General features: G+C 38.6%; 2 protein-coding genes across 7 annotated transcripts; one reads left to right on the top strand and one right to left on the bottom strand.

Annotated features, from left to right (window-relative positions):
* Window positions 1-76,602: 76,602 nt before the first annotated feature.
* On the bottom strand, window positions 76,603-124,068 carry mylk4a (myosin light chain kinase family, member 4a). Of its 4 annotated transcripts, XM_048162316.1 has the most exons (15): window positions 123,944-124,068; window positions 111,256-111,481; window positions 86,184-86,271; window positions 85,653-86,094; window positions 84,542-84,798; window positions 83,419-83,524; window positions 82,077-82,170; window positions 81,873-81,982; window positions 81,312-81,453; window positions 81,098-81,168; window positions 80,866-80,994; window positions 80,520-80,672; window positions 77,678-77,756; window positions 77,503-77,557; window positions 76,603-77,376 (listed from the first exon to the last, which is right to left on the bottom strand). In XM_048162316.1, the coding sequence occupies exons 1-14, from the start codon at window positions 123,958-123,960 to the stop codon at window positions 77,504-77,506; spliced, it is 1,968 nt and encodes a 655-aa protein (XP_048018273.1). In that variant the 5' UTR covers window positions 123,961-124,068; the 3' UTR covers window positions 76,603-77,376; window position 77,503. The 4 variants fall into 4 exon arrangements, with proteins under 4 accessions (XP_048018273.1, XP_048018274.1, XP_048018272.1 ...); XM_048162317.1 differs by lacking the exons at window positions 111,256-111,481; window positions 123,944-124,068 and adding an exon at window positions 102,020-102,400; XM_048162315.1 differs by lacking the exons at window positions 111,256-111,481; window positions 123,944-124,068 and adding an exon at window positions 87,192-88,259 and having other exon boundaries at window positions 84,542-84,795.
* Window positions 114,895-137,215, top strand: wrnip1 (WRN helicase interacting protein 1). Of its 3 annotated transcripts, none has more exons than XM_048162319.1 (7): window positions 114,895-115,898; window positions 117,964-118,158; window positions 124,038-124,270; window positions 132,834-133,057; window positions 133,922-134,077; window positions 134,247-134,321; window positions 136,326-136,543. In XM_048162319.1, the coding sequence occupies exons 1-7, from the start codon at window positions 115,365-115,367 to the stop codon at window positions 136,394-136,396; spliced, it is 1,488 nt and encodes a 495-aa protein (XP_048018276.1). In that variant the 5' UTR covers window positions 114,895-115,364; the 3' UTR covers window positions 136,397-136,543. The 3 variants fall into 3 exon arrangements, with proteins under 3 accessions (XP_048018276.1, XP_048018277.1, XP_048018275.1); XM_048162318.1 differs by having other exon boundaries at window positions 114,906-115,898; window positions 134,247-134,326; window positions 136,326-137,215; XM_048162320.1 differs by lacking the exon at window positions 136,326-136,543 and having other exon boundaries at window positions 114,896-115,898; window positions 134,219-134,326.
* The last annotated feature ends 4,052 nt before the right edge of the window (window positions 137,216-141,267 follow it).

The raw sequence follows: 141,267 nt of genomic DNA, 5'->3' as shown, positions 1-141,267 counted from the left end.
ATCAGTAAGTTTGTTTGGTTCATTGTGTTCTGTTCTGTTTTGGTTTAGTTTTCATTCTGTTCCTTGTTTTGCTTTGCCTGATTTCATTCTGTTAGTTTGTTTCCATGGTTAATCATTAGTTGCACACCTGTTCTGTTTTCCCTTGATTACTCTGTGTGTTTATAAGCCCTTGGTTTTCTCAGTTCAGTATTGTCAGTTATTATGTTAATGTGTAGTTACTGTATTCCCACTCTCCTTTGTTTTATCCTTGTTTATTAAGAAGAACTTTTAAAACTACTGTGATTCATGGGTGTTGTGCTACATGTTACAGAATGGAGAACCTAGAGTGGATTATTATGATGATTATTAATGGACATACCTGCCGTCCAGTTGCTCTGTCTGGAGCAGAAAGAACAAAACCTCGAGGACCACACGAGGAAAATTTTAGATCTGCTGTACCTCACCCACTATCTGCCTGGTCGTAAGTAGTCCTCTGGGAAACTTTGCTGCTTATGTGGAGTGGGTGCATGTGAATTGTGGATCGCTCTTCACCGTCTGCCCAGCGGAAAAAGACCCTGTCAGCCCCACTCCAGGTCAAGAGCCCAGCTAGTCATCCACAATTCATAATACGGACATACTGCCTGAGCCTACCGCAGACCCCGAGCCCATCTCTGCCATGGAGCCTGAGCCCAAGCAAAAGCCAAAGGCCATCTTTGTCCCAGAGCCCGAGCCCCACAGAGATTCTGGCCAGGTGCGAGGACCAACAATATTGCCTGTGCCAGTGGGTGTCCTCATGGAGTACGAGAGGATGGAGTGGAGACCCGCCCATTCTCCTGCCGATGAAATTGAGCTGTGTCTGACCTCTGCATTGTTATGATTTGGAAGAGGATATTCCGCTAACTCTCCCGTCACCGCTGGTCCAACCCAGCTCCAAGTGTCTTGTGTCTCCACTGGTCCTGCCCAGCTCCAAGTTTCCTGCATCTCTAATGATCCCACCCAGCCTCTTTCTCCCACCTCTGCTGGCTCCATTCAGTCCCTCGGCCCCCCTCTGTTCTCTCCACTCTGTTGCGCGGATCTACCTCGGGTCTTCCGGTCTCCATCTCTGCCTTGGCAAGGGGATCCCCTGGCTCTGCCTCTAGCCACCAAGACCGTTAATCCACCACTATTATCCATTATTATCTGCGGTGTGAAGACGCATCTTCCGGGAGCAGGTAGGGCTCGCTGCAGCCTGCGGTGGACAACCAAGGGTGACGTCAGAAGCCACACCCGTGATGGGAAGTTCGGATCATTTTACTGAATCGGATCTTTGAATCTCGTTCATCAAAATGAGCTAATCTTTTTTCAAGTAATTTTGTTTATTTCAGCAGAATATTATTAAAATGTCACATGATAATAGCCAAATTCCCCAACACATCAACTTACTCAATGTTTATCACATATAGAATAAGAAAAGAAAAAAACTGCAATGAAGGCCAAATAATGAGAAACAGAAACAATTAAGTTAATTCATTGCTGGGTCTTCAGGCTATGCAGTCTGTTAGTTTACCTCACCTCCCGGTCTGAGTCGTTCCTTCATCCCGTGACATGATAGATATGTATATGTGTGGTGACTCCCCATTCCTGTGTCGCCCCGGAAACCCCTATTTGTTGTATGAAGGTTTCCGATTGAAAGGTTTTTTAAGTGTAATGGTAGGTTTTGAGTGTTTCAGGTAGGCTTTAGGTGTGTTTCAGGCGTAAAGGTAGGTTTTCACCCCCATGTCATCCAAGATGTCCATGTCCTTCTTTCTTCAGTCGAAAAGAAATTAAGGTTTTTGATGAAAACATTGCAGGATTTTTCTCCATATAGTAGACTTCAATGGACCCCAAACGGTTGAAGGTCAAAATTACAGTTTCAGTGAAGCTTCAAAGTGTTCTACGCGATCCCTGACGAGAAATAAGTGTCTTATCTAGAGAAACCATCACTCATTTTCTAAAAAATATTAAAATTTTATGTTTTAACCATAAATGCTCATCTTGAACTAGCTCTCCTCTTCTTCTCTATTTGAATTCCAACAGTGTAGATGCTGCTAAGTGTATTGCTGCCCTCAACAGGTCAAAGTTTGAACTAAATTGTCATATTCAATTTGCTAGTGCAAGTATATAACAATTAGTTCAAACTTTGACCTGTGGAGGACAGTAATACACTTAGCAGTGTCTACACTGCCGGAATTCTAATAGAGAAGAAGAAGAGAGCTAGTTCAAGATGAACGTTTATGGTTAAAACGTTAAAACATAAAATCGGCGGCATTGGCCTGGCTTCTGATGTCATACTTGGATGTGGGCCGGGTTGGATGTTCACTGCAGACTGCAGCGAGATTCTTCTCTCTGGGAGGGGGGGACTAATGTCGGGAGTATGTTTGGTTCATTGGTGTTCCGTTTTGGCTGGTTATTCCCAGGATACGGAGTAGTACTCTGGGTTGGGGCTAAATTTCAAGCTTGGAGCCCTCAATCCCCTTGGATAGCACGCCAAATACACTTATTTTACTCTTTTACCCTATTCAAACATTTGTAAGTGTGAACTTGTGAAAACAAATGCCACAGGTGATCGGATATTATTTTCTTATTTATTTATTTTCAAATGATTATTTTTTTGGCGTTTTTGCCCTTTTATTATGATAAACATATACAGTGAGTAGACAGAAAATGAAGTGGAAGGGAGAAAGGGGGGACGGGATCGGGAAAGGTCAGGAGCTCAAACTCTGATTACCCGAGCTGGCTATCAGCCCACAAGGCTATCAGCGCTGAGAATAGGACATTATTTTCAACTTGTTTTATTCTCCATCATTCAGTACATTTTGCCTGTACATAAGTGAACATTTATGTTATGTCATCGCAGATTGAAATCTATAAATCAAAATAGTTATTGCATTCATGAAGAAAAGGCTCAGCACTCAAGGCTCTATCATCTATTGCCTCAATGGTGTACAGTGTCTTTGGGCAGATTACTGAGGTGGACTGCCAGCAACAGCCATTTTAGCATTGTTTGTGATTTGGTCTTGACTTAGGAGTCCACTTGACTACTCCTAATTTTTCACAGATTCAGGAGCTAGTTTTAGCACTAAAATGATTTGTGAAATACTCTTAGAGCAAAAAAATAGGAGTCCTAAATTTAGGACTGACACGTCCATTATTTTTAAGAGTTTCGCCGAAATCTGCAAGTTAGGAGCTACTTTTAGCCTTAAGATATTTAGTGAATCCAGCCATTTTAAATTTGACCATTCACTAAATGCAAACTGACTCATTTAGCCAATAATTCATTTAAATTTTCAAATACTAACACAATAAACAAATCAGTTAGATAGCTATATACGTATTGTTTTATAAGACGCATAATAAGTGGTCAGCTATCTTTGTTTCTGAAGCCATATTCACATAGCAAGGCAAATATATCTAGTTTGTTGTATTATGAAAACATACTGCAACTTTCTGAACTCCAAAAGTCTTCCTCATTGAGAACACAGCAGTGCAAGCATCTAACTTCCTTTGAAGTACTTATTCAAGTAACTAAGAGGTCTTTGCGGTATTTAGGCTTGGTCATCACTGTAAAAGGTCCATCCATATCAGCACAAAATAACTTCTGTCTTTGCAAGTCTCCACTAACACTGTGCAACACGAATAAATAATAAAGATAAATGCATAACTGCTATCCTGCCTTGATATCTGCTACCAGATTCACTGAGAAACAGCGGAACTGAATGTGGGATCAATTACATTAGACTTTTATATGGTAATAACAGGCTTATTCTTGGCTGGAGATGTAGTGGCAGTGGCTTTGTAGTGGGGAGCAGGCCGTGAAATGGCTTCCACTGCAGGAATATGAGTCAAACCATCCCCATCGTCCCCAGGGAAACTGAGGACACACAAAGTCCTCAACAAAGGGGTCATGAACATGAATTGATAAATGAGTGGGGTTTATTGTGCCATGACCTTAAACACCAGCATACCGTAACTAAAAAAACAACTAGCTTTCTCTGGCTGTATTTCTCTCATTCTTCCTTGCTCTTTTGCAATCTGGATCATCTATAAAGTTTGATTTGAGATTGTCACATTCAAGTGATTTGTCATTAGAAAAGAATAGGAATCATGTAGGACACCAGGTTCATTTTTGCCTTATTAAAGCCAAAATGTATTGAAGATACAGCATTTAGTAAATATCCAACAGATTTTGAATAAAATGTAGTGTTCCATTAGTTGACAACCATATAAACATTACCTGCACTACATATTCATAAGCTCACTGACAATTCTGACATTTCAGTCAAATAAATGCTGTTTTTGTGTAAAAAAAAAAAAAAAAAAATACAATATTCATCAAATGGTTGTTTAATTCTATGACTGTAACAGCAAGAGAAAACTATGTAGATGCTGTTGGAAAAACAAATAAAACTTAAAACTTTGATATCTCTCCTCCACCATGTTCAAAGTTTATTGGCCACCCAACCCACCCAAAATACACACACAATTACCTCAGAGTTTCTGAGTCGTGAATACGACTTGAGATGCTGTTCATCTTTTAGACTAAACTCACCTTTGTGATAATTCTGATAGCACATGAAGGCATTTGTTCTGGTATGTGTTTCCCATAAAATGACATAACTCACTGCATAACCACCCTAGTATGATATATTGTTGGAAAAATTAACCATACAGTCATGACTGTTTCACAGAAATGTAGTAACTTTGTTGCACATTTGTTCGAACCATGTTAGTTCACCAATAGAACTGTCGTTAATGACGTCATGCCGGTGGTGGAGTAATAACGTCTGCTAATTATTTGCTTAGAGATCAAATTATTGTCCATTACTATAGCTTATTTGCATGGACGACAGAAAGCCATATGTTGTGAGAATGTTGAGAGACGTTCACATAAACATGCACTTTGCAAGTGACATACATTTTGCTCCCACAAATGTCAGGCTGACAATGAACGTCTGTCGGCTAAATGTTTGTGATTCCAGCCATTGGCACAAGTCAGACAACCGTCGGCAGCTTTTTGGCCAATTGAGCATGTTGAATCAATGACAGAGCCTTTTGGTGTGAGAGAACCCTCTGATTGGATGTTCAGCTTAGTGAACTACCAGTGCACAAGAAGAAAACGCAAGCTACGAAAGCCAGCAAACAGCAAAGTCAAAAGGTAAGTGAGCTCATCTTTGTTTCGGTTTCCCTTATTGAATGGCAAATACAGACTACTGCCACCTGTTGGTATGGAGATTTTTTTTTTTTTTTGCTAGATAGTCTTTGTGGTTGGTTTTTGGCCTAGACACAGACGACAAGAGATGACACCACAGTCAGCTTTTATCAGCACTATTTCTTTGATGTTGGTCCACATGTCATACTAACAAGAAACTATATTTCTAACAATAGGTTAACTACAGGCTCTAACTACAGCATAGACACCATAGCTGAGCACCCACACAAAAAAAACAAAAAACAAAAAAAACATGAGATATTCTCCATTGATTTTAACCAATCAAAAAATCAATTGAAATGTAACCTCTCTCATTGATGGATCGCACATTGGTTCCCGGCAGATTGTAATGCACAATTCTATGGTTAAATTTAGCACTACAACATAACCTGACACAAAAACTTGATCTTTCTGTTTTTTTTTGTTTGTTTGTTTGTTTTGTTTTTTGCATGATGATAAATAGCATTTTAAGTAATTAACTCCAAAGTCATCAGGTATAACAGTGAGAGAGTGACTCGCGACAACAACAAGAATATGTGTTTTTATTTGGTTGGTAATATATTTGTAGTCCATGCAGTATTGTGACACTGGCTGTGTCATGATGGCTTACACTTGTGGTGCACAAATTCATTATCAAACAGTACTTTATAGGACATAAAGTACCTGCACAAAAGTTGTTGCACTGTATGTCATCACTGTAGTCATAAACACAGCATATCCTAGAAAAGACCTGTATCACCCATTCACAAGGTGTCGTTGAGGTGCAGGAAGGACCACCAAGACAATGGCTGCCCAGCCCTTCGCCTCTGGACCAAATGGCCCTCTACACGACCCAAAGTTCACTTCCCCAGCTCAGTGAGGACACCACACCCCTTTCTATTTTCACCATGGACACTTTAAACCTAATTAAAATGACCTTGATGCAGATTAAATAACCATAGATGGAGAGATGACATAACAGGGACTATGGATGAAAAATAGCCGTTTGGCTAATTCTAGTACATTTACAGCAATGTTAATTAATGTACATTGTCCCTGTCAAATAAATAAATAAAAAACAGTGGAATAGCAGAGAGTAGATTTTAGTTTAGAAGATGAGCTAGAAAATATATCTAAAAATGATACAATTATTTAATGTTAACCCATGCATACCTCGGGTCTTTATCGACCCGGGACATCATTCACTGCCATCTTCCTCATTCATTTTTCAAAGTTAGACATCAACCTTTCTCAATCAATTGTTGATCAATTCATTATAAAGAATATAACAAGAAAAAAATAAAATAAAAATATATATTATATATATATATATATATATATATATATATATATATACTGGGAAATGAGCTCTGACGAGGACAGTGAGGATGTCATAAAAGATCTGCTCAAACTGAACCCTTCCAAGCTCCAAAAGTTAACAAAATATGCTTTAATTTATTCTTCTGTAACAGTTATTCTAATATTAGGGGATATTTATTATCGCAACAGGTGGAGATGCATCTGTGTTAGATATAGATCTGGGTCGCTAAAGACCCGAATATGTAAGAATGATTGGCGAAACATTCATGCATTTAAGAATTACAAGCTCAGAAGCGTTTTAAGCATTTCTGATGATTGTGAGTGACTGGTGGAGTTTGGAAGATCATTCCACCAGAGAAGCAGTGAATTTAAATGTTCTGAAAGTGAGGCGTACTATGGTGAATGTCAGTACAGTACAGGTAAAGTCGACAAATACTTGTTTTCTTTTTAATGAGTTTGTTTGCCCATATAATCTTTAGGGTATTAGGTTAGCTAATTTGGCTTGTTGTCCACTGATGAGGGGCTCGATGAAGCAGCTTCAACTCGAGCTCTGATATACCCCCCAGAGTGAATAAATATAGGATGTGATTACATAGCGCAAGGTACCTGAGATGAAGGTGGAGTTTGGGGAGGTGGAGGGATGCTGGAACAGCTGAGACTGAAGAGAGGTAAGCAGCTGCTTATATACTCTGTCTGTTGATTGGAAGATTAGATGGGCCCGCTCCTCCCTAAATTACGTTTAGGAACTTCACTAAAAAACGAAAAGAACAACATAGCTGAAATTACCCACATGTATATTAAAAGACACTTATAAATAGTACTTAAAGGGTAATTATTCCAGTTTCCAACTAGCTTTGTATTATTACAATGTCTGTATGTTAATTAACAATGTGTAGTCTTTATCCGTGTTACCCACACAAGATATTCCTGTTTATTTGTCAGCAAAAGTCTGCCGGATGACATAGAACTTTTGACAGCTCTAGGGCTTTTGTAAAAACTACATATTGTACTTGTGCATTTTTGTATCTACATTTACAGACGGTTGGATCAAGCCCAGTTCATTATGGGTGTTGAAGTTTTCCTATACTTTTTTCAGGAAAAGGGAAAACAACAGCCAAGTTTTATTAAAAGCCAATCTTGGTAGTGGAGAATCAGCACTAATTTGATTACAAATCATGTTGTTTGTGTTAATTTGATGGAAATCTGAAGGTCACAGATACATTTTTAGTGGTGCTTGCAAAGAGCAGAGGCATGAAAGAAACTTGCCTGGTGGATGATAAACTTTTTTTTTTCTAGCTAAAAAGTAATGTATTTGTACATGTATGCTAAACTATAGTCAATGACCATAATTCTAATGGGAGTTAACATGTAGCCTGTGTATCCTGTACCTCTGTGATCCACGATGATGATCTGAGACCTTGGCTGGGCGTGAATCCATAGGAAACCCTGCGAAAAGAAGATAACAGCACCAACAGTAGTGTGTGTGTGTGTTTGTGTGTGTAATAAAGACAGTCCAAAAGAGAAGATGAGAGATTGAGTATGAGTGTGTGTATGTGTTGTTTGAGCGATAGGACTCTGCCCTCACTTCCTGTATTCACTGCCATATCCTGTCTGTGCAGTGGCTTTTAATGAGACAGCAGCCGTCCTGATTTCCTGCTCTCACACGTCTCAGAGGACGCCACACCACCACAAACACAAATCTACTCAATCTTCACCTGTCACCTCTGTGGGAAAAAAGACCACAGCCACTTTCACTGTTATGTTGATCACAATTAATTAAACCTTTTCCAGGATCACTAGTTTCTTTAGTTTCAGTTTTGAGGAACATCTGAAAATTACATTTTGGCCAAGAATTGTCTTAGTACTTTTATTATTATTATTATTATTATTTTCTGTAACACTTTATTTTAATAGTCCACTTTAGACATTCTAGCTATTAATAAATTTGCATCTGCATGTCAACTAGCAGTCATTAGAGTATTAGCATTAGAGTAGACTGTCTGCTTAATATCTGCTAACACTATTATGATGCTTCCCGACATTTACTAAATGTAAACATATTCTACTAACCCTAAACCTAACCTAACAATCTACTACTCTAATGAGAGTTAGTTGACATGTAGGTAGGTGCAACGTTACTCATAGTTAGTAGAATATCTATGTTTTTTTTTTTATGCCAAATGCATAAAAAAAAAATTGGACTATCGAAATAAATTTCTTTCTCAACCAACAGAAAACAAGAAGCATGATGATCGTTGGTTGTCAACGACAAAGTTTATGGTGAACACACCTCTGAGCTCTGAGTCAACACCAAACATTCACTACAAATTATGAGTATACCGTAGAATCTACTGATACACTCTGATTTTGTTTCATTTGTTTACAGTATTTTGAAGTTTTTAAAATACAAATCCAAGAGTGTCCTTAGCCTCACCCGTATCCCACCTCAATAGCAGTAAAAGTGTTTTGCAATATAATATGAACACAATAAGTACATTGTATACTTATCATTTGGTGTAAGTACATAGTAGTTAAGGACACCTAATATAAATATAATATATATATCTTTTGTCGCATGTAACAGAGGCCAGCTAGTAAGAGCTGTGCGAGCAAACCTCATTCCCCTGGCCTCAAGAGGCGGACTAGCGACTGAGCTTGATAGCACGCCCGCCTCCTATGCCAGAAGCGCTGGTTCAAATCTAATGGGTTACATTGGTGCCGTGACCCGGATGGGAGTAATATTTGGAAATGAGTGTAACAGAGGCCAGCTAATAAGAATTGTGCAAGTACACCTTACTCCCCTGGCCTCAAAAGTCACAGTCTTTAGTGTCCTTGTTAGAACACCTGCCTACCATGCCGGAAACTCTGGTTCAAATCCTTCTTGCAGTGGTGCAAGTAGAACCGGAGGGGTTACATTGGTGCTGTGACTCAAATGGGAGTTAGATTTAGGGGGTGAGTGTAACAGAGGCCAGCTAGTAAGAGCTGTGCTAGTATACCTCACTCTACACCCCTGACCCCAAGAGTCAAAGTCTTTAGAGTCCTTGTTAGGGCACCCGTCTGCCATCACGCTTATTCGAATCCAAGAGAGTAGAATCCAAAGGGTTACACATTTTAAAGAAGAACGCTTATTTTATTGTGTTGACTAAGATACTAAAGCACACATAAAATAATTGAGTATAATAATTGTAGTGAGTTATTCAATATTACATTTAGAGTTAATATATTTTAAATGTACTAAATTGACTGTTATCATTGACCTTCATCAAGTTTCAATATAAATGACATTAAAATATATTTTAGTTTACCATAAATGATGTCAGTACATTCGGCAGTACACTATAACCATATTTCAGAGACAAAAGAACAATGAAATTACATGTAAAGATGGACTTAAGTCCTATATAAGTGGGTCAGAACGCGATCTTAAATCCAGCTAAATACATTTTTACCTACTTGTAATTAACTTCCAATTAAGTCTTAGAAAACCTTAAATTCAGTTCACACTTCAGTATATTCTTTTAAAGTACATTAGTTTGTTTAATGAGTACTCTTTTACAAGAGTATCCATCATGATCATACTACAACAACTCCTACAATGTTTCTGAATCTGAAATATGGTACCTATTTCTACTCACATGTTTCTCAGTAAATTAAGTAAATTAATAGAAAAGTAATGTTACTTATTTCTCTATTAAGTAACTCTGATTTTATGGTGGAAATTTAACAAGTAATGGATCACTAAAACACACACACACACACACACACACACACACACACACATGCACACACACAAAGTAATCTGATGACGCAACGTGCTGCTCCTAAAACTGTTCATGTTTGTTTGGATATTTATACACATTTATACACAAGTTAAATGGATGCATACGGCATGCATTAGGACATGTTCCCAATATAAAAATATTACCCATACACCCAAGTGGGGGTCTGATCCCGTGTTCTCCATTTAGTCTGTTGACAGCTGAGATTTTCTCTCTTGTTGGCTGACACTACTTGCTAATCTGGTAAGGAATGTCTGATAAAAGGCTCTGAAGGTCTGCCCCACTGACCGGATTATCCCAACATACCTGTCAGAACTCCAAATCCAGTTTCCTTTCCAGATTTCCTCAATGAGGAGTTGACTGAAGGAATAGAATGAGCGTATGGTAACATTTCACTCCAGTGATCAGGTGCAGGTGCCCACATTGACTTTCAGGGAGCGTAACTAACCCTAGCTGTGTATACAAGCTTAACCAGACACGTCCTGACACTCCCTAATGCATTCTTAATTTGTAATCACACGGCAGTTCTGGACTGACTGACACATTGCAAACTTGTGTTGGTATATATTAATAGCCGGATGAAAGAGGATAAAAATGTGCTGTTTTGATCTCATAGAAGAGGGTGGGGGGAGCTCAATCAGGTCCTAAAGTATAAGAAAAATGCAAAAAATTAAAATGAATTTACAGTGCAATTAACCTATGTTGTTAAATATATCATGGCTCACTAAAAAAAAAAATTACCTGTGGCAAAACCTTTTTAGCTTGCTTCTACAAGACTTTGAGCTCTTTTATCGTGACTCATGGTTCACGCACCTTGTACCCGAACGCTTCGCATTGAAAGTGCATTGCTGCACCAGGTAAGCAACCACACAAGTTTACTCTGTCAGAAAAGCTAAACATATGGTGCTGATTATGTGATGAAAATATCAAAATGTACTAATAAGTATATGCTAAAAACTTTCAGTACACCTTACTCCAGGGGTGTCCAATCCTGTTCTTGGAGGTCCACCTTTCAGCAAAGTTTAGCTCCAACCTTAATTAAACACACCTGGACCAGTTAATCAAGGTCCTCAGGATTTCTAGACACTTCCAGGAAAGTATGTTGGAGCTAAACTCTGCAGGAAAGTGGCCCAGTAGGAGCAGGATTGGACACCCCTGCAATGCAATGCAACCCCAACAACACCCTTTAACACTGTGATGACATGTTTTGCATGTGTTTTTCAAGTCATAAAAATGTAGAAAACTAGTTTATATAATTACTTTAGTTACTCATTAACTTTAATTACATAATTACATACATTCATCAAAGTATCAATCTGGAAATTCCTCAAGCACATTCCTTAAGTCGTAACCTACTGTGCTGCTCAACATATTGAAAAACAATAATGCCGTAACAACACCCCTATGAATAACCCTCCCTTTCCTTACACACATCACTCAGTCAAAGAAACTAGAATAGCGCACCACTGTCTGTGCTCTGCAGCTGCTGACTACGAGTGATTGCATTAATTACAGATAATTACAGCAACAGGTCCAGGTCGTTCTGGTCATTGTGACACTGCAGATGTAACTTCCAGCGGACACTCAGTGGAAAATGAAGGAGTCCCTGAGGAAAGCCATGAGCGAGTATATATTGACCACATGGAATCCTTGTCTTCTTCAGCACTTCCTCTAGTTGAACACACACACAAGAGTGTAGGAAGAGTGGGAAGGAAGTGGACCGTACACTGAGCAGCTGAGAATAGAACAAGATTTTAGCCTATATGCGTGGGTACAATGCACGAGTGTGTGTGTGTCATCTCAAAACTGTAAACTGCATGTGTTCATTTGGGTGTTGTTGACCAAAACTCATGATAAGCTAGAGGTTGAATGAGTCGAGACTCATCCGCCATGCCTGATGATAACGGAACAATGTGCCGAGGGCCGGCAGGAGCTGCTGTCTTCTCCAGGGGCCAGAGATTAGCCCTCATGTGCTTCCTTTGGAAAACACGCAGCGTCCCAGAGGAAGCTCTCATCAGACTGCACTCTTTCACCTCTTCCTCTCTCCCTTGTTTCTCTTTATCCCTGTCCCTCCAAATTCCCACATTAAATGAAACAGAGGTCTGGATGACTGACTCGCCACTGACACCGATCAACCCACATCAGGCTACTGGTGTTCCTCTTGTCTCTCTTTGTTCTTCTGCGCTCTTCCTCTGTTTGTTTGGGCTTGTGCAGTGAACTCTGGGCCTTCTGCGCTCGGTTTTAGTGCATGCAGTGGCCTTGAGGTGAAACAGAGACCGATCTCTTTCTTCTGGAAAGTATTTTCATCACTCTTTCCTTTTCTCATGTGAGAGCCATGGTGTAATCAAATCTGGAAAGGCCTGAATTCTTAAATGTCACATACATTGGAGTTCAAACGTCTGAGACGACATTGAAATCTTACCTTCATCCTGGAAATAGTTTTAGGATTTTGAAAAATGTAAAAATAAGATTCTGCCTTATTTCTAAATCAAAAACATTCATCATGCTAATTCTTTGTAAAGATGCTTAGATTTTATTGCTTCTTCTGAAGCACAAATTTCTCTGAATCATTCTCAAAGTGTTCAATTCAAAATATTTATGTTCTTAAGAATTATTCAGACATGAGCTTATCTTTTTGGCAATTTACTGTGGAATCACAGCCACAGGGACAGAAAGACTCTTGTAGAAACAATCATGTTACACAAAACCCTTAAAGGTACAGTCATTTAATTTATCTTCTATTAATATAGTAAGCATATTGCCTTAAGAACAATAAATTATGTATGTTTATACATATTGTATGTGTTTATGGGTGTTTGTGTATGCAACAGCATCAGCATCAAGATTTGACAATTATGGAAATTAGGGATGCTAAAGTTAAACAACAGTTTAATTCACACAAAGAAAATGACATAATGTCAGCGTAATGTCACTTTTTTTGACCGAGAACTATTCCTTTATTTTAGTTACAATGTACAGTTTTACTGGTAAATTGATTTTACTACTTAATAGGGATGTATTATCAATTAATGGTATTATCAATTTCGTGGTATCACGATAGCAAAATTGTCTCGATATTATCGTGGTCACATGACTGTATGAAACGATAGGTGGTTCAACCTTAATGTTAGGAAGCGACGAGAATACTTTTTGTGCAGTAAAAAAAACTAAATTATGACTTTCACGAGTTTGTGTGCCCATATAATCTTAGCGTAAGTGGTAAACAGATTTGGCTTGCTGTCTGCTATAGAGGGGCTCGGAAAGAATATCCTACTCGAGCTCCGACTGCCCCCCTATAACAGGCAAAATAAGTACAAAAGGAGGAGAAGGGGAGGAGGAGGGATGCCAAAAGAACTAACAACAGGAAGAGGTAAGATGCTGGTTTTATACCTTGGTATTAATTGGATGATTAGATGGGCGTACTCCTCCCGAAATTACGTTCATTAACTTCCCTTATGACAATATTTAGTGATGGGCGATTTCAAAACACTGTTTCATGAAGCTTCGAAAATTTACGAATCTTTTATTTTGATTCAGTGGTTTGGAGCGCGTATCAAACTGCTAAAGTCAGTGGTTAACATTGAAATTTTGAAACACTTATCAGGTAACGAAGTCTTGTTTACTGAAATCACATGACTTTGGCACTCTGAATCCCTGATTCGAAACAAAAGATTCATAAAACTTCATGAAGCAGTGTTTTGAAATCGCCCATCACTAGATATTGTCATAAAGTTATTTAGTTTTTTTGGCACACAAAAAGTATTGCTTCATAACATTAAGTTTGAACCACTGTAGTCGAATGAACTGTTTTAAATACATCTTTAGTAGCTTTCTGGACATTGAAAGTGTTAATAGTCTTGCTGGCAATGCAGGCCTCACTGAGCCATCGAATTATATGAAAAATATCTTAATTTGTGTTCTGAAGATGAACGAAGGTCTTACGGGTTTGAAACGACATGAGGGTGAGTAATTAATGACAGAATTTTCATTTTTGGGTGAACTGACCCTTTAAAAGATCGCATTCTCATTTTCATCACCCACATGATTTAATTCCTGAATGACAACAATTCACCCATTTAGGCTATATTAAACCTTTGACAAAAATAAAATTGGGACATTCAAATCTGCATTCACACTGCCGTTGAACTAGAGAGAGTTGTTGTTTAGATATAAACAGCTTCACAAACAGTATTTTCAATCACACAGTATCATTATTTCTGTGTTACAAATATCCCAATTATCATAGAAGTACAAAAAGTTTATTATTCTGATATAAACGCTGATGTCTACATTACCGATCACCTTTTGAAAGTAACTGGGTTCTTCAAATAACGACTGTATCGATTGTTGCCACTAGGTGGCAACAAATTACTGTTAAAAATGTATATATCACTGAATCATTCTTTCAGAAACAAGTGAAGTTTTTATGAATCCAACTTACAAAAATGGTCTGTTTCACCTGTTTGGATCTTGCATGTGTATTCAAGGATCTTATTTGTGTTGAATTTGTGGTAACACTTTTAATGTCTTAACTAGCATGAACTAACCATAAGCAATACATTTGAGAAAGATTTTGATATTGTTACATCCCTACTACTTAAAATCAAGTTTCTGTGATGACAACATCCATACTTGTGGCTTATCATCACACTGAGTTCAAAGCAGGTTTTAGAGAATGCATGTTTACACCATAAGCCAAACCCCTCTTTTAAAGTTATTATGGAACTTCCCACACCCAGAAAGCATCCTGACTCTCTGACTGACAAAATGCAATTCACTACTAGGAGCAAATGACCTTTGAATTATAATTAGTGTTGACCCATTCCTTACACCTTAACCCACCCTTAAACCTATACCCATATCACCAAATCTGCCCCTAACCATACCCGTATCCCACCTCAATAGCAGCAAAAGTGTTTTGCAATACAATATGAACACAATAAGTACATTGTACTTATTTTCTGATGTAAGTACATAGTAGTTAATGCCACCTAATATAGAGTAGGACCGGATTTGTAATTCAAATTGATCATGACATTTATAGCTCATGATTAAATAAATAAAATTGAGCAGAACTGGGAGAACAGAGTAAAGTTGGTGCTAATTAGGTTGCATACTTCAATGTCTGCTTCCACCAGCTGAGCAATTGCCACTGAGATGAATGGGGATGCTAATATATTGCTCTCTTTTAATTGAAAAGTAGGAGTTCTTTCCTAGAGCTGTCATATTGAGCAAAGCAATGTATTTTTCAAAAGGCATGTCCCCTGGTTTTTCGGTCTTTCTGGCTTATGATTTCACCAAGTGAAGTGACTGCACATACAGCAGAGTTGTTTTTCAAATATTTATGAGGTTAAAGTATCTATTTTCAGCTCTTCAGCCCTATTTAAGAGAACTGGATCTGACAGGAAGCTCCAGAACTATGGGCAGCTTTAACCAGGCTTTCCTGAAGCATTGCCCACCAATGAAGATTGGCATCCCTTAACCCACCAAAGAGAAGTCAATCCACAGGTAATATTTTCCTGATGTTGTGCCAAGATCTTCAATATTTCCATGGAAGCAGGTTGAGAAAAAAAAAAGAGAAAAGAGAGAGCGGGTCCAGCTGAGTCAAGAGCCTCAAACACAAGACCTCTTTTGATACTGCCAGGGCTCTGGACTTACTAGACTCACACCTCACTGACTGCTCTGAAACCGGTACTCTCATAGATGCTTTCTATGGGATTGAGGAGACGACAAGGCTGTAGGGTTTGCCCTCTGAGGAGCTTGTTTGCTACAATCAAGGATGCCAAAACCCAGACCTGAGCAAGAAATCTAGATGGGAACCTCCTGGATAGAGAGAGAGAGAGAGAGAGAGAGAGAGAGAGTGTGTGTGTGTGTGTGTGTGTGTGTGTGTGTGTGTGTGTGTGTGTGTGTGTGTGTGTGTGTGTGTGTGTGTGTGTGTGTGTGTGTGGACTAGTTTCTGGCTTTTTGCCACCACTGTCGACTGGCTGAGAAGACAAATCAGCTCAGCTCCAGCATATTTTTCCCCTGGTGCACTTTGACAAATGGCAGGCAAAGAGTCTCATTTGTTAGCTCAAGGCATTTCACTTATAAGATTAGGGGGCCTTTCTGTGACACTAGCACTTTTTTTTTTTTTAACTTGTTAGATTGAAAGACAGTTACATTTCTGAGTTAGGTTTCACTAGTCATAAGATTTATTAATTGCCTTGTTTATAGCATTAAAGTTGCCTCAAACAAAGATAAACTGCTATAGAATTGGTAAGACTCAAATGTTAAACCAAATAACAGTAGCTGGCAAACCCTCTTCACAAGGTTTGAAAAATCTGTTTCCATTAACAGCATAAAAGTCTCTTTGTAATGATTCAGATAATAAAGTGACTCATAATGTTGACAACATTTAAAATGATAATAAAAATGACTCAATATCAACGCAAACGTGATCAACCACTATGCTATCATATCCTGAATGGGGGTGCAGGGAGCTGGGGTTGAAAGTCGCCGGAGGTCTGAATAGGCCAGCGAGTGGAACAACGTGTGATAAACGAGTGTTATCTGGAAGCCGTAGCTTTGGGAAGCACCTCTGTTTCCCTCTGATTACATTAGCAGGCAGGAAGGGGGAGTGCAAGCGGGGATTCAGTGGAATTCCACCAAACTAATGCAGATACTTTCACATTTTCTTTCTGGCTGATAAGGTTACCTAACACACTGACCGGTTATGAACATACTAAAGAGATTAAATAAATAGCAAAATTACTAAATTGGGACACAAACAAGTTTTCATTTCAGAGCTTGAGATTCTCAGACTGTCTAGTCAACAACGACTAACTCGATGTAGTATAGGTTCCACGGCTGATTTGCGACTTTGCAACTAAAACACTGTAGAGGCACATGATCCACCACCCCCCGCCCCAATGTTTACAGTTTTGACTTACAATCTTTCATATCCACTGTACTTTCATTTCCCATTAATCTTTCATAATGACCCTACAACACGTCCTTTACCACTTCGTATCTAGCTAAGAGGTCAAAACCCATCTTCTTGTTGCCACTTCATATCTTATCTCCTCACCTCAGTCCCGGCAATAACAAACAGTTTCTCTGAAAGACCGCATCCTGGCAGGTCTATCAATGCTGTCTGTAGATGATTCATGTTGCTTGCTGTGGTGTCACTGAAGTGGACACTTCAATGAATTGAATTTCCTAGTGGCAGACCTCAACAGCCCCACGTGCCTGTTTAATTAAAGGTGCCCTAGAACCCTTTTTCACAAGATGTAATATAAGTCTAAAGGCCTGTTCACACCGGGACGAATATCGCGCGCGATTTTCGCCGACGTTTAACGCCTCGTGACTAAATAACGGGCGCCAATGTGAGTGTGCACTGACGCGAAAAACGTGAGGCGTAAAAGCGTCATTTTTTAAAAAAAACGCCTCGGGTTCGTTTTTTTGGTTTGACGCGCCGCGTTAAAAACTGACCGACCAATGAGATTGGCGCTTTTGTTCACGTGCCTGGAGCTGCTGAAGTTACAGTAAAACACGACTTGGTGGCGCTCAAGCACAAAACGGTCTTGCCGAGCACACAAGACGACGAAGAGAATGTAAGTAGACGAGGAAGACCCCTACAAACTATCCCTGCATCTCAAACAGCTCCCTAGCTTCCTAGGTCGTGTATCAGTATACAGGGGCGTCGGACTGGGGGGGTAAAGGGTACCGAGTACCCAGGGCCCGAGGCAGGGGGGGCCCCCTTAGAAGTCAGTTTTCTATACATGCATATACATACACTAACATTTGTATAGCATTTATGTACAAATAAAAAAGCTCCTGTGCAAAACTAAACTTGTAGTTAGACACTGGTTTGGTATAAAAAAAAATCATTTTCATGCTGTGCAGGGCCCCACCACCCCTCTCGAATCAATGTAAATGGTACGACCCGCAAGTCAGGTGCTTCTGCTGCGGACCTGCGGTGAATCAGTTAATGAGACAGGAGCTAGAGTTAGCCGTGATATGAACTAGGAAGACAGGGGAAGAGTCATGTCTTTCCTTAAGAAAGGAAAATCAGGGGCTCAAAAACGAAAAGAAAAGAAGATTAAAGAGAGAAAGGCAAATGAGGGCAAGCAGTTGCTCACTCAGTTTTTTGAAAAGAAAGGTGAGCTCCAAATGCATCAGAGCATTGACATTGTTTTAACATAAATATCTACTCCAGGTAGAATAGCATACATTTATGTTCGTACTCTATTTGAATAATATACCAATACTTTATAGTATCACACCCTACATGGCGAGCAAACAATATTTCTGAGTAAATAACGGAGTGAGAAGCAGACGGAGGCGGAGCTGGGAGCTCAACACACAGCCACTCCAGGCAGCTGAGCAGCTTGTCTCCTCTTCTGCTGCAGTTCTCCCCAGAGTCAGAAGTTTACATGAAAACACTGCATATTTCCCTCCATTGTCAAAATCTAACACCCGCGAAAACACAGATCGTTAGCGCCTATTTTACTGCATTGTTATGCAAATTAGCTCGCGCACGCTCTTACATTAAGTACAGGATTGTTCTCAGTTTAATGCACATCTTAATGATTGAAAATGACTTATTTTAAAACGTAATTCAAAGACTGAATGTTTAGTTTGGCGGTTAGTGTACCCTGTGATTCTATAGTCTGCATTTATTTTACACAGACAAATAATCAGCAATTAACTTGTACTTAGCCTACACTTTAAAAAAGGTATTGTGACAATAAAGGATATTTTAGCAACCATTTAAAGCCATATATTTCAGTTTCAGACAAAAAATATATTAATCAGAGTGTGGCTTATTTTGTTTACATTTTAAAGGTGCCCTAGAATCAAAAATTGAATTTACCTTGGCATAGTTGAATAACAAGAGTTCAGTAGCCTACATGGAAAAGACATACATTGAGTTTCAAACCCCATTGCTTCCTCTTTCTTATGTAAATCTCATTTGTTTAAAAGACTTCCGGAAAACACACGGATCTCAACATAACACCGACTGTTACGTAACAGTCGGGATCATTAATATGTACGCCCCCAATATTTCCATATATGCCAGCCCATGTTCGAGCGTTAGACAAGGAAAGGCAGTATTGACGTCTGGATCTGTGCACAGACAAGGTAAGCAAGCAAGAACAACAGCGAAAAATGGCAGATAGAGCAATAATAACTGACATGATCCATGATAGGATGATATTTTTAGTGATATTTGTAAATTGTCTTTCTAAATGTTTCGTTAGCATGTTGCTAATGTACTGTTAAATGTGGTTAGTTACCATCGTTTCTTACTGAATTCACGGAGACAAGAGCCGTCGCTATTTTCATTATTAAACACTTGCAGTCTGTATAATGCATAAACACAACTTCATTCTTTATAAATCTCTCCAACAGTGTAGCATTAGCCGTTAGCCACAAAGCATAGCCTCAAACTCAGAGAATCAAATGTAAACATCAAAATAAATACTTTACTCACATGATTCGATGTATGCACACAGCATGCATGATGAACATCTTGTAAAGATCCATTTGAGGGTTATATTAGCTGTGTGAACTTTGTAAATGTGCTGTAATATAGTGGAGAGCTCGTGTGGCAGGGAGCACGCGATTTAAAGGGGCGGCGCGCTGAAAAAATCAGTGTATAGTTAATGATGCCCCAAAATAGGCAGTTAAAAAAATTAATTTAAAAAAATCTATGGGGTATTTTGAGCTGAAACTTAACAGACACATTCAGGAGACACCTTAGACTTATATTACATCTTGTAAAAAAGCATTCTTGGGCACCTTTAAGTGTTATTATGATAAAAATGCAATACCCCTCCCATTGGTATCACTATGGTATTTGGTACGGGGGCCCAGCAAGATGGTTTGTACCCAGGGCCCAAAATTTGGTGCTACGCCCCTGTCAGTATACCATGTAAATGAATGTGGCCGACTCCCTGATCAGTGCCCTGACTAGTGAACTAGAGAGCTGATTGAGACGCACACTATGGGTGCTCTGCCACAGATGTGTATTATTTCTGTATTTTTACTTTTTTTTTTTTTTTACATTCAAGAAATATAGTTGAGAATGTCTGTTTCATAAATATGTTTATTTACACTACCGTTCACTTGCACTACTGTCATTGTGACTTATTTGCACTACCGTTTCTGACTATATATATATATATATATATATATATATATATATATATATATATATATATATATATATATATAAATGTAGGCATATGCCATTTTATATATGCATTTTTTAATATTCTTTAACTTTATTAATATCATATGTTTATTTGCACTACCATTAAGCACAAGCGCCACATACTGCCAGGGAGTGAATTTGCACTTTCACTCGGCGCATCGCCGGTGAAAATCGCTTGGGTGTGAACACAAAAAAGTCTCGAAAAACACTGACGATAAACGCATGCGATATTCGTCCCAGTGTGTACGGGCCTTAAGGTGTCCCCTGAATGTGTCTGTGAAGTTTCAGCTCAAAATACCCCACAGATTTTTTATTATTCAATTTTTTAACTGCCTATTTTGGGGCATAATTAGAAATGTGCCGTTTCTGTGCGTGTCCCCTTTAAATGCTCGCGCTCCCCACCCCCAAGCTCACAACTCTATAATACATTGCATAAACAAAGTTCACACAGCTAATATAACCCTCAAAATGGATCTTTACAAAGTGTTCGTCATGCAGCAGATAAGATCATGTAAGTATGGTATTTATGAGTTCTGAATGAGTTTGATAGTGTTCCGTGGCTAACGGGCTAATGCTACACTGTTGGAGAGATTTATAAAGAATGAAGTTGTGTTTATGAATTATACAGACTGCAAGTGTTTAAAAATGAAAATAACGACATTGTCATGTACAGTATGGCATAGAGACAAGAAGGTAAGATCCAAATGCAGCTTTAATGGGGTAATCCAAAGTCGTAATCCAGACAGGCAAGGGTCAAACTCCACAGAACAGTCCATACAAACACAAAGAAAACAGAAACAAAAGCCAGTGAACATAAACAAAACCCCGATAACAAAAGCAAAAACAAACCAGGTATAAATAGACAGACACTGATGAGCAAACACAAAACAGCTGATGACAATGACAGGATAATGAGTCCGGGAAGTGTGTTATGGGAAATGAAGTCCAAGAGTGTGGTGAGGAACAGTCTGGGTTGGAGTGCCCTCTAGTGGCTAATTTGGGCACTCCAATTGGTGCTCATGACAGACATGGCTTTGGTCTCCGTGAATACAGTAAGAAACAATGGTAACTTTAACCACATTTAACAGTACATTAGCAACATGCTAATGAAACATTTAGAAAGACGATTTACAAATATCACTAAAAATATCATGATATCATGTATCATGTCAGTTATTATTGCTCCATCTGCCATTTTTCACTATTGTCCTTGCTTACTTACCTGCATGAAGTCTGTTGATTCGGTTGTGCACAGCTCCAGATGTTAATACTGGCTTGTCTAATGTCTTGAACATAGGCTGGCATATGCAAATATTGGGGGCATTCATATTAATGATCCCGACTGTTGCATTACAGTCAGTGTTACATTGAGATTCGCCTGTTCTTCAGAGGTCTTTTAAACAAATGAGATTTACATAAGAAGGAGGAAACAATGGTGTTTGAGACTCACTGTATGTCATTTCCATGTACAGAACTCTAGTTATTTAACTATGCCGAGGTAAATTCAATTTTCAATTCTAGGGCACCTTTAAGATTCAAAGAGGGTTGACCATATAGCTCTGTGGAATGCCCGCACTATGATAAACTGAGCTTTAATAAACTATGATGCTATACTACTTGGACATTCAAACTAGGGACAGTGGGGGCCAAAAGTCTGAGTTTTTTTTTTTTATTATTATTATTTAATCTTTAGATTTTTATGATTTTGAAACTCAAGTCAGTTCAATAACAGTGTCGATGTTGCAAAACAAATTCAGCTATAAAGCAACTCAACCGAGCCAACTGAGCTTGAATTAATTTTCGATCAGATCAGAAGGGGTCGTGTAGACCTAAAATATTCTGATCAATAGAGGGGAAAAAAACTATGCATGTAAATCAGGGGTTCTCAACTCCCCATTTTCCTGCAGAGTTTAGCTCCAACCTTGATCAAACTCACCTGCCTATAAATTTCTAGTAATCTTAAAGTCTTTAATTAACTTGTTCAGGTGTGTTTGATTAGGGTTGGAGCAAAACTGCGCAGGAAAGTGGACCTCGAGAACCTCTGATGTAAATGCCTGAATCTTCTCAATGGATTCAAAAATACCTTGTGCACATGTGCAGTGCCCGTTATGTTACGAGAGCCCTTTCAGAATCATTTTGATTAATTCGGATTGACGGAAAATTAGTGCATGTAAACATACCTATTGTGAGATTTGCTTGTTTTCAATAAAGCACAAAAGATCCTCTTTGGAATACTTCAAATCATGCCATAGAACACAAAGTGTACTTTATGTGAAACCGACTTAAAGTTCCTTTTTTACGTATTTGTAAATGTTATATTTTTAAAGGTGTAAATATTCAAATGAAACTTTTAAAAGACCTCTAAAGTCTATGCTGCTAATTTCTAGCTACTTGTGAAAATTTCCCTTATCAAAAATGATGTTTAAGCTCAATTAACATTGTCAGTTTCACCATATATTATAATGTGGAAAATGTAAAATGATCACATGAGCAGTCAAAGTGTGTCTGTTCGCACTCAGGAATCTGTGCTCAAATACACAAAACAGTGTTTTTTCTTTACACCCTGCTGGAATTCTGCTCTGAAGTAAGAATACTCAACCTATTATTTTCGCCCTGTTAGTTTTTTTTTCTTCTGTCTACCTTTAGGTCTGTTTTTTTCTTTAGCAGATTTGGTTATCTGTTCCCTGCATGCCTGGTTGACACAGCAGGGGTCTTTCTCTCTCTCTTTCTCTTTCTCTCTGTTTCTCTCGCTCACATACACATACACACACACACACACACGCTGGTACTGATAAATGCAGTTTAGAGTCACGGATGCCCAGCACAATGCCACAGATGGCATCAAAAGCCACAAGTTAAAAACATGGTTCAAAAAAAAAAAAAAAAAAAAGAGTTGGAGGGAAGTGAGAGCATAGAAATAAAAACAATGAGCTTTAAGATTGCATGTGAGTCAAGTGCTTTTCTCATGCATTCTTTTGAAATTGTACTCAATGCTCTTTAAAGATTTTAGATTTAAAAAGAAATTTATGAGTTTCACATTGAGCTTGAGTTTGGTTCATCATGGACAATTTCAACTTCTGGTTTTTACTGGTTAGCATGGCATGTTAGCCCCTATTGGTAGGCATTGGAACTACGCCATCTGGTTCTATCTGTGTTCCCTATCCATGTACTCACACAAAAGAAATTACATTTGTGGAGACATGCAGCATGTAATATTATTAATATAAATAATATTGTGCTAACCATCTAACAAACATTTAAGACATTTAAAACAATTTTCAGCTCAAAACTCACTTTCAACACTAGTGAGTGCTTGAAATGACTTTCGATTGCAATCCGATGGGGATTCTGATCACTGTATGAGGCAGAGTGTTTATAAATATGTGATGCTAAAGGCTACTTATGCTAACCATTGCGATAATAAATAAACATATATGATTATGGAAAATACCAGAGCCTAGAGGTCTTCACGGGTCCAAAAATTTGTACCTGAACCCAAAGAGACCCATAAATATACTACCCGGAACCGATGCCGACCCGTTATTTGAAAGCTAGACCCAAACCTGGCTGGGAAGATCAGATCTGTGCTTTCCTTCCTGCAAGAAGGACTGGAGTGAAGGCTGCCTCCCTCCACCCTGAAAGTGTATGTTGCCGCTATCGCCGCACATCACGATGCAATAGATGGTAGGTCTGTCGGAAAGTATGACCTGATCATCTGGTTCCTGAGGTGTGCAAGGAGGTTTAATCCTCCCCACCCTCACCTTGAACCCTCTTGTGACCTCTCCTTGGTCTTAGCATCCTTAACCCTCTGGAGTCTGAGGCTGATTTGGGGCCTGGAGAAGTTTTGACATGCCCTGACATTTGTGCTTTTTTCAGTTGTTCATAAACATATTAATGACACAAGTGTCATTACACTGTATTCAGCACAAACTAGGCTACCATAATATGTGAGGAACATGTGTGTACATGTTTGTGTTTTTGAAGGAATAACGTTTATGCGTGGTTACTGAAAAAACAAAAAACTTAAGTCACTGATATAAGGCCAATAAAAGTATATTAAATCTGTGTTCACAAGACTTTTGGGTATTGAAGGTTGTAGACTAGAGTTTTTGCTTCAAAATTATGTAAAAATTATGCTGACTACTCTTTCATTTATAACAATATACTGATTTAGTTTTTGTAAGACACTTTTTGCCAAGAAACACGGTATGCGAGGAGGCGTGAATCTCCATGAATAATGGCTCATTCTCACCTGTGAAGACAAAAGAATTGAATAGTAATGACCTGAAAAGACTTGCATATTAATGAGGCATTTCAGTCAGGTAGGCTGTGAAAAAAAACTTCTGTGATGTCTCAAGCTCATCATGATATATGAAACATACAGAAAAATTTTATTACAATATAAAATAATGGTTTTATATTATACTTTAAAATATAATGTATTTCTGTGATGCAAAGAGTCTGAATATAGGCTTTTAGTTTAAAAGCATGCACATTTGGAGAAATATAGGATTCTCATATGTTTATGTCAATTTTCTATACAGAGGAGTTATTTTTTATTTAATATTCATTGTTATCTCTATGAGCGCTGGTGTTTGCAATTCATACTGCAGCCGGAGGGCGCTCTCTGTGCATTTTAGTCCACAAATTCACCTAAGAAGAAGACGATATTCCATGAATGGTGTTTACCAATTCATACTACAGCCGGAGGGCGCTAAAGAAACAAAACTCACCTAAAACTTATCAATAGAAGAAAACAAACAGGAATTTACTGCATGTCTTCCAGAGATCGCTAACCATGGCTTTTTCATCCAGATAAACAATTTTCAAGGCAATAAATACACGATTGAGATGATGAATGCATGTGTTGTCTCTGAATTTGCGTCTGAATAGCGCTGGCTCCGTGGGCGTGGCCGCATTAGTGGGTAATGAGCTGAATCACGGACTTCTGACATGGCTCTCTTTTCATACAGATTACATAAACACAGAATGTTTGTTTTCGATTTGACTTGCACGATTTAAAACCTGACATCTTAACGTTTTGTTAGACATAAGTATGAATTTTTTGTGATTAGTATTCACTAAGTTACAGTTCATTTTCTGAGAACTATCAGATTGGACTTCGTTCAGAGGGAGATGAGAGATCACGCATCATGTTAGTTTTCTTTGTTTTACAAAAAGCACAACATTGTGTTTTTACTCTGAGTGTATACAAATAAAAGGAGATATTCTATAGTTTCAATTGATGTATTACTTATGTCTCTATGACAACAAATGACAGAGTATTTTAAGTCTGTTTTGCTGCAATGTGAAAAAAACCCTGCAAAACGCGCCGGCGCGTTTTTAGACCTCAGAGTGTTAAAGAAAGCTCCCCTTGAACCACTGCAGTCAGTAGAGCTTAAAATTCTGTCTCTTAAGACAGTGCTCCTGACCACATTGGCTTCTGTTAAGAGAGTACAGAACCTGCAGGCATTTTTGGTCAATGAATCATGCCTGGAATTTGGGACGACCAACTCTCAAGTAATCCTGTGACCCCATTCTGAATATGTGCCCAAGGTTCCGACCATCCCTTTCAGGGATCAGGTGGTGAACCTGCAAGCGCTGCCCTTGGAGGAGGCAGACCCAGCCCTTGTGCTGCATTGTCCAGTTCATGGTCTGCGCTTGTATGTGGACCAAACACAGTGATTTAGGACCTCAAATCAGCTCTTTGTCTGTTATGGAGGCCAGTAGAAGGGAAAGGCTGTCTCCAAGCAGAGGTTGGGCCACTAGATAGTGGAGGCCATAACCTTAGCTTATCAAGCTCCTGGGTGCTGGCACCTCGCTGATGGACATTTGTAGAGCTGCGGGCTTGGCGTCACCTAACACGTTTGCGAGATTTTATAATCTCTGTGTAGAGCCCAGGTCCTCCCATGTACTTGCCTCAGGTAGCCAGTAAATATGAGGACCTGCTCTGTGTCGATCTGGCTTGCAGAGCCATTCCCCTTTACGGACCGAATCCGAATGTCTATTTTGCTCCTCGGTGGAGTTCCTCCAGCACCCTCGACAGTCAGATGTGGCAGAGGCATCAGACGCTAGGTCTAGCACTCGTGTGTGTGCCCAGAAGGTCAGCCCCTGTGCTAGGCTAGGTGCCCATATGTTGTGATTCTCCCATGGGTGATCCCACATGTATTCTTCCACGGTACTGTTTCCCTGACAACAAACCCATGTCTTTCCGTCTCTGCCGGTATTGACTTAACCCTAGCTAGGCTTGATTTACCACAGAGACCTTCCATACATAGCACTGCACTGTTGGCCAGTCAATATGCGTAACTCCACATGTAACCTCCCTGCAGGATGCATGTGGTCTCCGTAATGTCCCTTTCCATAGGTATGCTTTTCCAGTGTTATCCAATAGTCTCACTGTATGGGTCAGAAGGAACAGCAGTGATCAACCTCCTCTGCGTCAAGCCCTGCCCTGTCTTCCGCCTCAGTAGGTGTGGGGGAATCAGGTGGCTGTCGCAGGGCACTGGAAAGGGCAGCAATTATGGCACTTTGGTAGGGATCCCAATTCGTCAGTTCAGTTCTGATGTAATGTTGAACGTGACTGACTGAAAGGGAATGTTTCAGTTACTATTGTAACCTATTGAAGGATGCGAATGGAGACATTATGTCCCGTCGCCACATTTACTGTACAACCACTGAACGGCCGGGACACACTGTCTCGGCTCCTCAGAGTAAAACTTGCACGTGTTCTTCCTTATATGCCCACTTCGCAGGGCAGGGTGTGCGATGCAAATCTCGCACACCAATGTCCAGTGGCTCGTTTAGTTTATACTCAAAGGTGATTTGGCTCTCAGGCGAGATTCCAAATTGTCAGTTCAGTTTTGACGTTACAATAGTACAATAGTAACCGAGACGTTCCCTGAGAAGGGAATGAGACACTGAGTCACCCTGCTATACTTCCTACATGCCTGTGATCGCCTTGCTTCGGCCAATCAGAAGCTGTCATTGTTTGGTCAAGATGTGTTTTATAGCTTCCTGTTCATGACGTCACACACTGCGGGATGACGTCCTGCCATGCCATTGGACCGATTTCACACATGCTTCAAGATACAATCATGCAGAGGCATTACCATAGCGTTTTTTTTTTGTTGTTTTTTTTTAATGTGAAGATGGCGCCACGCATGGCAGCCACAGTGCTTAGCTCTTCAGTGTTTGTTCTGTTTTTGTTAGTTTTTCCTGTTTTCTGTTTTTCAAACACCATCAGTTTTTACCAGGGATGAACTGCTGAACATTCGGCAGTACACACCACAAAATCTTTTACCGGATTTCGATTATTCAGACGTTTTGTTGAATGTTGTAGTCGGCGGAGCGGCAGCGCTGTTTAGACGCTTCAGGACGCGCAGACGGGGAAAGCGCGCCGGCGCCCTCGTGAAGCTCAGACAGCGCGGATTAAGAACGCCGCTGCCTAGCGTCCATCTGGTGAATCTCCGCTCTCTGCCCAACAAAACGGACGAACTCCTTCTGCTCTCCCGGACAAATAAGGATTTCTTTAACTCGGCTGCTCTGTGCTTCACGGAAACCTGGCTGAATGATGCCATTCCGGACAGCGTGTTAAGTCTGCCGGGCTTTCAGCTGTTTAGATCAGATCACGACGCAGAATCAACGGGGAAATCGCGCGGCGGCAGGACGTGCTTTTACATCAACGAAAGGTGGTGTTCAGATGTAATGGTGTTAAAGAAGATGTGCTGTCCAGATCTTGAAACACTCTTCATTAACTGCAAACCGTTCTATTCGCCGCGGGAGTTTTGCTCGTTCATTCTGGTGAGCGTCTACATTCCTCCGCAAGCGCACGTGAGCTCGGCTTTACAGATACTCGCTGATATGATCACAGAGAGCAAGCAACAACACCCGGACTCTGTTCTTATCATTCTCAGGGACTTTAATAAAGCGATTCTCTCACGTGAACTGCCCAAATACAGACAGCATGTTACCTGTCCCACCAGAGACAGTAATATACTCGACCATTGTTACACAGCAATAAAGGATGCATATCACTCTGTCCCACAGGCAGCTTTGGGGCTCTCTGATCACTGTTTAGTTCATCTCATACCAACCTACAGGCAGAAACTGAAATCAGCTAAACCTGTAGCAAAGACTGTAAAGAGATGGACCACCGAAACAGAGCGGGCTTTACAAGCCTGTTTCGAATGGACTGATTGGAGTGTTTTTGAAGCTGCTGCCACCGATCTGGACGCGCTCACAGAGACTGTTACATCATATATCAGTTTCTGTGAGGATCTGTGCATTCCTACAAAGACTCATTTATCTTACAACAACGACAAACCCTGGTTCACTGCAAAACTCAGCCAGCTCCGTCAGGCCAAAGAAGATGCTTGCAGAAAAGGGGACAGAGTCTTGTACAAACAGGCCAAATACACAGTGGAAAAGGAGATCAGAGTGGCAAAGAGGAATTATTCTGATAAACTTCGGAATCAGTTCTCTTCTAATGACGCAGCTTTAGTGTGGAAAGGTCTGAAAGTTATCACCAACTACAAGACACCATCCCCCAGCTCTGTGGAGAATCAACAACTGGCAGACGATCTGAATGGGTTTTATTGCAGGTTTGAAAAATCACCATTCACACCTCCATCAACCCCCCTCTCCCCCATACCTGCAATTCATTTCAGTGAAGATGACGTGCGCCAAGTCTTCAGAAAGAACAAGAGAAGAAAGGCACCAGGCCCAGACAGCATTTCACCAGCCTGTCTGAAAACCTGCGCTGACCAGCTGGCCCCATCTTCACACAGATCTTCAACAGATCACTGGAGCTTCGCGAAGTCCCCTCATGCTTCAAACGCTCCACCATCATCCCCGTCCCAAAGAAACCCAAAATTACTGGACTAAATGACTACAGACCTGTGGCTCTAACGTCTGTGGCCATGAAGTCATTTGAAAGACTGGTTCTGGCTTTTCTGAAGGACATCACTGGACCCTTACTGGACCCCCTGCAGTTTGCTTACCGAGAAAACAGGTCTGTGGATGATGCAGTCAATATGGGACTGCATTATGTTCTCCAGCATCTGGACAGACCAGGGACTTATGTGAGGATCCTGTTTGTGGACTTCAACTCTGCTTTTAACACCATCGTCCCATCACTCCTCCAGCCTAAACTAACTCAGCTCTCCGTGCCCACCTCTGTCTGTCAGTGGATCACCAGCTTCCTGACAGACAGGCAGCAGCTAGTGAGGCTTGGAAAATTCTCATCCAGCACCCTCACCATCAGCACCGGCGCCCCTCAGGGCTGTGTCCTCTCCCCACTGCTCTTCTCCCTCTACACCAACGACTGCACCTCTAAAGACCCCTCTGTCAAGCTCCTGAAGTTTGCAGATGACACCACACTGATCGGCCTCATCCAGGACGGTGACGAGTCTGCTTACAGACTGGAGGTTGAACAGCTGGCTGTCTGGTGCAGTCTTAACAACCTGGAGCTCAACACGCTCAAGACAGTGGAGATGACCGTGGACTTCAGGAGAAACCCCCTGCTCTTCCCCCACTCACCATCATGAACAGCACTGTGGCAGCAGTGGAGTCATTCAGGTTCCTGGGCACCACCATCTCCCAGGACCTGAAGTGGGACAACCACATCGAGTCCATTGTGAAAAAGGCCCAGCTGAGGAAGTTCAACCTACCACAGGAGCTGCTGAAACAGTTCTACTCTGCCATCATCGAATCCATCTTCTGCACTTCAATTACCATCTGGTTCAGCTCAGCTACCAAATCTGACCTCAGAAGACTACAGAGGGTAATCCAGTCTGCTGAGCGAATCATTGGCACAACCCTCCCCACTCTCCAAGAACTGTACTTATCCAGAGTGAGAAAAAGGGCAAAGAAGATCACTCTGGACCCCTCACATCCAGCACACTCCCTCTTTGAACTGTTGCCATCCGGTCGACGCTACAGAGCCCTGAGCACCAAAACGACCAGACACAGGAACAGTTTCTTCCCTCAAGCAATCCATCTCATGAACACTTGACAAACACGGAACACATAACACTATTACACATTATTTACTTAAAGCACTTATTTATATGTCAATTTGCACACATAATTGTACATATAATTGTCTATAATATATATTGTCTTTTGCTTTTTTTGCACTTTGTAAATTTGTATATTATTATTTTATTCTTTTTATTATGTGTCTTGTCTTGTCGCTGTTACTCTGTTGCACTGTGGAGCTTCTGTCACTAAAACAAATTCCTAGTATGTGTAAACAACATACCTGGCAATAAAGCTCTTTCTGATTCTGATTCTGATTCAATATCTGACACAGAGTCTAACATTGATGCAGTGTTACAGTCGTAACTGAGATGTTTTGTGCATTCCTGTGATCACAAATAAATGGAAACAGGCGCGACTGAATATGTATGTGTGTTCTTTTTATGTTCTCTTTCTATTTAGTTTTCAGTCAGCTTAAGTCAGCTAGTTGTGTGTTGTTGTTCTATGGAGGCATGTTAAGGACGGGTTTTAGGGTAGCACTGGAGGGTTACTGGCCCGACAGTGGAAATACAGTTGGATTTTGGCCTCGCGGCTCAAGGTCCGAGCTATTGGCACTGCGCTGTTAGCCCTGGCTCACACTAGGTCAACAATGGAAAATTGGCTATAATGTCCTCTTGAGAAACACATTTAGCAACAGCATAAGCCAGACATCCTGCTCATACAATTAATGTAGGGCAAGTTACAAGCTATAAGTTCAAGTAACATGTAGCTTTTATAGGAACAACGTAACAGTAGTCATTCTGAGGTTAATGCTGCAGGTACAAAAATCAGATACAAAATATTAGTTAATAATATTATTCACAATGTCTGGGGTCCTTCACTGAAAAAAAAAAATGGTGTAGGATTTAATTTGAAAGAATTTTCTCTCAGAAATTGCTAGTAATTTTCTGAAATAATTACAATAAAATGGCAAGTGGCACTTGGCTTTCTGATACAGTTCCCACAGGTGCACCCACATAAAGTATAATGGTAATGCTGCTATCACGTCTTATGAATATCTACACTTACCATAGACAAACGTCGTACTCCAGTTGTGAATGCGAATCAGTTTCTGGTTGATCGACTACTTCAGACGTTTCATCGTCGGACTCGAATTGATATGGTAAAATCAATGCTATTTTTTTCTGTCCGTAAATTGTACACAATGTCTTGCGAATTGATAGCTGTCATTCAGTTATATCAATGGGTGCGTGGTGCACACAGCAGACCAACCACAAAGGATTGGGCCATCTGGCCAATCAGAGCAGTGTAGGCTCACGGAAAGGAGGGGTTTAGAAAGACTGATTCATTGAACTGCTTCAGGCGAATCGTTTACCAATCTTTGGTGAACTGAGGTGAAATTAAATGTATATTATGAGAAAATGAAAGTTTTTTGAACTTGCATGCATGTAAACCTGTTGTAGGAGACTCCCAAAACAATATCAGGAACCTTAAAAAAGGCATAATAGGGGCACTTGAAAAGAAAATATTTCCCTTTGCTTTGAACTTTGAGCGTAGTAACTTTGCAGATGTTGTTTTTGCTCTAACAGCAACATTACACACTAACTAAAGTTAAAAAAGTAAAAATCATGATCAACCACCTCTTTAATATAAAGTGGGACCATATTTTCTTGTAAAATATACACCAATAAATGTTGTTTTATTTGTTTTGTTTGTTTGTTTGTTCACTCACTTATTTTACAGTGTTGATTATGTTTATAAATTTGTACACATGCACTTTGCAGTGTTGTTTAAGTGTTGTTTTTGCAAGGTGGATTTATAGCTCAAATGTGTATGTGGACTAGGGGGTCAAATCATGTTCCACCTGAACACCTAATTAATGAATTTTAAATCACTGAATGACAGTCTTGAGTTTACTAGTAGCCCCGTCAGGCAATATTAATAATAATCCTACGTTTTTGAGGGATATATCAGAGTTGGACTGGTAAATTGGCAGTTGATGGTATTAAATACGCTGTGCCACTGCCTGTGTGTGACCCAAACTTCCATATTAGCCTATTATTTTTGTTTTCGTTCCGTTTTCTTCTCCCTGCCTCTTTGGACATATTGCTTTTATGGAGATGGCCATACAAACCATGACAAGAGATTTAAAAAGAGAGAATGTCCACTGCTTCCAAATCCCTCCCACACCCTCCCGAATATCATTACAGCGAGGAAATCCATCTTTGAGGGGGAGAGGCGACCATAGAACGGTCTTTTTGCTTTATTAGTGTTTTTTCTGGCAGCTGACGCCACGCTCACTTCTGCAAAGCGGTGACCAGAGGTCTATACCCAGATGGCCACACCGACTGTACAACAAACACATCTTTCAGGTCTCGCGGCCAGCTGGACCAGAGGCTGGAGAACTACTGCAGTGCACTTTTCTCTACTTGTGGAACCTGGTCGTTTCCAGCCCACACAGCGAACCCTGATCCCAGCAGGAGATTTATATGACTGCTCAGTGAACTTGGAGCGCATGGAGAATCGGCCTTCAGTGGGACCGGAGTGATGCATACTCCTCTATCCAGTCATAGAAACTGTGCAAAAGGCATATTTACAGATGAGGATATATGTGATGAGAGATAAACAAAAGAAAGATTTACAAAGTGACTAAATCAAAGATCTGATATGAATGAGTCGATTTAGGCCAGCAGAGAGCTAAGTAGGCCAGTTCATCATCAACGTATACGTTCTGTTCCAAACATCTTTCTCTTGTTCACTGGTGAATGAGAAATGCACCCGCAGCTTGCTGTTGTTATGGTAATGTATGCACCTTCCAGTTGAGAACAGATAAAAATAAGCTCTCTGATTTCAATTTTGCTGTTAAATTTTGAGGTTGTTTAATTAATTGTCATTATTATCACTTTTTCTTCTGTGTTAATCATTTAAAAAAATTAGATGTTTTAATAAAGATTACATTTTTATTAGAAAAACACTTTATCATACACTTTCTTATCATATTTGTTACCTTATTTTCCAGTACAAAACCCTAAACTTTATTAAGTTAAGAGATTTGCTTGAGATGTATAATGACGTGGTTCCCACGTATAAAAGTAAGTTAATGTTTAAAACAAAAAAATATATATATGTCATGTATTTATTTGTTTGTTTGTTTGTTTGTTTGTTTGTTGGTTTATTTATTTATTTTCATTTTTTATTAGATATGTATTATTTAATAAATATATAAATAACAGCATGTACAGCATGTATAATCATAACCTATAATTATAATTTCTGTCAACTCAGTCCGCAATGGGTGATTAATTAATTAATAAGTAATATATTTCATTCAGTGCACTGCAGTGCATTCTAAGATTGCTGTCTCACACTAAATCATGCTCACAATGGTGTTTATAAGCAGTGTGTTGACACTGCAAAAAAAATTGACAGTAGGATTGAAAAACAATACAGCAGATATGTTCCAGAATGCGAATAGGTTCCAGAGGCTGATGGGATTGGCCGGATTGGCCCATCATTTTTGCGATGACACTCATAGATTCCTCCAGTAAAAGCAGTCCATGGTTTTAATTTGGAGAAGCTTCACTGCCACAACCGAACACTGGAGAAACCCGCCAAAGAAAGTACTTAAGAGAGTTTATAAGGTGGAACCTGGAGCTTCACGTGTCAAATGTCTGAACGTTCCCAAAATAGACAGTTAGGGAAATAATGGTTACAAAAATGTTTGAGTTTGGAGGACAAAGCTGAGGGAATAAAGTGAAATGTAGTGCAGAGTGATTTGACTATGAATATTTTGAGTAGTATACAGTGAGATACATACAGCTAAAGATGGGAAATGAAACTGGAAACACTTTGCATTACTGTGTTACTCATATTACGTATTTTCTTTCATTCATACTATATCATGTCCTTTTGTAAACTGTAAATATGTCGTAACATTTAGACCTCAAAATGTCCAAACTGACTATGTATTGACATTAAGCTGTAAAAAAACAAACAAACAAAAAAACATCACAATCATGAGCTCATTAACATATCATTCACCATATCAATGCTCATTCAGTATTACCTGTACAGTAACCTGTAAATGTATCATAATCAGAAAGGGTTGTGTTTGTTTTGAAATAAATGGAAGGAGTGCAGGTCAATAATCAGCAATAAAAGAAGACATTTTTGAGACTTTTGTTGTCGCTGTCCACTTTGACAAGCAGGCAGATGATTTGGAGTCGTTGTCCGTCACTTGCGTCCCCGAGAGAACATCTCAGAAGTCTTGGGTGGTTTTCCCACACCAGCCATCAGTCAAAGCACAACAGGACAAAAGGTCAGACGCGATCCCTCCTCCAGAGCTCATGGGTGGTAGAGAACCTCATACTGCTACATAAACATGTGTGCGAGAGAGATGGAGAGAGATGGGCTGAGCTTGTGTTTGCTTTTGCACATCTGAATTTCTCCAGATTATGAAGATGTTTAAAGACATTATGAACTTATATGCAAAATTCCTCATTTCAGTTCTGATTATTAAAGAGTTTTTCAGGAAAATACATACAATGCTGTATAATTTACCAAGCACTCTGCACTATTGATAACTAGTATCTTCATTTAAGTTAGAAATCTATCCAAGTACGAAATGAAATAAACCAAAAAGACAAATAACTGAAAAATAGAAAATAGAAAATTAAATTAGTAGAGGTTTATGCTTTTATATATCTATATTAGGGTTGTCGATATAATGCACTCATTTAATTAATTAGTTATGGGGAAAAATAACACATTAAAATGATAAATTATACCGCCACCTTCAGTTTTAGTTTATATATATCATATTTACATATTAATTAAAAATAAAAAAAAACTGAAATTGTATATATATATAGCTGGAATGTATATATATATTGTATATATGTAACTGAAATTGTATATATAATATAGCCTAAAAGTTTGTATGTAATAAATTCTATGTTAAATCAAATAAATTTTTTTTTTTTTTTTTTTTTTTTTTTTTTTTTTTAAAGCTACATTTTGCAATGTTTATTTGATGCTTTTCTCATTTAACACAATAATGACTTTAAATTATCTTTTGGGGGTAATTTCTTAGCCAAATTTGATGTGCGGTTAATTATCACCACATTATGTAATTAATTAGATTAAAAAAAAATCACTTGACAATATATTTAATGTTTATATAATTCTAATTACAAAATAACATTTAAAATAATTAAAATATAAAAAATATAGAGGTTTATGTTTTTATAAACAATAACAATAATAATAATAATAATATATTAAATATTTATTTAATTTTAATTACAAATAAATTAATTAATAATTGAAATCTAGAAAATATTAAATAAGTAATACATTAACTGAGGTTTATACATTTATATTTTGTTAAATAATAATATAAAATATAACATAACTTATAAATATAATAAACATAAATGTATAAACAAAACAAACTGTATCCAAGATATATTTGCTTCTGAGGTTGATCTTTTTTTTTTAATTATATTTTAATATAAGTTTATGGAAGGCAAAGGCAGTGATCAAGAAAAGCAGTTGTTGACACAGGTGACCATTCTCACACAAGAGGCTTTGCGTTGTTTCTGTTTCTTGGAGCATCAAAAGTTTAAATGATCCACTCAAATGTAATATTCAGAAGGAGATTAAATGTGATGGACACTCTTTAAGTAGCTATAACTGAATCACAGAAGTGAAAGTTCACAGTCGAGCAGAGAAGCAAAACTGTACTCATATCTCTCTGCAGATATGAAGAGTAAAGCAGCACCAGTGCACCACCCGCTGGGAACATGTCACCGTGATACACAGAAGAAAAATGAATAGAGACACATTTGCAATACATTAATAATGCATAGGCCACTGCTGAGACCTCTACTGTATTATCATGACACAAAAAATGACATTCATGACATTCAAAAGTTTGGAGTTGGAAAGATTTTGTAATGTTTTTGAAAGAAGTCTCTTCTGCTCACCAAGGCTTAATTTATTTGATCAAAAATACAGTAAAACGGTAATATTGTGAAATATTATTACAATTTAAAATAACTGTGAATATGGTAAAATGTAACTTATTCCTGTGACAAAGCTGAATTTTTAGCATCATTACTCCAGTCTTCAGTGTCACATGATCCTTCAGAAATCATTCTAATATGCTGATTTGTTGCTCAAGAAACATTTCTGATTTTTATCAGTGTTGAAACATTTATGCTGCTTCATATGCTTTGTGGAAACTCTGACACTTTTTTCATGATTGTTTGATGAGAAAGTAAAAAAAACAGCATTTATCTGAAACTTAACAGTATCATTTGAGTAATTTTATTACTATATTCACATTAAAAAAAGACAATTGCTCACTTCTCAGACACAGACACATATTAATGTTGTGATTAGTAACTAATTGATAATTCTTTATAATTTGGTATAGTTAGTTAATAGTTCTTAATGAGGATAATCTCATTTAGTAATTATTGATTACCTAATAGGAAACTATCTCAGTCCTAAATTTGATATTACATGATTAGTTACTGTAAGCTTGTTTCCATATTAGTTAATAGTAGCTGAAGTGTTAATGTAGGCCTACTATTCATCACTTCCTGCATAGTTATCTATTAATGACGGACCATTATTCTAAAGTGTTACCATATTTAGTGACATTATATAATGTCTTTAATGTCTTTATATATTCAAACTGTGAACGGCACTGTGAAAGTCCAAACATGCAGTTGTTGCCTTAAGGAGCCATTTCTGCTTGGCTTTCATTGATGTAAACTACATTAGTCAGTTTGATTCAGTCATATCAAATATTGTTCTTGACTTTATTAAAACTAGTTGATTTAGTTGTTACCACAAAATATTTTTATAGTGTGTAAAAAGGTTCAAAAACAGCAGTCGTGTTTGTTTGTTTGTTTGTTTGTTTGTTTTAAGTTTGGCAGTTTCACACCTAATATGAGGAAATGACCATCAAAAATGTATGTTGTTAGGACAGTATCTAGTTACTCCATGGAACCATATACATCCAGCACATTTCCCAAACACACACACCAGTACTAAACAAGTCTAAACGAGCCATTAGATTTTGATATGACATATGGAACAGTTTGTGGCACATTTCTGTCCATTTTCTGTCCACTGCAGATATTTCTCCGCTGGCGGTCAAATAACAGCCATTAACAAATGAGCACCGGACGCTTCGAAATGCACAAGAGATATGCGTAAAATGTAAATTTACAGTGAGACCAAGGAGTACATCCAAACCATAATTCATATAATTCATGCTTCAGGGAATATGCTGGAAAGCTTCCACAAATGGTGAAATATAATTTATTGGCTGTCTTGTTTCAGGATCACTCTCTCGCTTCACACACACATACACACACTCACACAATAAGCAATGACCCTGCTCTCAGACTCTCTGAGGGGATACAGGATTGAATCTCACTCAAGGGTCCAGTGAAAGAGAGCAGAGCCAGTTTAGACTACTTTCATGCTTGGTGCTGCATGTGTGTGTGTGTGTGTGTATGTGTGTAGACTTGGCCACACATATACTGTAGGCCTCATTAATGAATTCTCAGACTATATGAACCAAATTCACCACACCAGGAATTACAATCCCAGTTTTGTACTGTATACTGTATATTGAAGCACATAAAAGTACAAATATCTAAACATCTTTAAATCAAGGCACAAAATACATGAGATATTAAGTGTTGTTTTCTGACAACAATCATCAAAATCAAGTGAGTTTGTGCTTTGAACAAGAAAAAATATCTGCCAATGGGAGTCAGAAAAAAAATTGTATTTTCCCCTTGACCCCTTAAATTAAGTTTATGCATTGAGAGCCGGGGGGTGAAAACTTTTGAACAGGATGAAGATGTCAAAATTTTTCTTATTTTTTTTTTAAATATCTTTTTTTTTTTTTTTTCATTTAGTACTGTCCTTCGGAAGCAACAGAAGATACTTGGATGTTTCCCAGAAGACAAATTAAGTACAATTTACCTTGATCTTCAAATACAAAAAGTTTTCACCCCACCCGGTCTTAATGCATCATGTTTCCTTCTGAAACATCAGTGAATGTTTGAAATTTTTTAATAGCTTGAGTCCCTCAGTTGTGCTCAGTGTGAAAAGATGGATCTCAAAATCATACAGTCACTGCTGGAAAGGGTTCAAATATGCAAAAGATGCTGGAAGACTAAAGAATCTGCAGGACCTGGAGGATTTTTCTGAAGAACAGAGCTCAGTTTAACTGCTCAGGACAAACAAGGGACTCAAGAACAACCATCAAAAAAAAAAAAAAAAAACAGTCGTAGATCATCCAGGTAACCACACACAGTATCAAGAACCAATGGTTCCAAACTTTTGAACGGGGTTTTAATATATTCTTTTTTTTTTTTTGTCTGGTGGACTTTTTATGTAAAATATCTTACTCAGGACAGTACTAAATAAAAAAATCCCCTCTTATTTTGTTAAAATTATTCACATTTTCACAAAGATTTTATATATATATATATATATATATATATATATATATAGTACAGTTCAAAAGTTTGGAACCATGGTTCAAGATTTTTAATGTTTTTAAAAGAAGTTTCGTCTGCTCACCAAGGCTACATTTATTTAATTAAAAATACAGTAAAAAACAGTAATATTGTGAAATATTATTACAATTTAAAATAACTGTGTACTATTTAAATATATTTGACAAAGTAATTTATTCCTGTGATGCAAAGCTGAATTTTCAGCATCGTTACTCCAGTCTTCAGTGTCTCATGATCCTTCAGAAATCATTCTAATATGCTGATTTGCTGCTCAATAAACATTTATGATTATTTTCAATGTTGAAAACAGTTGTGTACTTTTTTTTTTTCAGGATTCCTTGATGAATAGAAAGTTCAAAAGAACAGCATTTATCTGAAATACAAAGCTTCTGTAGCATTATACACTACCATTCAAAAGTTTGGGGTCAGTAAGAATTTTTTTTTTTTTTTTTTTTTTAAAGAAATTAAAGAAATGAATACTTTTATTCAGCAAGGATGCATTAAATCAATCAAAAGTGGCAGTAAAGACATTTATAATGTTACAAAAGATTAGATTTCAGATAAACACTGTTCTTTTGAACTTTCTATTCATCAAATAATCCTGAAAAAAATATTGTACACAAATATTTTGTACAATTGTACACATTAAATGTTTCTTGAGCAGCAGATCAGCATATTAGAATGATTTCTGAAGGATCGTGTGACACTGAAGACTGGAGTAACGATGCTGAAAATTCAGCTTTGCCAGCACAGGAATAAATTACTTTGTGAAATATATTCAAATAGAAAACAGTTATTTTAAATTGTAATAATATTTCACAATATTACTGTTTTTTACTGTATTTTTAATTAAATAAATGTAGCCTTGGTGAGCAGACGAAACTTCTTTTAAAAACATTAAAAATCTTAGTGGTTCCAAACTTTTGGACTGTACTGTATATATATATATATATTATTCAGATTAAAATATATTATTATTATTATTATTGATCTGAATAATGACACTACTGCCTGTATTGTATAAAATGCTAGTATGTAACTTGAAATGTAAATGGGTTCACCTATATAAAATCCTCTTTATAAAAATCACGATTGTCTGAAATAGTTCAGATTTCAGGTTAGCAGACTAAACAGTTATTTTCATGAAAAATTCCTAGCAAAACAATTCCCACACAAACTTTCTCTCTTCCTTTTGCAAAGCTCTTCTCATGAATATTGGCTCCTGAAATGCATTTTTGATAGGTATACAGTTAGTATCTGAATATGGAAAACATATTAATGTTTCTGCAAGACAGAGAGACACACTTTGCTGTGGTGGGCTGATGTATGCTGGATTTTACCGAACTCACGGCAATCCCACTGTAAACCAAGGCTTCGCTCCCATAAAAGCTGCCTGAAGCAGATTTTTGCTGCTTAGTTTGCATTAAATGGATTTGAGGTCAGCTAGAGAGGCCAGTTTTAAAATTAGCAGAAATGTACACTGAATGTAAAAAATTCCCTCTAATAGCACTGGCACATATCATTACCCTGTAGGGTAAGTAAACTGGGTAGTTTCTAAGGTTATTATCGGTTCTTTTGCTTTTTTTTTTGCTTAAAGCTATTCATAGTGTACTTGCTTTCACTTTAGTAAAATGTCATTGTGCAGTATTTGAATATTTAAAAAGTCTTTCAAAAGAACTTCAAGAAGTTCATGTTATTTGCCACATCCATTTGCAGCAATGAAACAACGTATTTAAATTTTTAAACATTTGCAGAAGATTAGAATGCAACAGTGAAACTATTTTGCTTAATATTTTTGTTTCAGTGTCTGATTATGTCTGTTCTTTAGATTTTCAAATCTTTGGTGTTGGTTTTTGAGCAGTGATGACTGGTCATAAAGTATTCAAAATATCAAGCACTGCCCTGGTTTTAAATATTATCAACAAACATTTAAAGATGATATGAATTATTTATTAATTTATTATTTATTTAAATGTATTATTTATTAGATTTGTTTTTTGTTTTTACAAACAAAACTGACACGTTTTAAACATCAAAAATAATTAGCACTTCAGTGGTCATATCTATGGCAGAAAAGCGACTGGAAAAATAAATACATTAAAATATTTTCACGTAGATCCCATTTCTTCCTGTCATCACCTGTTACTCTAATATTTCACAGTACTGTGACTCTGATGAATTATCCAAGTTCTGTGTTTTATCTGGTTGACAGCATGGGATCTTTTTCCTTTCTGTCTTTCTTTTTCTGTTCTTGACTGACAGAATCACTGCAGTCTGCAGCAAATGACGGCGGACCGGTCACTGTAATTAATACGAACAGCTACTGACAGACAACAGTCGTTATCACAGTATCATACCAAGCTTATGTCTGAAATATGATCTGATTATGTCTGAGAGGAGACGCCAAATGACGACTGTTCAGTGTCCCACTGGGTAACACTTTATTTCGATAGTCCTCTTTAGACAGAACTAACTATAAGTAACTTACATGTCAACTAGCAGTCATTAAAGTATTAACAGACTGTTTGCTTAATATCTGCTAACATTTTATTTTAATGCTCCCAAATAGACGTTCTACTTACTATAAGTTATTTTAGCAACTACATGTCAACTTATTCTACAAACCCAAACTCTAACCAAACAATCTACTTATACTCTAATGAGAGTTAGTTGACATGTAGTTGCAAAGTTACTTTAATGTCTAAAGTGGACCATCAAAGTAAATTGTGACCAAAGGTGTAAAGAATAAAGTCTTAATTTCTCCATTTTTCTCTGAGCATCCTAAAAATTATTTTTAGATATAAAGATGTATTCATGTAATTTCCATGAGTAGACTGTTTCTTAATTGTCAGGTTCTTGAAAACAGAGCTACTTCATAGATATAAATATGTTCTTAGTGAGGTGAAAACGTGTTGGGGTCAGACTGCATGTAATGAAAATCATTTACTTTATAACGAGGCACAGATGTGGCATAAATGTATTCATACAGGAGTCACAATTGTGGGAAACAATGATTTTGATTCTCATGTTCAGCTGATGGAAAATGTAATACACAAAATATCATGACAATGGCAAAGTTTTGTGGCAATATTTAAACTAAACCAAAGCTGCATCAGAGTCATCTCTGAAACCTGGAGGTGAGTCACCATTTTTATAACTTTTATATAGCATTGCATCTTTACGTGCCACGGAATGTCCTACGAAGAGGCTAAAATATACTTTGAAGTAGCTGAAATATAAATGATCAGGGAAAAGTATGAACAGTTTCTGTGAGAGTCAAAATATACTGCATTCTTCTAGTATCTATCTATCTATCTATCTATCTATCTATCTATCTATCTATCTATCTATCTATCTATCTATCTATCTATCTATCTATCTATCTATCTATTTATCTATCTATCTACATACACACCAAAAAAATCCTGAAAAAAAAAATGTATCACGGTTTCCACAAATATATTATTAAACATAAAGCAACATTGATAATAATCAGAAGAAATGTTTTTTTTTTTTGAGAAGCAAATCAGTATATTAGATATTTTTTTTCACCAAACCTTTCAACCTTTCAGGGTGCTAAAGTTGCACAGATGTCTGTTTGGTCAAATATCAAGCAAACTCAGCAGTGGAGCTCAGCGCTGTGGAGACTGAGCAGAAAATATGGTGCCATAACACATTGTGTCATTTAATGCAGCCGGGGAATATAAAAAAGAAAACAGAAAAAACATTTCAGAGTTGACCACCCATAAACCTCAGTGCATAAAATCTTGATGTTTAGTGAGCTTTCAACTGATCCACGGTCAGGGTCTATCCCAGCGTGCTCTGGCCCGTGTTTACACCCCAGATTTCAAATCCTGAGCTCCAGGAGGGATGTATGCAGACCACCAAAGACTCTGCAACTCCATAACTCATGCCTCAGTATGAGGGGATGAAACCGTGAGCATCAACATGAACGCAGCACTATTAACCTGACAGCACACGGGTGAGAGAGCAAAAGATATGAATCATATGAATCATGCTATCAAAGTCGGATATTTGCCTTTGGTATTTATTTACTTTAATCAAAGTGCAGTATATATTTATGTCTGAGTAATTCTTTTGAATTGAGTAATTCTATTTTCTTAAAATTAATTTATATATGAAGACTTCAGATGCAAAAACCTGTAAGTCCATCTGACATTTTTCACTTTAATGGCAATAAAAAAAGGTTATTAGTCATTATTGAAATGCTCATTTAAAAGAAAAATGTCAGACAGACTTGCATCTGAAGTTTGTTATCTTTTGGGGAAAAATTACCATTAAGTCATTATTGTATTAAATGAGAAAAGCATCAAATAGACATTACAAAAAGTAGCTTTAGAAAAAAAAAAATCAATAAATAAAATTGATTCAACATATAATTTATTACACAAACTTTTAGGCTTCAACAGCCATGAGGGTGAGTGATGACAGAATTTTCATTTTTGAATGATACCTTTAATAGATTTTTTTTTATTTATTTATTTTTTTTATTGTTTCTAATACAGCGGCTATGGGAGTGATGGTAAAAATTACATCTTTCTCTCTTCTGACTGCCATTGTCAATCACTCTCTATTTTTTCCTCTTTTTGAAAGTTGTGAAAACACTGTTGTAGAGTTTTTCTTTTGCTATTTGAGCAAATGGAAACACAAAAAATATATTTAATGTATTCTCTCATTCACCTGGAAATGTGAAAAGGGTCTATTATAACATGAACTAAGAATGAACTACACTATACGAATACATTTAGCCTTTTAATCTTAATGTTAATTTTAACATTTACTAATTCATTTTAAAAATCAAAAGATTTATTTATAACAGGTAATTTTTATAACAGGTATAATGGGGTGAGAATACAGGTAATGGGTCTCTCCAGTATTATAGAACTTTTAGTTTTCATCACTGTGTGGTGCCCTCTGCTGGAAGAGGTCGCTTAACTGTCATTTCTGCCATTTCTTTAATTAGTCCAATTCAGTTTTATATTGTGGATCAAACCACTTCAAACTAAGTTATCTCTTTATTTGTTTTAATTTTGATATATAGTTACTCTAAATCTTGACCAGTTATTTAACCAATGTTCATGTTTATATTCTGAATTGGGAATCATAAAGAAAAGTGCTGGATCATGAATATTTCTCTTTTAGGCTAAAAGCATGTCTTTTCTGTATTAATATTTATATCTTTTAGGTTTGTTTTTAACTGATGGAAACCTTACAAACAATGCTGCTTGGAAAATATGGTAAGAATGTCACAGACAACATTTAATTTCAGCCATTTATATTGAATTAACTGATTTAATTAACAGTGTGGAAGGATGAAGGGTTTGGGCACTTTAAAATAAAATAAAATAAAAAAGTAACAATAAAAATGGCATTTTCAAACTAATCTAATGAAGAAGAATATGAGAAAATGTCAAAGTCGATTACTGGCATGTTATTTAATCTCTTAATTTCATTCATTCATTCAAATTTTATTTAATCTGGTTTTGGCAGCATTTTGTGAGTTAAACAGCTTGACAATCACATAAAGCTTTGTATGATATGTGTTAAAATGCCTATTGCAGGGAAACCTGGACACAAATAATGTGCAACGAATAATCTCGTCACTAATCTATGCTTAGGAGGTTGCAAACAAAATACTTTTATAAGAAGTCAATCTGATTTGTTGTTTTTAGAATAAGCCATTTACAAGAATTAAAAATTTTCTTCATGAAATAATGTTGATTCATTATTTTATGATTGCAAATGATGGACACCCATGTGGTAGTTTTAGGTAGATATTTTGAACCTTGTGATAATAAAATCTCCTGTATTTATGTGTTATCATTGCATTTGTAGATTTTGGATATAGACATTTTTAGAATTTTGGTTATGGAACATGGAACCCCTACATCAGTAGTAAACTTATTATGAGTGTATAAAAGCAAATATATATTGTGTCTCTTTTTACTTCATCATCCCATAATTTAAATTTAAAAATAAACAAAGTTATATTTAGCATGCTAACATGCACTAACATGTGCTATTGCTAGCTAGCAGACTTGTTCTAGTCATGTTGTAGGAATGTAATTGTGTGAAAACGTTTTCCTCAATCTTTTTACTTTATTATCCCATACTTTACATTTTATAATAAATGAAGTTAGATTTAGCATGCTAACATGCACTAACATGGGCTATTGCTAGCTAGCAGACTAGTCGTGAACCTACAGTATATTAATTGTGTGGAAATGTTTTCCTCAATTTAATTAAGTTTGAAGAACTTTTTTTCCCCAAATGTAACTGCTCCAGGCCCTTATTTGGACCACTGTGATCCTCTGATCCAGCGAGCAAAGTTCCCACGCAGACTCATTCCTGACTGCACACTCCTTCCACCCAGACCAACTGTCACTCTATCTGATCAGTGACAGCAGCTAAAAATAACCACACACACACACATAGTTACGAAGCATTTTGACAGGCTATTGGAACAAAACCTGGAACACTGAAGGAGAAACTGGGATCTGGGAATGTGACAGTAAATTGTTTGCATAGGATCTTCGGTATGTTCTGTGTTACTCACAGGATGTGTGTGGGCTATTGTTGCTCTCTCATAGCCACACACTGTGGCTTCCTGCTCTCCCATGAGACGACTATAAGCCCACACACAGACTAATCAGCAAGTAATTGATAGAGAAAGCTGAACATGTAAGGTAAACCACGTAACCTTATTTATTTATTTATTTATTTATTTATTTATTTATTTATTTATTCTTTCATTTTTAAGTGGTTGTGTTTAGCTTTAGGGATAGGATTAATGTATTTGTAAAGATGTTAATGAACTTTTAATAATAATGCAATTAGTAATGTCCAATAAAGGTTGGTTTAAAGCATGTAATTTGTGTAATTTTCCCATTTTCCGTGACCTAATCTAAAGTGATAACTATGTACAGTTAATCTGTTGTTAACAAGTATTATTTAACTCTTTACATATGAGCTAATTAAACAATAACACTTTGTTAAGTGACAATGAATGAAGAACTCACTATTTGTATGTGGTCTAATGTATAAACTACAGTTTACAAACTATTAATTAACTAGTTTGCAAATGATTTCTAAATACTTTATTACACTATACTTATTGTTATAAAGTGTAACCTAACATGGATAATAATACATCGATAAGTAAATCAGCATATTAGAATGATTTCCGAAGGATCATGTGACACTGAAGACTGGAGTAATGATGCTGAAAATTCAGCTTTGCATCACAGGAAGAAATTACATTGCAGAATATATTAAAATTGAAAAAAGTTATTTAAATTGTAATCAAATTTCACAATATTACTGTTTTTTACTGTATTTTTGAGCTTTTTTTTTTTTCAAAAACAGTAAAACATTGCAATAATTCTAAACTTTTGATCAGTAATTTATATGCGTCTAGGTCCAAAACCACATGAATGGCACAAAGACTAAAGCCAACTAGCATGTACATTCTGCATCTGTATCAGCAGGTGGCAGTAGTCTATATTCGTAATTAAAAAAAGGAAATCTGACACGGCTGTGTTTGAAAGCTTAGACAGCTGACTTGTTCCCTTGCAGGCCAATCAGACAGTAGCTGTGTTCGAAATTATATACTGAGTAGAACATACATTTGAATCTCTATGTACTTTGTGACCGTTAAAAGGTATGTTTTATATTTTATGAATGTGGGTAGAATGAATGAAATACTACGTACTTCATCCGCCATGTTGTTACTGTCACGTGACCTACCAGTGTCAGTTGCGTCGCTTCACTGTCATTCATAAATCCTCTCCCATGGCCTCATGGGATAGTAAAGTGTCCATCGTATGAATTTCGCCTAAAGTAGTAGGTCGTCTGGAGACTTTTCGCCTATACTGTTTTTTGAATACTATGTATTCAGACACCCTATGTGCTGTACTATTTTTCACATATATATATATATATATATATATATATATATATATATATATTTTTTTTTTTTTTTTTTTTTTTTTTTTTTTTTTTCACAAATATGTATATATATTTCACTCTTTTCATTCCAGATGGCCATGTTGATATGAAAACATTCACATATTGGAATGCTCAGACAAGATGATGTATAATTTCTCTTGTGCACTGGTTCAATCTTTTATGTGTGTGTGTGCATGTGTGTGCATTTTTGTGATTTATGAGGACACAAATTTGTATAATGACATGGGTATTACACTGGTATTATGACGTAAACATTAAAAGGGGTGTATAATGCTATTTCATGTATTCTGACTTATTTACACTGTTGGATTCTCATGATACACATGGCCAAAGTTTCAAAACACGAGTTGGACATATGACAGAGTATTTCTGTGCCAAAAATACTCTTCCAAATCCTCATAAACTTCACAATCTTTTTCTTGAGTATGGGCCTTTGTAACGTCATAAAGGTTGGAATTCCTTGTACGGGCACTTCTCCTGGAAGAGCACGCGTGCACACGTCGACCAGAGCGAGAGAGCAAGAGCACGCCAATCAATGCGTGTTCGGTTTTACGGAAGTCGCCGGCAGCGCTGCACAGGTCACAGGACTTCGTGAAATCAACAATGTCACCAAAGAAGTGTGTTTTTGATTGTGAGGGAAAGATAACCTTGCTTCTCAAAGAACCCAGCGTTAAGTGGAGCTGAGAGTTTTGTGCTCACGTTTTACATTGATGCGCTCTTCATATTTGTTATTAAAATAACCATAGAAACTGATAGTTGCAATCACTTTTTTATTGGTTAAAATGAATGGAGAATATCTTGTGTTTTTCTGTGGCTGCTTGAGCCCTCAGGATCGGCGCTTCTGGTTTCATAAACAAGGCCCAGTTCTACGCTGGATTTACAGATAATTTGAAACTGAAAGATGGAGCGGTCTGATCGTTAATGATCCCGGTCATGAGTCAGAACCTCAGGTAGTAAGTAAAACTGCTTCAAATGTCTGTTTTGTTGTCAATAGAACAACACGCAAGTAGTGAATTCATAAATTCATTATTCATCACTCAGTATATGCTATATTCATCATAGTGATTCAAAAGTTATCCAGGGATAATGCGATGGTGTATTGTGTGTGTTTAAATACATTTTATTTAGCTGACCATTGATAGCTTGCAGATGATCGCTACACAAAAGCTTTGCGTGCTCTTCACTCTTTAGCTCTGCTCACACGGCACACCTCCAGGCGCTCGGCTGTTTTCGGAACAGTGTTTACAGTGTGTACAGTATAAAAACCATTAAACTGTGGAATTAAAAAAATAAAAAGTGCAGAATCACACTAGTCAACTTCAGTACAGTACCCATTAGTAACAATCTTCAATCACAAAGACTACAGACAAATGGTACATAAATGCATACACCTGATGTTAGGTGAAGCATTAAACAACAATCCTAAACACACATGGGAAAACCCTAAAGCTAAGAAAGAAAGGGAAAATGATTAAGAAATCAATCCTGTTCGACACTGGTACAGTAAATCAGCAGGCTTGAGCGACACATAAATGTCTTTTTCAGACAGTGAGTCTTTTTGAAAGAATAGGCCATAAAATTTCACTCTTCCTGTTTTCCCTGTCTAAATAAAGGTTGGAAGTGGCCATAGCAATGAAAAAAGAAAGAAAACACCATATTACAGGAAGAGATCTTCTGAGCTTTAGCTAAAAAGATAGAAATAGTAGACTAAAATTGGCAAACACAACCCTAGAGGTTGTACACAAATGCCACGTTCACATATTTCACATCATGATTTTTGAGTTTCTACTCTGTTCACATCTTCAGACTCAGAAATGTTTTTTAAGTGGTTTCAATGGCAGCCCTCATTATGCCAAAATGAATCAATGTGAGGCTTTTTGTTGACAGCACCAAAATATTTTATACTTTTGTTAATATTATTTAACTGCATTAGTTAACATGAACTAAGAATAAAAACAATTCTAAAGCATTTATTAATCTTAGTTAATGCTAATTCCAATGTTTACTAATAGGCTACATTACTAAAAACCAATAGTGTATCTCTTATTATTATTTAGTGGACCTGAGCTAACATAAGCTAACAATTAACAGTTGCTTTGTGAAGCTTTTGAGTGTGCATCAAACTGCCAAAGGTACGTGATTTCAGCAAATGAGTCTTCATTACATCATAATTGTTTCAAAACATTTTAAAATGTCAATGGTTCAGCAATGAAAAACATCTAGGTTATGTATGTAACCCTCGATCCCTGAGGGAGGGAATGGAGACGTTACATCAGAACATACTGACAAATGGGGTCTTGCCCCAAGTGCCCAATCACCTTCAAGTGGTAACAAAACGAGCCAATGATACGCTGAGTACCTTGGTCTGCGGAATTTGCATCGCAATGTCCGCCCTGCCCTGTGGGTATATAAGGAGCAGCATGAGCATACTCACATTCAAGTCTTCGCTGAGGAGCCAAGCCAGTGTGACCCAGCTGTTCAATAGGACAGCGATTGTGGCAAAGGGATGTAACATCTCCATTCCCTCCTTCAGGGTCCCTTCCAAATTGCCACAATGGCTGTCTTCCAGCATCCTGCGTAAGCGATAGCACCCTGTCGTGAGACTAAGCATGAGCGAAGGGCTAAGATTAACACAGAATGCACTGGGTAGCATATTCCAGCAGGTAGTATGCTAACAGGCTGCCTGCTCGTAGGAGGTCTTACAAAGCACATATGAACCGGCATAGCAGTGATACATATGGAAGATCTCTGAGGTACCCAACCAACAGGGTGGATAAGTTTCAATGTCAGAGATGGCAAGGGTGGTCTGCCAAGGAGACTTATCGTGGAAATACACACGTGGGATTGCCCAGATGGGGAATCACAACACATGGAGGCACCTAGTCTGACACAGGGGATGACTGACAGGGCATGCACACAAGTGTTAGACATCAACAGTGCTGCAGGAACCCAGGGTTCTGAACTGTGGAACTCATCTGAGGATAAAAGCGCACACATCCAGTCCGTGGAGTGGAACGGCACAGAAAGCAAATTGACACTGAGCAGGTCCTGCCTACTGGCCCGAAGGGGTGAGTATACAGGAGGACACGGGTTCTACATGGAGATTATAGAATCTCGCAAATGTGTTAGGTGTCACCCAGCCCGCAGCTCTACAAATGTCTGTTAACAAGGCGCCATTCGCCAGTGCCGAGAGGAAGCAACACTCCTGGTTGATTAAGCTTTCACCCCTAGGGGGCATGGCAGTTCTTGAATCTGATAAGCCAAGATGATAGCATCCACTATCCAGTGGGACAACCTCTGCTTGGAGACAGCCTTTCCCTTCTGCTGGCCTCCATAACAGACAAGGAGCTGGTCTGAGGTCCTGAAGCACTGAGTTCTGTCTACGTAAGTGCAGAGAGCTTGTACTGGACAGAGCAGCACCAGGGCTTTCTCTGCGCTTGCAAGTTCACCACCTGATCTCTAAAAGGAGTGGTGGGAACTTTGGGCATATATCCAGGCCAGGGTTTCAAGATCACGTGGGAGTTGGCCCAGCCCGAATTCCAGGCATGCTTTGTCAACAGAAAATGCCTTCAGGTCTCCAACCCTTTTAACCAATGCCAAAGCTATCAGGACAGCCGGTTTTAAAGAATGAAACTTCAGCTCAACTAAAAGCAAGGGCTTGAAGGGAGCTCTCTGCAGTGCAGATAGAACTGCTGTGAGATCCCAAGAGGGTACCTGCTGAGGACGGGGCGGATTGAGCCTCCCGGCCCCTCTCAGGAACCTGATGATCAGGTCTTGCTTATCGATAGGTTTACCATCAATAAGTGCATGGTGAGTCGCAATGACAGCCATATATACCTTCAGGGTGGAAGGAGACAGCCTTCGTTCCAATCGTTCTTGAAGGAAGGAGACCACCGACCCGATCAGGCATTTCCAGGGGTCTTCTTGACGAGAAGAACACCAAGAGACTAAGAGGTTCCACTTCAAAGCTTAGGTCTGTCTAGTAGACGAGACTCTAGCCGAAGTGATAGTAGCTACCACCTGAGGTGGTAAGGTACTTAACTCTCTGGAGTCGGGAAACGCGCCAGCACATTTTGCAGGATTTTTTTCACATTGCAGCAAAACAGACTTAAAGGTCCCGTTCTTCGTGATCCCATGTTTCAAACTTTAGTTAGTGTGTAATGTTGTTGTTAGAGTATAAATAAAATCTGTAAAATTTTAAAGCTCAAAGTTCAATGCCAAGCGAGATATTTTATTTAACAGAAGTCGCCTACATCGAACGGCCAGTTTGGACTACATCCCTCTACTTCCTTCTTTAATGACGTCACTAAAACAGTTTTTTGACTAACCTCCGCCCACAGGAATACACAAGAGTTGCGTTTGTAGAGTGTGTTTGACGCCATGTCGTCGAAACGCTGTTATTTTCATCCCGCAGTCCAATCACCGGGTCTGATTCCGGCTCAAATTGATAGGGTAAAATTAAAGACATGTTTACAATAACACTGAGCGCATGCATCTCCACGTTATGGTAAGAGGCGTGACCTTTCCGGGCAAGGAGCGCTAAGCTGCTGTCGAATCACAACACAGGAACCGCTGGCACAATCAGAACTCGTTACATATTTCTGAAGGAAGGACTTCATAGAACAAGGAAGTCATCAGCCCGTTTTTATGACAGTGGAAACAGCGGTATACAGATAAGTAAATTATGTTAAAAATACTGTTTTTTTACACGCGAAACATGAACACGTTATATTGCACACTATAAACACAATCAAAGCTTCAAAAAACCACGAAAAACGGGACCTTTAAAATACTTCATCATTTTTTGTCATAGAGACATAAGTAATATATCAATTGAAACTATAGAATGTCTTCTTTTATTTGTGTACACTCAGAGTAAATACAAAATGTTGTGCTTTTTTGCAAAATAAAGAAAACTAACATGATGCGTGATCTGTCGTCTCCCTCTGAACGAAGTCCAATCTGATAGTTCTCAGAAAATGAACTGTAACTTAGTGAATAATAATCACAAAAAAAATGAGACTTATGTCTAAAGAAACGTTGAAATGTCAGGTTTTAAATCATGTAAGTCAAATCGAAAACAAATATTCTCTGTTTATGTAATCTGAATGAAAAGAGAGCCATGTCAGACGCCCGTGATTCAGCTCATTATCCACTAATTCAGCCACGCCCACGGAGCAAGCGCTATTCAGACGCAAATTCTGAGGTAATACATGTATATATTGTCACAATTGTGTATTTATTATCTTCAAAAGTGTCTATCTGCATGTTATAGCCATGGTTAGCGATCTCTGGAAGCCTCTGTTAGTTCCTGGAATGTCACATGGTATGCCTGTTCTTCATTAGGAGGCATTTGTGGACTAAATGTGCACAGAGTGCCCTCCTGCTGCAAATATGAATTGAAAACACAGTATCCAGCGCTCATAGTGATGACTAGACACATTGAATAAATATTACTCCTCTGTATAGAAAATTGACATAAACATATGAGAATCCATCAGTATTTCTCCAAATGTGCATGCTTTTAAGCTAAAAGCCTAAATGAAATGCCATAGAGGTAACATGAATGTTCAGATGCTTTGCATCACAGAAATACATATTTTAAAGTATATAATAGAAAACCATTATTTTAAATTGTAATGATATTTCACAGTATTGCTGTTTTTTCTGTATGTTTGATATACCGCATGATGAGCTTGAGACATGTTCACAGAGAGTTTTTTCACATATCCTACCTGACTGAAAGGGCTCATTATGCGGGTCGTTATGCAGGTCATTATGCAAGTCTTTGTCTTCTCAGGTGTGTATCACAGCATTATTCATGAAGATTCACGCCTCCACGCATACTGTGTGTCTTGGCAAAAAGTGTCTTACAAAATTTAAATATCTATATTGTTTTATATGAACGACTAGGCAGGATACATTTTTACATCATTTTGAAGCAAAAATTCAAGTCTACAACCTCCAATACCCAGAAGTCTTGTGAACACAGATTTAATATTAGATTTTTGGCATTATTTCAGTGACTTAAGTTTTTTTGCCGGCCAGGCCAATAGCACACAACCATGAGGACTTGCTCTTCCTGCCATACCTGAGCCTGCAGCTGTCATGGACATTATGCCAGAATCTCAAGCCATCATGAACACCACGTTAGAGTCTTCAGCTGTCATGGATGCCACATCTGTGTTCCTGGTAGTCATGAGCACTGCACATGAAAACATTAAGGCTTTCCCTAGGCACTTGAGACTGGCTTCAAGTTTGGAGGACATCTCAGTAGCAATGTCAAGCCTGGGGGTCACTAAGGAGGTCCCAATGCCTAGTGTACTCCCTGTTACGGCGATGCCTATTTGGTGTGTTTGGGCCGTGCTCTGCTCTTCAGTTGATGAGTCTGCTCCAGAGCCTGCCTCAACCCTTGAGTTTGCTCCAGAGTCCACCTCAGTCCAAGAGCCCACTTCAGAGTTCACTCCAGTCCCAAAGCCCAGCCTCATAACCTATGAACTTCCTGTCTGCCTTGATATGACCATGGAGGTCACCCCTTAGTTCCCTGTCTGCCCTCATGCGACAACGGAAGTCACCCTTGAGTTCCCTGTCTGCCCTGATATAACCACAGAGGTTGCCCTGAGTTCCCTGTCTGCCCTGATACGATTACGGAGTAGAGCCCTGCGTGGGACTGATTTCTTAATCCTGCACCCACCCGTTCCTGCTGAATGTCTGACCAGGACCGCCCGCTCCCACAACCGGCGTATTCCACTCCTGCCCGCGCCTGCAATGTTTGTGTCCACTCACGCCCACTCCCGTGGTCTCTCAGAGCTTGTGCAAAATATAGGCCTACACAAACACTAAATTAGTTAAAAAAGTTAAAATACAGAATAACAGACTTTGAACATGATTGTGTTTAAATAAGATGAAGTAGCCGCTAAACCAAAGCACCACATGTGATAAAAACATTGGGTATTTTTTTATTACCACTCCCGCAAGATTTGTGTTGGGTCCCGCGGGAGCCCAAACCCAATGCAGCCCTCTACCACGGAGGTCACCCCTGAGTTTTCTGTCTGCCATGTTGCGACCAAAGATGTTGTCCCTGAACTTCCTGTCTGCCTCGACATGACCGCAGAGTTTGTATCTGAACTGCCTGTCTGCATCAACATGACCATAGAGGTCGTACATGAGCTTCCTGTCAACCCTAAGATGACCACAGAGGCTAACCTGGGAAACCATGTTGTTCCAGTTATGGCCATGGAGGGCGCTTCTGTGGTCCCTGCCTGTTCTGACACGGCCCTTGTGGTCAATGCTAACCTCTCTGTGTTCTATGCTCCAGTTGCACCTGATCAGCCATGGTGGTCGTCTGCTCCGCCGTGGGGCTCTTCAAGCCCATCTGCGCTGCTGTGGTGGTCGTCTGCTCCACTGTGGGTGTCTTCAAGCCTATATGTGCTGCTGTGGTGGTCGTCTGCTCCACCGTGGTGGTCTTCCAGCCCATTTGCGCTGTTGTGGTGGTCGTCTGCTCTGCCAAGGGGGTCTTCAAGATCATCTGCGCTGCTGTGGTGGTTGTCTGCTCCGCTGTGGGGGTCTTCAAGCCAGTCTGCAAGGCCCCCTGCTCAGCCTGTACCACCCTGGCCATCTTCCCGGCCTGCGCCACCCTGGCTACCTGCCCAGCCTGCACCGTCCTGACCTCCTGCTCAGCCTACTCTGCCTTCGCTGCCTGCTCTGCCTCTGTCTTTAGGCCCTCTTCCACTTCATGGACCTGGCCCTCCATCCCACCCCCTGTTCCGCCTCCACTCTGCCTCCCTCCTGGACTTTTCTAGCCATGTTAGGAGCATCTGGAAGTCGCTCCTTAGAAGGGGGGCTATGTCACAATCACCAGTGAGAATGCCTGTGATTACCACCAAAGGGCACTCCACCCCTAACTATTACCACACTATCATGGACTCCATTCCCCATAATCATTTGCCCAGACTAGTAAGCCATGGTTTCCTTCAGCTGTGTCTCATTATCTTATTACCTCTACCTATAAAAGTAATGTATCTCTCAGTGACTCTTTGTTAAGTCTTGCTGTTTGTCACACAGCATTTCTCAGCATTTCCTTTTTTTCCGGTCGCTTTGATTCTCTGCCCTTTGTTCTGGATTACACTTTCGCCTATGTTTATTGCCCTGTTGTGTTTGTTTGGTTTGATTACTATGTGTATGACCTTTGCCTGGAGTTGGATTACGATTATGGATTGCTCTTTAATAAATACTACATTTGGATCCTCAACGTTCATGTTCAACACAATTTTGTCACATAGATCACAAATAATGATTGAGTAAATTAGACAATATGTGTTTTCCCTTTTTTTCAGTGTATGAGATATCAATGTAATTGCTAGCATATTGAGTTAAGGACCTACCAGCCTGTGCCATCTAGTTTCATGACATAACTTTGTATTTAATTCAAAGTCAGCTCTGAAAGATGTCAAATGTTCAAACACACACATGTATTGAAGATGATGGAGTATGTTGTGAACTTAGATATTTAGCATGGCAAATACTACAATATATTAATGATCAAATTCCAAAATGTATGCCAAAATGTAGCATATTTTTTACTACAAATGGCATCACTGAAAATAAGTACTTTACAATGTAATGCCCTGACTCTATATACCCAAATATTATTGATCTTGAATTTGCATTGGGGGAAAAGGAAGATAATCCATTTGGTGCATGACCGACATGTGATGGTGCCCCTCACTGTAAAAAGAACCTTAAAGAGCTATTTATACCATATTTAACTCATACAAATTAGTATTGTTGGTATATATTAAAGGGGACCTATTATGCCCCATTTTACAAGATGTAAAATAAGTCTCTGATGTTCCCAGAGTGTGTATGTTAAGTTTTAGCTCAAAATATCCCACAGATAATTTTTTATAGCATGTTAAAATTGCCACATTTTGGGGTTAAGCAAAAACACGCTGTTTCAGTGTGTGCCCTTTAAATGCAAATAAGCTGCTGCGCTTGGCCTAAGAGGTGGGAGCTTCAAGAGTTGAGGGAGCATTTTCTTCGAAAACAAAATTAATCCACCTCATCTTCAGCAGCTCAGATTGAGGGAGTAAATGGAGCGAGCTATGTGGATTAATCCATCCAGCTACAGAACACCTAAAATGCTTGGGAGACGTTCTCATCAGTGCAGCAATGGTGGACTGTACAACTGGCTGTGAAATCACTCAGGGCAGTTCTATATTAAAACAGCAGTGTCAACATTCGTGGGCGGGGCCTGTAGCTAAAGTAATGTCACATTGCCAGGGATCTGGAAACGGCTTGTTCTGAGACACTGCTTATGATTTATGGGGATTAAAAAAGGAGTGGTTGGATTTTTATCATTATAGGGTGGTTGTGTACACACACTGCCAACACACATTTATAGCGAAACACCATGCAAAAGTGAATTTTGCATAATAGGTCCCCTTTAATGTATAGGTTGGTTCAGTGATGTTAAATAATTTTTTTGACTTGAATAATACCAGTTAATTTATATGTTACCATTTTTAGGTTACCACTTTTTTAGTGTGAGTAATTTCCTCTGTGTAAAACACCTTAAGAATGTAAACACCAATGTAAACACCTTATTACCTTAGCAACATATAAATTAACTGGTCCATTCTACAGAATTCTCTCAAATTTCCCCCAGAAATTAGCTTAGAAAATATGACTGATCAAACTGCCTAAAATGTTCAGATGCAAAAGAGTGATTTGCACTACAAGTCTCAATGCCATATTAATTGAATCAGTCTTTTCTGCTGTAAATGTGGCCTCTGACCACCCAATCTACAACACTCTAGCCAGTCGCACAAATGCTGACCCTGGTTTGTACCAGAGTCTCATCATTCATGCTGGCTATAGCAGCACGGCTGTCCGCGCTTGTCTGAGTCACTCCGTGGGAACAGTTCACAGCACAATAGCGGCTGAGCATTTGCGCTCTGGGTGCCGCAGCTCGTGTTTGTGTTGGCTGAGTTGGCTGTGATTCTTGGGGGAGTCAGACAGAACACAGGCATGAGATCTCCTCCAACGGCTCCTCCAGCCCTCAGTGGCTCTGCACATCCATCACAACACACAGTGCTGGACAGAGAGATGTGGGGAAGGAAAAAACTCAGAACAAGTACCCTAGTACTATCATGATTTGTTTGGACCATGTACCATGGTAATAACAGTTTTTTTTTTTTTAACTATAGTAATACCATGCTTTTTTAGACATGGTACAATACTCATGACGCTTTTTGTTTTTTGTTTTTTTAAATATGGTATGTAATGCATTATTTTTTTAGACATGGTACCATGGTAATGCCAAGGCTTTTTGGACATGTGCTGTGGTAACAACATGTTATTTTATATGGTAATATGGTAATACTATAGGTATTTAGACATATACTCCATGGTTTTATAGATATAATGCCATGGTATAATACCATGATACCCATACATGGCACAATGGGTTTTTGGACATGTACCATGACAATACCATGAAATCATGGACATGGTACCATCTTATTATTGTAAGCAAAGAATCCATTGGCAGTGATTGATACCACTGTCTTTGGAACATGAGAAATAAACATCTGTATGTGTGAATAATTCAGATTATTCATATGTTCACACTCTCTTGCCCTCCAGTTGCACCCGTGATCTATCGAGAACCGAGAGCTTCAGGCAGATTTTACCACCAACTGCCAGATGAATTAACTCTGCTCTCCAAGACATCCACACTGCTGAGGGTCAGACCCAGCAACAGAACCCCACCCTGGGCACGGTGAGCGCGGCTATGGAAGTATTTTAATGCCAAATGTTTTTGAAATAAAAAGCTTGTTGAATTGCACTAACTGGAAAAAAAACATGCATCACATTAGCTGTGCTTGCATTTAGATGCATTGTATTTTTAAGGCTTGCATTTTTATGGGCTGAAATTCAACATGGTCGTATATTTAAGCTGTGAATATTTCAATAAAAAATATTTCACACACATTTTCATTATTAAAAATTCAATAATTTATTTTCACCTTTCAGATTTCAATTCCAAAATATTCATTCTGTTTAAAAATACAACCTATAAAATTCGACTAGCAATTTTCAGTCCATTTTATTTCGCTTTACAAATTCGCTTCCACAAATTCAGTGGTTCAAATTCGACAGAAAATTCAACATTTCACATCCGGGGAACTGCAGGAAAAGCAGTAGAGTGCCGATGAATGATCTCCATCTGCTGTTAGTCGACTTCACCAGCAGGCGCCGCTAGCGGCTGTTTACAAAGACGAGCAACGGCTAGTAAGTCATCATTCATTCATAAAAGCGGATTTACAGAAATGGAGCAAGCGTGAATGTGTGATGATTATCAGGGCCAGTATAAATGCAGAAAAGCTGATAAAGACACAAAAGCTGCATTTATGTTTAATTCAGTGTCTTTACGGTTACTTTCCCTGTTTAGTCTACATGTAAGCAGCTTTCTCTCCCGTGAACGAGATTATAACGTTATTGTCCGATGCTGGTGTACAGACATACATTAAATCTGAGGTAGACATATATTTCTCTCTGTTGTTTAGTTTCCTTAACTTTATATCGCAGCACTGTGTTGTAATACTATGGTTTCCCTCATCCGTCATAGGATTCCCCTGCCATCAGGACATATAAAACTCTTAACACAGCTTAATGGACTCGTGTACAGTGATATAAAAGAGCAAACTCGCACCTCGTTTGTGATGTAAGTTATACTATATAGGCTCCAAGAAAGCAGATACTGGCATAAAGTTGTTTTGACGCTGAACATTTGATTTTCGCAAATTTAGGGACCGTCTCTAAAGTTACGATATTGGTATTCACGTTTCTACCTTCAGTAGCGTTTAAAGAGAATGATTTACAGTCACAAAACCAACTCTAAAGTGTTCATCTAGGTCTCAGGTAATGCAAACCTTTTAGATTTTTGATGCTTATTAAAATAAAAGGTAACACTTTATATTATAGTTAGTTAATATGAACTAATAAAGAACTGCACTTCTACAGCACTTATTAATCTTTGTTAATTTTAATTCCAGCATTTACTAATGCATTATTAAAATCAAGAGTTGTATTAACATTAGGTAATGCACTGTGAACTAACATGAACAATGAACCGCTGTAATTTTATAAACCCTAACAAAGATTAACAAATACAGTAACAAATGTATTGCTCATGGATAGTTCATGTTAGTTAAGACATTATGATCCATCCATATTGTAAAGTGTTTCCAAATAAACTGTCAAGTAATATGTGAATATTGCTATGTATTTCACTACTGTATGGGATCATACAAAAAATGCCGGTGGCCGGTCCCCACGATGTAGGTGAACTCAGGTTTATATTACATCGTGGGGACATTTATATACATCCCCACGATGTAATATAAACAAGAACACACACACACACACACACACACACACACACACACACACACACACACACACTTGAACTCACACAAACTCTTGTATGCACATGCACATGCATATTCAAACACACCCCACTCAAAGTACATGCATATTATATACTATTTCTATTTTTTAACACGTTCATCACACAATTCATTCTACTTCATTTTCATTTTTCCTGCTCATATATTATCCTGCTTATACAAATTTTACATTGTGTTGCCAAAGCATGTATATGAGCAGGAAAAATAAAATTAACTAAGTAGAACGAATTGTGTGATGAATGTGTAAAAAGAAAAAAAGAAAAGAAAAAAAGTATGTGCATGTACTTTGAGTTGTGTGTGTTTGAATGTGTGTGTGTGTGTGTGTGTGTGTGTGTGAGAGAGAGAGAGAGAGAGAGAGAGAGTGAGAGAGAGAGAGAGAGTAGGGCGCATCACTGTTCGACCTGAGACCTAGATGAACACTTTAGAGTTGGTTTTGTGACTGTAAATCATTCTCTTTAAACGCTACTGAAGGTAGAAACGTGAATACCAATATCGTAACTTTAGAGACGGTCCCTAAATTTGTGAATTGACGTTCAGGGTCAAAACAACTTTATGCCAGTATCTGCTTTCTTGGAGCCTATATAGTATAATCTACATCACAAATGAGGTGCGAGTTTGGTCTTTTATATCACTGTACACGAGTCCATTAAGCTGTGTTAAGAGTTTTATATGTCCTGATGGCAGGGAGCTATGACGGATGAGGGAAACCATAGTATTACAACACCGCGCGGCTGAATTAAACACTGAATTAAACATAAATGCAGCTTTTGTGTCTTTATCAGCTTTTCTGCATTTATACTGGCCCTGATAATCATCACACATTCACTTACCGCTTGCTCCATTTCTGTAAATCCGTTTTTATGAATGAATGATGACTTACTAGCCGTTGCTCGTCTTTGTAAACAGCCGCTAGCGGCGCCTGCTGGTGAAGTCGACTAACAGCAGATGGAGATCATGCATCGGCACTCTACTGATTTTCCTGCAGTTCCCCGGATGTGAAATGTTGAATTTTCTGCCGAATTTGAACCACTGAATTTGTGGAAGCGAATTTGTAAAGCGAAATAAAATGGACTGAAAATTGCTAGTTGAATTTTATAGGTTGTATTTTTAAACAGAATGAATATTTTGGAAGTGAAATCTGAAAGGTGAATATAAATTATTGAATTTTTAATAATGAAAATTTGTGTGAAATATTTTTAATTGAAATATTCACAGCTTAAATATACGACCATGTTGAATTTCAGCCCATAAAAATGCAAGCCTTAAAAATACAATGCATCTAAATGCAAGCACAGCTAATGTGATGCATGTTTTTTTTTTCAATTAGTGCAATTCAACAAGCTTTTTATTTCAAAAACATTTGCCATTAAATTACTTCCATACGCGGCAGACCCCTGGTGCCACACAAACACCATCAGATCCACCAGTCTGGCCCGGAGCCCAAACACAGCCTGACTCTGACAGCAAAGGCTCTGCTGGAACAGTATGGTTTTGGTTCTACTTCTACATTTGATCAGACCTCTGAAGAACAGCAGGCCCAGCGAGAGCCCATAGCTCCCCCGTACGATCATACGTTACGCCTTGTTTGGATTTCATAAGTCACTTTTGACAGATTTGCACAAAGCACTGCCATTACAGAGACAGAGCGAATGATTGTTTTACAAGTGAAGTGTGCTGTATGGTTGTACACAGATCTAATGTGGTCAGCCCAGCTCAGCAGAAATCCAGTATCCTGTTACATCTAAGATGAATTACTGATACAGACGCAAATGATCATAAAACACATCTCAGTTCTCACAACAATCTCTGCTTTCAATTTAGGTCTAGCTTATCAGCTGTGACAGATGTGGCTGAATTCCGCTGGTAGGATCTTTTATCAGGGCAATAAGGGCAAAAAACAGAGTTAATATAACTATATTTTTCATGAATACTTTACTGTATCCTATAGCTAACATGAACTAACAATGAGCAATATCTTTTTATTACAGCGCTTATTAATCTATTTTTATTTATTTATCAATCTATATTGTTAATGCTAGTTAATAATACATAACTGGTCATTGTTTGTTATTGATACAAATATTTTAGTAAATGTTGAAATTATCCAGAACTAAGATTAATAAATTCTCTAGAAGATTTGATAGTTCAAATTACCTGTTTACTAAGTGAAACATCACTGTAAAGATATTTTCAAATGTGGCTTAATTATCTACTGTAACATTTACGTTCATTAATGTATTATCTGAATCATACTATCATAGCTAATTTTGCGAGCACATTACAAGCTATTTCAAAAGCAATAGTAATTAGTAATCATTTGTTTACAGTGACACTCTACTCTGGAGCAACCGGGCTCTACATGTCTTACAAAGTTCCTTTTTTGAAGTGGAACTCTATGCTGCGTCAATAAATGATGTTTTATTAACAAAATTCGGGAGGAGCAACGTTCAAATAATCTGACTAATCATCACGTCATCTTGGCCAGCTGTCAGCAATCAGTAATCAACATACCTACCCAATCAGCATGAGTGAAAGCACATATAAAGACACGGTCGACTCACCCATATTCCTCGACAGTTTGACAGCATTTAGTCTACCAAACTGCTGCAATGTCCGAAATCCAACTTTTCCCCTCCGACAATGACTCCTTCACTTCCCAGGAATCTCCACCTCATTCATCTCATGTCAGGAGTACCCGCGCACCACCGGTTGTCATCTCCGAATCTCCGGAGCCACTGCGTGGACGTCAGCCCATTCGGGCTACTTCCCGCTCTCCACGACGCCGAGGATTACCCTCGTCTCCGCCTACAAGACAACAACCAGCATCTCCAGCGTCTTCTTACGCCTCGGCCCATCCAACAATTCCTGCAATTGAAAAATGGACAGTAGTAAGTCTGAGACAAGCACTCATCAGCGCTGACATTCATTTTTCTAGGAGGATGACTAAAGCTCAGTTGTATGATCTGTATGTGTCACTTCAATCCACCTTTCCTTCTCCCAAATCCACTCCTCCCTCCAAAAGCGCTAAAGCGCACAAGGGTCGCAAAGCCCCGACATCGCGTCCACAGGAATCACCGTCTCCTTCGCACACAAGACCAGCGCTTCCTCGCGCTTCAGGCCGCGGCAAGCCTTCAGCAAGTTTGGGCTGCGCCCCAGACTCCGTGGCTGCTAGACCTGATCCTCGTTCTTCCGTTCTGCCCGCAGGCAGTTCTTTTAACGTGAGTATGACTCCGTTAGAAACACAGGCCCAGCCGTCGCAACCTTTTTCTCACACTGTCTCTAATCCTCTTCCCTGTCTGTGGCCCGCAGCCCCATCTTCAGACCCTAGCGCGAGGTTGCCTCCGCTAGCAGCGCAGGCCCAGACGCACTATTTTCCTTTACAGCCTACGTCTTTCCCTAACATCTTCGTTTCCCCACAGGCTCCAGGGGCCAACCCGAGCGTGAGGCTGCCTCCGCTAACGCCGCCGGCCCCGACGCCTTATTTTCCTTCCCAGCTTCCTTTTCCCAACACTTTTGCTCCTCCCCAAGCCCCAGGGGCCGAACCGAGCATGAGGCTGCCTCCGCTAACGGCTCCGGTCCCAGGTTCCCTTCCTCCTAATACTATCCACCAAACAAAAACTCCATTCACCCTGTCCTCAGCAGTGCCGATGCCTATCCCACCAAATGCAACAGCTCTGGAACCTACTCCAGTTGCCAACAACATCAGGACACAGATACTCTCAGGTGTGGACGTTGATCTTTCTGCTCTACTATCTCTACTTCCTCCATCCATTTCTGACCGCCAAATAGAAGTGGGTGACTTTTCAGTTACCTTCAGTTACTTTCAGTTACCACTAAGAATTCTGCAGTCAATCCATCTCGTCTCCTTTCCTTCACCGAATTCTCTATTGCTTTTAATCGCTATAGCGAAATTATCTGCAGCATTTTTCCCCACAGGAGACGCAAGCTGAGTGATTATCTCGCGATAATTGCTGAGCTTGCGTTATCTTACGGAGGTTCTCATTTCTACACATACCACAAGCTGTTTTCAGCTAAATGCGCCGTGCGCGTCTCTCAATGGAACCAGTGCCCTTACTGGGGTGCTATGGACACAGAGCTCCACAACCGAGTTTTCTTGGGCTGCCGTAATATCACTTGTGCAGTCTGCAGATCACTCTCTCACTCAACCATATCATGTCCGCTGGTTAATCCTTCAATTCCTCCCTGCCCAGTTCCTTCATCGGAAAGATCAACTAGCTACGTCCCACGATCAGCAAATTTTGACGCTTCTACAAAGGATTTTAAGAAAATTGCGTTCAACTCCCGAGAGCAAGTTTGCATTAACTTCAACTCAGGGGGATGCGCACGACAGCGGTGTCGCTTCCTGCACATCTGCAACTACTGCGGCGGCGCTCATTCCCGCATCATATGCCCTGTAAAAAGATCTCAAAATAAAAATTCAAAAAATTACTTGTCGACTCCTGTGAATATTTCTCGTCTGTCTGCCGAATTATCTAACCACCCTGACACTAACTTTACAGAGTATTTACTGACCGGTCTCGAGCACGGTTTCAAACCCGGAGTGAAAAGCCTCCCCACTCAAAATATAATTTGCAACAATCTTCAGTCTGCACTCGCTGAACCTGACACAGTAAGCAACTTAATCAAAAAAGAAGTAGAATCAGGCTTCATGATCGGCCCTTTTTCCATGCCTTCTTTCGATCTTTTCCGTATCAGCCCTATTGGAGTGGCTACCAGAAAATTTTCAGGTAAAAAACGCTTAATAATCGATCTCTCAGCCCCGCATAATTCGCTTTTTCCAAGCATAAACAGCCTCATCTCTCTCGAAGAATTTTCTCTTCATTACCACAACATCGACCAAGCAATAACATTGATTAAAAATGCCGGCTGCGGCGCCTGGCTGGCAAAAGTCGACATCACTTCTGCATTCAAAGTGATGCCCATCCACCCGGACTCATGGCACTTATTTGGCATACGTTGGCATGAAAATTTTTATTTCGCCGTGCGCTTAACGTTTGGATGCAAAAGCAGCCCTAAGATTTTCGATATGCTATCTGAAGCTATTTGCTGGATCTTATCTAACAAATATTCTATTCCTTACGTGATCCACCTGCTCGACGATTTCCTAATTATCTCGCCTCCCGAAGCCATTCCAGCCGCTCATCTTTTCACGGTCCAAAAGGCTTTCGCTGAGCTCGGGATTCCAATCGCCCAAGATAAAACCTTGGGTCCAGCCACGTCCATCGAATTCCTGGGCATTAATTTGGACACAGTTAATTTCCAGGCCTCGCTGCCAAAGGAAAAAATTGACAGAATAGTTCTGATTGCATCCGCCCTTCTAGACAGTCCAAACTGTTCTAAACGCGAACTGTTGTCTTTGCTCGGACATTTAAATTTTGCGATGCGCATAATCCCGCAGGGCCGCCCTTTCATATCTCATCTCCTCTCCCTCGCGTCTTCAATTCACGCACTAGAAGATCAAATCTCATTAAATAGTTCGTGTTGCAACGAACTTAGTTTATGGATAACTTTCCTTAAACAGTGGAACGGTCTCTCCTTCTTCTACAATAACTTGCTCTCCCACCCCATCGATATTCAACTGTATACCGACGCAGCTCCCTCTATTGGCTTCGGGGGATTTTATCAAGGCCGCTGGTTCGCGTCTACATGGCCATCTCAGCTTTCGGATGTACAACCGTCAGCAAATTCCTCAGCACTGTTCGAACTATACCCTCTGGTCGTAGCAGCCTTCCTGTGGGGGAAAGAGTGGTCTACCAACAGCATCGTAGTTCACTGCGACAATGAACCAACAGTACATTGCATCAATGAGGGATGTTCGCACTCCCCCGCGCTCATGCCTCTCCTAAGGCGCCTTATTTGGATTTCAGCATGCGATCAATTTATCATCACTGCCAAACACGTCCCTGGATCCAAAAATCAAATTGCTGACTCTCTCTCTCGCTTTGCTTTTCAGAAATTCAAGCTGTTGGCACCAGAGGCGGACCCTTTCCCAACCCCAGTACCTCATTATTCAGAGCTGATATTCCCATAAACCATCCACTGAAAACACTCCTTGACACCTCTCTCAATTTCATTTTTCAAGCCGTTTCTCCCAGAACCCTACAATCTTACTTGACTGCTTGGAGATGCTTCAAGTCATTTCACCTCACCTACAGCCTAACTTTTCCTGATTTTTCTCTTCTCACAATTACTTCATTCATATCTTATCTAGACAGCATTAAGAACCTCCAAGTCGGCTCCATTAAGGGTTATCTTAGCGGAATCCAGTTCTTTCATAAACTTATATTTGGCTCACCATCTTCTGAAATAACCAATTCACAAACATCCCTTCTTCAAAGAACCCAACCCACATGCCAAGACACCAGGAAACCCATCACCCTAGACATCCTCACTAAATGCATCTCCACTCTCCGCCGAGGCTACTGCTCTACCAACACAGCCCGTACTCTTGATGCAATGTTCATACTGGCCTTTTTTGGTTTCCTCAGATGTTCAGAACTTACCATCACGTCCAGCTTCAACCCAAAAATCCACCCCACAATTTCAGACTTATCAGTGTTAGATGACGACACCATATCTTACTTCATCAAACAAAGTAAAACAGACAAATTGAAAAAAGGCCATTTTATCTACATCTTCAATCTCCCTGCACCAATCCAGCCGTACCAAACACTTTCAGCATATTTACACTTCAGAAATGCTTCGGCTAAACTCCCATCTGACCCACTTTTTGTTGACGATTCCAACCGCCCTGTCACACGTTTTTGGTTCCAAAAACACCTTAAAGTAATCCTGATTCAATCCGGCATCCAAGCAGACCACTTCTCCAGTCATTCGTTCCGCATAGGAGCAGCAACTACAGCTGCCCAAAAAGGCCTTTCCCAGCACCAAATCCAAACTTTGGGTCGCTGGTCATCAGAAGCTTTTAAGAATTACATCCAATCAAATCTCATCCATATTAAAAAAGCTCAACGAACACTCATCAGCTAGACCTCAGCTCTAGCCCCGTTCATCATCACATCCAACTAAACCAATACCATCATTCCATCCCGGGATTTCTTTTCACTGCCACAGCATTGTTGTCACCTCGGCTCCCGCAGGAGCTCAGTTCTTCAGGCCAACTTCTCCACTGCCGCAGCAGTGATGTCGCCTCGGCTCCCGCAGGAGCTCAGTTCTGGCTAATTCCTCCACTGCCGCAGCAGTGGTGTCACCTCGGCTCCCGCAGGAGCTCAGTTTGTCAGGCCAATCTCTCCACTGCCACAGCAGTGATGTCGCCTCGGCTCCTGCAGGAGCTCAGTTCTGGCTAATTCCTCCACTGCCGCAGCAGTGATGTCGCCTCGGCTCCCGCAGGAGCTCAGTTCTTCAGGCCAATTTCTCCACTGCCGCAGCAGTGATGTCGCCTCGGCTCCCGCAGGAGCTCAGTTCTGGCTAATTCCTCCACTGCCGCAGCAGTGATGTTGCCTCGGCTCCCGCAGGAGCTCAGTTCTGGCTAATTCCTCCACTGCCGCAGCAGTGATGTCACCTCGGCTCCCGCAGGAGCTCAGTTCTTCAGGCCAATTTCTCCACTGCCGCAGCAGTGATGTCACCTCGGCTCCCGCAGGAGCTCAGTTCTGGCTAATTCCTCCACTGCCGCAGCAGTGATGTCACCTCGGCTCCCGCAGGAGCTCAGTTCTTCTGGCTATTTCCCCACTGCCGCAGCAGTGATGTCGCCTCGGCTCCCGCAGGAGCTCAGTTCTGGCTAATTCCTCCACTGCCGCAGCAGTGATGTCGCCTCGACTCCCGCAGGAGCTCAGTTCTTCTGGTTATTCTCTCCAATGCCGCAGCAGTAATGTCGCCTCGGCTCCCGCAGGAGCTCAGTTATTCTGGCTAATTCCTCCACTGCCGCAGCAGTGATGTCGCCTCGGCTCCCGCAGGAGCTCAGTTCTTCTGGCTAATTTCTCCACTGCCGCAGCAGTTGATGTCACCTCTGCTCCCGCAGGAGCTCAGCGCTGTCCAATGTCTTCATCCATATGACGATAACTCTACCGGTCCTTTACTAACCCTCCTAGCAGCACATTCAGCCTAAGCAAGGCAATTTTGGGGGTCATCAGTAATGTTCCGGCTCCTGCATTGGTTTGCAATTTTTGGGGGGAGTAATCTGGGTTCGGGCCAAAATACCGAGCTCGGAGCCCTCTCCTCGGACAGCACGCCAAATACGCATACTACTACGCATACTATTTTCTATCTGATTATTTGTAAGTGTGAACTCGTGAAATGATGTTTTATTAACAAAATTCGGGAGGAGCAACGTTCAAATAATCTGACTAATCATCACGTCATCTTGGCCAGCTGTCAGCAATCAGTAATCAACATACCTACCCAATCAGCATGAGTGAAAGCACATATAAAGACATGGTCGACTCACCCATATTCCTCGACAGTTTGACAGCATCCCTCCACCACCCCGTCTCCTCATACCTGCACTGGTTACTTTCCAGAATACTAACCAGAATGGGTGGGGAGTAATCTGGGTTCAGGCCAAAATACCGAGCTCGGAGCCCTCGGACAGCACGCCAAATACGCATACTACTACGCATACTATTTTCTATCTGATTATTTGTAAGTGTGAACTCGTGAATGACGTTATGGGAATGCCTCCAGTGTGGGCCACTGTTTGAAGCATGTGCATGCGCAAAAGAGATGACATCACAGGTGCACCGGCAGGCTATAAAAGGCCTCCCAAGGAATACATCATCAACTTTTATTGTCTTCAGAAAGTCATTTGTTTGTGTGTGTGTGGCATCTTCAGCCGAGTAACTGTCTATTCAGAAATATAAAAAGGAGGAGGAAAGGTTAAGGTGATGCATAATGCCATTTCCATGTTTATTATGGCAGATGACATGCATGAGTTATGTGTCATCTGCCTTGGAGCAGAACATGCACAGTCAGCTCTTAAATTCACAGTGAGGAAGCTCTGCTCCTGCCTGGCTCACTTTAGGGGGATGGAAGCTAGGCTACTGCTCTCCATGGATTGGGTCCTGCTGCTGCCGAGGCAGCATGGTGGCTGTGGTTTTGGGAATCACAGATGGAGCTGGCTGAGCAGCTTCGGATGAGTTTATCTCTATTTCAGACTTTGCTCGCCAGCTCTGAGGATCTCATGCCAGACCCAGAAGCTCAGTCTCCGACTGGATGAGCAGTTCTTTAAACCTCCCCCTCCTGCAAGCCTTCGATTTATTCCTGATCTCCATGATGAGATCATGAGATCATGGAATAAGCCATTCTCAGCTTTTTTGTTCACCCGACATCAAATTATGCAAACATCAAGGGTGTAATGTGGGTATGTGAGGATGCCACAGGTTGAAGAGAAACTTGCGGACTATCTCTCCCCTGGTTCATCAATCTCACTAAAGGCTCCAATTTTGTCTTCAAATCCATGGCAGGTAACATCACGGCTGGTAGACAAGGCATATGTGACGGCAGGCCAGACTCTCCAGGGAGCTCTGTCGTACCACAGATCTTGCCTTCCATGCCATGGAGCAGGCAGCCCGTTCCATCGGCTGCTCGCTTGGAGCTATGGTAACTATGGAGCGGCCTCTGTTTTGGCTATTCGGGACCACCATCGAGGCAGAGGCACAAAAGTTCAGGGAGGCAAAAGTTCAGACAGCGGCATTTTAGCTGTATATTCCTCACCAAACTTGGGCTCCTTCAAATCCCCCACTGACCCTGTAGCCAGCCCAAACCCATGAGGAGCTGGGGGGTGTTATCTCAGAGAAAAGACAACATAACCCTGAGATTCTTCTTGGCTTGGTTGAGGTTGAGCAATGCTCTCTCCCTCTTTCTCATTCTCACAGCATTATATATCAATATATACACTGGTTGAGGATGTGAGTTCTTGTACTGGTTGAGGATGTGAGTTCATGTACTGGTTGAGGTTGAGCGTTGCTCTCTCCCCTTTTATGTTGCATTCTCACAGCAGCACATAGAAATAAATACATTGGTTGAGGCTGTAATTTCATGTACTGGTTGAGGTTGAGCATTGCTCTCTCCCTCTTATTTCTCATTCTCACAGCATTATATATAAATATATATGCTGGTTGAGGATGTAATTTAATATGCTGGTTCAGTTTATGGGATTGATCGGAGATTGAGCATTTGGTCTGTCTCTTAATTTCATTCTCACAGCATAACATATAAATATATACATTGGTTGAGAATGTAATTTTATGAGTTAGTTGTAATTAAGTGTCTGTTCTCGCCCTCTTAGTTGTTATTCTTACAGTGATGCAGGTATATATATATATATATATATATATATATATATATATATATATATATATATATATATATGCTAGTTGAGTATGTAATTTTATGAGGTTGAGATTGAGTGCTCAATCTCTTCCTCTTATTCTCATCCTCACAGCATTCTTCGTTGGCTGAGGGTGTAAGTTATGTGTCGGGTCTGAGATAAAATACGAAAAAGTTGGTCTCTTTTACTTCCTTTCCTAATCCAGGGTATCAACAGGGCTTTGCTCCCTTATAAACAGGTGAGGTTAAACCATCAGAGGATCACTTCTCGGCAAATTAAGGAGGGGGGACAATCTTTGTACAGATGGGTTCAGAAAGATGAGAGTGGCAACAGAATATTTCATTGTTTATCTGTTGTGACCCACTGCCTTGGTTGGGGAGGTAGTAGCAACACGCCTTTCTTTTCTGGAGCTCCATCTAGTAGTGATGCTTCAGAGGTACCAGTGCGCTCCCTCTGTTAGAGTAGTTGTCACATGCGAATAATTGCAAGAGAGGAGACTGGGCACTACGGCTAATTAGCGCCCCGCTCCCTCTTCTTTATACGCTCTGTTTTTGGAGCTTGCTAGGTTGCCTGGGAGCAATGGTGGTTATCCTCAGGTAGAGCAATCAGTTGAGAGATCACTTTTCTCCTAAAGCTTATCCCGACAACGGAGAATAGGATGCTGTCTAGTGCACCCTTTAATTAGGTTACCCTTGGAGCAGGTGCCAGAGGTTGAGTGGTGGGATAATTGGCCCCTCCTTGTCAGGGGCACAACAAATACAGTTCACCTAGACAGCCCCTACCCCGGGTCGGGGATGACTAGCAGGGGGTTGAGATGGCACTATCAAACCTGGCTTGTTGGTTGAACTTACACAACACAGAGGGTAGGCGTATGTTCAGTGTGGTGCAGTGGGTATTAACGTTCCCATAACGGCATCATCAACGCAGCGTAGAGTTCCACTTTGAAAGGGAAGGTCTGGGATACAAGTAACCTCAGTTCCCTGATAAGGGGAAAGAGACGCTGCTTCTGTGGTGTGTCTATACTGTTCGTCAATACTCACAATACTGTGTGCACTGTCAATATTCACTGCTGTGTGTGTGCACTTGGATGGGTGAAATGCAGAGCACTAATTCCAGTTACACGTCACATATATACATTTACACATTAAGGCTTAATGCTGGTGGTCCCCCTGACAATGTTATTTATTGTCTTTAGGCCATAATACGTCCATCTGGTTTTGATTGTGCTTCCAGAACCCCCTCTTACTCTGGAGAGAGAGAAATCAAGAAAGGACTGACTGAAAAAGAGGAAGGGAGACAGTGGACAAACTTCCCATTTCATTCTGGCCACTCACATAATACCTGTGAAACAGACGTGTTAAGAAACACCTGAAAAGAAATAATTTCATCTGCTTTGGCCAAGTGACATGCTGTTTGCATATTAATCACAGTAAGGCATTAACAGGACCAGGTTTGGATGCATGAACTTTGCCCGGCCTCACAGACCACATATCTTCTCTCAGTTTTCATTATCAAAATCCCTGTTAAATTCTGCAGTTACTGCTTGCTTTAAGTTGTAAAAAAAATTCTATATACTATGAGGATGGAATGTATTTGTAGAGGACTCTCTAGAAATGATCTTTAATTGGCAAATGTGTCACCTATGGAGTCAAATTAATGCCTTAAAGTTTTGCACAAAAATAAAGTTTTGCAAAACACAAAAAATAATTGAGCTATAAAAAAATGTTTTGCAAACAAAAATAAAGAATTGCAAAGGAAAAATAAAGTATTGAGCGGAAAAAAATAAGTTTTGCAAGCAAAAATAATAAATTGCAAAATAAAATAACGTAGTGCAAAAATAAAAATATAATCAATTACAAAAATCAATGACAGCTGTAATCCTATTTTATCTTTGCCACATATTTTTCATGCTCTAACCTACTAAATCATTTGCAACGCTCATTTTATTCTGCGTTTCAGTCAAGCGTGCGCTCACGATACCGGTTTTCTTTTGCGCTGCACTTTTCTGTGCGGTTCTCTTTATGGCACTGGTTTGACGTGGGGGTGGAGTCAAGAAACGGGGGCACGCCCCCGCGAAACACGTCATCGGCAGGAGACGCACGCAGATCGCAACAGAACAGGGCAGCATTTCCCAAAAGCATCGTAAGCTTAAGTTGATCGTAGCTCCATTGGTTTCAATGGAGCTACGATCAACTTAAGCTTACGATGCTTTTGGGAAACGCTACCCAGATCAGATCAAGCATAGAGACAGAGCGCATTTATTATAATCTGAAAACCACGCCCACCGGGGGAAAAACAATCCAACCGTCTCCATTGACTTTGTATTGCGTGAGGCTGCCTTCTTGTCTTTTCTGACTCATTACAAAAAACAGAACAATGCCTAAAAGCTGCTGTGTGACAAGGTGTACAGCTAACAAGCTAAGAAATACGTTTTTATAAGCAGTCGACCCCAAAAAACGAATGTTTAAGGACACAAAAGTGGATACAGGCAGTGAGACAGAGCGCAACGGGTCATATTACTATAAGAAATGCATTGGAGGGGGTCGTAATCGGCGACAACATATGCTAAACAAACCAACAAAAACAAACCATTCATTATTTTTAACCATGTCAAAGAATTATTTCACCTGTCGCCGATTACGTTCCCCTCCAATGTATTTCGCGGGGGCGTGCCCCCGTTTCTTAACTCCACCCCCACGTCAAACCAGTGCCATAAAGAGAACCGCACAGAAAAGTGCAGCGCAAAAGAAAACCGGTATCGTGAGCGCACGCTTGACTGAAACGCAGAATAAAATGAGCGTTGCAAATGATTTAGTAGGTTTGAGCATGAAAAATATGTGGCAAAGATAAAATAGGATTACAGCTGTCATTGATTTTTGTAATTGATTATATTTTTATTTTTGCACTACTTTATTTTATTTTGCAATTTATTATTTTTGTTTGCAAAACTTATTTTTTTTCCGCTCAATATTTTATTTTCCTTTGCAATTCTTTATTTTTGTTTGCAAAACATTTTTTTTTATAGCTCAATTCTTTTTTGTGTTTTGCAAAATTGTATTTTTGTGCAAAACTTTAAGGCATTAATTTGACTCCATACAAAAGTTGTTTATTTGCATGTGCTTTAAAGCCCTGCCAGTTAAACATGTCATTCGTGTGCTGTTCTGAGATGCGCTTTTTCTGACCCATACACCCGAAGCGTGCACACACACACACTTAAGCCTGTCAAACAGCACCTGACTACTGGACTTCATCTTTCGCGTCTGATTGCGCTATAATACTGTCAAATACACAAAAGGTTTACATAAACACAGTTGGTTATTGTCTAGTATGCACTTACAAGGAGGCATTAATCGTCTTTTGTGATTTATTGAAGAGCCATAGAACAACACTGTGTTTTCATCCGGAACACACTTATTCACTTCTGCTTATAACTTATCCAAACGGTACTCCTTGAGTCCCCCTAGTGGGCTGGATAGTGAAGCACATCTTTCATGTAATACCCTGACAGTTATGTCTGAAGTGAGTTGAGAAAATCGGACGCGTGCAGGTCTTAAAGTGACAGCATCCTAATAGCCATGCGGACCCTTGTCCTTAAAGGGATAGTTCACCCCAAAATTAAAATCCTGTCATCACATACTCACTTTCAAGTTGTTTTAAACCTGAATGAGTTTCTTTCTTCTGTTGAACACAAAAGAAAATATTTTGAAGAATTTGGGTAACCAAACAGTTGCTGGTCCCCATTAATTTCCATAGTAGGAAAAAAAAAATATATAATGTGGAAATCACTGGGGACCATCAATTGTTTGGTTACCCACATTCTTCAAAATAGTTTATTTTTTGTTAATCAGAGGAAAGAATTATTGTGTCATCAATATATGCAATACAATTTTAAAATATGTTAAATATTTTATATGTTAAATATATTTTAAAATATGTTAAATAGCATGGAATATTTAGTGTGCTTGTGCTTATATAAAATGATTTGATAAAATGAGATTTGTAAAAATATAAAAATAATAACAATAATAAAAAAAAAAAAATTCTTGTGGTACAAGACACTGTGGCATGGCAATCAGATGAAAGGGGGCCCTTGGTGTTGCTATAGCCCCAGGGCACCAATGTGTTCTTAATCCGGGCCTGACTATATGGATATTTCAGGTGATTCAGTCAGATCCATTGCTGCATTGCCATGCAGTCTGCATTTACAAACAATTGTGAAAAATTGTGTATTCAAGTGTGGTACAGTGAAAGGATACCACCTTTGCAATACATTTTTTAAGTTTCATCACTGCTAGATATTCCACGGTCAGCTGTGAGTGGTATTATTGGAAAGTGGAAGCGTTTAAGAACAGCAGCAGCGACGAGGAAGATCATGTAAAGTCACAGAGTTTGGTCACTGATTGCTGAGGTGCATGGTGCATAAAAGTCGCCAACGCTCTACTGATTCCATAGCTGAAGAGTTCCAAACTTCCACTGGCATTAAAAATTAGCACAAAAACTGTGCAACGGGAGCTTCACGGAATGGGTTTCCATGTTCGAGCAGTTGCTTGCAAGCCTTACATCACAAAGTAAAATGCTAAGTTTTGCATGGAGTGGTGTAAAGCACACTGCCTGGATTCTGGAGCAGTGGAAACATATTCTGTAGACTGACAAAACACGCTTCTCTGTTAGGCAGTCTGCTGGGTGAGTTTGGGTTTGGTAGATGCCAGGAGAACATTGCCTGTCTGACTTCATTGTGCTCACTGTAAACTTGGTATAGGAGGGATAATGATATGGGGCTGTTTTTCAGGGGTTAAGCTAGGCCCCTTACTTTCAGTGAAGGGAAATCGTAATGCGTGAGAATACCAAGACATTTTGGACAATACTATGCTTTCAACTTTGTGGGAACAGTTTGGGGAAGGGTTTTTTTTGTTGTTGTTTTGGACATTTATGAGGAACATTTATGAGGGGGGAACATTTCTAAGGAACATTTATGAAAGCTACTTAAATGTCCTAGTTGAACTAAAGCCTAATCCTGGCTAAGTCTAAGCCCTGTCACAAATAAGAGAAAAACAAGAATACAAGAAATAAGGATGCAATTACATGAATATTTCACATAAAGACCTGTGAATTACTTATCATGCAAGAACTATAGCACAATCAACACACCATGTTAAAAAAAAAAAGTTAGAAATACTGCAAATGTGCAGTGTTTATATTCCTGTCAGGCTCCCATGGCCCATATTATAAACATTCTCTTACTAATCTGAATACATAACCACTTCTGTATGACCTGTCAACAGAGGAAAAGGCTTTTGCACACAGAAAGGTGCAGCATCTAAATGAGCTAATTATTCATGCTAACCAGCCAAACCTTAATCCATCAGGACTGAGGTATGAATTTTGATGTTTCAAGAGCTATTGATTTTTTGTATCATTGTTTTGATTGAAACTATAACTTTAAAGGAAGAACATTCTGCATACAGCTCTGTAATGAACGACAAAACAAACCACATAACTGTGGTGGAAAAGTGTCTTCTGTCCTGCCCTCTGCTGGACACAAATGAGCACTGTGAAATGGGTTGTGGAGTGACTGCTTCATTATGGAGTCAGTGCCTCTGAAAGCTTCAATTACAATCCAACACAGAAATGGAAGCAACTCACATGAGACCAACCAGATGTCTTCACTGGAAGTCCGTGTTCAGCTCTTTGGTAGGTCTTGCTTTTATTTAGCATGCTGTATTACATTTTTTTAAAAACCTAATGTAATACCTCAGTTCATGGAGGATTTTTGTCTCATTGTAAAAGCAAGTGTCAAATCCAAATCTCAGTCATTCAACATGTTTCTACATTGGGCCTAATAACAAATATATAGACATTAAACATATAGGTAATGTAACACTTTACAACAAGGTTCATTAGTTAAACATTAGTTAATGTATTAACTAATATGAACTAACAATGAGCAATACATTTGTTACTAATCTTTGTTAACATTAGTTACTGAAAATACGGTTGTTCATTATTTGTTCATGTTAGTTCGCAGTGCATTAACTAATGTTAACAAGATTTTAATAATGTAAATGTTGAAATTAACATTTTACAAGATTAATAAATGCTGGAGAAGTGCAGTTTATTATTAGTTCATGTTAACTAATGTAGTTAACTAATGTTAACTAATGAACCTTGAAAGTAAAAAATAAATAAATAATTAATTTAAATTATTTTATTCCCTGACTGTACCGTCTAAGGTTTGAATAATTTAATCAGCAAAAAACAACAACAACCCCCCCCTCCCCAAAATAACTTCACTGCCTAACCTGAAAGAGACTTAATCTTAATTAAATTATATTTGTCTCATCTCATTCAAAAGATCAGCTGAATAAAGGAAAAGGTAAGATTTTTTTTTTATTTCATTCTTTTTTTATTCTATGATATTCTTCATTTATGTTTACATGAAAAATACATTGTTATAAAATAAATTCTCTATTGTTTTCATGTTATTTTCAAAATAAATAATGTTCTAAAGTGCATATAATGCAATGTTACATACTCCACATTCAAAACATAAAGTGAAAAAAAAACTATATTCATATATTTTAGCTTTAGCATGATCAGTTTTCCATCAAAACTCAGCTTGTATCCCTTTGCATTCCCGTAGAACATGTAAAACCTAAAAACAACATTTGTAACAACAATATTGAGTCAATAATCTCTCATATTCCCTAATAATTCAGGTATATTTCAATTATAATATTACGCATGTTCAAAAATCAGCATAAAACCGAGGAGACTTGAAAGCTTATTGAAGCATTATTGAGGGTTTTTTTTTTTTTTTTAGGGGGGGAGAGGAGGTAAAGTGTGCTGGTCATAGAATGTTTACGTAAACTGCTGAAATTCACAAGGTATGAACACCATAATAAACAATTGGGTGTTGTTGAAGTTACATTTATAATAGTCAAAAGCCCATGTTGTCTTTATATGTCCTTTATCAAACTTTCCTCCAGTTTCACAGAAAAGGCTTAAGCTAATCCTAGACTAAAATGCATGTTTAAGCTGTTTTAACTGAAAGCAACTTGTACTGACATATCTTAAAATATGTCAGTGCCATTGTTTTGTCTCAAGATGCATTTTTTTCAAGTGTACATTTATAAACGTTACTTAAAAATCCTAATTGAACTAAGGCCTAATCCTGGCTTAGGCTAAGCCCTGTCTGTGAAACCAGGCCTTTATGATTTAGATTGCTTTATGGTTCAAGTATGTTTTTTGCACATTTTTGCTATATATATATATATATAGTATAAGGAACTGAACTGCCCAGTGCCTTAAAACAAGTGAATGGGCAAATTTTGCTTTCTACGTCATTTTAAAATCTGCATATGAACCTGGAAGCAGTAAGATTATGAAGCCTGATTAAGATCTGCAAAATTCCACAAGGTAATTCCACCTTCCAAATTCTGGGGTAGCATCAGTTTCATGTGACACATAGTTTAAGAATTTCCATCAACTAACAACAAGGTAATGGGAAACATATAGTCAAATGACAAGTTATGAAATACATCTGTATATAATATAACATCCAGTAATCCTCATGGTTCCACAGCAGGCTTGGTCCCTCTAAAAGGGGAAACAGAAAAAAAGTGGTCAAATATCATAATGTCACTTGCGGACACAAAAATAGCAAACAAAGTTGCTTAGATGCTATATATTCCCTAGACTACGGCATATTGACAGTGTACTCACATTAATTTTCTGGTGGAGGCAGACAAGAGTTTCTGCGCGAACGGCACATATTTTTCTGTGAAGAAAACCAAGTCACTCTTAGAAAGCCCAAAGAAATCCCATAATTCACAGATCTTGGTGTACAACAGAACAATGTGACATCATTACAATGTCTTCAATGAAACGCAGACTGTACCTTCTGATGCAGGCGGAAATGGACGGCTGGATCAGACAGCCAGGGGTGCCTCAAGGCTTCTGTTGCTCCTATCCTCCAACTACACAAACACACAGAAAGAACATCCATGGAACATAAAAACAAGGGTTTAGGTTTCAATCCATGAACTACTGTCATTATCTTATGAGAGAGGAATTCTAAACTAAGTGAATGCAATCCAAAATGGGTCACATGTATGTTCTATGTTCATGTTCTAACATGATTGGAGGGAATAACGATGCAACTGAATGCAGCTAACCAAATAATCACGCATAGTTAAGATGTGGTCATATGAAACTTCTCATGAGGGCAAAAAAAGTTCAGTTCTAGTTTTGCCAGTGTTCAAGTTGGTCATACGAATATGCCGCGCTTCTAGGTTTGTAAGTGTTGTCTGTGTGAGCAGTGCTTCATACATCCCTATGCTATGCAAATATCGCTAATGTGACTACACCATTAGGATAGAAAAACAATGCAAATCCAGTTGACTGTCTCTATAAAGGGGCAATATGTAGAATTCATAAACCCTTGTTATTAGTGACACCAGTGGCCATTAAGTGAACTGCAACCAGCAACTTACTACTCTCATGCTCACACTTGTGCACATGTAACATACAAGAGATTCAATGCCCTGATATACTCATGGCAAAGTTATTTTTCATTATTTTCTTAGAGATAAAAAAATAAGTTGGAAATACCTTTGCAGTGATAAAGCCTACTTTACTGTTAACCCATTTAAGCCCAAGGGCAACTATAGTTGCCACAGTGTATAGTTGTCTTTTTTTTTTCTTTTCTAGATGTTATTCATGTTTTATGTCTCAATGACATGCAAGCAAACAACCAAAAAAAAAAAAGGTATTCACTTCCTTCCTGTCACATGAGGCTGTCAACTTCCTACCCCAACTTCCAGGAAGCATGGTGAAGGCAAACCCTCTCAAAGAAAAGCAATTTTCATGTTACTAATAAGTATTTTTTGCTGACATTATATATATATATATATATATATATATATATATATATATATATATATATATATATATATATACAGTACAGTCCAAAAGTTTGGAACCACTAAGATTTTTAATGTTTTTAAAAGAAGTTTCGTCTGCTCACCAAGGCTACATTTATTTAATAAAAAATACAGTAAAAAACAGTAATATTGTGAAATATTATTACAATTTAAAATAACTGTTTTCTATTTGAATATATTTCACAAAGTAATTTATTCCTGTGATGGCAAAGCTGAATTTTCAGCATCATTACTCCAGTCTTCAGTGTACAATTAATGTGTACAATTGTACAAAATATTTGTGTACAATATTTTTTTTCAGGATTATTTGATGAATAGAAAGTTCAAAAGAACAGTGTTTATCTGAAATCTAGTCTTTTGTAACATTATAAATGTCTTTATTGCCACTTTTGATTGATTTAATGCATCCTTGCTGAATAAAAGTATTCATTTCTTTAATTTCTTTTCAAAAAAATAAAAATAAAAATTCTTACTGACCCCAGACTTTTGAACGGTAGTGTATAATGCTACAGAAGCTTTGTATTTCAGGTAAATGCTGTTCTTTTGAACTTTCTATTCATCAAGGAATCCTGAAAAAAAAAGTACACAACTGTTTTCAACAGTGAAAATAATCATAAATGTTTATTGAGCAGCAAATCAGCATATTAGAATGGTTTCTGAAGGATCATGTGACACTGAAGACTGGAGTAACGATGCTGAAAATTCAGCTTTGCATCACAGGAATAAATTACTTTGTCAAATATATTTAAATAGTACACAGTTATTTTAAATTGTAATAATATTTCACAATATTACTGTTTTTTACTGTATTTTTAATTAAATAAATGTAGCCTTGGTGAGCAGACGAAACTTCTTTTAAAAACATTAAAAATCTTAGTGGTTCCAAACTTTTGGACTGTACTGTATATATATAAAATCATGAAGGTCTCTAGAATCATCCAAACAAAACAAATCTGACCAAGAGATCTATAGTTTTTTGTATACTTAGTCAAAAGTCCAAGCGGCAACTATAGTCTTTAGTGCTTTTTGTTTTCATAATATCCCACCTAAAACATAACTTAACCCTTTAACTGACATCTCTACTGTACAGTAGACCTTAATTTGATAATTTGATAGGGAATAAAGGTGTCAATATTTTTATTTATTTATTTTCATTTAACGATTTGACTGTTGGGGCAACTTAATGGCTACATGTTGTTCTGCACAATGTTCCACCACTTTAAGACGAATGGATTTGTTGTTTGTTGTGTTTTCATATTCAAGAGATTATAAGCTAGATGCAGCTTTTTTGGGGTTCGCATCGAATGTTCTTCGACTTTTATACATTATAAATTTGTTTATGAATAAAGATTCTTTTGTTGAAAACAGTTATTTTGGTGACTGAAGATACTTGCCAGGTCACTACTCCACTTTATTAATTTATCCATTGTAAAACCTGGACACTGCCACACAAATGTGGCTTTTTGTTAATGACTGTCCTACTACAGGATTTAACACAGAGTAACAGTTCAATACCAGTTACAAAAGACACTGTAACAGTCTGTCACAGGCAATTCTATTTGCATTTTTCATTAATTCATTCAAATTATCCTTTGACTATGTTCTGGCCTGCCATCTAGTGGTGAATTTTTTTTTGGCCCAATGCCAAACTTAATTGCTGACCCCTGACCTAGGAAGTCAGGTCTCGTTTTTTAAGTTTCGTTGCAAGCTGTTCACACATTGGCAATACAAAATTGATTGATACATGAAAATTCTTACATATAGCCCCTTTAATACATATGTTACTCTCTTGTATACCTTTTATCTACAACAAGCAGTTTGGAAATGAAATCCTTTGCTTCATTCGAGACTTCTGAGAATTCATCCTCCTCAAAGTTCCACTGGCAGGACAAAATGTTATTTAGCGTCTCATTCTCATCATCCCCGAGGAAGGGGGACAAACCACTGAGCCTATAAAACACAATTTATACACTGAAAAAAAAAAGGTCTAGGATGTACTTTGACACAATTTACACTTAATTTACTTTTTTTTTTTTTTTTTTTACAACTTACTTAATTTACAACTTACTTTTTTTTGTTAAAATGCTAATTTTAATTGCGCTAGAACATTTTCAGAGTGTGCCTGACAACACATGCAACTTACAGCATGTATGTGATAACACCCAGACTCCACATGTCTGTGTTGAATGACACAAAATCATAGTTGACCACCTCAGGCGAGAGAAACTCCGGCGTGCCGAAATTCACTCGTAACTTCTCCCTGGGCTGATACCTACAGAGAATGAAAGTTTCCCAATTCAAATGCACTCTACATACTATCCATGATGTTGCAGATATTTTTGTAACAAAGACAACAATGCCGTGACCATACTTACTTCCTTGCAAGTCCAAAGTCGATGATCTTGATTTTATTAGTTACTCTGCTGACACAAAGAATGTTCTCTGGCTGCCGGCCACAAGAAACAACAAGGTTACTGTGGTTATTTGTTTTAAAACTAAAAGGAATGTCGGCTGGTTCCCTCCTGCGAGGGTCATATTTTCAGATTTAAGTGTTTTTATTGTTGTATTGCTTTGGATCTCTGGTTGTACCTTTAGGTCTAGATGGAGGATGTACATTTTGTGCATGTAGCGCAAGCCTTCACAGATCTGCCTGATGAACATCACTGTGTCGAGCTCCGTCAACTTGTAGTTCTCGTCAATGATTCTGTCAAAGAGTTCTCCTCCATCAACACTGTTCAGGAAAAGGATCAACACAGAATTAGCTTTCCAATCCTTACTTTTCTAAACAACTGTAGTTTGCAGAGCTACTCAGCATTAGTTAAAGTATTAAGCTATTCATTCATCATTACAACAGTACATTACATTAAAAAGTTATTAAAACTCTGAATAACACAAATGAAAGTGGATGAAACTTGATGTAGCATCTCTACTTTTAGTCAGTCAAGCTACAACACTGGTAACACTATATATGTGTAATAACCCACAGCTCAAAATCATATTACAGACTAGCAAAGGTCTCCAGCTGATACTGTCTTATGATTGACACACAGCATTCAGACCAGGGAAAATAAAACAAAACCAATTGCATTCTGTTTCAATTACATTTAATGAGAACCAGCCAATAAGAATGCACCAATAAAAAGTACATACTATTCAAGTACAAGGATAATGTCATTCCTGGCCTCATAGGCTGCATAAAGCTGGATCAAGTTGGCGTGGTCGAGCTGGTTCATAACCTGAATCTCATTCTTCACCACATCCTGTCACATAAAGCACATTAACCTATTATTTTACAACTGTGCCTTCACATTACCTTTACATTTGGAAAAAAAAATGCTGGTTGGTTTATTGTACCTTTTCTTTTTGACTCCTAGCTTTGATTATCTTGGCAGCCAAAGTAAGTCCAGAAGAATTTTCAATGCATCTATGCACCTGACCGAATCGACCTCTGCAAGGTAATAAAAGCAGTTATAAATTATAATTAAGACACCTAGAAAAGTCCAAATTATCCTTCCACTTATATATATATATATATATATATATATATATATATATACGAACATACGTCTGCAATGACATTTACACATGTATAAGTGTGGCTTAAGTGTCCAAATACTTTTTGGAGCCACTGTATATGCAAAACGACATTTTAAAGGTCCCGTTTTTTGTGTTTTTTTGAAGCTTTGATTGTGTTTATAGTATGCAATATAACATGTGTTCATGTTTCGCTTGTAAAAAAAAACACAGTATTTTTCACATAATTTACTTATCTGTATACCGCTGTTTCCACTGTCATAAAAACGGGCTGATGACTTCCTTGTTCTATGAAGTCCCTCCTTCAGAAATACGTAACGAGTTCTGATTGTGCCAGCGGTTCCTGTGTTGTGATTCGACAGCTCTGAGTGCACCGTGCCCGGAAAAGTCACGCCTCTTACCATAACGTGGAGATGCACGCGCTCAGTTATTGTAAACATGTCTTTAATTTTACCCTATCAATTTGAGCCGGAATCAGACCCGGTGATTGGACTGCGGGATGAAAATAACAGCGTTTCGACGACATGGCGACAAACACACTCTACAAACGCAACTCTTGTGTATTCCTGTGGGCGGAGGTTAGTCAAAAAACTGTTTTAGTGACGTCATTAAAGAAGGAAGTAGAGGGATGTAGTCCAAACTGGCCGTTCGATGTAGGTGACTTCTGTTAAATAAAATATCTTGCTTGGCATTGAACTTTGAGCTTTAAAATTTTACAGATTTTAATTATACTCTAACAACAACATTACACACTAACTAAAGTTTGAAACATGGGATCACGAAGAACGGGACCTTTAAAAGACTTTAAAAGGCGCAGACCAGTAAAGACTTCAGGGACACTGTTATAATGCAGTAGGTGTCATATTTTTCAGATACTATTCCATTAACAACAAGAAGAACATTCCCTTTGAAGAGATGGATTAACACCTAGTGATTAGTGTCCAGCTGGCGTGGAGGTACAATTTCACATACTCTGAAATTGCTATGTAAAAATAACTGTCTTGACTCTGAAGTTATGAATCGGGTGAGTGGAGAATGACTGTGATGTTACGCAATTAGCCTTTGAGGGGATTAGCAGACTACACTGCCTGAATTTACACCGTCTCTAAAACATTCTGTTCTGAGAAATTGGTTCCAACTGCAAGAAAATACTTCCACAGACCCTCCGAGAACCTCCTGTCGGTTGATAGTGTAGAAGTTGTTAATCTGGTTGGGTTTGGCAGACACAATACGGTGTTTGAAGGGTGCTGGTGGAGGTGGGGTGCAATCTGCAGGACAATAGAAGATAGAGAAGGATGAATAGAAACATTTGAAAAAGCATGGAGGTTAAACAGTTGGCATGCCTGTTGACCAGACACATATGTTGTGTTTTTGGAAGCAGCTCCCCAACATGAGATGCTCAACTGCTTAACTAGTTTTCAAGACTTTCTTGGTCAAACAGTGCTAATCGTTATTTGTAATTATTACCAATTGACAGAAATGTTGGGACCCCTTTGTGGCAGACTTATGTATATACATAAAGTCAAAGGTTTGGACATACTTAACTCAAATGTTTCACTGAGAAGTGTTTAAATTAGGGCTGCCCCTAATAGTTGACTAAATGTTAATCGATGAGGTAAGCCTTAGTCGACCAAAAATTTATTAGTCGGTTAGTCACAGGAAAAAAAAATTCCAGCGGAAGTGGCGAAGTCATGCAGTCCCATAAGGGACAGAACGTTAACCTAGATAAATGTGCGCTATTATTAGCCGAATATCCAAGTATTTGTGAGGAGTGTGGAAGCTAAAGTATAAGCGTGCTTACTGCATGACATGGAGATGGCACAATCACATTTTTTCCTGATAACAGCAGAAACAACTTAAAATACTCAATCATTTTTCAGTCAAATTCATATACATGTGAATTTCCTTCAAATCTAGATGCACCTCATGATGAAGATGGTTGAGAATGTGGAAAAAAATTGGAAAATAGTCAGCATAAAGAATGTGTGTCCAAGCATTTGAATGGCAGTATAGAAAATAGTATTTATAGGTAGAGATATTACTTTGATATCTTAGATCTTAGAACATGATATGACAGTGTGTTTCATATATATCATCCCAATATTGTTAATTGCAGGGTAATTTTAGTCTCATTGATACACTATTATAATTTTAGTTAATGATAATAACCATGGTAATTGTTATAGCAAACTGGTTAATAGGAAATGAATGGTGGATCATGTGATTATAAGATATATATTCCATTATTTTTATCAATTATACAAATGAACCAGTGAGAATCTTACCAATGAAGAAGTTATCATTGTGATCTTCGTCTTCATCCTCATTGGTCTCCCTCTTCAGTTTGCTGAAATCCAACTTGATTTCCACACCATCAGCTTTGAAAACACCACAGAGATCTTTGGGTTCCTGTAGCTCCTGCTCGCCCTGGTCTTGCCCCTCCTCAACCCTGCACTTCTTGTGGTCCTCCAAACCCAGATCTTCTTCTGTTACGTGTCGTTTACTGATGGTAGTCACCTCATCCACCTGCTCAGACTCACTGCTGAAACAACAGACACATAAAAGTGGGTGAAGACATCAGGTCTCACTAATTATAGCTGTGCTGTTTGTGCCTAAAAAAACCTGTATGAATGTTTTCACACAGAAATAATTCTTAAACACTTTTTACAATCAAAGACTGGTAGTCTTAGGAACATGGTCCCCTGGTTTCACAGACAAGACTAAAGCTAGTCCCAGACTAAAATGCAAGTTTGAGCTGTTTTAACTGAAAGCAACTCGTACTGACATATGTTAAGATAATTCAGTGTCATTGCTTTGTCTCAAGATGCACACCAGTAGTTTTTTTCTGGAGTACGTTTATAAAAGCTACTTAAATATCCTAATTGAAAAAATGGCCTAATCCTGGTTTAGGCTAAGCCCTGTCTGTGAAACCGGGCCCTAATGTGTTCATTTTTATTTTTTTTAAATACTAATATCAACTAAATAAGTGACTTACATGTTTAGAGTAACACTGCATAAATCATAGCCAATCACATGTAGCCTACTGTATATTAAATGTGTTTTGAGAATGGCACCCTTAAAAAAAATCTGACTCACAGTTAGTCTTCTAATTCATCTAAAAAGGTGTTCGATAAAGATTCAGGTCTGGGACATGTGTAGGCCAGTCAATTTCTGAGTAAACCATATATGGACCTCCCCTCGTGCACAGAGAGGTATGGTCATGCCAAGATAGAAAAGGGTTCCCATAAAAGTGGAAGTACATAATTCTCTAGAATGCAGTAGGATTGAGGTTTGTAATGATTGGAATAGCCAGACCTCTTACTTAGAAGTGGGGTTTCCACATACTTTTGGTCATGCGGTGTATGACATGGAAACCACACCAGATTCACAACTCACCTTTGTGCTGAGGTCTCAGTTGATGTAGTAATGTCAGATTCTGAAGGACCCTCAGTAGTCGTCTGGTCCTCCGTACCTTCATCCTCCTGATCTTTGAGTATTTCAGTGGCCTTTAGGGGCATCTCCTTAGTCTCTTCTTCCGCTAATTTTTGTGTTTCACCTTGGATCTCCTCTATCTTTGGCTCTGTGTCTTTCATCTCATCTTCCTTCAGCTCCAGAGTGACCTCCGTCTCTTCTTTTGAGTTCTTCTCTTGGCCAGATTCAAGCATATTGGCTTCCTCCAGGATAATGTCCTGCAGAATGGGAGTAACCGAGCCATCCTCTGATTTGTGCATGCCATTTTCCTGATATTGGGATGCTTCAGAGCGTTCTGCATTCTCTTGATTCAGTTTCTGAACCTCTTTAAGCAAGAGTGTCTGTTTCCTCAAAGAGACTGTAAAAACTGCAATAAGAACATAATAAAGAAAGAGTGAAAATGGTGTTATATGTGTCACATTATTTTACTTGTTTTTTTTTTTCTGCTGTATTTACCAGTTGAATCAGGTGGTTTCTTCTTCTGTGCCTTGAGGCCTTTAAAGCTCAGATGAAACTTCCCATCTTTACCTTTGTGGTCTTTTTGCTTTGGAGCAAATGAAAATATAGCAAAGAAATAAGATGAGAGAGTTAGTTTGAAGTGAAAAAGTATTTGTTTTGCTTGTCAACCGACACAATATAAGTGAGATGGGTTGTTAGGAAGCACAGTTAGCCAGGGATAGCAAAATGTTATATGACAATAAACTGTTGGCTTCTCTTCTCGCAGTGATACAGGAAGCAACTATACAGCTATGAATACAACAAAACACAGTGGGTAAATGAACGATAAAATTTTATGATTGAATTTATGATGAAACAATCAATAAATATATTATTTGAAAGAATTCGAAATGTAACATTCATGCACAACATGTCATTTAAACAATAGTTATTCTAAAAGTGTTAGGGCATAAAAGTGCTACATGGTCTCACTTGACTGTCATACTAATAAGGAAGGCATAAATAACATGGTTCCCCTAATGTGGCGCCATCAGTTGAAGTCTTTCCCTTACATAGCTTATGTAGGCTGATGATGTGTGGGGTATCTACAATAACACAACACATGGTATGTTGAAGGCCAAACAGGTGGGGGTGGGGGAGTAAGGCAGATGAAATTATAGCCCAACAAACAATTCCAGCTGACTTCATGTACATCATTTACATCGTGAAGACCAATTTAGTCATGTGCTTCAAAGTTAATCTAACTTCAGTGACTGGTATAATGGCCATACAAGTGGCTACGTTTTAAAGACCTTTCAAAATGGCACCATACCTTCTATGTCAACTTGAGAAAGCTTCCATGTAATACTTGGAAATGTTTGAATCACAACATTGCTTCTTTCACTATAATGATGATGATGATGATTATGATGACATTTTCTTCATGGAACACAACTATTTTACCTCTTTGTATATAGCCAGACAATCGAGCATTGTCTAACCTTCTTTACTGGATATTTAACTCACCTTGGTAAGGACAGGCTCACTGTTATTTGAGGATTGGTATTTAGTGATCAGTTTGATTTTACTATCCTTGGATTTGAGGGATGAAGCTGTTTTGCTTTTTCGAGAAGCTGGCCCTTTGAACATAATATCCATGATTTTTGAAGTTTTCACTGTTTCTCCAATAAAGCTGACAACCTGCTGAATGCTCATCACCAGTCTCTCCATTCCTTCCAGCTTTTGGGTTTGCTGTTCTGAGCGTTGATTTACTGCCAACATGATGCTGTTCATTTCTTGGCACATTTCCTTCATCTCATTGGCTGGTTTTGTATGGATAACTGGAGGAAAATGGATCTCCTCCTTTTCCACTTTCAGAGTTTCTACATCTTTCTCAATTCCATCAATGTCCTGAGACATGCCATCGAGTCGGCTAAGCACTTTTTCCTGGATACTTATGAGCCTGTCCATTTTGCTGCTCAATGACTCAATCCTGACCTGGAGCAGTTCAATACCTGTGCTAGAGTCAGCAGAACTCATGGTAGCATTAAGAATCTCAACTAAAAACAACCAAAGAAAACCTAATAGAGAGTCACCTCCAGTAGATGAAGATAGCTCAGTCTGGGTATTCAAAAAGACATCAATAATCCAACAATAAACCAAGTAGAATATTCAGATGAGACCAAGGCCGGACAAAAACAACACATTTTAAATCCCCCAATAACAAATTGTTTGTTCCATCTCTTCTTTACCATTGAACACTCTATGTACCTCTGTAAAGTGGAGGTCACATTAAGAATGGAATGAGCTGGTCTCAGTAAATGTAACTGGTGTGTGGGCTTTTACGTCAGTAGTTCCCGGGGAGGGGCTATGTTTGGCTCAGGAATTGCTGTGTGACATCTTAGAAGCTTTGAGTGCTAAAGCCATGTCAGATTCCTCCCTGCCAGGTGTCAAAGGGGCCCCAGAGACACTCGGTTTCCAGAAAGGGCTGCTCAGAAAATGAATGGAAAGAAACTTGAGTACTGACTTCTCTTTCACCTTGAGAGGTTCGATCAGAGACATCATGTTATTTAAGATTTCACGTTTATGGAACTTCCCAGAAATTCCATGGGCTCATATTCTGCAATCTGCAGGAATGAAGCCAGGAGTTGAGGAATCCAAGAGCACACGAAGAGGTCAATCAAAAAATGATGGGAAAAACTGAACAAAATTACAGAGCTCCCAAGGGGACATGGTGATGGAAAAAAAAATATGATATGGAAGGTAAAATGCTTTTGCATTCTCTCGCAAAAGTATTGCGTTCTGAGAAACTTTTTTTTCTCTCACAAAAGAGTTCCTCCGAGAAATTTTGCAATCTCTCTCAAAAGTATTGCATTCCTCCAATTGCGTTTGCATACATTTGCATTTTCTCTGTCGGTGGGTGGGTCAGAGCGCCACATTTGTATGGAAACCCCAGGGTTTTAAAAAAGTAAAAGCTTACCCATCCACAGTTAAGACAGTTACAGATCAATTTTAACTTAGAGGATGAAATATGAAGCCCCTCTCGACCCTAACAAACTCTGCCCCATAATACAGTTCACTTGACCTAGTTGTAGCGTAGTAGTCCCGTGTATATTTCAAATCAGTGTTCATTTTCTGTATTTCTCAAATGCCAATCTTACCAGACTAAAATGTCTCTTCCCAGAATAGCATGAGAACACTCAGAGGTGTCGCTCCAACACCACAGTCATCGTATCATAGCGACAGGCATCATTTGACCCAATGCCCCCTAATAGATGGCGCCATTGGATATCCAAAAGGCTAACAAACACAAATTTGTAGTCTATGAAGCATACACAAATATGCTGAAATTAACAGATATTTACACAATATTTACTCAAAATGTAGTAAATATTTGAAAAAAGAAAATATGCATTGGCCATTGACAAGCCTGTTGTTATTTTGGAACTAATACAACACTTTTGATAATCAGCCAAGCAGCCACAGTTATTGATAAACTATATTTCTGATGTATGACTACTCTTTATAGTTCATTTTGCAATTCTCCAGTGTGTATGTTTGAACCAGGGCTGGGCAAGTCTCAAGAGAAGGAGACTTCTGTTGTCTGTTTTCATAATGTACTGGCAGTGGATACCTGACACTGACGGTGCTGTGAAAATGGGATCAAAGTGAGACCTCATTTGCAACAGGGTGTGCATCACCTGTCCTTGGACACCAACAGATGACAGAGTAGAAATGCAGACGGCAGTCATTATATGTTGTCTAAGACAAAATAAACTCTGTGTAACAAGGCAGCACAAATGTGTTCAAGGACAAATTGAGGAATCAAAATGCAATCAATTAACATCTGCTTTATAAAAAATGATTAGATTAACCTGGAACCTGGAAACATTGTTAGGGCCAACTATCTCACCATTGAATTAAAACGGAAAAAAAATGTTTAGCATATTTAGTAGATTGACTCCATAATTAAATGATAAACTGCTCATTGAATCATGGGAAAGACAAACATGGCAAGGGATAAAACACCCACAGTTTTCAAAAATATTTATTGACAAGTATGATAATTACTGACTTTCAGTACATGATTCAGAAATGATGTTACATAATCTAAATGTGCCAAATCTAAATGTTGGCGCTGCCAGGGTACGCAATGTGAATACTGTGTGTATAGGCAAGGACACCACTGTTCCAGTGTGAGTTAGATTGACAGCAAAGTATTTGATATGTCCAGCCCATCAGCATATCCAAGAAAAAACACATCAGCTATCTTAGCCAGAGTATAAATCTGGACATTCGGAGTCAGAGTAACACAAACTGCAGAGGACCATACCATTTCAAGACAACAAAACCGTTAGGCTGAAGAGTAAACGGGAGCTAACACACGACCTCTCTTGAGTTTATATTACTAGCAGTTTACAATGAAACCTGATAGATGGGAGGTAATACAGCCATACTGAGAATTAAGCCAAGTCTTACTGTGCGGTGCTGCGGTGAGCAAGTGACGAACACGGCTGTGCTGCTAGTTATGGCAGCATGGAAAAAAAGCTGCACAGCTGCCCAAGCTGACATAAACTACATTCAGGCCATTCATTTACTGATATGAAAGCTAAATAACACATGTTGTGCAGTAATGAATACTCAGCTACATAAATTGAGGCATACTGTGTCACCTCTTGGACAAGATTAGCCAATTTTTTTGAAGCCTGAACTAGTTCAACGAATGGGCTGAAATCGTCCAAGCACAAATTGTTCTTTTGGCAAGATGAAAAGTTGAAGTTGGGTAAATAGATACACACAAGAGGGCTATCGCTACAGGACATTGGAAGCACATTAAGACCCTGTGTTGGGGAAAAAAAAACAATCCCATGCAAACATGGATTTAAGTATATCGTCGCTGCCCGATGAAACTCACGTATGTCCAAAACGGTTACTTTTCAGGAAGTGAAAAAAACACCGTATTTCAAAAGCAGTTGAATGTAGCGTTGTCATACTTGGTACGGCATCTTTACATGTAACCATATTCTTGCCAGTGTAATGATATAATCCACATTTGACCAAAATTGAGTTTAAATGGACATACGTGCATATTTTACAGTAACGGTGGTCGATACGCGTTCTTCCGATCATTAATTAGAATGGCCAAGTCGCGTTTCATATTGACAGATGAATACGCTCAGTTTATTAAATAGCCTACGTCTTAGTTTATTAAATACGCTTAGTTTATTTAATATTAATTATAAATTTATTAAATGTCTCTTGCAAACTATGAAGGGACAATGAATCAATACACTGACATGGTAATGCTAGACAGATACTTTGTTTGCACAGTCCTACCGTAATTTTGTCACTCCTAGAGACGTACATCTGGCGTCAGGGGGGAAACGTTTACCTCGATAAAGGAAAGTCATTGTCTCACCAGGCTATGTTTATTTGGCAATGTAACCTCACAGTGTTATTCGGCTATCCAGTGCTGAGCTTCGATGAAACTTCACGAGACCGGCGAGATGCTTCCACAGGGCGGGAGATACACGGCGTGATTGACAGCTTTGACACCAAATGGATATACGTGAAAATCAGATGACATGATTTCACAACTTTTCATTGGCCATTTAGATATGTGAAGCATACTGTATACGGAAATGAACCTGGAAAAATCTCAAAATCGGCAAAATGGACATACGTGTTTTTCATCGGACCACGACGATATGCTTTGTGTGTCACCCATTAGACAACATCTATGTTAAATATCTGTTAAAAACCTGATTAAGATGACCATTAATGTTTTGACCGTTAAAGTTATTGTACAGACTATGCATTAATTTGGTGTACTGTAAAACAAATAGAATACTGTACACAATAAAACACCAGTTACAATATATTTACAATGAAAGCTTCCAAGGTATACCAAGGCAGGTGTAGTCCTGAAATACAGATTTAAATAATACTGAACTGATATTTGATCTTAACTTGTTACGGACAACTTAAAGGTGCAGTGTGTAAATTTTAGCGACATCTAGCTGTGAGGTTGCGAACTGCAACTATCGGCGCACACCCCTCACACCCCTGCCTTTCGGAGAAGCTACGGTGGCTGTCTGGCCGACATGTCATTGTCTGAGAGAGCAGAGAGTAGCTTGTGTAAAGCAATGAGGTTTCTTCTTAAGCCCGGAACACACCAAGCCGACGGTCGGCCGTTGGGCAGTTTTTGTTCGTCGACCGACTAAGTTTTCTCAGGGTGCTTTCACACTTGTTTCGATTGCCTGGACCAAACCCGAGTTCGATTGCTCCACCCTCCCCCTGCCCCCCACTGGACTGTGTTCACATTATATTATTTGGGTCCGACCTGCGGTTCGTTTGCGTCATCAAACCAGCAGCTGTTTACTCCGTTGCTTAGTAACGATGGTGCAGGAGAAGGTGGCAAAATGCATAACGTTGCTCTCCTCACTTTTAAATTTTTGTTTTTGAACCATTGGCTTTGTTCATAAGAGCACTTGCCTCTATCTGCTGCGACCGTAGTACGCTGAAGGTAAGCAGAAATGAGAAAGGCTACATTACAGCTCTCTGCTTGCAGCACGTCAGTCACGCTCGTTGGGAAAGTGAGTGAAACAAATGCACAAACACACAATTTTATCAAATAATAAGCCATTAATAGTGGTTCACTTCCGCAATTTGGTACGTTTGCATTCATATCAGAAGCGAACCGTACGGAGTTCACTTGAACCACACCCCAGACCACCCTTTTTAAGCGGACTCGGGTACAGTTCGCGAGTGTGCACCCGAGTTCAGAAGACAGTGTTCACATCATCCAAACGTACCAAACTCTGACGTCAATCAAACCCGGGTGCGCACCAAAAGTGCTAATGTGAAAGCACCCTTAGTGTGTTCCGCACCGTCGGCTAAAGTTTGTCTTCGTCTCCTTTTTTTTTCGGCCAATTTGGCATCGGAGCTTGTCTGATCATTCTGATTGGCTGTTCAGCTACTCCCACCTGCTGGTACAGAAAGGCATTTCTTCTTATGCAGGCGCAGAATGGACATGCCACTTGGCCGTCGAGTGTCGAGCGTCGGTTTGTTGTATCAGGGCAACTTTGGACCTAGACGCTGCCGACGTGAGCCAACCCCGCAGTCTGCTTTCGTCGGCACTAGTCTGTCAGCATCGGCTTGGTGTGTTTCTAACAAAGAATGGTCTCTGCTTCTAATAAACCAGACGACTACTACTACTACTCTGTGCGTATTCAACGTAGTGAAGATGCAAGCTGCCTCTAAAAACATGAACGATTTAGAAGAACAACAACGAGACGAAAGTGACGAAACGCGCTCTGTGGAGTGTTTGTCCATTTAGGGCTGCTGTATAGAAATAGAAATGGCTCATTTTAAGGTAATAAAAACATAACGGTTCATTATGTAAGGTCTTTATGTACCACTGAAAACATAGTTATGTATATTATATTGCATTTCTGTCAATAGATCCTCCCAAATTTTACACATTGCACCTTTAACAAATAAATATAATATAAATTGTGTTCATTTTTGGATATTCCATTTACCGTGACAATATTTTTGATTATTTATTGTCACTGCGAGCAAAATTTGGGTTACTTTTATATGGCCCTCAGATAAATTTTGATGAAATTGTTACATCAGTACACTCTAAACCCATTGCTAAGTTTGACAGTACTTTGTCAATGTCAATTAGCTGATTGTGGTACATGTTAGTTGTGGAGTGGGCATGTTTGGCTAGAAACCGTAGTGTTTCTACACCATATAATGATGTTCTTTCTTCTGTGAAATACAAAATATTTTCAGTTGTTTTGTCCATACAATGAATATCAGTGTAAAAATTAATTATACAACTCCAGAGGTTTAATCTTAGACTTCTGAAGTCATACAATCACTTTTTATGATGAAAACAGGTAAATTTAAGTGGTTATCCACTCTAAAATGTAATATTCACTCTCAAATCCGAATACTAATCTAGCTTATAATTTTAACATGGCATTGTGTACATTGTATATTACTGGCTCTTATGTCAAATTGCTTGTGATCTTCCTTATTTGTAAGTCGTTTTGGATAAAAGCATCTGAATAGCTGTGTTGTCAATCAGAATAGCTGAAAAAGTCATGTGACATGCAAGAACGTGGTTTGAATATTTGAAATCAGGTTTTACATACAGTACATGATTTGATCAATTATTTGATGTGATTTGAAAATTTTACTATACTACAATGTGATCATATCGCTTGAGAATATTACACTTTATGCTACCTTTAAATCCTTTTTGATGCTTGAAACTTTTGGAGCCCATTGAATTTCATAATATTGGCAAAAAGAAAACAAGTTTAAACCAGAATGAGGGTGAGTAAATGTACTGTATGCATATGGAAAGAGAGAAAAACAGTTTGTATGTTGTTTATAATACTTGATTACAGGGAGTTCAAAAGACAGTGAGGGATGGATACATATAAACACAGAGTGTGCATGAATAAAGTGTGATGTCGCGACACCCATTCAGCAGGGGGTGCCTTGGCAGGGCAGCCCCCTCCATCCAGACAGGACACTTTGTCCCAGGACATTTAGGGGTGGTTTGCAACCCCCTGGCCCTCAGTTCCAATATCAATTTGCCTGGAAACCACCCAACTTTCCAGTGACAGAACCAAGACATGACACGTGCCCTGAGGATATGTAACATATGAGCTGTACTCAGTGCTAGTGTAGTGCTCTGAAGCTCATGTGGATACAGTACACATACAACCTCTGTATGCTTTTCTACAGTAGAAGAATGGAATTTAACATCAAATAAGGGGAGAAGAACTGTCTTTGCATATCATCACATCCTTTAAATAGCACAGGAGTTAAATAGCTTGAGCAAATGTTGACTTTTAGTGCCTCAGCACATTTGTGCTGTCATTATTTGGAGTGGATTTTTTTGATCAGCAGAAAATATCTAAAATTTGGATGAAAACCCCCAAGATTTGATGAGTAGCTAATATAAGGACCACAAATGGCTTGTAACTGCTGTGCCTACAAACAGTATGTAATGATTCTGAATATTATATTTTATAAGACTGTTCAGTTATTGCTTCAACAGTCCAGTTTATAATAGTTTTATTTCAGCTAAAGCTTAACTAAACCTTTATCTAAACAAAATCTGAAACAGATGCTACGACATATGAACAACACTAAATAAAATTTTACTATTGTGCTTAATCTATATTAAAGTGCACCATTATGCTATTTTAAAGGTTCATAATTTTGTTTTGGAGGTCTCCTATAACAGGTTTACATGCATCAAGGTCAAAAAAGCTTTAATTTTCTCATAATATGCATTGTACATCACCACATTTTTCAGTGATTCTCAAGCGATTCATCAGATGATTCCGTCTCTCTAAATCCCTCCTTTTCGTGAGCCTACTCTGATTGGCCAGATGGCCCAGTCTGTTGTGACTGTCAGAAATAAAATTCCCATGATAATAGCTGAACTTTAGCTCCAGAGGCTTCCTAAATCTCAGCGATTGTACACACTGTAAAGACAGTAATGATGGTATCGATTTTACCATATCAATCCAATGATGAAACATTGGAAGAACTAGATATTCAACCCGAGCATCCATCACAAGAAGGATTTGAGTAGGACATTTCTTTTGAGTTGGTTTCAGTGGTTTCGTGTGTATGCAGATTCCATGTTTACGGATTTTTTTTTTTTTTTTTTAGAATGAGGGAAAAAAATAGATTGGCTAAGCTCTTCATTTGTGCGGATGTGGTTTTAGTTTGTCTTAGAATATTTGAATGCACAAATTGTAATATTGTTATATTATGTTTGAGTTTTGTTTTCACTCTGTTTGCTCTGTTTACTACCGTTCTCCTTAGTTCCCTAGTTAGTCTCCTTGGCCGTTAATTAGTTCTATTACACCTGTTCCTGTTTCATGCTAATTAATCCTCATGTATTTAAGCTTTGAGTTTTCCTTAGTTCTCGTTTGTATTAAAGTGGTTGTTCTATTTATCTACTGAGTGCTCTGTTTAGAGTTATTAAAGACTATTCTGATTTCCATTTCATTTAACACGCTCAAAGTGCTTGAACAATCACAACACTTTGGTCCAGCTGACCAATCAGAGCACATTCTGCTTTTCAGAAGGAAGGGCTTCATAGAGACAGGAACTAAACAGACCATTTCTGACAGAGTGGGAAGAGAGGTGCTGCAATAATAGGCTCGTTTGAGATGAGCAAAATCTGCACAGAACCGATCACCGCGAGATGCATGCCGGTTAGAAATGTGTCCGAGTGTGGACTGCCTTGCTCTGATGTCATACCGATGTGTGTCAAAAAACTCTCGCGACAGCAAGGCAGCCGCGTTGGATTGTGCAGTCAGGCACAGACTGCGCTGATCAAAAGCACAATCGGAAACAACTTGCTGACGACACAACTTAATGCTCTCTGACAGTGTGATCTCTCTAAGGGTTATGTGACTGTTGTCATATTTACAAAATACTAATGGGGGTCTAATGCTATTTCATGCATTCTGACTTATTTACATTGCTAAAGAGTTGGATTCTCATGCTAAACATGGCCAAAGTTTCAAAACACGAGTTGGACGTATGACGGAGTATCTGTGCCAAAAATACTCTTCCAATTCCTCACAAACTTCGCACTTTTTTTTTTTTTTCTCGAGTATGGAATTCCTTGTACGGACACTTCCGCCGGAAAAGCACGCGTGCACACATCGACCATTGATAGCTTGCAGACTAAGGCTGCGTTCCAGTTCGGTTTTTAAATGCCCTTCCCTCGCTAACTTCCCTCGGTCTCGTTGACTCGGATGTACGTCATTGCTTACGTTGCACGAGTGCCCACTTCCTTCGGAACCTTTGCAATGGGCTGAACTGGAACGTCCTAAGCCCTTGATCACTTGGTATCCGCAATGGAGCTGATTTATTATTTATTTTTTCCCCTTACAAATTTGTTTAATACAGCATTCTATATGTATATATGTGTGTTTTAAATGTTTAAAAAAATAATTAATACATCATATAATTGTTTGTGGTAGGGTAAATTAAACGCGATATGCGCTGACGTCATAATCGTGTTGCATTGTGGGTTATGGAGCTGCCTGAAGTGTACATGTGAAGTAGACTCACTCCCTCGGTTAAAATCGAGGGAGCGAGGGTCTGTCCATGTAAACTTCCCTCGTCCACTTCACGAAGTGGAACGCACTTCAAAATGGCGGCAGGGATTCACCCGAGGGGAAGTGTGTAGGGAAGTTTGCGAGTGCGTGTCTACAACTGGAGTGGAACGCAGCCTAACACTAAGCAAAAGCTGTGCGTGCTCGTCACTCTTAGCTCCGCTCACATGGCACGCCTCGTGCTGATAGCCATATCGCACAGCTATGAGTGTGATATTGTTTATATATATACATACACAGTGGCATGCGAAAGTTTGGGAACCCTTTGCAGAATCTGTGAAAATGTGAATAATTTTATCAAAATAAGAGAGATCATACAAAATGCATGTTATTTTTTATTTAGTACTGTCCTGAGTAAGATATTTTAAAAATATATGTTTATATATAGTCCACAAGACAAGACAAAAAAATAGCTGAATTTATTAAAATTATCCCATTCAAAAGTTTGGGAACCATTGGTTCTTAATACTGTGTGTGGTTACCTGGATGATCTACGACTGCTTTTTTGTTTTGTGATGGTTGTTCATGAGTCCCTTGTTTGTCCTGAGCAGTTAAACTGAGCTCTGTTCTTCAGAAAAATCCTCCAGGTCCTGCAGGTTCTTCAGTTTTCTAGCATCTTTTGCGTATTTGAACCCTTTCCAGCAGTGACTGTATGATTTTGAGTTCCATCTTTTCACACTTAAGACAACACTTTTTTTTTTTTTTTTTTTTCACAAAATAAGAAAAAATTGGACATCTTTATCCTGTTCAAAAGTTTTCACCCCCCGGCTCTTAAAGGGTTAGTTCACCCAAAAATGAAAATTATGTCATTAATGATTCACCCTCATGTCGTTCCAAACCCGTAAGACCTCCATTCATCTTCGGAACACAGTTTAAGATATTTTAGATTTAGTCCTAGTCCTATAGCTTGAATACAGTGTGCGTCTCCCTCAGACTGTAAACGAAGCTCTGGCGCACCAGATAACACGTCAGCAGCGTCTTACATCAGCAGCGTCACTGCGGAGTCGTGAACCACACTCCGGAGCAGAAGGGGGCGGTAATGCACCAATAAGCTGGATGCCAACCGCCGTAAAACAGGAAAGAAGAAGAAGAAGCGGAGTCGTGAACGCGGATTGACAACAGACCCGGAAGAGAATACAATGCTGAATAAAGTCATAGTTTTTGTTATTTTTGGACCAAAATGTAACATCGATGCTTCAAAATGTTGCGGATGTCCTAATCGCCAAAAACAACCACGGCGACGTAAAAGTGCATTACCAACGCCGACAGATGAAAGGATTCAATGGAATTAATTCAATGGAAAGGATTCCGGAAGAGAAGACAATGCTGAATAAAGTCGTAGTTTTTGTTATTTTTGGACCAAAATGTATTTTCGATGCTTCAACTAATTCTAACTGACCCTCTGATGTCACATGGACTACTTTGATGATGTTTTTATTACCTTTCTGGACATGGACAGTATACCGTACATACATTTTCAATGGAGGGACAGAAAGCTCTCGGACTAAATCTAATACCTTAAACTGTGTTCCGAAGAAGAATGGAGGTCTTACGGGTTTGGAACGACATGAGGGTGAGTCATTAATGACATAATTTTCATTTTTGGGTGAACTAACCCTTTAATGCATCGTGTTTCTTTCTGGAGCATCAGTGAATGTTTGAACCTTTTTTAATAGATATGTTTTGAGTCCCTCAGATCTCAAAATCATACAGTCACTGCTGGAAAGGGTTCAAATATGCAAAAGATGCTGGAAACCTGACGAATCTGGTGAACCTGGAGGATTTTTCTGAAGAACAGAGCTCAGTTTAACTGCTCAGGACAAACAAGGGACTCATGAACAACCATCACAAAACAAAAAAGCAGTCGTAGATCATCCAGGTAACCACACACAGTATTAAGAACCAATGGTTCCCAAACTTTTGAATGGGGTCATTTTAATAAATTCAGCTATTTTTTTGTCTTGTGGACTATATATAAACATTTTTTTCTGTAAAACATCTTAATCATCTTACTAAATAAAAAATAACATGCATTTTGTATGATCTCTCTTATTTTGATAAAATTATTCACATTTTCACAGATTCTGCAAGGGGTTCCCAAACTTTCGGAAGAAAGAAACAGAGGAAGAATCTCAGTGCTGCCACGACTGGACCATTTCAATCCCGCCATTAGAATCAGTCGGTGAGTCCCTGTTTCCATCTCGCTGCATTACCGGACAAAATGGATTTCCACCGTTACTCAGCAACAGCGGTTTAAGAGTCGCACACCGGACGTAAAGCTCAGTGCTGCACCACGTCTTTAAAATTCGAACGCATTGTTTTCTAAGAGTGTACGCACACCGGTGGCGACATTCAGCGCCTGTCTGCGGCGCCCAGCTACGACTCAGGAAATTGTTCAAAATCCTGCCGCGCCACAGATCCATGCCTCAAATCGTCGTTAATGTACATACTGACTTCACCCTGTGCTGCAAGATACATTAGTTTTACATTCTTAGTTTAACAGCTTGAATAAAGTCTAAAAATGTATAATAAACGTAGCCTTTTCTTTTCTTTTGCTTTGTTGTGCCATTTATCCATGTACACTAACCTCAGTGCGAAATATTAAAGCATAGGCATATGTAACGTTTTCCTGTTGACGTAAAACACACCCATTGTGCAGCTCTTCTATCAAGAGTCGATTCAAAATTGAGCAAATTATACGCATATAATTTGCGCAGCCGGTGTGCGATACCTGTGAGCTGTCAGAGACGTGACACTGTGCGGCGGTGCGACCCCCTTTAGAGGTGTTTTTGTTCTGATGGAGAAGGGTATGACAGTCTGATGGCACTGACAACACAGGATGGAAGAACCATTAGTTGTTTTACCTTTTTTTGTAAAAGGCGTTTGACTTAGTATTTGCACGTTCAACTTGTAAACACTGAGTTGGTACTTCCACCTACATCAAGCGTGACCTGTTCAACATAACTGCGTATTACGTGACGTCACGAACGCGCATCGCAGAACAGAGCAAGGCGAGCATTTGTGCTTATAAAACTTAAACTTTTTTTATTTTATTTTTTAAATGATCGATCATTTCGCTAGATAAGACCCATATTCATCGTCTGGTATCGTTTAAAGCCATTTGAAGCTGCACTGAAACTGTCATTTTGACCTTGAACCGTTTGGTGCCCATTGAAGTCCATTATATGGAGAAAAATCCTGGAATGTTTTCATCAAAAACCTTAATTTCTTTTCAACTGAAGAAAGAAAGATATGGACATCTTGGATGACATGGGAGTGAGTAAATTATCAGCAAAAGTTTATTTAAAAGTGGACTAATCCTTTAACTTTATCATATGTCGTAAATAGCTAGTTATAAAAACCCCACATATTGAATTTTTATTGCAACGTGATAACTGAGTTTCTTTGTGTGAGCAGAGCACATTTGTTTTGAATTCTCCTCAAGAGGTTACGTGCACCTCAACAGCGCAATAGGCTATCACCGCCAATATACATTAGGCTACATATATTACTATCCACTACCGCTATCGCCACTTAAGCTAAATGAATCATTCTTGTGTTAAGGTTGTTATTCACATTTTAATCAAGCTACTTATCTGGTCAGGCAAGTAAAATTCTCTTTCACATCAAAAAATCCTCTTGTCCCGGCCCCCGGCCCAATTTAACCCCTGAATATATATATATATATATATATATATATATATATATATATATATATATGATGAATATATATATATATATATATATATATATATATATATATATATATATATATATATATATATGATGAATGGTGCAACTATTTGTGAACATATAGGTGACTATTTCAAATTCAGCCTCATGACAATATAGGGTGGTCATCCCATTTATCCTAGTTGCAGACAATGAGCATACCAATTGTTTGGCAGCACTAAATCACCTGACACTACATAGTTCTGCCTCCCTTTGGTGGCCCTGGGAGAAAAAATACATTGGAATTCGGCATGCAAGCTAAATACAACAACTCAACAAAATTAGCTCAGAACAAACTGATAAATAATTAAAAACTAATCAAACGCTTTTCATATAGCAACAATAAGTGGCAAATGAAACATTTGGAAAAGCACTGTTCTTCAACATAACAGAAGTGTATATGACTTCCTTCTTGGAGCAGAGGTTGAGTTTCCAGTGAAAAAGCAGAACTTTTCATTTAGGTTATTTGACATAAAAAAAATAAAAAATAAATAAATCTAAGAAAGTAATATATTTACAGACAAATATCCTATGGTCCTATGATGTTGTGTGATGTGTAACTACCATGAGTAACCGATTATGAGTAATCATATCAAACAACAGTTTGCAAATCCACTTTTTGTGTATGTAAGGTACGTTCAGGAAATTAACTCAAATGTGACCTCAGTAAGCAAATAAAGTCTTAATTTGTACTGTAACTGTTTACTGATTGAGTCGGATGTTAACTGATGAATGTACTTGAAAAAAAGTAACTAACAAATGGACTATCAGATACTCAGATCTCAAGGATCAATGGATTACACGACAGTTCATGCTCATATGAAACGAGAGACTATTCCGACCTCATCACATGGCATCTGTCAACATGTTGTAAAGTCTTAAAGCTGTGTGACTCATTGCATCAGGTGCTGACAACGTCTTTACGTCACTGCTGCTCAACTCTGAATCTATCTGTAAAACAGGTGAATGAGTTTATGTGACTATTACGCATCTAGTTTGTGATGAATTGACATGCAGCATTAAATCAGGTTGGTGTGCACTGCCAAATGCTTACATTGTTTCCAGAGGCATGCCTACACTTGATACGTTTAAATATAGCATTGTATCATTTAGAAATATTTAGAATTGTGTACTAACTTCTGTTAATAAATCAAGTGTTGTAAAAAATTAATAATAAAAAAACAAGTCTGTACTTGAAAAATGAAGTCTTTGAATGACATGCATTAGATACTGTGTATCTGCACTCAATGTTTATTGCTCACTCAATTATCAAATCCAGCTGGCGGGTTGAATTGATTTGCTTAAGCAGCTGCAAATGCATCAGATTGCAAATTGAAGGTATAAAATGAACAGAAAATATAGTTGTTCTTCTTACCACATTTTAGCTTTTACAGATTGACATCAGTGGTAAACATACATTCATATGTAGTACGCACATAAACAAAAATGTACCTGTTCGTTGATGGAAGAGGAGGATCTGGCTTTTCTCCGGTATGAGAGAAAATCCCAGATTTTATGCCAAATATACGATGCCATGAGATACACACTGCCAACAATCCAAATGTCTCTGCCCTTGAAGAAACAATCCATTGTCACTGGCTACTTGTTATTTCTTCTCATATGACTATAATGGGAAACTCTGGGTGGCTAGGACAAGCACAGAATGTGGCTTTTGCAGTGTGAGGGCCTCCCTCAAAACAACACCCCCTTTTTGTTTCACATGCCTTTGCATTCTCCAAGCCCCTACCTTTGTGACTACTGGAAGGACTAAAGGAACAAACCCATCTGTCTCTAGTGACAGGTGGAGAGATAAGGCTATTTGAATGGACTGCTCTCTTTTCACTCTCACTCACCATCCTTGTGATATCTAAACAACTGTTATGCAATGAGTTCATGCTGGACAAGGCAGCCAATTTTCCTCTACTTGAGACACCAATGCTACAGTTAAGCTCTGACTGAATAAAAACAGTGCCTATGAAATGATAAAATATGATAAAAATATGTTTCTGTTGAAGGAGCATCATATTTCAGCTCCTTCAACAGTAGCATATTTTTATCATTCACAAAGAATGCTCTCAACATCATTCTGTGAACGCCAAATATATACAGAATGCAGTTCTTTGATTGGACACATGTCTGGCCATGATATTTTAATGTCATAAAGATACAAATAGTACATAGGCATCCTTCAGGTTGAACTATAATAAGTTGTTTTTGTCTTTTGGTTGTTTGTGGGCAACCCCTATTACATAAATCAGACATATAGTCCCAATTAGACTCTCGAATTGAGCTCATGGACCATCTAATGCATTTTGGACACTGGTGACTGGTCTTTACTGAACATTAGGGAATTCAGTGGTGCACAGGGATTTATTAGTCTTCAACAAAACAATGCTTTGTTCTTCAGTTGCCAGGATGATACAATAACATGATAATGAATGGAGGTGTGACAGTATCAACCCCCAGCCGGACTGGAAGGGGGTAAGAGGTGTCAGGCTGAGTTTTATGCATACTCAGCCCAAGGAAAGTAATAACTCCAGTGATGTTGATGGCGTTGAATATGTTGATGGCGTTGAGGATGCAGCCGATCTCCTCAAACTTTATTTCTGCCTGACTTTTTGTCTGCAGGTAATATCTTTATAAAAAGCTGACAAACGCACCAGGGAGTGAGAAGGTTTTCCATACGTACGAAATGAACTGGGGGCCACAGACACTAAGTTGTCAGGGAGGCCAAATTTCCTGAAAACATGGTGGTACAGTGTCTCCTCAGTCTCGAGAGCAATAATTAACAAGATAAAATAAGTATCTAATTAAGATAAATTTCGTTGTACTTGTACTGATACAATGACAATAAATTATCTTACATCTCACATCTTACATAATTAATAAATATAATTAAGTAGATTATGTTACTACATTCATTGAACTGTCAGATTAAGTTGTGGGAGTCTTTGAGGTCCATCCAAGTTTGAACAGTAGAGTGCAGGTAGATACTGTCCATCTGGGAGCAGTAGCAATCCTCGGTTATGCAAGATAGAAGAGACACAGACATTTAATCACTGAGATGCCCCATGCTGGTCACACGGCACAGGTCGTGATACCCATCAGATAACAGAGTGCCTGGCATCAGCTCAATCACACAATCCCAGGGACATGAGGAGGAAGCTGAGCAGCATTTTGTGAACTGAATACATCATGGAAGTTCTTATATTCTGGAGGAATGGAGACAGCACAATCACTGTAAGGACTTCCCACAGAAGTGGCATAGATGGAAACATTGGCTGGTGAAGAAGGAACAAGACTAGGATATACAGGGGAATGCTGAACCGGCCAAGGTCTGCCAAGGACTACATTGGACGTGGATGCTTCAAGAACAAGGAGTCGGAGGTAGAGGTCTACAAAGAGTACCTGAAACCCGAGGACCCGGAACCCGACCCAGGGACGGGTTCGGGTCTATATTTTAAATGGTCAGCCGGGTCCGGGTCGGGTCCCAATCTATTACTTCGGTTCCCGGGTCTGTTTAACATTGTGTGTAATACCTGAGCCAATTGGACTCGGAGATCACCAGGCCGTGTTCAGAGTCAGTCAGCACTGTGCGTGTGTTTTGTAACTTGCAAAGTATGAGCCGGGAAATAAGGTGAAAAAAACACGAGCGACCCCACCCATCAGAAGCAGAGCAGGCGGAGTTAATGCAAGCGAATGGTGATCATCAAGTTTTCCTATTCCTATTGTGTGCAACAGTAATGCAAACAAACTTCAAATCTCAGAAACTGCTTGCAGCCTTGCACACTCACATTTAAATAACATATTTCAAATCAGCAACAGAATCTGAGATGAACTATCACATTAATGTTTTCTATGATGCTCAAAAATCCATTTAAAAGCTTATGTTTCAGGTTGCTCCAGCTAACACGCATGTGCAGTCTCAAGCGAGCCCACTTTCCTTCTCCTATTTTTATGAATGAACTGTCTTGTTATATCTAAAATTTTGGTCAGACTCGGCTCAGAGGGCACAGAAATGATCACAAATAAGTAATGCTAACATCAGCGGCCATGTCACTGAACAAGCAATCGTTATTATAGTTCAAAAGGGCAAACAGTCGAATTATTTTATTATATGAGTTGACTCGAGATACAACAAAATGCAAAACTGCAAAGTCACATTTGTCATTGTGACAGCAAGTGGACTTTTAAAGCTGGATTAATGAGTGGATTAAGCATTTCAATCGGCAAGAGAGGAATAACATGGATGGAACTTTCTTTGCAAGGAGGATTGTGCATCACAGTCTGGTACAAGGGAGAAGGCTACTATAGGTAAGACAAAACGTTTTATTTTTGCAACTTGTTTATTGACTTATTAATAGCTATTTGCTGTGGAATAGACCTATGTGTCGATCAGGTCTGGTCGGGTCTGTGTCTTCCCGGCCGGGTTCGGGTCCAGCTTTCAAATAATAGACGGGTCCACATTGGTTCTGGGTAGGTTCATTTATGGCATTTCTCAGTTCTGCACGGGTCCGAGTCCAACTTTCAAAAAAAGAGTCGGGTCCGGGTCGGTTTCGTGTAGCACATTTACGGGTCTCTTCGGGTTCGGGTACAAATTTTTGGACCCGTGAAGACCTCTAGTCAGAGGCTCTCAGTATGGTAGGAAAAAAATAACTGACATTTGTCACGTTTGTGTTCTGTTTTCATTCTGTTACCTCCCTGTCTGAGTTCTCATTAATCTCCTTTATTACTCATTGATTAGTCATTCTGTTCAGCTGGTCATTATTAGTTCCCTTTGTCTTCCTCTTGTATTTAAACCATCCTTCTTTTGTCAGATTATGTCAATTTTAAGTGGTTGTGTTTGCCTTATTCTCCTGTAATTCCCGAGTGTTATATTAAAAACAGTTGTTATAGTATTTCTATAGTTGTGTGCTTTATTCACCACAATCACTCATGACAGAAGAACTAATTAAAAGACGTACCTACCGACAATCCAACTGCTGTGTGTAGCGATTTACTACAGTTATTAATCAATTTATGGGTGGAATATGAATATAATAATTCATAAAGATTTATGAATCATTATTTTGCACATACCGACCCAAGGGGGAATTAAACATATATTGTGCATTAATTACAATTAATTATAATCAATTACATATATGCTTAGTTCTGGTTTGATAATTATGTAGAGAACTATTGGTCCGTCCAGCAAACCGGCAAGTTATCCACAGACTATTACGACAGAAATATTATCCTCTGGCCACGGGGATACATTTCTATGATAGCATCCAAACGTAAAGCAAGGGTATAGGATCGAAACATTAAAGTGACCTGGCTTTGTTGAAATGAGCAAAAAGATCAATCGAGCATGAATTAAGTGTTTAATATATGCAAACTACAAATACAGAGGTTATACGTCTAAATATATATACAAGAATATACACACCTATGTACAAGAGTGGAAGTAGAGAAGGAAAGAGAGAAGGCAAGTAGCAAACTTACAAACAGTCCTAAACCAGCACGGAAATCAGTTTCATCATCCAAGATTGAGAAACGGCAGTATACTTGCATTGGTTGTGCGTGTCGAATTTCAGTTTAGCGCTGGTGCGGTTCGTTGGCTTCTTCCGTTCCGTGGGAAGGTTTGAACTGAGGACTTGAGAGTGAGTTTCGCTGGAAGATGGCGGTCCCGAAGCTGAGCGCGATGGCAGCGCGTGGTCACCGGAGACGTCCGGGAGAAACGTGCACGAGGTGCTCGTGAGACAATCGGGAGAACCCGCGTGAATGATTCAGGGCCGTCGGGAGCACACACAGGAGAATCCTGGTGTTCCTTTTTATGACAGATAGGCCGACACACCTCCTTGAGGTGGAATGGCCAATGACAGTGATGCAAAGTTGGCGGGCAAGCTCTTTCTTTGTTTGGTCTCCTAGATGAATTTGCACACTTTACGACTATCAGATCGGATTTCGAGATGGAGTGCTTTCTTCACAATATCATTAAACACATAGAAAAATGCATTTGTCAGCTATGTGACATCTCTCAGTGAATAGCTCGAGTCCGGAGCTTTAAAACGAGATCAAACTCGATAGATCAGAAAGGCATATACAAGAAGTTATGGTTTACAGACAAAATTCCCTTATTACAACTAACACTAGCACAAATACACTCATTTAAACACTAGAAAACATGCATACGCTTCAAAATACAGGATGGGTATATGTTGGCATAGTTGTATTTTACATATACAGTCAAAAATGTATGTTTGTGTGTTTCTGTATGTGTCTGTGTGTGTGTTTTTGTGTGTGCCTGTGTGTGTGGGTGTTGGAATGTGGATATGGTCAGTCTCTGGGGGGGTGCTCCTTTTGAAGTCACCAAAGTGAGGAAGTTGGAGTTTTCTGTTTACCCTCACGGGTCCACAAAGGTGTCAAGTGGGCTCATCTTATGCAGACTGGTCAGGGCTGAGTTAGTGATTAACGAACACAGTTCATCAGGTTAAAAGCGTTCTGAAAACTCCAAAGTTTATTGATTATCCTGATACATGTGCATATGCTACATGTGCCAGGACCAGGAGCAGCAGACCCTCGAGGCCCACACCTGGAAATTTCAACAAAATCTCACAAACTTCCCAGACCGATCACTGTGCACTTTCACCTGACCAGCCTAAACACAGAAATGAACGCACGCCTGCCTGGTGTGGGTCCTTAGGGGTTATTTCACGAGCTTGTAGAGTAGGTGCTGGAAAACAATAGAGCGTCCAACACCATCTGCCCAGAGGAGGATTCCAACCCCACTCCCACAGATCCAGAGCCAAGCCAGCAATCATCCTACCGTACAGATACTATGCCTGAGCCCGCCACGATGCACAAGCCAGCACCAGAAAAAGGGAATGAGCTAAACATCACCCCAGAGCATGAGCCTCCACAAACATCTGACCAGGGGTGTGAGCTGGCAACACCGTGTGATGTCTTGGACGTTACACAACATTAGTGAAGTCCGAGGGAATGGAGGAAGATCCTTCCCACACTCCCACCGGTGAGGGTGATATTCTGCTGACCTCTGCAATAATTTTTTGTGATGAACTAGAAGTAGAATTTTACCTTGAATTCCCAACCCCGGTAGTCATATTTAGTAGGAAATCTCCTTTGTTAATGCTGTTTCCACCCAGTTCAGAGTCTCCTGTACCCCAAACTGGTTCTGCTCAGCATGGATTCTCCTGCATCTCCAGAGTTCCCACATCCCTTTCCTGCCTCCTCTTCAAACTTCATTGCCTTAATAACCAATCACATTACCACCTTGATGTCACTGAATTTCGTTCAAAGCTGTGCGACAGTTAATCACTGTTTGCGGTTACCATAGAAATAAATGAGAATTGCCGTAAACTGAACCATGCATATAGTGCAATTGTCCGTGGCTTCTCTTATAAAACAGCATTTTTTTCGGTGTAAACTAAATTAATGTTTAAGAGCAAACATGTTGAATATTAGTCCATTGGCTGTCGATTCATTAGATGATAAGCTATTTACTAGCTCACAAAAGTGGTTTATTCAGCGTAGTGAATCCTCTCCTCCATTAAAGGTGCTCTAAGCGGTCCTGGGCGGAGTAACTTCCTGTTGATGTTCGAAGTGTTGTCAAACAAAACAAAGGCTAGCTAGACCCTCCCTCCTCCTCCTCCTCCTCCTCCTCCTCCCCCTCCCCTCCGTGCTTCCTGATACAGTCATGAACGCGCATTTAAAATCATTCTTGTCGGTTATTGGCTGGAGCATGTTTATTATGTTTTGTGGTCCAGGCTGCACCAGTTTGTTTTTATTGCCATTTTCAGAGCTTGTGGTGACTACAGAGACTGTGTTTTTTTACAGTGTGTTCAGGGGACAGGCAGCTAGCGGATAATAAGGAGATGTTTGCTGTATGTGAAAAAAAATGTTTTGGCATAAACATCACTTAGAGCACCTTTAATATCCATTCAAAAAACAAAACAAAACAAAATTATAATAATAATGTAGTTATGTTTTAGTGAGGTTTTTCACTTTTTTTAATATTTAGAATAAATCGTATTAAAATTAAAAAAACAAAACAAAAAAAACACTAATTTGGGCACCCCTATAGATGGGTAATGCCCCTAGTATTTACCTAGTCTGCCTATGCCATGGGCCGGCCCTAAATTCAAATAAAATTAAAATATTAAATAAAAGGCCTCATGTATAGTCTTGGCTGTCTTTTTCTATCTATCTTCGATAGGTAGATCTTGCCCGTCATCAAGGCCGAGGTCAGGGATCTTGGGGTTAAAAAGGTTGGTGACCACTGTACTACAGAGTATATAGGGAGGGTTGATGAGCAGGGTACTGTACAGATGCAGTGTTGTCGAAAAAATGCCAGCAGAGCACAATGAAGAAGGAAGATGAAGCTCTGGAGGAGATGGTGCATCACTCATACTAGATTGCAGATGGTGATACTGCAACAAAGGGACAAACAAAGTTCAATAAAGTTCTCCATCATATACAGCATATTAATGTTTTAGAGTTACGTTTAGCCCATGGTGGAAAGCGGTGAGGAAAGCAGTTTTGTTCCAACCAGAGTGCAGCCAGAGTGCGGAAAGTAGTGGCACATTTGGAAATGGAGAACTTTTCCTGTCACAGGTGGTGAAGCTGTTTCCCTGCATAGGAGTCCCCAGTGGGATGGGAGAAGACCTCTTTAAAATGAACGACGAAGCACTGATGAAATGAGAAACAGGGCCATTTTAACTCTAACTGTGGTGGCCCATTGTAGAGCTTTGTGAAAAATTGTGATTAATGCATTCCTTTTGAGAAGGACCACACTTCACTCCTCTGCCGAACCAGAGTAGGCTGCTGGAGTCATCAGAGGACCAGAGGGGTGGTTAATGAGCTTCGAGGAAGAGACCAGAGAGGAGGAAGTACATACCGGCATGGAAGCAGGTGTTGGTGATGTCAAGGATTTCTGCTCAACTTGGGTTGGGGAGACAATGAGGGTAGAGGATAAGGTTGAAGTGAGAGAACAGAGAAGCTGTTGAACCAGCGCTTTGAGTATGTCAGTGGTGCCTGAAAGGTTAACTCACACTGGGTCCATGTCATTAAAATATTCCTGCTATATAAAAGCAGCTACTGTAATACTGGGACTTAAATAGCCTATATAGAAAGTGGGACAGGTAAAATGGCTTTTTCACTAGAGATTAGTATGGATTTAAAAGTTAGACAGAAAGTTAAAAGGATAGATAGATAGATAGATAGATAGATAGATAGATAGATAGATAGATAGATAGATAGATAGATAGATAGATAGATAGATAGATAGATAGATAGATAGATAGATAGATAGATAGATAGATAGATAGATAGATAGATAGATAGATAGATAGATAGATAGATAGATAGATAGATAGATAGATAGATAGATAGATAGATAGATAGATAGATAGATAGATAGATAGATTATTACCTTATAGAACCAGGTCAGAGTTTGACTTTGAAGATAGAACCTTTTTGTTTTTAAATAAAAAGTCCAAAAATGTACACAACTTAAAAAAACACACACATAACATAATGTAAATAAGTTGTCAAAGAATAGGAATATGTGAATAACTCAATTTTGACAAAAATGTCAGATAGAACCTCTATAATTCCAAGGTGATGATTTGTGCATGTTCTACAATGCATTAGTGCAATCTACAAAGTTAATTTAAACAATTATTTAATTTTCTCTCATTACCATTACAACACATTTAGCTTAATATGCTAAATGTAAGGCCTTGTTTACACCTGGTATTAAGATGCATTTTTAGGTTTAAATGGGGTCTAAAACGTTTTAAGCTTGTCCACTTTCGACCACTTCCAGAGTTAGTCGAAAACGCATTTGTAGCTTTCGTAGTGTAAATGCTCATGTGGATAAATGTGTTTGAGCAGCCACAAAAGACTGCCTACTCTCCGCCTGCTGACCTAATGCGTAAACATTATAGGAAGTGTGCTAGCCAGACAGGAATTAAACTTTGTCGGCTGAAGACCCAAGTTTGATTTGAAGATGAAAAATGTACCAAGCACAATGTTCTCTCACCATTTCTGATTTCTAACACACACTCACTGCATTCGACGTGGTCTTGCAACTATCAGAATAGGATCGAAAGCTGATGCTCTCCATATGTTTTTCCAACATCTCCGTGCACTTTCATATGTAAATTGCGTGAGCTTATTTCATCCATTAGATCAAAAGATCTGAAAAACCCTATACATTTACCTGCCCATAATAGATCCTCCCCTGAAAGAATTCAGCACAGAAGTGCTTGAAAGTGGACAAAAGAGACAGATTAAAACACCAGGTGTTAACGGGTGCGTCTCCCTTGGTTACTTGATCCAATGAACCAAAGGTAACAGGTGTAAACAGGGCCTAAGTATAGTCATTCAAGTTGCACAAGCCACTTCACTAGATGGCAGTCCTGTGCCTTGCAGTATACACATTACACATTTATGAATGGGCAAATGCTTGTATCTGAAGCTAATTGCATTGAAGCTAAACATTTTATAAGATTCAAACCAATAATCTTACTGTTAATAGTGCTATAGCAGTTCTGTGAGTATTGCTACAGGAACACAGGGCATGAGTGGCATGGAATTCAAAAGCTTAAACCACATATAAATAATATGTATTTCAACTTTGTTTGAGGTAAAATAAGTGTTTGTGTGTGCATATTTCTACCTACATGTTCACCCTTGAGCTCAATATGTTTTAGCTCCCAGAAGCGGCGCAAGGTCTCTACCCTCTCCAAATAGTGGAAAAAGGCCAGTTTTCCCAAACTTATGCTTTGGCACTGATGCACAACTTTCAGTCTGGCCTGTTTGAATTGAGGAGATTCATCTGGAGTCTCTGTGTTTTTGAGCAGGGTTACTTCAATCACTGGCCTTTCATGGCTTGGTTTCCTTTTAGGGCTAGATGTGTAAAAAAAGAAAAAAGTTAAATGAGTCCATCAGTAAAATTCTGCAGCAGGAAGTAAATACACTTAAAACCAAATAAAGAAATTAAAAAGTAGTATTATACATGTTCTTAGGCCCAGTTGTTAGACACAAGCCATGTTATATATGAAAACAGTTATCAACAGTTAACACAAACCACTTTGGAATGGACTGACTTGCATTCAGTTGTTTTAAATCAGTGCACAGTATGAGAACTTATAGTTCTTAAGCTTATGGTTACTAAAGCATTACTTTACATCCCGCATGTGTAATTTAAAAAAACTCAAAATTTAAACTTTATTTAATAAAATTACAACTTGATATTTAATTGTCACATGGCTTATAGAAATGATATAGGTGTTGTTTGACGTCTTAACGTTGTCATATGAAGTACACTGATTTAAATCTCACGTTTAGTCCTTCCAGCAGTCAGACTTCAACGTTTGTTTTTAATTCATTAAAAGGAACCTGCTCACAAGAGGCATTTCTTTATGAATCAAAGTAAACTCTTTCAAATGACACCCTGCTGCTGTGTTTGTTTCGCTAATGAATAAGCAGTGCAAACTCATATTAGCCTACTTTAGTACCCTAATAGACCGTATTCTTCACAGCAATGCCATCTTTAATTTTTAACAGGAATGAAAGCGAGGCTGTGAAGAACAGACACCTCTTCAGTGGGTTATATTGTTATTTAAAGGGTTAGTTCACCCAAAAATGAAAATAATGTGATTTATTACTCACCCTCATGCCGTTCTTCACCCATAAGACCTTTGTTAATCTTCAGAACACAAATTAAGATATTTTTGTTGAAATCCAATGGCTCCGTGAGGCCTGCATAGCCAGCAATGACATCTCAAGATCCATTAATGTACTAAAAACGTATTTAAATCAGTTCATGTGAGTACAGTGGTTCAATATTAATATTATAAATCGACGAGAATATTTTTGGTGCGCCAAAAAAACAAAATAACGACTTATATAGTGATGGCCGATTTTAAAACACTGCTTCAGGAAGCTTCGGAGCGTTATGAATCAGCGTGTCAAATCAGAGGTTCGGAGTGCCAAAGTCACGTGATTTCAGCAGTTTGGCGGTTTGACACGCGATCCCAATCATGATTCAACACAAAAGATTCATAACGCTCCGATGCTTCCTGAAGCAGTGTTTTGAAATCGGCCATCACTATATAAGTCATTATTTTGTTTTTTTTTGGTGCACCAAAAATATTCTCGTCCCTTTATAATATTAATAGAGTGCCCCAGGGATGACGCGTTTTTGTAGGCCAACCCGGAAGTTAGCGGCGCACGGGTTCCCTCGGTTGAAAGCCTATGCATTTTTCCCATAGACTTTTGGAAAATCGCAGAAAATAAGCTCTGTGTTTAACAAAGGGTTATGACACTTACACGTTTTGTCTATCAAGATAATCTTTACAAGTTAACACAACATTTATAGATTTTGAAGCCTAAATAAAGTCGTCAGATATAAAAGGCTAACAGTAGGCTATAAACGGACTACAGCACACCATGGTCGCGGATCAACGTCACCACCACCAAGCTTCCTCAAACTGTATTTAAAAAACAACTTCATTTAAAAACAGACGCTTATTTAATCGCCCTGTTTCTGGATGGACTGGACGACAACACTATCCGTTTTGATGAACCTAATTATCGTTTCTCCTTAAACGAAACTATCAATTTAATTTTGTGTTTGAATGATTACAAATTCCTAGTAGAAGAGGTTCTGGATGAGTGTTTGTGTCGTCCTGTTCGTCCAGAAACACGGTTGGCCAGGCCAGTTAGTCAGCCTCCGTCTTCCTCCGCATACCCCTCCAGCGAATTCCCTGTCTGTCCCACACTGGACCCACACTCCTCCACTGGGTCCAGAAAGCGGAGGAGGAGGAAGAAAGCCGATCCAGTACCTGTGGGTGGGGAACTCCTGGGCGGGGTTTCGGGGTCGCCTGAGCCCACCAGGGCTCCAGGCCCTCCTTGGCAGCCCACGGCACCTGACCCACCATGGCAGCCCACGGCACCTGATCCTCCATGGCCGCCCACGGCACCTAACCAACCATGGCCGCCCACGGCACCTGACCCGCCGTGGCGGCCTACGTCTCCTGACCCGCTGTGGCAGCCCACGTCTCCTGACCTGCCTTGGCTCATCGACCCGCCCTGGAGACCTCCACTCCAGCCCACTCCTCTCCCTGCACCGGCATGAGGTCTCCAGGGCGCCCACCCCTCCTCCCCGTTGTTACATCTACGGCGTGAGGCCACGCCTACCGGGAGGGGGGGGTAATGTCACAGATCCCTTGTCTTCTGGACTCCAATTCCCATGTTCCTCCTGTTCTCCACACCTGCACTCACTTCCCTCGTCATCTCCCCATCATCACTGATCATCGTCACCTGGACTCCCTCGTCAGCACTCACCTTTATAATGGACCCACTCCCTTCACTCCCTGTCCGTTCTCTGTTTATGTTAAGCTTAAGTGTGTAATGGTTGTGTCTTTCCTTCATTTGATTAAATACTGCACTTGTGGACTGCACTCATCTCTCCAGCACCATACACCAGCTGTAACACGCTGATTATGATCTGCGCTGTGTATGAATACTTATCCACTTTTTCATGAGAAATGCTGTCCAAATGTCCCGTTTTTAATGATGACGCTAAAGTCCCTGCCAAAGGAAGTAGTCCCTTTTAGCAATTTGTTAGCAACCGCCGATTTTAAGACACAGTAAAAATGTAAAAAATCACAAGTAGGTTATAACTGGTGTGTTTTATGTCATAGATCAAAATGTGAAAGTATTTAGAGGCTTTGTTAACCACAGACCTTATTTCAGGTGATTTAGCAAAAACCCATAGACTTGATGCGTTGGAACCGGAAGTCCTAAAATGCTAACTCGCTTCCGGATTTTGCCTACAAAAATGCGTCATCCCTGAGGCACTCTATATTGAGCCATGTACTCACATGAACTGATTTAAATATGTTTTTAGTACATTAATGGATCTTGAGATGTCATTGCTGGCTATGCAGGCCTCACGGAGCCATTGGATTTCAACAAAAATATCTTAATTTGTGTTCCGAAGATTAACGAAGGTCTTATGAGTGAAGAACGGCATGAGGGTGAGTAATAAATGACATTATTTTCATTTTTGGGTTAACTAACCCTTTAACGTGTTTTTGGATTGTCCTTTTGACAAAACACTGCAAAAATACCTTTCCAAGAAATTTCAGTAGATAAAAACACCCAACAACATGAACTGTGGAAAAGTGATCTAGAAACTTACAGATTTTGAAAAAAAAAGTCTATCTCACAGTTTTCATACCTGTCATGGCGATGCTAGTTCTGGGACCTCCCTGACTGTTTAAAACCTGTTTTAAAGTCAATGTGCAGTCGAAAATGCAATAATACAAATATACAAAGAAGAACATAAAGCAAGGTGGGTAGGCTAAACACGTAAAAAGGACTCACATATAGAAACGTGATAATGGCTTTCGTGTTAGGCTATGTGAATGAAACACTGATATATATTTGAATTTCTTTTTCAAGAACACAAAGGCTGGGTTCTACTGTACTTACATTTATGTAGCATATGATATTTCACAAAATTATAGCATAATATTCTTTCTTTTTATTTGAGGGGATATTAGTAAACCCAAATATAACGTTTTCTAAATACAAACGGAAAGTGGGCGTGGAACTCAACTTTGCTGTCACTGAAGAATCTCGCGAGACGAGATAACTATTCTCCCGCGTCATAACCTCTCGGAAAAGCGCTTTTTTTTTACACGTGGGTGAATGTCAACAAGACGCGAAAGGTGATTTTTACACTCGCGTCGGGAAATAAGCACAGAAATTTAGTGTGGACATGGCGGAGAATGAATCAGGTACCGTAAAGTGTCCGGTTTGCGCGGGTGACTTTGAATCGGGCAGAATTAATGCGCACTTGGATGAGTGTTTACAAAGCAATGATGTTCATCATCACACAGCTGATCAGGAACCATCTGGACCACCCTCCAAAAAACCCCGCACTAGCACTACTGACACCCGTCCTTCTGCTGTATTCTCCGTGTTTCAAACCAGATCTAAAGTGACTGATCAGAAACAGAAGCTCGCGTCATTGGTCACATGCAAAGACAGTACAGAAATATCCGTCAGTCCAGACGTGAAAGTTACGGGGAAACTTGAGTGTCCAGATGTACCAGCTGCATCTGCTGTATCTTCACCAAAAGCATTAAGACTGAATAACGACAAACCCCTGGCAGAAGTCATGAGACCCAGCACTCTGGAGGAGTATTTCGGCCAGAATAAACTGATTGGAGAGCAGACCCTGCTGAGATCCCTGCTGCAGTCACAAGAGATCCCTTCTCTGATACTCTGGGGACCCCCAGGCTGTGGAAAGGTCTCTGGTTTGTAGTTAATTCACCCATTTGCACTAGATACCTTCAAAACTTATGCTCTATTAAAGTCACCATGAAATCAAAACTGACAATTCTTTTTTTTTTTTTTTTAATGAAATATTGCAGTATTTATTATAAATTATTAACTGTCTCCAATCCTTTCCATTGTTTGGTGCCTTTGTGGAAATACTACTGCCTAGTTGTGATTGTCTTGTTATGCCTAAGAATACTGCACACGTGATAGTCACTATACAAATGTGTAAGTTACCTGTCTCAGACAGGAAGTAATATTCAGATATTATACAACATACAGTGCTGCTTGAAAGTTTGTGAACCCCTTGCAAAATCTGTGAAAATGTGAATAATTTTAACAAAATAAGAGGAATCATACAATGTGCATGTTATTTTTTTTTATTTAGTACTGTCCTGAGTAAGATATTTTACACAAAAAAAAAAAAAAAAATTTTTTACATATGGTCCACAAGACCAAATAGCTGAATTTATAAAAATGACCCGCTCAAAAGTTTGTGAACCCTTGATTCTTAATACTGTTTGTGGTTACCTGGATGATCTAGGACTGTTTTTTGTTTTGTGATGGTTGTTCATGAGTCCCTTGTTTGTCCTGAGCAGTTAAACTGCCCAATATTCTTCAGAAAAATCCTCCAGGTCCCCAACATTCTTCAGATTTCCAGCATCCTTTGCATATGTGAACCCTTTCCAGTAGTGACAATATGATTTAGAGATCCATCTTTTCACACTGAGGACAAAAGGTTCACCTTTTTTTCTGAAGAACATTGGGCAGTTTAACTGCTCAGGACAAAGAAGTGACTCATGAACAACCATCACAAAACATAGAAACAGTCATGGATCATCCAGGTAACCACACACAGTATTAAGAATCAAGGGTTCATAAACTTTTGAATGGTTTCATATTTATAAATTCAGCATTTTTTTTTTTTTTTTTTTTTGTGGACTTTGTGTAAACATTGTTTATGTAAAATATCTTATTCGGGACAGTACTAAATAAAAAATGGCATTTTGTATGATCCCTCTAATTTTTTTTTTTTAATTTTTCACATTTTCACAGATTCTGCAAGTGGTTCACAAACTTTCAATGTGGGTAAATCTCACAGAGGAATTAAAATGAAAATGAAAATAAAAGTAAAATTTTATTCAATTAAAAATAACAAATAAGCACTATTCCCCCCAATTCTCATCACAGTTGGAAAATAAATAATTTGTGCATTAATATTTTGGCCATAATAGACCATTTAATGTCTTCTGTACAGATCTTTTCATTGTAGATGGTTGATGCGAGCCTATTTCAGTAATATTATTAAGATTAGAATAATTGATTTTGGTCAAAAGTAATAACAATTTTGACCCTGGACCACAAAACCAGTCATAAGGGTCAATTTTTTGAAATTGAGATGTATGCATCATCTGAAAACTGAATAAATAAGCTTTCCATTGATGTATGATTTGTTAGGACAATATTTGTCTGAGATACAACTATTTGAAAATCTGGAATCTGAGGGTGCAAAAAAAAAAATCAAAATATTGAGAAAATCGCCTTTAAAGTTGTCCAGATGAAGTCCTTAGCAATGCATATCCACTTACAAAAATACATTTTTGATATATTTACGATGGGAAATTAACAAAATATCTATATTGGAACACGATCTTTACTTAATATCCTAATAATTTTTGGCATACAAGATGAATCAATAATTTAGTATTGTTGGCGATTGCTATAAATATATAACTAGAAGCTTATTTTCGATTGCTGTGATGGATAGTTCACTTCGTGATGTGTTAGTAACCCACTGTAATGGAAAAGGGGACAAACTAACCTGGAGGATTCAGAAAAGTATCTGGTTTTACTCATTTATTTTGGTATTTTATAAATTGTCACATGGTTATCACGTTTGGGGGTCTACTCCCCTCTACGTGAGTTTACTCATATCGAATTTTGCTTTTTCACTTTTTCAAATGGAAGCAATAAGTTGAAAACAACAGACATGTTTTGAACTTGAGTCATTTTGTTTTTCTGTTTTTTGTTTCCAGACCACCTTGGCCCATATTATTGCCAGTTCCATTAAGAAGAAAGGTACAGGACGCTTCATCACACTCTCCGCCACCAATGCGTCAACCAATGATGTGCGTGAGGTGATCAAACAGGCCCAGAATGAGCTTCGTCTGTGCAAAAGAAAGACTGTTCTGTTCATCGATGAGATACACCGTTTTAACAAATCCCAGCAGGTCAGTTACATTACATTAGAGCAGTGGTCACCAACCTTTTCAAGGCCAAGATCCCTGACCTCGACCTTTTTGAAAGACAAGATCTACTTGATAGAAAAAGACAGCCCAGATTGTATTTAGTATTTTTTTTCGTGGTCAATGTAGATTCTGATTTATTTATTTATTTTTACAAGCAAATTGGCTGATTCTGATACTGGTTGCAAATATTTATTATTAATATTATTATAATAAACAAAAATAGAGGAAACCACTGCTTTTTAATCACAATCCAAACAAAGATGCTACGCACGTTGCATGAGCAGTTGTTTTTTTATTTGAATTAGATTTAATTTCAAGATTTAAAGCAAAAACAGAATGGTCTGACTTTATCTTTGTGAAATTATAAATGCTACACACCACAGTTTATGCTACACACACAAAAAAAGCATGAAACAAAAACAGCAGGCTGAATGAGACGCAGATTCACTCTCTGACAGCAGGTGGCGCTTATGGAGCAGCAGTGATACAGCGTTTCCTTGGTTACCGCTGTAAACAAAGCTGAAATGCGCTAATAATTAGCTACTTTATTCAGAGGTAAGAGGAAAATAAAATGCCATTGCCATCGAAATCTTCCTGAAGACTGATCTCATTTTAGAGATGAATTCATAATCCCTCACCCCCAATTCAATATTTATATTTTCTTCCTATATTTCGAGCATCGTGAACAGTGAGCTGCTCTGCCTGCTACAGATTTTTCTCCTCTTCAGCGTCTCTGGCCTCTTGTTAACGGCTGTTTACAGACTCAGACATAATGTGGGCTATTTACCTTTATCTGTCTGTCCCAGTAGCTCCAGAAAATAACATAAAAATAAATACAAAATACAGTACAAAGACTGGAGAAATGTAATGTATTTTTGTACTCATATTTCTGTTATTTTCGCGAGCTACTGGAACAGTGATAAAGATCGACCAGTCGATCGCGATCGACGGGTTGGCGACCACTGCATTAGAGGGACAGTGACCCCAAAGTATTTTGATGTCAGTGCATTAGGTGAACGTTTGAAACACTAGAAAAAAAACAAAAAAAACAAACAATAGATCTAATGTTGAATTTGAAGACAAAATCCTATTGTGTGAACTTGAGGAGAACTGACTTCATACGGTATATCAAAAAACAAACAAAAACAGCTTATTCTTATAGCATTTTAGATACAGACACTTGATTTAAAAATTCAGATGTTTTTGCATGCAACTTCAGTCTCCAAATATTTTTTGCAACCACTGTATGTCAGTAAATGAAAATTTATTTTTGTAAAATTTGTTGTGTTGGTACACCTGACACAAGATCACCCTGGAAGCATGTTTATTTGTGTATGCCAGGCAGCCAGTATAGTTTATCCTTAACGACAGTTCTGGTGGCCTTAAAATACACCCACAATTATATTTGTAAATGCAATAGGCCAGCCAAGGGGATACCGTTCTCATTCTTTCTTATTTAGCTTGGATTCAAAGAACTTGAACCATATTTCAAAAATTAAAAAAGAGAGAGAGAGAGAGAGAGAGAGAGAGAGAGAGATTTATACTGGAAATTATTGTGCCCCTTAATTGTTTGCTGCCAAAATACCAAAGTGTCCTCATTGAGCTCATTTAGCTCTCAAGCTGGAAACTATTAGACAGAAAATATGTGGTATAAAGATGAGGTCAACAGGAAGATAAAAATAATTTTGTACCCCATCTACAGCACTCTGCCAAGTGTAAATGTCCGATTAATCAAACAAACAGCTACTTTAAATACAACTCTATTTCTTTAAAGCATTTTTATTTATTCATTGACTCAAATGAAGTGTGTAATACCTATATCCATTTATTTCCATTTATCTCAAATGGCTGGCAAAGACATCCCCGATGGACCAAAGTCCCAGAAACATCCAGAGCCATTAATATCACAAGCAACTATCTTGAAGCAATTTTGGATGCCCATCAAGGGACATTCAGATTTTTTGCCCACACACCAGTTCAGATGTGAAATCTATCAGCAAGGCTTAACTGACAAACATACTCATAAATAATCATCAAAAGCTTTTCTTATTCCTTTTCTGATAAGAAAAATATGTAATGATTTCTAAATGTACGGTTCATTGTCAGTAAGGGCTGGTTAAAAAAAAATATTGATTTCTCAATTTTAATTGATTGTCATTTTGAAGAACCGATATTGATTCTTAAATCCCAAGAATCGATCTTTCAGTTGATGAATGAACAATTCATCAACAATTCAAGCGCCTGAACTTTGTAGTGTGCCTCCCATCCAATAAATCGCAAATAAGCTTTGTGCTTTATTACTTCTGATATGAAACAACACTTCAGCTTTCAAATTCTGTACATTTTATTAAGAAATTCAAATAATAAATACCATTATTTAATGTGGCATGACAGATTAGCAATCTTCAGTTCAAGCGAAGCAGTAGTGTGAAACGCACATGAATCATCTCTTCTGTACTTTATTGCTAGTTACAGCATGAAATAAACTTGAATGAACATAAGAAGATATGTTGAAAGATACAGTATAACTTACTGAAATCCCTAACATGTCTCATGTAATCTCAGTGTTTCAACTCCTGAAAGATGTCTTTGTACACAATTATATTTACCTCATTAAAGCCAGTGTCAAAAAATCTTGTTAATCAGCTAGAAAAATGATCTTAGAGAGGAGCATTTTGATAAATATATGCACTATATATTTCATATTCATTTTATTTCTACTCAACTTGTTCTGTTTTTAGGCAGTCACCATTTAAATGTTTATATTTAAAATAAACGAGCAGGAACATAATCATGTCATTATTATTATTAGAAAAACTTCCAATGTGTAATTTAAATGTGAGTAGCCTACAAATCAGTTAATTATAACCTTTAATATCATAGTGATGTACCAATTGGGGTTCCATGTAAAGTTTAGCTTTAGTTAAGAGATTTTTATTTTTATTTATTTATTTATTTATTTTTGCTTTGTTTTGATAGTCTCCAATTAATCAATATCAAATCGAATCGCAAGCTTGTGAATCAAGATTGAATCGAATCATGAAATTTGTGTCAGTGCCCAGCCCTATTGTCAATGTTCATTGTGTGTGGTCAATAGTGTAGCGATGTATGAAGCAAAACTCACTAGGCATGTGATGGTATCAAATTTTCATGTTGTGATAATTGCTGAAACTTGTATCACGGTATACGGTATTATTACAATATTGAAATAAGTTGCAAAAAAGTGTTGTCATAGTATAACAAGTTTAAGAACTCCTTTTCTTATAACAAAAAAGAACTCTGAATGTTTAAATACAATAACACAATACAATAAAAAAAAAAATTAAAATGTTTCAAACAGATTAAAGTGCAAAAGAATTCTAAAGAACAACGGTAACACTATATAAGGTCTCATTATTTAACATTATTTAATGCATTAACTAAGATTAAGAATGAGCAAAAGCTACATTTGTTACAGAAGGTATTATTTTTTGTTAATATTAGTTAAAAAATGCAACTGATCATTGTTAGTTTTAGGTCCACTAAATACTAATTACAACTTTTGATTTTAGTAATGTTAATAAACATTAACTAGAAATTAACATAAAATAAGATTAATAAATGCTATTTCAAATGTTGATAAATGCTATAATAAAAGTATTTTTCATTGTCAGTTTGGTAATAATGAATTGACATTCTAACTAATGAAGCCTTAGGTCATCAAGTGTTACTGAACAATCACAAATAATCAGAAAATTTTCAGTCATTATAGGGCATGTTGTAGTCCATATAAAAAAAAAAAAAAATTTATTTGAAAATAAATAGCCTATTAAAAGGTTAGTTCACCCAAAAATAAAAATAATGTCATGTATTACTCACCCTCATGCCGTTCCACACCCGTAAGACCTTCGTTCGTCTTCAGGACACAAAGTAAGATATTTTAGTTGAAATTCGATGGCTCAGTGAGGCCTGCATAGCCAGCAATGACACTTCCTCTCTCAAGATCCATAAAAGTACTAAAAACATATTTAAATCAGTTCATGTGTGTACAGTGGTTCAATATTAATATTATAAAGCGACAAGAATATTTTTGGTGTGGCAAAAAAAAACAAAAAAAAACTACTTATATAAAGATGGCTGATTTCAAAACACTGCTTCATTAAGCTTCGGAGCGTTATGAATCTTTTGTGTTGAATCATGATTCGGATCGCGTGTCAAACCGCCAAACTACTGAAATCACATGACTTTGGCGCTCTGAACTGCTGATTTGTTACAAAAGATTCATAACGCTCCGAAGCTTCCTGAAGCAGTGTTTTGAAATCGGCCATCACTATATAAGTCGTTATTTTGGGGTTTTTTTGGTGCACAGAAAATATTCTTGTCACTTTATAATATTAATATTGAACCACTGTACTCACATGAACTGAATTAAATATGTTTTTAGTACATTTGTGGATCTTGAGAGAGGAAGTGTCATTGCTGGCTATGCAGGCCTCACTGAGCCATCGGATTTCAACAAAAATATCTTAATTTGCGTTCCGAAGATTAACGAAAGGTCTTACGAGTGTGGAACGGCATGAGGGTGAGTAATAAATGACATTATTTTCATTTTTGACTGAACTAACCCTAAGTCTTTAAGTATGAAGTATTTGGTGCTGTGATGAACAACATTGGGAAGGCAAAAAAATATTCAATGGCTGTTTGAAACATTTTAAATACTGTAGTACTGCAGTTGCTTTGTTTACAGGGTTTCCAGGGTAACTGCAGCATTTCTACTGTTCCATTAGTGCCCTCTGCTGTCAGAGAGTGAACATGCACTTTCATCTCCTTCACACGTTCTGCCATGTGCTTCTCATGCAGATTGGGTTTTTTTTACATAGTGCGCGTGCCTCTTTGACGCCGCATACAGCGGTGTTGTGCATTTTATACGGTTGATAGGTAAAGTATTCTTAAGATGTTATATAAACATTTGAATAATTCGAAATGAATAATTATTCAGGGTATTTTGAGGTGCCCACGGTAACAATATAGTGCATATTCATTATCGTGATATATCGTATTAGCGAATATCGCCACATGTCTAAAACTCAAACAGAAGTCACTTTCAAATCAAGCAGCCTTCAGTGAATGTGCATGACTAACTTGAATCCAATGCGAAATCTGAATGGGCAAATCTTTGGCTCTGAAATTCCCGAACGGCCAGAAATGACTAGACTAGACCTGGCTAGTTTGGAACATTTGTTTTTGGAACATGGCACATGTTCTCATTGTTTAGGCATAAAAAAACTCACACTCTGATTTGCATCATAACAATCACTCCGAGATTAACTGAACAAGGTGGTCTCGGCCTGATTGAAACCAAACTCTGGAGCTGTTTGCTTGTGGTGAGAGAGCAATCTGACCCAACACAGCAGTGAACCAAGTGGTATTATAATTCATAAATCGTAAATGTGTTATGTAAAAAGCAGCAGTCTCTGATTCTGTGGGTGAGCATATTAGTTATCACAGTTGAAAACCAAAGAGCGCCTCTTCATCTTAAATGTCATGTAATTGCAATTCTCCGAAACCATTGCACTCACATCACCTGCATAAACCCATGTTGGTGCTCTTTGAAATGTTGCCTTGTAAAATCAAAACAAACCAAGAACAAAATGCAACATTGCAAAAATGTAAGTTCCTGTTTCAGAAAAAGCAAACAATCAACAAATCTGAAAACACCCTTAGCCTATTATGCTTTTCCAAGACAAAGATATCAACACTGTCATTCTTACTTCTAGAACATACTCACCTTTGATATTTAGCCATTTTTGGAATGCTTGGTATCTTCTATTTCACCCCCATGTTACCTTACTTCAATATTTCTCTTCCTGTTCTTGCGTCAGGACACCTTTCTGCCTCACGTGGAGTGTGGGACGATCACTCTTATTGGGGCAACCACAGAAAACCCGTCCTTCCAGGTCAACAGCGCGTTGCTCAGTCGGTGCAGGGTTCTGGTCCTGGAAAGGTTGTCGGTGGAAGCGATGGGCTTGATTCTGCGTCGGGCTGTAGACTTTCTCGGACTGCAAGTAATGAATGGGGATCCAGTGGAACAGGACTATTCTGAGATCTGCTCAGAGTAAGTGTCAGTTGTGCCCTTTTTATCTCAGTGTATCACCCGTACAGAGGTGGCTCTTCCACCCACCTTAATGCCTCATTTTGGTAATTTATTAGCTTGTTAGTCATTTGGATTGGTAAGTAGGACAGTTGTCTCTAACCCTGAGCTCATGTGGACCAGCTGTGAACTGCTCCGGATCAGGTTTTAGGGCCCTCAAGAGTCATGGATGCATCTGCAGTAAATCCAAAACATTTGGAGCCGGTGTTGAGTTTCAGTAAACCAAATGTTCTCATTGTTTTATGAGACTCCATCTGTAGAACAACCTGTGACTTGGATCTTACTGATGAGTATAAAACATAGTTGACGAGTAGCACCACTAGTGTAGGGATGGGAAAGAAAGATCTGAAGGTATTTAATGACAGCTACACTATATTGCCAAAAGTGTTGGGACACCCCTCCAAAGCATTGAATTCATGTGTTCCAATCACTTCCATGGCCACAGGTGTATAAAATCAAGCACCTAGGCATGCAGACAGCTTCTACAAACATTTGTGAAAGAATGAGTCGCTCTCAGGTGCTCAGTGAATTCAAGCGTGGTACCGTGATAGGTTGCCACCTGTGTAATAAGTCAGTTCGTGAAATTTCCTCACTACTAAATATTCCGTGGTTAACTGTTAGTGGTATCATAACAAAGTGGAAGCAATTGGGAACAACAACTCAGCCACGAAGTGGTAGGCCACGTAAAATAACAGAGTGGGGTCAGTGCATGTTGAGGCGCACAGTGCGCAGAAGTCACCAGCTTTACTACAGACCTCCAAACTTCGTATGGCCTTCAGATTAGCTCAAGAACAGTGTGTAGAGAGCTTCATGGAATGGGTTTCCATGGCTGAGTAGCTTCATCCAAGCCTTACATCACCAAGTGCAATGCAAAGTGTCGGATGCAATGGTATAAAGGATGCTGCCACTGGACTCTAGAGCAGTAGAGACGTGTTCTCTGGAGTGACGAATCACGCTTCTCTGTCTGGCAATCCAATGGATGAGTATGGGTTTGGTGGTTGCCAGGAGAACAGTACTTGCCTGACTGCATTGTGCCAAGTGTAAAGTTTGGTGGAGGGGAGACTATGGTTTGGGGTTGTTTTTCAGGGGTTGGGCTTGGCCCCTTAGTTCCAGTGAAAGGAACTTTTAATGCTTTAGCCAAGACATTTTGGACAATTTCATGCTCCCAACTTTGTGGGAACAGTTTGGGGATGGCCTCTTCCTGTTCCAACATGACTGTGCACAAGAGCACAAAGCAAGGTCCTTAAAGACATGGATGAGCAAGTTTGGTGTGGAGGAACTTGACTGGCCTGCACAGAGTCCTGACCTCAACTTGATAGAACACCTTTGGGATGAATTAGAGCGGAGACTTCATGCCAACATCAACCTGACCTCACAAATGCACTTCTAGAAGAATGGTCAAAAATTCCCATAAATGGCCAACTCCATATTAAACCCTACGGATTAAGAATGGGATGTCATTAAAGTTCATGTGCACGTAAAAGCAGGCGTCCCAAAACTTTTGGCAATATAGTGTATGCAGTATTGTTTAATCGCTGTCATAATCACATGAAAACACTCAGATTCAGCTGGTTTCTGCTCTCCATCAAGCCTAAGAACAACCCCTTCTAGTATTTTCACCAAAAAAAAAAAAATGTTTTAAGCCAGTTATTTATATATTTTGCTGTAGTGTGTTAGTAGGAAGTATCAGTTTACATTTCCAAACATTCCTTTTGCCATTAAAGGATTAGTTCACTTTCAAATGAAAATTAGCCCAAGCTTTACTCGCCCTCAAGCCATCCTAGGTGTATAATGTCTTTCTTCTTTCTGATAAACGTAATCACAGAAATGTTAATAAATATCCTGATGCATCCGACCTTTATAATGGAAGTGATAGGGTTCAATGAGTATGAGCTGAAGAAAGTGCTTCCATCCACATCCACTCATCATAAATATTTGCTCCACATGGCTCTGGATGGTTAACAAAGGCCTTCTGAAGTGAAACGATGCGTTTGTGTAAAAAAAAAAAAAAGCATATATAACAAGTTATAAAGTAAAATATCTCGTTTCTGCACGAGCCACCTTCCGTATTGAAGTTACGAAGAAAATGTAAACTGGTGTCACATCATTTACACCTAGGCATGGGCACGGTTTCACGGTATCACAGTATTGCTATTACAGCTCTAAATTGTGTTATTTTCACTTTTTTTCCTTTGAACACAATATATTTATTTCTAAGCAACATAGAATATTTTGAAAATTAGTAAACATGTATTTTAAGTTAAATAATTAAAATAAATAATTTAATTCTTCTTAATTAAAATAAAATTATATAAAATAAAATAAATTCAGTCATTTAAGTGAGCCTAAACCTGCAGCTCAATAATTAGAACAGAAATTGAATTATTTTTTGTTAAAAAAAAAAAAAAAGTTGCCATCACTTCAGTGAGTTAAGCATGTGATCAGCTAAAGAAGATATTCACAGTTATAATAAAAATATAAAAAATTATTAATAGTTATTGTGTTATATAATAATTTTATTTTTATATTACAGAACAACAGTAAGATTACAATACTAATATTCATGATGTCTTTATTTCTTGCTATCAAATGTTAAATCATTGAGCTTTTATTTTGACGGAAAACCACAGGGAGATCCAGGAAGATGTTTCTCTTTGACAACAGATTTATAAACTACACTCTCAGTACAGATGGTTGGTGCACGTTGCATTCCTAAATGCAAATTATAATCGACTCAAACACAGCACTTGCAGAGCTGCATTTTCTGTTAATCGAAATCTGTTTTACTCTCTGCAGTGCGTCAGACTATATATTTCTGTATTTACATCACAACCTTTGCGATTTGATGATCGCAGTAAGACACATCACATTCTCACATTCATAATTCATAAAAAGTTACCGGGAAACTGAGTTTTAGTGCTGATTTTTACTCGCATTTGGCGCTTTGAACCCTGGCGATCATGCTAAGTGTCCCGCAAATGACGCTGCGACCTCGCGCAGCTCTGTCAGAAGCAATCCGTGAATAAAATAAAGGTATTAGAAAACTTAACATTTTGCAGTTTATTAAGTAATTAAGGCCATTTTGAGATTTCAATCATCAGACAGTACCAGCCACTTCACTTCATCTTTTTCAATGGGGGAAAACGTTTCAGGGGTTCACCTGCTTCTGCCATCCTACACACACACACACACACACACACACACAAACATACAGGTGACTGACTTACTGACTGCTCGCACCAACGGAGGGGGAGGGGTCGTGTTGCTCACTGCGCTGCACACGGCCTGGAGTATTCCTGCACTTTGCGCTCATACCGCAGGATCGGTATCACAGAAAAATTATTGTCATTATAGCCATAAAAGCCATTATTGTCAAAATAGCTGGCAACAAAAGTGAGTACACCCAAAGTGATAACAGTTGTATGTCATTTAACCATGTCCTATTCATCATGTTCATGTTTTTGTCTTCTTGACAGGACCATTCAAATGTGTGGATCTTGTATTAGAGCAGTTAAAATTTGGTGCTTTGTGTACAATTCTCTCATACTGATCACTGGATATTCAACATGGCACCTCATGGCAAAGAACTCTCTGAGGATTTGAGAATTAGAATTGTTGCTCTCCACAAAGATGGCCTAGGTTATAAGAAGATATAACCTAACACCATGTAACACCATGAAACTGAGTTACAGTACAGTGGCCAGGGTCATAGAGAGAGGTTTTCCACGATGGGTTCTTCCCCATCTTAAAATAACATTAAAACAGAGCATGTATTTCTAACAGGCACAATGCCGTAAATACATGACATCTAATCAAAATACCACATCTTTTGCGGTCAAAACTGACTGCATCCATTTTCACATTAGCAGCTGTGTGTATACGGGTGGCGCTATACCATGGGCCTTTCCCTTCGAGGAGGCAAGGGAGGCAGTGCCTCCTCAAAAAAAAAAAATAGGATGAGAAAATAATCCATGTTACATATAAAACAACACAAATATTACAAATTATGACATTAAAAAAAAGCGCAAGTCACGCGTATTTCTACACTGCCCAACAGCGACACCCGCAGGTAAAGTTTCAGCAGGAGTCATGCTTTACAGTCTATGGAGTCATGCCTCCCTTTGCTCTCATAGGAAACCATAGAAAATCATCAGACCCCCGGCGTGCGGTGGGTTTTGTGGGGGGTAATTGAGAATGAATGGGGGAAAGTCACGTGAGAGGAGGCAATGTCTCTATCGCGCTATGATTGGATGTAATTGGTTATGATTGGATATGATTGGTTTGGGCAATAAATCCTGCCTCTTGTTGACATGCACGTTCCGCGCATCAGTTTGACTGAACAAATAATGGCATCAATGGGAAGATTAATTGAAAAGTAAGTAAACAGATCACCCAGTTAAATATCACCACTTTATGTCATGTCAAAATCAAACTTGAAATGGACTGAAAGTATGATGACTGCGTTTTTTTTTTTTTTTTTTTTTTGCAATCAGCTTGGTGAAATTAAAAATACATCTTCATGTCTGTGACAGACCGTGTTTACGGAGCATGACTGATGATCCAAAATAGCCTAAGTTGACTATTAAAAAGAAAAACTTCAATACAGAAATAAAATATATTGAATATTTATATATTGAAGTTGCGTACAGAGTCTGCTGCCTTAGCATATCGTGCTATATTACTGCCGTTCTCAACAATGTACCTGTAGATTTAGCACTTACTAGCATGAAAAACAAATAGCCTGGCACAGAAGGTGCATAGAGATCAACTTAAGATTCAAACTCTTGATACAAAACATACCTTTTTGTGAGTTCGTTTTTAATGTTGATAATATTACACAAGCAAGAATGCAAATCCAAATATCCACACGATTGCTAATGTGGCATTGACTTTAGTTCATTAACCAAAATGGTAATATTAAGTGATGTTCTTCACAGTATTGTCAGTATTTGCTCTATTTTGCAATGAAATAATAGTGAAAGCTAGTGAATTCAATGAAAGCCACAGCAAAACTACAACATACAGTCATTGATTCAATAATTAATTCATAAATACAGCCACTTGCTTCTTTACTGAATGACCGAATGACTTGATGACTCACGCATTAAGACAGTGACTTACCGCCACCTACTGGCAGTTTTAGTATTTAAAAGAATCACTTTTCTATTGATTTTTTTTGTTGTTGTTGTTGTTTTTTTGTTTTGTTTTTTTTAACATTATTAATGTTGTAAAGGTATATATAAGGATACAAAAAAATGCACTGGAAAGTCAATTTAGGGGGCAAATATTGTCCCTTAATGGAAAAGGCGCAGTCTGTGGAAAAGAGGGGGTATGCAGAAGGATGGTAAATGCCTCAGGGGGTACTCCATTCTTAAAAGTTTGGGAACTACTGAGGTTGCTGAGGTTACTGATAAACTTGTTTGGCTCAGATGGTGTCCAGCATGTGTGGCAACGCCCTGGTGAGAAGTACCAAGAAAATTGTGTCTTGCATACAGTCAAGCATGGTGGTGGTAGCATCATGGTCTGGGGCTGCATGATTGCTGCTGGTACTGGGAAGCTCTGCTTCATTGAAGGAAACATGGATTCTAACATGTACTGTGACATTCTGAAGCAGAACATGATGCCATCCCTTCAGAAACTGGGCCGAACGGCAGTTTTCCAACATGATAACGACCCCAAACACACTGCCAAGATGACAACTGCCTTGCTGAGGAAGCTGAAGGTGAAGGTGGAGTGTCTAAGTATGTCTCCAGACCTGAACCCTATTGAGCACCTGTGGGGCATCCTCAAGCGGAAGGTGAAGCACCATGTGTCTAACATTCAGCAGCTCTGTGATGTCATTATGGAGAAGTGGAAGAGGATCCCAGCAACAACCTGTGCAGCTCAGGTGAATTCTATGCCCAGGAGGATTAAGGCAATGCTAAATAACAATGGTGCTCACACAAAATATTGACACTTTGGACACAGTTTTGACATGTTCACCTAGGGTGTACTCACCTTTGTTGCCAGTTATTTAGACAATAATGGCTGTATGTTGAGTTATTTTCAGAGGACAGTAAATCTGTACTGCTATACAAGCTGCATATTGTCTACATTGTCTAAATATATCCAATTCTCATTTCTGTAATATTGTCCCTTGAGAACATATAATAAAACGGTTGCTGAAATGTGAGGGGTGTACTCACTTTTGTGAGATAAAAATCTGAAAAACACATTTTTATCTAATTAATTACACAATGTGGTGATTAATTATCTAATGATCAAATTTGGCTCAAATTTACGTCTGAAAGCCGACTCAGTATTGGCCGACGCTGTACACGTGAGCAGCACGACACATGCATGTGATGCTGATGCAGGATCCCTTATATATCAGCCAATTGAAATTTGCTATACAGTATCGCTTTACATTATCACATACTTTACTAAAGAACACTTAGATGAACTACGTGCGCACTAATCAAAACAGGAATTTTTAATGAAAGTCATAGATTTACTTGATGAACTTTCATATTCCCATTCAAGTTCCCAGTAGCCCTGCATGCCAAGTCAGATTTTTTTTTTTTTTTTTTTTTTTTTTTTTTTTCACTGTCTTAAATGTAGGTAAGATGAGACCAGAGTTATGCTCCATTTAAACATTAGGGCAAACATCCAGACTCTCTCTCTCTCTCTCGTCTGCACGCGTTTCATGAGATCAATATCCATTTCATCTGGTAGGACGCTCTGTTCTTGTACTTGTATATTATAATGATAGAACTATCATAACTGCCTAAAAGAAACCAGCGCAGCAGCTTATTAATGATCTGCTGAGGCCCAGGGTATGATTGAGTGTTACAGTGTCTGTGTTCCAATGAAACCCAACCAGCCCAGCAATGCTAAATCCTGTATACCAATAGACCAGATTGTAGTGTGGTACAAGGTGAGCCCCTTCTTTCACCCCTGCTGGTATATGGTTTATGGATGGACAACTTCATCTTTGAGACACAAAGTTATGTAGTAATAATGAAAACAAATCAAAATTACCAATGTTTCGGATCTTAAGTTGCAGCATGCAGAATGAAATAGATTTTCACATTTTCTGAACTCACCATCAACGGAGCCAAGGCTTTGCTATGTTGTTTCAATGGTGATCTGGGTTGTTGTTGGGTTTTTGCTTCCTGACCCAAATCGAAAGGGGTTTGGGATCTGGCAAAGCCACTGATGAGTTAACGGAGCTTGACAGCACAGCAAGAAAATGCAAATGTGTTTCCACCTTATTCTCATTGATATTGTGATAAAACCATTGTACCTTTGAGCAAAACATTTTATCTTAAAAGCACTCGATATTCCAAACAATTGAAATGCAATCTACAGATATTTAATGGGTTAGTTCACCCAACAATGAAAATATTGTTATTTATTACTCACCCTCATGTCGTTCTACACCCGTAAGACCGTTCATCTTCGGAAAACAAATTAAGATTTTTTTTATGAAATCTGATGGCTCAGTGAGGCCTCTATTGCCAGTAATGTTACTGAACCTATCAAGATCCAGAAAGATACTAAAGAAATATTTAAAACAATTTATGTTCAAACGTATTCAAGCAAGCTTGCTCGAAGAACTGAAAGCAGTGAAGTTTGTTCTTGTGTTCAAGCACATTTGAGCTGCCAATTACGTGTCTTATATCCTGATCGATGTTTATGTGGGAATAAAAGCTTATATTATGACCTGTTCATAAAGCAACTCTGCCTCTTCAAAAGACTTAGATTAAACCGCTTGATTCATATGGTACTTTTTGAAGCTGAAAATGTTGCTTAGAGGGATAGTTCACCCAAAAATGAAAATTTGATGTTTATCTGCTTACCCCTAGCGCATCCAAGATGTAGGTGACTTTGTTTCTTCAGTAGAACACAAATGATGATTTTTAACTCCAACCGCTGCCGTCTGTCAGTCAAATAATGGGAGTGAATGGGAACTCGAACAATGGTTATTAGAGGTAAAAAATGATATAAATACTGTTCGGTTTCTCGCACAAACCCGATCGGTTCGTGTCTTAGGACATCAATGTGTCGTCACGAGCCACAGGGTTTAATTTGGATTTGTCTATGCACGTTTTTTCGACTCTTATTGATAGAGTTCCCATTCACTCCCATTATTTGACTGACAGACGACAACGTTTGGAGTTAAAAATCAGCATTTGTGTTCTACTGAAGAAACAAAGTCACCTACATTTTGGATGCGCTGGAGGTAAGCAGATAAACATCAAATTTTCATTTTTGGGTGAACTATCCCTTTAAGTAGACTTACAATGGATGGGCAAAAATGATGAGAGAATATTAAAATATCTCACATGAGAGTGAGTAAATGATGACAGATTTTTCATTTTTGGGTGAACTACTCCTTTGAGATTTGATAAAAAAGTGTATTTAAATTATATTGTATCTTTTGATGTTTGATTTGATCTTTCATATTTCTTGACATAAGACAAAAAGGGTTGGGAAACACTGGTTTGTTGAAGAGGCCTGAACTCAATGTGCTGTTTGTCTTCAGATTTCAGGTGTGTATTGAGCAGAAAGCCCTGGACACTGTGGCGCACCTGTGTGATGGTGATGCCCGAGCTGCTCTCAACGGCCTTCAGCTGGCGGTGCAGGCGTGTGTTGTGCAGATGCGCGCGGCTTCCTCAAAACCCAGTGGCAGGCCTCAGCAAATAATTGTGCGTGAGCAACACATTAAAGAGGGACTTCAGAGATCCCACATTCTTTATGATAAAGCAGGTATGTCCTGTTTGTACTAAAGCCACTGTTCAAGAATCAGTCCAGTCCATCTAGTGCAATTTTTGTGGCTAACCTGTAACAAAAGATTCCTAGGTTGATCCACACAATATAAATCCATTTGTTGAACCGCTATAGTTAAACAGCTTTTTAAGCTCTAAACAAGGACACTGTAAAATAAAGGGTTACCGTATTTTGTCATTAGCAACCTACTGATGTAAATTTTTTTAATTATATATTTTAATATATTTTGCATGCTCACTATGTTTTAGAGCCGTGTCAAAAAATAGATTTGATATTTGATATATTTATTGCTTTAATCCCTCAGAAATGTGTAGTTGCAAGAATTAAAGCAGGTTCAACCAATCCCAGATTCTTCCTACATTACTTGTGATAGTTTTCCGTTAGAGAGTTTTTCTGCACATTTTTATGAAAAAGAATAAATTCCATGTAAGTGAGCATCACTATGAATGAATATATTCTAGGGATATATAAACACACAATGTATATCAATATGACTGTTTCATGAGAGCAGTTTTGTTTGTACTCCCATGTTATATCTTAACAAAAACTGCTATAATAAAGGTAATTGTCCTCAGTGAGTTTGAATAAATCATTTTAACTTTGTTTTCACAGATAAATCTGTTATAAAATCATATAAAAAAAAAATTCTTGCAGTGTTAATTACAGGATATACTGTATTTATATTGCATAAGTGCAGTCTTGAGTTAACATTTTCATGTTTACTTCATATTCTCATTATGCCCATAAATATTTACAGGTAATTGTACTCATACTCTTGCTGACAACTCAATACATTGAGTCAGATCCACAGACCACTAGAAATGTAAAATCTGTGACACACAGGTGAGGAGCACTACAACTGTATCTCAGCCCTGCACAAGTCAATGAGAGGATCAGAACCAAATGCTGCCCTCTATTGGCTGGGAAGAATGCTGGAGGGAGGTGAAGACCCCCTGTATGTGGCTCGCAGACTGGTCCGGTTTGCCAGTGAGGATATTGGTAAATAGCTGGTCCTTTTCAACTTTTTTCTCCCTTTCAGGTCCATTTATAAACTGTTTAATGTTTTCCAAAACCTGTGTTGTTTTACCAAAATAGTAACTTCATAATTAGTGTGTAATTTGAAAGTTAACATCTTGACAGACTGGATCTGTTGTGGACTCTTCTAAAGGTCTGGCGGACCCTGTGGCACTCACTCAGGCTGTATCAGCATTCCAGGCCTGTCACTTCATCGGCATGCCCGAATGTGAGGTACAACACAGACAAATACACTGCATTTGCTGTTAGCAGTGGGAATCTCATGATTCAATCTCATGATTTCGATTCACAGTCACAATCAGATTCTAAAACAATTCTTTATCTACAATAGTTAAACTACTTTAAATATTTATTTATATAATTATATTATATTTATACTTAATTATAAGTATTTTTAAAAATAATTAGAAATTAATAATAAATTAAAACAGTTGCATGTCAAGTAATTTTTAATTAAAGGCACAGTGTATAAGATTTTTGGATTAAAATTTCCAAAAAACACTAGAACAGTGTTATATATTTTGTTGACTTGGGTACTTATCTCGTTTTCTTGATTTTTCGTGAGTACCATGATTTTACCATTCCTCAGAGAAAAACACTTTTGTCAAGTAGCTAACATAGCATAATCAGATGCAGCTTTATTTTTAGTAACAGTAATACAGCATTTTCTCCATCATACAATATGATTTAAAATTAATTGCATGCCATTTAGCAACACAAGCCATCCAGCATTTGTTAATATGATATTCTAATATCGATCTATCTTACTGCAGTGTGCAACAAGTGTCTCATAGCAGCCGCAGAGGGAACACACAGAGTAACGTTCTAATATCATTTTCAACACATTCAAATGCATCTAATATGATAAACGGCACTGTGCTACCCCACATACGCTTGACCAGAAGAAGCGGAAGCGGCGACTGCAGCATAATAAAATTTCCGCTGCTTTCGAGCCGTGTGTCGCGTTCGTCTCTCATTAGCAATCGCTCTAGCGGCCTCGTTCCACTCCCACAGCACTCGGCCCTGCTCTGCTTCATATTACAGTAATATTAATAATCTCATCCATGAGCATGATTTCTGCCTGAGTCCCGTTGGATTCATTTCTACCGATTATTTCTACCGTACATATTGTGCCTTTAAATATAGCTTCAAAACGTGCAAGCAAATGCAAGCCTTCAGTATACAGTATCTCTTTTTCACAGCATTATTTCAGTTTATTATGGATGACATAGACATCTTATAGGCTGCATTCACACTGTACTAATGTACAGATCTTTTTTTGACACATCAGATGTTTTGTCTGTTTAATCATTTAAGACATTACTGACTGTATATATTAATTTCCCATTTCAAAACAATCCAAGGGCATTTAAGCGCTCTTATGCAGTAGCACACAGCTTTATGCCTTGATCGCTCTTTAGAGTGAACAAATACAGTATAAAGTGCACATGAATGTTTAAAAGCAGCTGTCTGTCAGTAAATGAGTGTTGTGGATTAAATTACTGGATTTTGAATGTGGAAATTTGCCAAATATCGAAAAAAAAGCCTGAGTTTTTCACAGCGCACATCCTGTGCAATAAAAACCTGCAGTTGCCCTTGTAATTCGCTTTGGCCCTTTCTGAACTTAATGAAGGCTTGTTTCCGCCACAGAAAAAGAAAAATACAAAAGATAATTGTGACTTTTTATCTCATAATTCTGACCTTTTTTTTTTTTAACAGAATTGTGAGATATAAACTCTCAATTGCGAGTTATAAAGTCCAATTCTGAGAAAAAAAGTCTGCTCACAATTCTGACACTTTCGCAATTGCAAGATTATATCTCACAATTCTGACTTTACAACTTGCAATTGCAGTTTGTCTTGCAATTCTGTGAAAAAAAGTCAGAATTGCAAAATAAAAACTTTGACTAAAAAGTCAAAATTGAAAAAAAATGAAAAAAAAATATATCTTGCAATTTGGACTTCAACGTGCAATTACAAGTTTTTATAAAAAAAAAGAGGAAAAAAAAGAGTCAGAATTGTGAGATGTAAACTCGCAATTGCGAGAAAAAAGTGAAATAAAAAGTAGCAATTACAATTACTTATTTGTATTTAGTGGCAGAAACAAGCTTATATAATGTTTAGATGATTGTTGATCATAATTGATATCCCTGATCTTTCTCACTAACATTTCATCTCCAATCTCACCTACATCTCCTCTTGAATTGTTTTAGGTCATTTTAGCCCAGTGTGTGGTTTATATGGCCAGAGCGCCCAAGTCTGTGGAGGTGTACAAAGCCTATAATAATGTCAAGGCCTGTCTGAGAAACCATCAGGGCCCGTTGCCGTCCGTTCCGCTCCACTTACGCAACGCCCCCACCAAACTAATGAAGAATCTGGGCTATGCTAAAGGATACAAATATAACCCAGACTTCAATGGGCCAGTGAACCAAGAATATCTTCCTGAGGAGCTTCATGGTGTCAACTTTTTTACCTGGACGCCCTCCAATCAATGACTGTTCCCGTTTTGGGTTCATGAGAAATGGACTTTTAAGTTTGCAGTTTTGCTGTTGGCTTTGTCATTGTTGTTGCTTCTTCCACTTATTATAGCCAGATTTCACACCTTTGGTCCATATCATGAAAAAATCTGCATTTGCTTATGCTGCTAATAATGGTTTAATATTATACAGTTTTATATATTAAAAAAAAAATGGTAAATATAAAATTAACAAAGATTGCAGAGACAGATTTCCATTTTTATTTCAGGCAAGTAAGAAATTAACAAATTGAAATAATGACATAAATCAATACAAACCAAAGGTTAATCAATAAGGGTTTCTTGAACATTTATACATGTTCTCCACATCCCAGACAGTTCATGTTTTAGCTTCATTCGATGTTTACACAGTTGTTCTACACTCTTATCTACAAGCAACCAACATTATATATGTTGTACATTAAACTTAACATACTCTTTATTAAAACCAAGTCATATCTTGTTTTTGTACATTGCACTTTTTTTCACAAGTCATGTTGATTCAGACTTGAACTTGACTGAACGTGATGAGAGTCAGAGTGTAATTTCCACCAGTTTGAGTCATTAAAGGTATGGTTCACCCAAAAATGAAAATCTGTTGTCATTTACTAACCATCATGTCATTCCAAACTTTTTTGAAAGTCAATGTTGTTTGGAGTCAACATTTAGATGAGAGATTAATCTTTGACATTAATATTCAGTTTATTGAGGGGCTATTCAGATGTCTATAAGAAAAACGTAAAACTGAGATTTTCTTAGGCTTACGATTTGCCACAATTTCGATATAAAAAAGCAATCATTCCAATTGAATAATCTTTTGTAATTTGGGTAGCATAAAATAATAAAAACTATGAAAAAAGCTGTAGAAAATGTTGTCCACTGGAATAAATGCATGGTCTGAAAGGGTTATTGTATTGATTTGATAGCATGTTTTAATGAAAAGACTAGACTGCAGGTCTAACTAACAAGCCTAGCAAAGGTGCCTTGGCCAGTATAGAGACCCAGTATCGAGGGCAGTCCTGGAGGGCCAGTGTCCTGCTGAGTTTAGCTCTAACCTTAAACAAACACCCCAAACAAGCGAATCACTGTGTTCAGAATAATGCCGCCTTCATGTGCTATCTGAATTATCATAAATAGTTTCCTAGTCAGAAATTGGATATGAACACCTTCTGAAGTCGTATTTACTACTGTGAAATTCTCAGATCATTTTGATCATTTCAGAGTTGGTCGGGCCATAAACTATAAAGATAGCAGAGGAGAGAAAGATTGCTGCTGTGACTGGTATTTTTTCTTAATTTTTTCCACAACAGCTACATCACTTTGTCTAGTGCATATTTACATATTATATTTACATATATGCATAGCCATTTAAAGCATATTGTGTTTTATACACAGCAAAAATAGCATGTATTTGACCGAAATTCTAGAATAGTACGCAAGCTGATTATCTACCGCGGTGAATATTTATATGGTTGTCAATTAATTGGATGCTACATTTTATTAAAAATTCAATACATTTTGGCTTTAATAAACAGGCAAGAATAACCTGGGGCCCATTTCAATAAGGAGGTTCAACCAACTCTGAGTTAAAACTTGAACTCTGAGTTGACTTACTCTGAGATGGGAAACTCATGGTTTTAGAACAGTGGCCTGTTGCATGAAGCTAGTTGAACAAACTATGATTTTCAGAGTAGGTTTGGAGTTGACAAATCCAGATAAATCCAACCTGGTTTAGATCAGGATCAACTGTTGCACAGCGCTCTGTATAAACTTTCTCTGTCAACTCAGGTTTAATCCAGAGTTTGCAAAGCACGTGCACCTGAAAGTGTGACACGTGCAGCAAACAGCCAATCACACGGAACAAGGAGAATGTCAGTTTGATTCACTTCTTGCGAGAGAGCCGTGCAATTCATGTATCTTCCAAAGATTAAGAGATCGTTATGAAAAATATGAAATTAAATGCATTTACAAAGCAGGAATAAATACTGCTGCAGTGAAAGTTTGAGAAGGCAGCTGAAAGAAAATATCTGACTATATCAATGCATGAGAATCAAACAAATAGGTCAAATAAATAATATAGTTTCTCACAAAGAGCTCAAAAGAATACATGTAAGCTTAATCTGTTTAAAAGCTTTATATGTTATGCATGTATTATATTTATTTTAATTTAAAAGCAAAGTTCAATATTGTCAATTAATATAATAGGCCTAATTATATGAATATGTCATGTGAATTATTCATAATTTTAACTTAATTTAAAATAAATATAATGATTTACAGCAAAAGTTGAGCAATTTTGTCTCTAAAATGTTTTCACTATAAACCGCTGTAATTTGGAGTGAGAGATAAAGGGGGTTGGCTTTATTGCATCAGATACATGTCACTTTACTCACAGCTGATTTGTACCAGCCTGTAAACATGTTTTCTGCTGTAAATTTGGGCATTTTAACATGGGGCTCAATGAGATTATGCTCTCTTTTGGAGCCTGTCCCTAGCAGCGATGAATTGCTGCTTCGGAACTATAACTGCTGCAGCAGGCTCTCTAACTGCAACAAAAGAAAAATCAGGGTCGGCCACAATTAGGGTTGATGAAACTTTGTGTGCAAGCTCTGGGGTGGATACTAGGCTTTTTAAATAAATTTAATTTTAATTTAAATGCACATCGCAACAAATACCCAATTTTCAGTTAATTGACCAATAAAAGTGATTGGCATCAAGACTTTTTTACGAAGCAAAGAGCAGAAAATTATTGATTTTGAGTTTTTAGTGAACCTTAAAGGCAGGGTAGGTAAGAAATTTTGTTCCAAATTTGTTTAAACTTTCTATATATATACATGCATAATTACAATGTAAGAACTCTGATAAAAAGAGTATAAAAATCGAGTGACTCTAGACCGTTTAATCTGTATTAAACACAGCTCATTATTTCCATCCGGAACGAAACATAGGATTGGCTTAGGCGGCTGTCACTCTCTCGCAACCATGGCAACCACCCTTTTGCCACACATGACCTGCCCACTTGCGCGCGCACGTTTGATTTGGGGAATTCAAGAGGCATGGATCCTAGGAATACCAAAACAATGGCAGAGAAACAGCAAGCAAAATTCACAGTACCGGCCTATGCAGTTAGTGAAGGCAAACCAGGCAAAAAAGGAAGACAGTAACAGTACAAGAAAAGGCAATGAACAAAAAGTCTTTGGATAAACAAAGAAATAAAACGCGAGTTAATATCGGCGTGGCTCTCCAGCGATGGCGAGAACTGAGGGAACTCAAGGGGCTGAAAAGTGACTCCTTGATGGCTTTATTTCTGCTGGACAGGTAAATCTTTCTTTTTGTATTTTGATCATACATATTTTTTTGTTTATTTTTTCATGAAGCATGTGTCATTAGCACACGTAGCTGCGTAATATAGCTAACATAACATTACTTAGCGAGCCGTAGTAGAGACGATAAATAATCTATAGGCCTAGCTCAAGATGATAGCTATAGTGTTGAATTGTGCATAATTTTGCTTTAGATAACTAAATACATGTTTAACAGATAGTAGGCCGTTACTCCACATCTAGGAACTTTTCTTAGAACTATATTTACCCTCTGTCTAACTCTTTTACCATGTTCACCTGTAAGTTTACCTGCACGTTTTTTTTCGCCTTTGTTTTGTTTTTATATTCTCTACCTATGTTTACTGATGTCTTTATCTTGTATCTGTGTGTGTCGTACACACTTTGTTGTAGGTGTGTGTTATTATTTTGTGTCTGCAATGCAGTTGTGAGTTGATATTTGAGTGTATGTTACTCTGTTTATCTGTAGAACAACGTATATGTTATGAATCTTACACGAAATTCATCTTCATCACAGTGTAAATGATGGTAATGGAAAAACGTGTATCATGCAACCTGTTTTTAGCTTTGCCTTATAGATAACTAACTCGTTAGCGAATTAAATTATGTTTATCTTCATAATTATAAAGTTATTTTTATTACATGTGATTCTGACATGATGTCACTACATGCACTGTGCTCCTTCCTCTCCGCTCGTCTCAGGTAAATAATGCGTCTTCCAGCTCAGTGGTCGGAGTCGCACGTTCATGCGTTTTGGGGGCGTGGCTTTGGAAGGAGCCCAGAAGGGAGGGGGTGGAGTGAATGGAAATAATGAGCTGTCTTTAAAACAGTCGTGAGAGGTCTACAGACACTCGATTTTTATACTTTCTTTTTCAGAGTACTTACATTTTAAATATGTATTGATATATAAATAAAGTTTAAACAAATTTTGAAAAAAAAGTTTTTTATACATTTTTTACCTACCCTGCCTTTAAAGGCTTAGTTGACCCAAAAATGAAAATGATGTCATTTATTACTCACCCTCATGTCGTTCTACACCCATAAGAGGCCACTATTGCCAGCAAGATAATTAACACTTTCAGATGCCCAGAAAGATACTAAAAACATATTTAAAACAGTTCATGCAAGTTCAGTGGTTCAACCCTAATATTATTAAGTGACGAGAATACTTTTTGAGTGCCAAAAAAACAAAATAACATCTAGTGATGGCTGATTTCAAAACACTGCTTCGAAGCTTTACAAATATTTTGTTTCGAATCAGTGGTTCGGTGCGCGTATCAAACTGCCAATGTCACGTAA

Source organism: Megalobrama amblycephala, linkage group LG17 (assembly GCF_018812025.1).
Source record: "Megalobrama amblycephala isolate DHTTF-2021 linkage group LG17, ASM1881202v1, whole genome shotgun sequence".
Taxonomy (NCBI): domain Eukaryota; kingdom Metazoa; phylum Chordata; class Actinopteri; order Cypriniformes; family Xenocyprididae; genus Megalobrama; species Megalobrama amblycephala.
The sequence above is the reverse complement of the archived record's forward strand: the minus strand, read 5'-3'. Positions and strand labels throughout refer to the sequence as shown.

What these genes read in the sequence shown, in the direction of transcription:
- mylk4a (XM_048162314.1), bottom strand. Translation starts at nt 87,704, where the DNA reads ATGAGTTCTGCTGACTCTAGCACAGGTATTGAACTGCTCCAGGTCAGG. An exon ending in TCCTCCATCTAGACCTAAAG is followed by an intron (nt 81,169 to 81,311) that starts GTACAACCAGAG and finishes TGTGGCCGGCAG; the next exon opens with CCAGAGAACATTCTTTGTGT. An exon ending in GGTGTTATCACATACATGCT is followed by an intron (nt 80,673 to 80,865) that starts GTAAGTTGCATG and finishes TGTGTTTTATAG; the next exon opens with GCTCAGTGGTTTGTCCCCCT.
- wrnip1 (XM_048162318.1), top strand. Translation starts at nt 115,365, where the DNA reads ATGGCGGAGAATGAATCAGGTACCGTAAAGTGTCCGGTTTGCGCGGGT. An exon ending in CATTCTTTATGATAAAGCAG is followed by an intron (nt 133,058 to 133,921) that starts GTATGTCCTGTT and finishes TGTGACACACAG; the next exon opens with GTGAGGAGCACTACAACTGT. An exon ending in GTTTGCCAGTGAGGATATTG is followed by an intron (nt 134,078 to 134,246) that starts GTAAATAGCTGG and finishes ACTCTTCTAAAG; the next exon opens with GTCTGGCGGACCCTGTGGCA.